Source organism: Musca autumnalis, unplaced genomic scaffold (assembly GCF_047663935.1).
Source record: "Musca autumnalis isolate F117 unplaced genomic scaffold, ASM4766393v1 scaffold_5, whole genome shotgun sequence".
Taxonomy (NCBI): domain Eukaryota; kingdom Metazoa; phylum Arthropoda; class Insecta; order Diptera; family Muscidae; genus Musca; species Musca autumnalis.
Window position 1 is genome coordinate 91,393,752 of NW_027412088.1, and position 144,179 is coordinate 91,537,930.

The 144,179-nt window shown below is 37.3% G+C and overlaps 1 protein-coding gene and 1 long non-coding RNA gene across 4 annotated transcripts; one reads left to right on the top strand and one right to left on the bottom strand.

Annotated features, from left to right (window-relative positions):
- Nucleotides 1–7,454: 7,454 nt before the first annotated feature.
- On the bottom strand, nt 7,455–119,431 carry Sox15 (Sox box 15 transcription factor). 3 transcript variants are annotated; one of them, XM_073989552.1, is made up of 5 exons: nt 119,373–119,431; nt 118,167–118,610; nt 107,404–108,212; nt 12,071–13,035; nt 7,455–9,654 (listed from the first exon to the last, which is right to left on the bottom strand). In XM_073989552.1, exons 3-5 carry the CDS (start codon nt 107,490–107,492, stop codon nt 7,832–7,834), a joined length of 2,877 nt encoding a protein of 958 aa, XP_073845653.1. In that variant the 5' UTR covers nt 107,493–108,212; nt 118,167–118,610; nt 119,373–119,431; the 3' UTR covers nt 7,455–7,831. The 3 variants fall into 3 exon arrangements, with proteins under 3 accessions (XP_073845653.1, XP_073845652.1, XP_073845654.1); XM_073989551.1 differs by having other exon boundaries at nt 119,178–119,404; XM_073989553.1 differs by lacking the exon at nt 107,404–108,212 and having other exon boundaries at nt 118,167–119,424.
- LOC141405336 (uncharacterized) lies at nt 93,750–94,302 on the top strand. The gene is made up of 3 exons (XR_012413180.1): nt 93,750–93,824; nt 93,883–93,972; nt 94,055–94,302. It is a non-coding gene; the product is annotated as an uncharacterized lncRNA (long non-coding RNA).
- Nucleotides 119,432–144,179: the final 24,748 nt, after the last annotated feature.

Below are 144,179 nucleotides of genomic sequence, written 5' to 3' on the forward strand. Positions count from 1 at the left end.
CCCATACCGTTGCATTGTATTGCTAGAAAGTGTAAAGATTATGTTAGGTTTAAGGTAACTGCGGCCACTTCACTTTTTCATTCTGAATACATTTTTATAGATGATGGTGAGAACTTTTGCTGGTCATTGTTTCGTGAATAAGTTTTAGGTTATTGCTAATTACACCGTCCGATAATTTTCAAAAAATTTCGTTAGTCATGAACCGCACTGTATACGTGTGAAACTATAGGCAAAATGGAGTAAAATGGCATTAAAGTTTTTTCTTTTTCTCATCCTGTTGACCTTTTAAATGACATTCAAATTTCAAAGGACAATATTTTAAATACTTATACTCATCGCCCGATACTGGTGTTGGTGTCATATTAAAGAGGAGAGTATTGGGTAACAAGGCATCAACATCCTTGAAAAATGAAATACTAAAAAATCCTTTGAAAACATCCTGAAATTTTTTCAAAAAAATATATGTTAATATCCTTTATGTAGTGCAACACTTCCCGAATTTTCAATATCCTAGCTTTATAAGTTATTTTTAATAAATACTTACATTCAATTCTTCTAAGCCACCATCAACTTGTCAAAACTTTAGTAGACAATAATTGATGATCAAAAAATAAAATCTTCTGATATAGAAGAGCAATTACTAATGATGTATGAATAAAACTTACCATAGTACTTGTGAACATTGAAAAATGGGATTACCAAAGCAGGACTATAGGAAAAGTTTGGAGTTTCAATTAACTGACATAATTTCGCATATACATTTATCTAATGAAGTTCGATATATATACCAGTTACCAAGCTTTGCCTTCGTCTGCCACAAAAACAACATCCTAATACACCTGAAGATCGGATTTACCACCCGTGAAACGTAGTGTAATGGTTGGATGCGTGGGACTTCGGTAGACTCCTAATTTTTCAATGTATCTCTAAAGGTCTAACAGCTCAACTCGAAAGAGAATTAATTAAACAAAACATTATAGTTGAACCCGGTGCGCTTCGCTACCCCGAATAAGGTAAAATATATTTTGACACATTTATTTCTAGACCCAATTGAAATTGGACTTACATAGCGTCTTTAATGCATAAAATACATGAAATAGGCCGAAAATATATATGGGAGCTACATCCAAATCTAAACCGATTTCAACATAATTTGGCAAATTTATTTCTAGACCAATTTTCTTCACACATCCAAAATTTGGAGACATTCTCTGTTACCATCCCAGCAAAATGTTTGTAGTCAAAGAAGTAGTTAAATCATGAGTGCAAGTGATTCCGGACTACATCTTTTTACGTGAAAGAAGTCATGATTTTTACAAGGGCATGGTGCAGTGAGGATACTGTCTAATTTACTTCTTAAGCACACATTTTGCATTAGTTCTTTGTAGTGAATAAATCACAACAACATATGATTCAACTACTTCTTTGGCTACAAACAAAGATGTAGTTCGAAATCACTTTTATTATTTTTTGTATACAAATTACTTTTTATGGATGCAAACATATTGCTGTTATTATAATTAACAAGAAACAAATTATGTTCTTTGCCTTTTTAAGTTTTTTTTTCAAAATTTTGAAATTTCTAAAATGTGAAAAATTTATGAAATGGATTCAAATCGGACATTGTCAAAATGTGAAGAACGGACTGCATTTTTCATGACTCTGCGTGGACTGCTTCAAAAAAAGCTATTTAATCACTACTTCACAAGGAACAACTTCAAATAAATTTTGCTGGGATTCTATAGATATTTGCATAAGAAATCTAATTTTTTTGGAGGTACCTCCGATTTTGATGCTATATCTCCGGATCCACGTGGAATTTCAGAAATTTTTATATCCTATGTTACTTTCAGGCCATGTAGTGATATACTCCGAAAATTTCAGGAAGATCGGAATATATACCCAGCAAAATGTTTGTAGCCAAAGAAGTAGTTGAATCATGAGTGCAAGTGATTTCGGACTACATCTTTTTACGTGAAAGAAGTCATGATTTTTACAAGGACATGGTGCAGTGAGGATACTGTCTAATTTGCTTCTTAAACACACATTTTTCATTATTTCTTTGTAGTGGATAAATATAGATTCCATGGAAAGTATTTTGAATTGATTTTTCGATTCATTTAAAAATTGATTCGCAAGCGAGGATATATGAGAAATTAATATCTATTAAGCGAGGATTTTTCACTGATTTGAGACCTCAGGGCCATTTAGAAAAAAAATGTAAAACAGTTGTAACTTTTAATTAATATTTATGGCCTGTTTCTCTAGGACGATTCGAATTAAAATTCGTTCAAATTACTACCAAACTCATGTTTTTGTAGAACATTTTTGTTTGAAAAAACAGTAGTTTGCTAATAGTTCGATCAAAATATAATATAATATAATGAATATAAAACAATGGAATATCTCAAATAAATCATTATAAAAAGCGACTGAGTGCAAAATCAAATACTTTTATTCTAAAAAGTCAAAAATACCCAAAAACATCTTAAAATACTTCTTGCATAGAGTCATCTAAAATTGATTGCATTCTAGCTGCACCATGTCCTTGTAAAAATCAAGACTTCTTTCACGTAAAAAGACATAGTCACTTGCACTCATGATTCAACTACTTTTTGGGTACAAACAAATATTCAGTCTGATATTTCTTGCAACCATGTTTATCTTTTTGGATACAAACATTTTGCTGAGTAGTTAAAATACAATAAAATAAATTGTTTCTTGTGTTCTTAAGAATTTTATTTGCAAAAAGTTATTATAAATGTAAACATTGCTAAAATGTGAAAATTTTATGAAATGGATTCAAATCGGACATTGTCAAAATGTGAAGAACGGAATGCATTTTTCATAACTCTGCGTGGACTGCTTCTAAAAAGCTATTCAATCACTACTTCACATAGAACAACTTCAAATAAATTTTGCTGGGTATATGTATGAGGAAAAGTCAAATTTTTTTAATATTCCATTTTCAAAAAATTAAAAATTTTTTTTGAAGCTACATGAAAGATTTTTGGTACATGGATTCAGAAAAAATTCCCATTCTAAAATCTGTTCGAGATACTAATTTTGGTTATTGCGCGCAAAAGTTATGGCGGTTTCAATTCTGATTATAAGAAAAAATCGTATAAAAACGCTAATCATTATATCGAGAAACGGTGTTAATTTATGGCTTCCTACATACTATATGATTACTGAGGTCCCATAACTTTAGTGAAAAAGTTGTAAATTTTCGCGGAAATTAAGAAAGAATTCAAAAAATTGCTTGCTGCAACTTTTTTTAATAAAATTTAAGCTGTTTATGCATCGGAAAAATAATTTAAAAATATGTACGTATTCTATACATCGCGGCGATTCAAATGAAACCAAAAATATACAAATCTGTTTAGCAGTTTGCATATTATAGCAAAAACAAAAAAATATATTGAGGGAAGTTATAAAATTTTTGTAAGAGAAAATATTTTTTCAAATTTATTTTGAAGAAAATTTAAGAAAATTATGTCGGAGTTATTCTTCTATTTCAGTTAAATTTCACGCAAAAAATCACATTTTTTATTCTATGGGTAACGTTCAAATAAATGTTGGGTTGCTTTGAATGGGGTATAATCTTCAAATAAAACTGGTCATTTTGAAATGCGTGTAAATCGCGAAATCCTCAAAATCACTTGATTCGCATGCGGTTTATCAATATTGCGAATTCTTCTCTTCTAATTTGTACAAATTTGCCAGGATTTACTTTGGCGGCTAAGATGTAGCATCGCCTGCAACGTAGTGTGCAAAAAACGGTATAACGCTTATAATTTGCACAAAGTGCATACACTTTTTATGCGCATCCGATTTCACTATCAACCGTGGAAAAATTAATCTATCTAATCCTATTTCAATTAAATCCATCAAGGACCGTGGATGTAGGAACACACACTATTTTTGGGATAAATCGGATACAGCTCCCATGCCACTAACATTTTAGAATTGCTGTTTTCTTAAAACCGCGATTTATGTGTCAGTTTCTTCATTGACAAGGAAACGAACCTTAGAAAACGCGATTAAATCCGCGATATTTTCAAAAACATTTTTCGCACATTTTTCAGTTTTTGCAGTTGCTGTTATCGCCGTTCTAGCGGATGGATTTTCACGATCTATGATTTATATGATCCGGACTATCAAAAAACTAAAATATCTTGGGGTCTCAGCGCAATCAAAAGGATATTGAAAATACTGTACAAAAAAATAGGGTTTTTCGAAAAAATATCGCACTAAATTTTGGCCTTTGGCGGTGGATTACTGTGATGCTGTGTGGGCTACATAGTCAATATACATATCAAATTATGCGTAATCGCGAGTTCTTTAATCCTATTAATTGTTTTTTTTTAAATACTCGAATGCGCGTTCCAGTTAAATTAAAAATACGAAAAACACCTAAAATCCGGCTTCAAAATGTCAGCATCCATAAAAGGTGGAAGCAATAGAAATTTCGAAAAGTGATACATTAGAAGTGTAATCTTCATTTTGTATTCCTCTACTTTTACTTTGTACATATGTTTGTCATTTGAACGGTTTAATCAGCAATCAAATAGTAACGTAAAAACCACGTTAGCTTCAACTTTTTTCCTATTTTTATTCATTTACGCGGTCATAACTTCCACGCAAATTAAATTATTTTGCAAAATTTTTGAGCTTTGTTCAAAAACATTTGAATTGATCTAGCCATGGTCATATTTACTGGTAAATTGCAACGGTTCGCGTATTATAATAGTGCAAACCTTGGCTTCATGGAAACGAAATTTTTTTGATATTCACTCATATACCCTCGTTAGAACAAATGCTGAGGGTATAAAAACCTTAAACTTTACATGTTCCAAATTTTGTGTGGGAGATACCCTAAGGAGTGGTACGATGTACGTTCCATATTTGGACGTAATCCAAGTATGTACACGAGTGTTATCTTAGACATAACCAAGTTTAGTTAGTGCCTGCAGATTTTTTGGAGCTCCAGGGCCATTATCTCAAAAAGTATGGACTTCTCCCCGGAAAACAATACACCGTCAAGAAAAAGAATACAAAGTCAAAATTTCGATTTTTAACAAAAAATGTGCCGCTTATTGGCCATTAATCGGTCAAAAAATATATGAAGACTGAACACCAAATTTCTGTAATTTTGGGTGGATAATGTGGCTTAAACCTTAAAAACCCGAAAATTGGGCGGTACCGTTCCTCAGGGGTTATATCAAAACGTGATTCAATAACAACAACTCTCTGTAAAAATATTTCGCAAGACCTGGCGAAGACTAAATACCAAATATCAGCTACATTGGTTGCTTAATGTGGCTAAAACCTTGAAAATACCGAAAATCGGGCGATACCGTTCTATTGGAGCCATATCAAAACGTGTACCTATGTACATAATTTTTATCAGAAAAGTTTTTTGGTCTCAAAATTCAACCAATTTGGTTGATAAGTTTAGCTAAAATATTCAAAATACCGAAAATGAGAAGTACCGTTGCATGGGGACTATCCCAATACGTGGACCGACCTTCCCAATTTGTTGCTCTCGACATTTTCAGTGAACTATAAGTATTTTTACCAAAATTCATCTGCCAACGCCAACTCCTTTTATATTTGGCCACCGTTTATTTGAACTCGTGACATAGTGCAGCGTGTTTTTGAGGTTATGCGTCATTATATCGGGAACTATGGACTTGCCCTCGAAAAAAATTACAACGTAACGGGGGCCGCACGAACATCCTGCTACAAAAAGTTCCTTAACGATTCGTGAGGTGTCACTAAACTGCACTTATTTCAAATTTTGTGTGGAATGTACCTTAAGGAGTGGACCGATATAATCCATATTCGAACCTGAGGTATGCCTAGAGGTAGTATAACCATATGCAAAGTTTGGTTCAATTCCCTTCGAGAGTTATCGTGCGCACATTTGTGGGGGAGGTACCTGAAGGAGTGGACCTATATGGCCCATCTTCGAACTTAAATCAAATCTGGACAAAATATTTCGATACCCAAAATTTGAACAGAATCGATTGATCCGTTCGAGAGTTATCGTGCGCACCAGCCAGCCAGACAGACAGACATTGCTAGATCTACTCAAAATTGTCTGAAACGGATATCGTACAAACATATTTGGGGTCTAAAACCATTATTTCGATGAGGCATATTTTTGGTCGTATCAAAGTGTAAATAACCTCTTTAGCCTAAAGGCTGAGGGTATAAAAATGGGAAAGTGGGATGTGACCAAAACTATTTTGCGTCATAATAAAGGTTATATTTTCCTCATCCATTGACAGGCTTTCCTTTAGAATACGCCGACTAGAAGCGAAGATATTCGCATATGAATTAAACGTTAAATGTTCTCCTCATCCTTTTTTTGGCCTGTGCGTTACAAACTTTTTGGCCAAAACCAACTTATAATACCCTCCCCACATAGTGGTGTAGGGTACAATGAAGTGTGTTTGCCAAGCCATGACAGGGGTTTAGCAATTTAAAAGGGTAGTGGGATCTATGTTTGATATGAATATGATAGTACCTATCTCATATTTTCAAACTAGTAGCTGTCTTGTTGGGTGCAGAAAGTGACACCTGCAAAGTAGATGTTCAACCGTCTCTATCTCTTCAGTATCTCTCCCATCTTGAAGTCAGAAATGTAACCCTGTAGTGAACCGCAATGAGTCCTGCAGTGATTTTTATCTATAACTTATCGAGTGAGAGAAGGTAAATGATTCTGTGTTGAGAGATCGCAGACCAGATTGCCTTGGATATTCTGCATCCAGGTTCCATATGTCATCTGCGGTACATTTGCTCGAAGTAGACCTTGCAATGTCTGCCGCTGTAATAGCACATCTGAGTTGTTATCCATAAGCTGATTCGTTTCCCATTATGTTATTAATCATGATTTGGTACCTCTCTCACTAAAATTCAAAATTTTCACTTAAATGCAGTTTAAGGTCTGTTGACGGTGCCGTCTATTTGGCCCTGTTCACAACGATAGATTAAGTCCATACTTCTTGACATATTGACCCAAAAGCTCCAAATAATCCTTTCATGACTAACTAAAATGGCTGGTGACCATCTAGTGACTTATATTGGTCCAATATTTGGATCTGTCAATGCAATAATTATACCCGCTGGATCTCTAATACACATTTAAAGGTAAGGTCACATTAGGCAAATATTTGCTTCAGCGACCGGCAGTTTGCGCTTACTGGGAGAAAGTGAGCGTAAATAATGCATTGAAATTTATGCTCACTTGCTCTCATTGTCTGAGGGCATTTAGCTTTCGGGAAAGACTCTACTGCATATCCAACTGTTTTTTTTTACTTTTTATTGTCTTTATGGGTGAATTGGATACTTTATGGGTGTTGAAAACTCACCTCTTCTGTTCAGAAATAAAAGAATCTTGAAATTTCCATCCTTCAGTTAGCCTTACCTTTAGCAGCAGAAAAACATTTATTTTTCTCATTTTTTCAAAATTTCCTTTTTATTTACAAAATTTACTTTATATCAAAATAAACAAAAATTTTGTTTACAAAATAGATAATTTGTTTAACAAGATGCAATACTGGGATGGATATCTCATGAACGAGTGGAATGATACAAACAAAACTTGCTACACACATACAAAAAAATTACAACTACAACTACTATTGATACTACTAAAGAATAATAAATGAATTGTTTTGTTTTTTTTTTTTCATAAATTAAAGAAGAAAAGCGAAAATGATATTAATATTTAAATTATATAACGCGGGATGTTGTGGTCCAACGAATATTGTAAAAAGGTGGAGTTGGGAATATAACCCTCCTCCCCTTAGATCTGTCATTATCAATTACTGTAACAGGTTTTACGTACACCAGCCAAAATATTGCTGATTTCTTCATCACGCCTGGATTCGATAAGCATTTCTCCCACCCCCAGTACCGTGCCGGAATTGGGTACCGACCCAAACACTTGAGGATGATGATGATGATGGGGGTGATGATGATGATTATGCGGATGACTGGCATAGGAAGGTGTTGCAGATGATTGGACAAGGCTGGTGGATGTCGTTGCAGTTACAGCACTGGAACTTGCTTGTGACATATTGAGACCGCTACTTAGTTGCGAGGGTGAATTATTACCACTACCATCCCCGATATGGGACATTTGTGTCGATATTTGAGGGCTATAATGATTATAGTGGAGATAACTTTGATTTTGGTTGTGAGATGCCGCCACCTGACCATAAACTCCTCCCGCCGCCAGAGAACTCTGCTGCAAAGGTAAAGCCAGTTGCAGCGGAAACGATTGACCGGCCAATGAGTATGGTAATTGACTGTAATAACTACCGCTAGAGGTGGAAACTACCATGGGATTAAAGGCTTCATAGCTATCATAGTTGTGATTGGTATCTGGATACTTAGCTTGCTTCAAAGCATTGATACTTTTTAAGGTTTCATCTTCAATGCTGGTCGGATTATTTTCACTTGAGGCCGACACATAATCGCTGTCCACAAATTGAGATCCATGGGCAGCGGCTGCATGGGCACTTGAGGTATAACGCAAATAATCCTCGTAGGTAACATTGGGACTAACATTGTAGGCATTGGAGGCCACCAGGTAATCTCCTGATGACGTTACCCCCGTTTGTGCCAAACGCGATGAATCTAAGGCAGAAAAATTGATATCGCTTTGATGTAAATGCTGTGAACCATAACCCAAATGCATGCCGCCGCCAGCGGAGGAATTTCCATGACCCATTACCGAGGCCGTGTGGCTACTCAAATGATGTTTGTCGTCATCTAAACTAGAGACAGGTGGATAAAATGTACCCTTAACCGAATGGCCATGATCTAAAAGACCACGATTTGTACAGGTTACATACATGCCACGTCCTGCCACCACTGACATTGAAGTGGCACTAAGCGGATATGTGTGCGATGAAATTGTGGCGTCATTGTCTTTGTTTTGTTTTTGCGTCTCTTTTGTGGTTTTTGCGGAATTTGTATTGCCGGCAACAGAACGATTTCTACCCTGATTCTTTGTTGTCCCCACTAAGGCAGTATTTCTGGAACCAAGTTTCTTATATGCCGTGGAGGAGGAGTTTGGCGAAGCTCCGCCATTGGCATTCGGTTCTTCAATGGTATAGTTATTGCTACCCGCTCTGCCCGAATTTAATTCCATATTTTGTGTCACCGCAGCTGTTGGTGGTTGACAATTTAAATATTCTCCATTATCGCCGCTTGTCAAATCCGGATTACTATAGCAATCTATAGAACTGGGAGAATAATTTGATCTCAAGGTCTGTTCGTAAAGACTGCTGGTGGCAGCTCCACTTGTGGGTGGCAATTGAATATGTGGTGTTGAATTCCTTTGATTGGAATTTGTTTCATATGTCCCAGACGACATTGAGTTTGAGGGTGGTGTGGCTGCTGATTTCTGTTGATTGTTGGAGTTTTTATTGGGAGATTGACCTCCTCCTCCAGAATTTGGACCATTTTGTTCCTTTGCCACTCCATTTGCTTGTAGGGAACGCATTTTTGATTGTTTCCTCCTTCTTGGCCGATATTTATAGTTGGGATGTTCCGTCATATGTATAACCCTGAGACGTTCAGCTTCTTCAACGTAGGGTCTACGATCTTGAGGTGTTAGAGATCTCCATTTTTTACCTGCAAAGAAAAAAATGAGAAAAGGTTTGTAAAGTGATTTTAATAAAGGATTAATTTTGAAAAATATCGACGTACGCAGGGTCCCTAGCGACAGGTTCTCTGAAAGCCAAGTTACAATGAAAACCAACAGGTTGGTCGTGACTTGGTCTTGGAGACAAAGGGTAGGGATGCACCAAATTGTAATTGTGCAGAACAATTTACTTAGTATCGCCAGTAACAAAGACAATTAAGGAGTTGCTGAACGTATACATCCCGCCCATAAATAACTGTACTCCAGGTTATCAACATTCGCCCGCTTTTGGAAGGTCATAATCGACTGCTCTTGGGGAATTTAATGCTAGTCATAAGTTGTGGCATTCGGTCGTCAGCAATGACCAAGGGGTGTAGTGCTGGCAGAGCAGATTCATAGCTCTGTTTTGCACAGTCAATGAGGACGACCCTACTAGAATTGACGGAGAGTGTCACAGTTCGTAGGATATCACCATCGTGTCATCTGTTCTGAAAAATGACGTTATCCGTTTCTCTTGGGTCAGACAAGCCTTCTGATGTTCTGGAAGCAAAGAGTACGTTCTGCTGGTCGAATAAGCGAAATGATACCAAATTTCTTTGCAGAGGGACGGAATTAGGGAGCTGGTACTGCAATTTCACAGTTTGGTGGGTGAGCATAAGTGGAACAAGTGGCTAAATCATCTGAAGAGATGGAACATTGGACCCGGAATATGTGAATTATGGGAAACGTCTAAGTCACTCTCGAACCCCGAAAAGAAGGAGAATAGGACCTCAGTCACATTTGGCGACGTTACGCTGACTAAAATGTTCGCATGTTAATTTAATCGACAGTTTGTCGAGCACCTCTGTAGTGACAGGGTGAATAGAAGAGTACTACGTCACATTAGACCTTTTTCTGAGGTGCCACACAACTCACAATGGATGGATGATGTTGCGAATGTCATCAGTGACGCTAAATAATCCAAAGCGTTGGGTCTTGATGGAACCTACATGTTAATGCTGAAACAGCTAGATGAGCCGGGAGTCCAGTATCCCAGTAAAGTTCTCAACCAGTCGTTAGCCACCAACATCGTTCCCGAAGTCTGGAAAATGGGCAGTTTTGTCCCGCTACTGAAGCCAAGCATGTATGCCAGCAAAGGTGAATCGTACAGACCGATATCGCTTTTATCGCCCGTAGCAAGGACTCTTCCAGTTCCGATCATCAGCATGAGTTTCGTAAGCAGCACAGCACGACAACTGCGAAAAATGCCATCTCCACAGATGTTATTCGATGACTCAACCAGAGTTGACCGTGCGAAAGAGCAGTGTTGGTGGCGCTGTCAAGTACTCCACGCTGTTTTGAGGGCATTGACCAGACAACCCTTTCGCCAAGTTTGAAACGTTGGATAGTCTATTATATCTACATATGTATATGTGTGGACGCCAGTCGCGGTTAGAATTCAGGAACAAGAAGTCCAAGCTTTGTAGAGTGAAACAGGAAGTAACGAAAGGTGGGGTTATATCTTGGAACAGTTTAACCTCTACCTCTCTTGTATTCCACTGCCTGAGATCGTAAGGTATGCGGATTGTTGTACGATCTTGGCGTCAGGTACTTTCCCTGATGACACTTTTTCCCGCAAGAAATATGCAAATATCCGCCACTACATCTACGGACACTCTGTTTACCCCATGGACGCCAGAGGTGAGTACCGAGCTTAATGTCATGGTCGATGGCAGAAGAATTCCCACCACATCTACCCTAAACATTCTAGGGGTCACAGCTATCTGTGCGGATAAAGAATCATTGTTGCGATAGGTAGGTCTGTGGTAAGCTATGCGACGTCAGTGTGGTCCGCGAATATAAGCGCAACGCGATGGAAAATATTCAAACCTGTCAGAATGCCGCCCTGGGAACTGCCTTCTCATGTCTTCCGTGGAAAATTTACAGTCACAGCTGCCATAAAATGTCGTGTGAATGTGGTCCTCGGAGAACATCCCCCATCTATCGCAGCTGAAGAACATTAGCTGCCACGGCAAACAGACTAGTATTGGATCAACTACGCTGGGGACTGTGTATTCGTCTAAATTTCTATAGGGCAAGTCTTGGTGACACCGTGCCCAGCATGCGGTCCGTACGACGCGCTGCGCTTTTTCAATTGCCCTGCCAAACCTACTCAACTTCCTCCATATTTGGGGTTTAAAACCCTATGTCCTAATATTGAATACATCGGACAACTGTTTCGGTATTTTCAACACAAAGTTTGGAAAGAGAGAAGTTTAAGAACTCGTCTGGGATCGTGTTTAAATTTTGGCAGCCCTAGTTATGACGGCACATTTTTTATGGTAAAAGTCTATACTTCCTCGGCAGAAGCATCTCTTATAAAAAAAACACCAAACCCTCTCTAATTATAACTTTTATCTCACTTACCCAACATTTTACTCAAATCCGCATTGTGTAAATCTGGATTCTCATCGGCCAATTTTTTGCGTTCAATTTTAGCCCAGACCATAAACGCGTTCATGGGCCTTCGTATTCTAGCTTCTTTGGCACATTTAGACTGATTGTTAGCAACAGCACGAAACTTAACTTCGTTGACTAATTTGTGACGTTGATCTAAGTAGCTGGCATTGGCGGCGGCACACAGTTCACCCTTGTAATCGTATGCCCACATGGGGCTATCCATAAGAGTGCCGGAAACAACACCCCCTCCGATTGTGGGTGTTCCAGCACCACCCATATGTCCAGCATAATCCTCGGTATCCGAAGACATTGCAATCGACATCATATTGGGATGTGTTAAATATTTATTCAGCATTGTAGCGGAGGATGCTGAATTGGTATTGGCCAACATTGCTGAGGGTATGCCAGACGAACCAATTAAATGTTGAGAAGAGGTTGTTTGTTGTTGTTGCGAATGCGGATGCTGTTGCAAGTGATGTTGTTGATGTGTATGGTGGGATACAGGCGAAGGTGTGGAGGCCACCATATATGAATTGGACATTATTACCGAATTGTGACACTGCGAGGTCATAGGTAATGATACGGCAACAACATTCGCATCTGTTGCACTATGAGGATCACCGTCATAACTGTTGTTGTGCGTAGGTGTGGACCTTGAGGTGGAGTGATGATGTACTACCGGTGAATGAAGGCTAGACGAGGAATGTTCACTGCCATGCCGATATTGATAGGAGGCAATGTCCGCAGTACTGTTGTTGCCGCCTGTGGCTGGAGTTGTTTCATGTAATGAACCTAAACGACCGTCGGCAAGTATTGTTGTTGTTGCTGTTGGCTCATGAAGTTCAGCGCCATTACCGCTGCCACCGGTTACCGTGCTATTGCTGTTGCTGTATTCTGGGGTACGATTTATGGGTGAATTGAATTTTTTCGAACTAAAAATAGAAGAAGAAAAGAGAAAAAAAATAATGCAAAGAGTTCAGTTTTAAATACCAACAACAACAAAAAGAAGCGGTAAGTACAGGAGTTTAAGTTAACTGCCTAGTCGGTAGATGGTTGACAGTGCATGAGGAAAGTGTGTGTTTTAAAGATTTTAATATAAATTTAGCAAATGTCCCTTCGGCAGACAGAAGAGCAATGTAGAGTGATTTTTTCTTTGCAAAGAGGCAGAGGCGTATGAAGAACTTGGGGGTATTCCAAGTTATCAATGAAGTGAAGTTTTACTATGAAAACCTCTATTCAGCCTCGGCTGAAGTGAAGTTTTCCTATAGGAAAACTCTATTCAGCCTCGGCTGAAGTGAAGTTTTCCTATAGGAAAACTCTACTCAGCCTCGGCTGAAGTGAAGTTTTCCTATAGGAAAACTCTATTCAGCCTCGGCTGAAGTGAAGTTTTCCTATAGGAAAACTCTATTCAGCCTCGGCTGAAGTGAAGTTTTCCTATAGGAAAACTCTATTCAGCCTCGGCTGAAGTGAAGTTTTCCTATAGGAAAACTCTATTCAGCCTCGGCTGAAGTGAAGTTTTCCTATAGGAAAACTCTATTCAGCCTCGGCTGAAGTGAAGTTTTCCTATAGGAAAACTCTATTCAGCCTCGGCTGAAGTGAAGTTTTCCTATAGGAAAACTCTATTCAGCCTCGGCTGAAGTGAAGTTTTCCTATAGGAAAACTCTATTCAGCCTCGGCTGAAGTGAAGTTTTCCTATAGGAAAACTCTATTCAGCCTCGGCTGAAGTGAAGTTTTCCTATAGGAAAACTCTATTCAGCCTCGGCTGAATATTGTATTCAGCCAGGCTGAATTGGAGTTTTCTTATGGAAACCTCTATTCAGCCAGGCTGAATTGGAGTTTTCCTATGGAAACCTGCATTCAGCCAGGCTGAATTGGAGTTTACCTATGGAAACCTCTATTCAGCCAGGCTGAATTGGAGTTTACCTATGGAAACCTCTATTCAGCCAGGCTGAGTTGGAGTTTACCTATGGAAACCTCTATTCAGCCAGGCTGAATTGGAGTTTACCTATGGAAACCTCTATTCAGCGAGGCTGAATTGGAGTTTACCTATGGAAACCTCTATTCAGCGAGGCTGAATTGGAGTTTACCTATGGAAACCTCTATTCAGCAAGGCTGAATTGGAGTTTACCTATGGAAACCTCTATTCAGCCAGGCTGAATTGGAGTTTACCTAGGGAAACCTCTATTCAGCGAGGCTGAATTGGAGTTTACCTATGAAAACCTCTATTCAGCCAGGCTGAATTGGAGTTTTCGTATGAAAACCTCTATTCAGCCAGGCTGAGTTGGAGTTTACCTATGGAAACCTCTATTCAGCCAGGCTGAATTGGAGTTTTCGTATGAAAACCTCTATTCAGCCAGGCTGAATTGGAGTTTTCGTATGAAAACCTCTATTCAGCCAGGCTGAATTGGAGTTTTCGTATGGAAACCTCTATTCAGCCAGGCTGAATTGGAGTTTTCGTATGGAAACCTCTATTTAGCCAGGCTGAATTGAATTTTTCCTATGAAAACCTCTACTCAGCCGAGGCTGAATTGAAGTTTTCCTATGGAAACCTCTATTCAGCCTCGGCTGAATTGTAGTTTTCCTATGGAAACCTCTATTCAGCCAGCCTGAATTGAAGTTTTCCTATGGAAACCTCTATTCAGCCAGGCTGAATTGAAGTTTTCCTATGGAAACAATTATTCAGCCAGACTGAATTAAAGTTTTCGATTGGAAATCTCTATTCAGCCTTGCTGATTTGAAGTTTTCCCTTGGAAATCCCTATTCAGTCTGGCTGTATTGAAGTTTCCCCTTGGAAATCTCTATTCAGCCAGGCTGAATTGCAGTCTTCCTGTGGAAAGCTCTATTCAGCCTGGGCGATGAAGTTTTCGAATATGCAAATTTAACCCCAATAAATTAAATTCCCCACAACGAAAAAATTCCTCAAACAAAACAAACCTACGCCAATGCCATTGGAAAAAAGTAGGTAGGTAGTAGGTAAAAAAGCACACACAGAAGAAAGAATCTAAAAACCGTGGCAACTGACGACAGTTAACGATTTATAGGTTCACTAAATATATGTATTTAAAGTAGACATATTGACAGTTTATCCTTAAATATTGAAATTGAACGAGAAAAATTCCCCCCAACACAGCCAGCCAGTCAGGCAGGCTGGTGGACGGACGAACTGACAAAGCAAAAGGTACCCCATGCCAGAAAACTCAAAAACCAAAACAAATTCAAGTGTCGTGCTTTAACTGGGTTCTTTTGGTCACCCAGACCACAACCGCCACCACCAACAGCAGCAGCAGCACCAACAGCCGAAGTACTAGCAAAACGTTTAAGTTTAAGCAGTACTGCATCACTTTTCCATGGTATTGAGGTGGCTACTGCTTGATATGTACTTGGTAAGCTATGGCTTGGTGTTCTTGTTGTTGGTGATATTGGTGTTCCTTAGTTGAACAACAGTAACAACAAAACTACTTTTGTTGACTGTTTTGATTGCCCAGTTTAAAAGAAAACCCTCAAATATTCATTGATTGTTGTTGCTGTTACCGTTCATGTTGTTCTTTTTATGCTGCTAACCAGCCAACCAACCAGTCATCCAGTTAGCCAGTCATCCAGCTAACAAAAATATATATTACCCAGCTCAGTGAAAAATTCGCTTAACATTGGTTTTCGGTAGACATACTCGTAAATGTAAATTGGGCGCGTGCAGCTATTGTCATCATCAAAGTGAATACCGCAACGGTATTTGCCGATCAACACATACTTCGCTAAACTAAACTCCTTTAAGTTGAAAAAATACAAACTGGACGGACATTACTGGACAGACAAGCGGATAAACGGATCTACGGTGGAAATGAAAGAAATGTTTAAGGCAAGCAATGGCTGAGGATGTGTTCTTATGCAGAATGGTAGACACTGAGAAAAATAACTAAACAGATTCATTCACAAAAGCTGAATTGAAGATTTCCTCTGGAAACTTTTATTCAGCAAAGAAACTTTTATTCAGGATTCAGCCAGGCTGAATTGAAGATTTCCTATGGAAATTTCTATTCAGCCAGGCTGAATTGAAGATTTCCTATGGAAATTTCTATTCAGCCAGGCTGAATTGAAGATTTCCTATGGAAATTTCTATTCAGCCAGGCTGAATTGAAGATTTCCTATGGAAATGTCTATTCAGCCAGGCTGAATTGAAGATTTCCTATGGAAATTTCTATTCAGCCAGGCTGAATTGAAGATTTCCTATGGAAATTTCTATTCAGCCAGGCTGAATTGAAGATTTCCTATGGCAATTTCTATTCAGCCAGGCTGAATTGAAGATTTCCTATGGAAATTTCTATTCAGCCAGGCTGAATTGAAGATTTCCTATGGAAATTTCTATTCAGCCAGGCTGAATTGAAGATTTCCTATGGAAATTTCTATTCAGCCAGGCTGAATTGAAGATTTCCTATGGAAATTTCTATTCAGCCAGGCTGAATTGAAGATTTCCTATGGAAATTTCTATTCAGCCAGGCTGAATTGAAGATTTCCTATGGAAATTTCTATTCAGCCAGGCTGAATTGAAGATTTCCTATGGAAATTTCTATTCAGCCAGGCTGAATTGAAGATTTCCTATGGAAATTTCTATTCAGCCAGGCTGAATTGAAGATTTCCTATGGAAATTTCTATTCAGCCAGGCTGAATTGAAGATTTCCTATGGAAATTTCTATTCAGCCAGGCTGAATTGAAGATTTCCTATGGAAATTTCTATTCAGCCAGGCTGAATTGAAGATTTCCTATGGAAATTTCTATTCAGCCAGGCTGAATTGAAGATTTCCTATGGAAATTTCTATTCAGCCAGGCTGAATTGAAGATTTCCTATGGAAATTTCTATTCAGCCAGGCTGAATTGAAGATTTCCTATGGAAATTTCTATTCAGCCAGGCTGAATTGAAGATTTCCTATGGAAATTTCTATTCAGCCAGGCTGAATTGAAGATTTCCTATGGAAATTTCTATTCAGCCAGGCTGAATTGAAGATTTCCTATGGAAATTTCTATTCAGCCAGGCTGAATTGAAGATTTCCTATGGAAATTTCTATTCAGCCAGGCTGAATTGAAGATTTCCTATGGAAATTTCTATTCAGCCAGGCTGAATTGAAGATTTCCTATGGAAATTTCTATTCAGCCAGGCTGAATTGGAGTTTTCGTATGAAAACCTCTATTCAGCCAGGCTGAATTGGAGTTTTCGTATGAAAACCTCTATTCAGCCAGGCTGAATTGGAGTTTTCGTATGGAAACCTCTATTCAGCCAGGCTGAATTGGAGTTTTCGTATGGAAACCTCTATTTAGCCAGGCTGAATTGAATTTTTCCTATGAAAACCTCTACTCAGCCGAGGCTGAATTGAAGTTTTCCTATGGAAACCTCTATTCAGCCTCGGCTGAATTGTAGTTTTCCTATGGAAACCTCTATTCAGCCAGCCTGAATTGAAGTTTTCCTATGGAAACCTCTATTCAGCCAGGCTGAATTGAAGTTTTCCTATGGAAACAATTATTCAGCCAGACTGAATTAAAGTTTTCGATTGGAAATCTCTATTCAGCCTTGCTGATTTGAAGTTTTCCCTTGGAAATCCCTATTCAGTCTGGCTGTATTGAAGTTTCCCCTTGGAAATCTCTATTCAGCCAGGCTGAATTGCAGTCTTCCTGTGGAAAGCTCTATTCAGCCTGGGCGATGAAGTTTTCGAATATGCAAATTTAACCCCAATAAATTAAATTCCCCACAACGAAAAAATTCCTCAAACAAAACAAACCTACGCCAATGCCATTGGAAAAAAGTAGGTAGGTAGTAGGTAAAAAAGCACACACAGAAGAAAGAATCTAAAAACCGTGGCAACTGACGACAGTTAACGATTTATAGGTTCACTAAATATATGTATTTAAAGTAGACATATTGACAGTTTATCCTTAAATATTGAAATTGAATATTGAAGATTTCCTATGGAAATTTCTATTCAGCCAGGCTGAATTGAAGATTTCCTATGGAAATTTCTATTCAGCCAGGCTGAATTGAAGATTTCCTATGGAAATTTCTATTCAGCCAGGCTGAATTGAAGATTTCCTATGGAAATTTCTATTCAGCCAGGCTGAATTGAAGATTTCCTATGGAAATTTCTATTCAGCCAGGCTGAATTGAAGATTTCCTATGGAAATTTCTATTCAGCCAGGCTGAATTGAAGATTTCCTATGGAAATTTCTATTCAGCCAGGCTGAATTGAAGATTTCCTATGGAAATTTCTATTCAGCCAGGCTGAATTGAAGATTTCCTATGGAAATTTCTATTCAGCCAGGCTGAATTGAAGATTTCCTATGGAAATTTCTATTCAGCCAGGCTGAATTGAAGATTTCCTATGGAAATTTCTATTCAGCCAGGCTGAATTGAAGATTTCCTATGGAAATTTCTATTCAGCCAGGCTGAATTGAAGATTTCCTATGGAAATTTCTATTCAGCCAGGCTGAATTGAAGATTTCCTATGGAAATTTCTATTCAGCCAGGCTGAATTGAAGATTTCCTATGGAAATTTCTATTCAGCCAGGCTGAATTGAAGATTTCCTATGGAAATTTCTATTCAGCCAGGCTGAATTGAAGATTTCCTATGGAAATTTCTATTCAGCCAGGCTGAATTGAAGATTTCCTATGGAAATTTCTATTCAGCCAGGCTGAATTGAAGATTTCCTATGGAAATTTCTATTCAGCCAGGCTGAATTGAAGATTTCCTATGGAAATTTCTATTCAGCCAGGCTGAATTGAAGATTTCCTATGGAAATTTCTATTCAGCCAGGCTGAATTGAAGATTTCCTATGGAAATTTCTATTCAGCCAGGCTGAATTGAAGATTTCCTATGGAAATTTCTATTCAGCCAGGCTGAATTGAAGATTTCCTATGGAAATTTCTATTCAGCCAGGCTAAATTGAAGATTTCCTATGGAAGTTTCTATTTAGCCAGGCTGAATTTAAGATTTCCTGTGGAAATTTCTATTCAGCCTGGCTGAATTTAAGATTTCCTGTGAAAATTTCTATTCAGCCTGGCTGAATTGAAGATTTCCTATGGAAACCGTAATTCAGCCTGGCTGAATTGAAGATACCTAAGTAAACCTAGTAAACAAGGCTGAATTGAAGATTTTCTATAGAACCCTTACTTTCTTATAGAAACCTTAATTCAGACAAGCTGAATGAAAGTTGTTCATATATGAATCTTTAATTTTCTAAGTGTATGACGTATTAATACTGGGAGGGTGCTGTATTTGTTGGCCAACCATGTTTTTTCTGAAACCAAAAGCATTTGAATAGCCGGCATTCATAGCAGCAGCGGTGGCGACATCAACATTTATGCGACACATCTTTGTCTACTTCGGCCTTAGTCTTCTTCGTCTGCTTCTTCTTTAGCTTAGCTTTTGCGACACATTTCGCAGTAAATACGGCCTTCTTGGAATTTGCCAAAATAAAATGTATTTCCAATTCCAAATCTGCAAATACTCGATCGGATACGCGAATGTGACTGTCGGAGCGAATTCATAGCACTGGAAATGTAAAATGCGAAATGTGACGATGTCACTCGCCCTCTAAGGCGGCTAGCCGCATGTCCCACATGGCTAATACGGTATTTATGGGATAGTTTTGGTTGTGACAGACACAACGATTGGCATTCCCGTTGGTATGTCCTTTCAACACATTTTTTCTCTTTGAAGAATTTAACAGATCTGGAAAATAAAACTATGCCATGTCATGGAGCTATTGTTGTTGTTTTTTGAAAATCTATTACGAAATATAAAACTAGGACTCGTCATAGAATGACACATTGCCTTTGGGGTTTCCTTCTTTTGTTTGAGTTTTTTTTAGGAAGCTGTCATTTGTTCACAGTTGTCTTTCAATAGATAAGCTATGGCGATTGTTTTTGCTCTCTTGTTGTATTTACTAACTGTAATGCCAAGCCATAAGCAAAAGATGAATGAGTCCAAAAGGATATGAACCAGAATTTCATAATTTATTGATGAGTTTGCGACATTTTATTGGAAGAGTTTTAGTTGATTTGTTGAAGGGATTCACTTCATCCTAAAACAGTGGTTAAATGAGTAATGAGAACTAAAATCCTCAATAAGCCTGGCTAAATTAGGTTTTCCAAAGGAAACCTTCAATTCAGACTGGCTGAATTAAAGTTTCCATAGGAAATCTTCAATTCAGTCCGGCTGAATTAAGGCTGCCATAGGAAATCTTTAATTCAGCCAGGCTGAATTAATGTTTTCATAGGAAATCTTCAGTTCAGCCCGGGTGAAGTAAGGTTTCCATAGGATATCTTCAATTCAGCCTGGCTAAATTAAGGTTTCCATAGGATATCTTCAATTCAGCCCTGCTGAATTAAGGTTTCAATAGGAAATCTTCAATTCAGCCTTGCTGAATTAAGGTTTAATTAATTAAGGTTTCCATAGGAAATCTTCAATTCAGCCTGGCTGAATTAAGGTTTCCATAGGAAATCTTCAATTCAGCCTGGCTGAATTAAGGTTTCCATAGGAAATCTTCAATTCAGCCTGGCTGAATTAAGGTTTCCATAGGAAATCTTCAATTCAGCCTGGCTGAATTAAGGTTTCCATAGGAAATCTTCAATTCAGCCTGGCTGAATTAAGGTTTCCATAGGAAATCTTCAATTCAGCCTGGCTGAATTAAGGTTTCCATAGGAAATCTTCAATTCAGCCTGGCTGAATTAAGGTTTCCATAGGAAATCTTCAATTCAGCCTGGCTGAATTAAGGTTTCCATAGGAAATCTTCAATTCAGCCTGGCTAAATTAAGGTTTCCATAGGAAATCTTCAATTCAGCCTGGCTTAATTAAGTTTTCCATAGGAAATCATCAATTCAGCCTGGCTGAATTAATGTTTCCATATCAAATCTTCAATTCAGCCTGGCTGAATTAATGTTTCCATAGGAAATCTTCAATTCAGCCTGGCTGAATTAAGGTCTCCGTAGGAAATCTTCAATTAAGCCAGGCTAAATAGAGGTTTCCATAGGAAATCTTCAATTCACCCGGGCTGAATAGAGGTTTCCATAGGAAATCTTCAATTCAGCCGGGCTGAATAGAAGTTTCCATAGGAAATCTTCAATTCAGCCAGGCTGAATAGAGGTTTCCATATGAAAATCTTCAATTCAGCCAGGCCGAATAGAGGTTTCCATAGGAAATCTTCAATTCAGCCAGGCTGAATAGAGGTTTCCATAGCAAATCTTCAATTCAGCCAGGCTGGATAGAGGTTTTGCATAGAAAACTTTAATTCAGCCTGGCTAAATAGAGGTTTTGCATATGAAAACTTTAATTCAGCCTGGCTGAATAGAGGTTTTGCATAAAAAACTTCAATTCAACATGGCTGAATAGAGGTTTTACATAGGAAATTTTCAAATCAGCATTGGAAAACTTCAATTCAGCCAGGCTGAATAGAGGTTTTGCATATGAAAACTTTAATTTAGCCTGGCTGAATAGAGGTTTTGTATAGAAAACTTCAATTCAGCCTGGCTGAATAGAGGTTTTGCATATGAAAATTTTATTCAGCCTTGTTAACTAGAGGTTCAGCCTGGCTGAACAGAGTTTTGCATAGGAAAACTTCAATTCAGCCTGGCTGAATAGAGGTTTTGCATATGAAAACTTTAATTCAGCCCGGCTGAATAGAGGTTTTGCATAGAAAACTTCAATTCAGCCTGGCTGAATAGAGGTTTTACGTAGGAAATTTTCAATTCAGCACAGGAAAACTTCAATTCAGCCAGGCTGAATAGAGGTTTTGAATAGGACATCTTCAATTCAGCCTGACTGAATAGAGGTTTCCATAGGAAATATTCATATGAAAATTTAATTCAGCCTGGTTAACTAGAGGTTCAGCCTGGCTGAACAGAGTTTTGCATAGGAAACCTTCAATTAAGCCTGGCTGAATAGAGGTTTTGCATATGAAAACTTTAATTCAGCCTGGCTGAATAGAGGTTTTGCATATGAAAACTTTAATTCAGCCTGGCTGAATAGAGGTTTTGCATATGAAAACTTTAATTCAGTCCGGCTGAATAGAGGTTTTGCATAGAAAACTTCACTTCAGCCTGGCTGAATAGAGGTTTTACGTAGCAAATTTTCAATTCAGCATAGGAAAACTTCAATTCAGCCAGGCTGAATAGAGGTTTCCGTAGGAAATCTTCAATTCAGCCTGGCTTAATAGATGTTTCAGCAGGAAATTCCTGATTCAGGCTGGTTGAATAGAGTTTTCCATAGGAAATATTCAATTCAGCCTGTCTGAATAGAGGTTTCCGTAGGAAATCTTCAATTCTGCGTGGCTGAATAGAGGTTTCCGTAGAAAATATTCAATTCAGCCTGGCTTTATAGAGGTTTCCGCAGGAAATCTTCGATTCAGGCTGGCTGAATAGATGTTTCCATAGGAAATCTTCAATTCAGTCTGGCTGAATAGAGGTTTTGCATATGAAAAATTTAATTTAGCCCGGCTGAATAGAGGTTTTGCATAGACAACTTCAATTCAGCCTGGCTGAATAGAGGTTTCCATAGGAAATCTTCAATTCAGCCTTCAACACCTGAATAACTGTGCCTAAGCTGTTCTCTCAGTTGGATTAGGTTTAATTTTATGCGATATACCCTTAGTTTTGCCATTTCCTGGCGTAATTTAGGGTACAAAAATTGCAGAAAATAACAAAAACAATTTAAGACCGACCGAAAAGTTATAGTGTCACTGTAAACAGTAACCGTAACAAACATTATCTCCTTGTGTTGGTGCAGTGTCATATTATACAGCAGCAAATATAGATACATATGTATGTATGTGAGTATGTGCTGTTCACCGTGACGCTATTGCAGGCTGTCATTCGAAGTGCTCTGCAATGCCAATGTATTCCATATTTGAAAACTCTTTTCTGGGGTACTTTTAGTCTGATTTAAAATAGGGCAATGAGAAAGCTACCGCGCATAATGTCATACATGCTATGCCATAGCAAACAACAACAAAATATACCCGTCATCGACAGTGTGGTACAATTGAATACGGAAATATATTGTTATATTCAGCTGAGCTGAATAGAGTTTTCTATAGGAAAACTTCAATTCAGTTGAGCTGAATAGAGTTTTCTATATAAAAACTTTAATTCAGCTGTATAGTTTTCTATAGGAAAACTTTATTTCAGCTGAGCTGAATAGAGTTTCCGACAAGAAAACTTTAACTCAGCTGAGCTGAATAGAGTTTTCTACAGGAAAACTTTAATTCAGCTGAACTGAATAGAGTTTTCTATAGGAAAACTTTAATTCAACTGAGCTGAATATAGTTTTCTATAGGAAAACTTTATTTCAGCTGAGCTGAATAGAGTTTCCGACAAGAAAACTTTAACTCAGCTGAGCTGAATAGAGTTTTCTATAGGAAAACTTTAATTCAACTGAGCTGAATAAAGTTTTCTATAGGAAAACTTTAATTCAAGGGAGCCGTATAGAGTTTTCTATAGGAACACTTTAATTCAGCTGAGCTGAATAGAGTTTTCTATAGGAAAACTTTAATTCAGCTGAGCTGAATAGAGTTTTCTGTTGGAAAATAGAATAGAGTTTCCTGTAGCTAAACTTCAATTCAACTGAGGTGAATACAGTTTTCTATAGGAAATCATCAATTCATTTCATATAAATTAAGTCCGTATTAAACTCATCCACAGTGTATATTGCTGCATATATAATCATTCTTATTTAAACTCAGCCATACATTAAAATGTTTATGGATAAATGTGGGTAGATACGCGGCAACCGAATATTTCAAACATCTACACATTCGAATGCATGGATTATGGATCGATGATCGTCACTAGCAAGGAGACCTTGCTTTTGCCTCTAGCCGAAACCATAAAACAACACAAACAGTAGTGTGTTTCTGTGGAAGCTTCAAATTCTCTAACAAAACTTTGGAGACATACCGACACAACCAATGTCGTACTCACTACTCATAACATTGGTTGAAGTTGCCTGCCTACCTACAACTGCTGCAGTGGCAGCCACAAACTGTTGACTAGTAGACTGAATGAGCGAACCATACATCAGAGTTTTCAAGTAAACAACAACAACAGCATCAAAACAAAGACAATCAAACTGCCGAACAAAGTCGGTATATTTTCTGAGCTGTAAAATGTCAACATCTTTAAGAAATGTTGCATATTCTAAAATCTGGTCCAACAGCAGCAACAACAGCATCGTAGTATTACCTTGCCTGTTTATGCTGTTGTTGTTTTTGGTGACTGTTTAATATACAACATCACCACACCAAAAACATTGCTTTAACTAGCATGTCTTGCTTGTCTGTCGTTCTGTTGATTGGCCGGCTTGTTTATATTTTTTATGCAGCTAGTTGTACTCTTATTTTGTGATTTTTTTTTCAAAATTTAAAGTTGTTTGTACAATTGAGGAACATGATCGGCTATTTCTGGAATTCAGGATATGAATATTCAAAATCTTAAAAAGAATATTAAAATTAAAAATTTGCATGTAGGTACATATGAGGCGCACATCGGCAAAACGGCCTAATCCTCATGCCCAAAAAAATTAAACAGACTATAAAGATCTAACCAGAAACTTTTGAAATAACTTGAATGCAATATGGAATTTTTTAGAATTTTTTTCAAAAGGTTTCAGTTAAATCTTTACAGTCAATTTGATTTTTTTGGGCATATGGATTAAGACATCGATTCAAATATCCGAAATTAAATCAATTTTAACTACATACCACTTTAAATAAAACTTGTTGTTTTAAAATTTAAAAACAACAAAACCCGAGATTAAGCTGAATTATTTTACAACAATAAAATAATACACATCTCAACAAAACTGCCAAAAGTGAATCTAAAAATAGACACACAGCACGGTGACGATAGTTTGTTGTTGTTTACAACAAACCATCAACATTTGTTACGCGTTTCTTTGCAATGCAAAGACCATAACAGTGGGAAGAAGTTACTTGGTTCACATATGCGGCTACGAGATTTTTTAAATGTTCCCAGCAAAATTTTACGGAAGTGGTTCCATGAGATGCCATGATTTCACTGGATCTTTTGCATTGGTTCAAATGAAATCGTGAAAGATCCGATCTTTTCATCAGCATTTGAACCCATTCAAAGGAAGTCGTGATAGATCCGATCTTTTCATCAGCTTTGAACTCATTCCATCGATCCAATAGAGATATTTTTTTATTTATACACATGTATATATTTTTTTCTTCTACTTATCTAAGATTTATTAAAGCTATGTAAGATTTATTACGCTAGGAAGTCCCAAAGTCCCAATAATTGAGCAAAAAATAGAGTCGGACTGCAATCATTGGTATTATAAAAGTTTCATTGTCTGCTCTAGAGAGCCCTGCTCTACAAGTCGATTTGTAGATCCATACATTTCCAAAATGCTCGTAAAATAAAATTCACGAAATAGTAATTTGCAGTTAGAGTCCATGTCGAAATCTGTACTGGTGATGGGAACTGAAAAACCTTTTGTAAGATGAATCAATCAATCAGTTGCGGAGGAATTAAACTATGTTGCGAGTAGCGGCGGTGCTTACACTGCAACAGCTGGACGGCCGAATGTCAAGTATCTCAATAAAGTTCTCAACCTGTCGCTAGCCACACACATCGTTCCCGAAGTCTGGAAAATATACCAGCTACTGAAGCCTCGCAAGGATGCCAGCAAAGGTGAATCGTGCAGGCCAATTTCGCTTTAGTCGCCCATAACAAAGACCCCAGCATCAGAAATAACTGTCTAGTTGCCGATCAATAACATGAGATCCGCAAGCAGCACAACAACTGCGCTACACGCCATCTCTACACATATTAGTCGAAGACTCAATCGAAATAAGCTGTGCGATAGAAGAGTGATAGTAACCCTTTGAGACTGTCAAGCACTCCACGCTGTTTGAGTTCATCGAGCAGACTACGCTCCGGCCAAGTTTGAAACGTTGGATAATAAATTATATGTTTGGACGCCTGTCGTGCGTAGAATTTACGATCAAGATGTCCGAGGAGATATTGCAGAAACTGTCTAACCAATAACGTATGCGGATGATTGTACGATCTTGGTGTCAGGTGCCTTCCCTGATGAAATTTGTGAATGGCTGAACTCATTTTTGTCTGATCTTACCATCCTTTTCCACGCGAGGAATATACAATTATCAGCCAATAAATCTACGGCCACTTTGTTCACCACCTAGGCGGCAGAATTGAGAGTTGAGTTGTCATGGTCGATGGGAGCAGAACCAGGATCAACAAGCCTATCAAGCAGGTTTAAGAAGTATTCACATGAATGCAGTCGCAGATTCAGTAAACAACTATCTATCGTCTGCATGCGGTCCTCGGAGAATATTGACCATTTATCTCAGCTGAGGAACGTCCGCTGCCAGGACAAAGCAGAGTATTTTAGGCTCAATACGCGACTAAAGCGAAATTGGCCTGCACGATTCACCTTTGCTGGCATCCTTGCGAGGCCTCAGTAGCTGGTATATTTTCCAGACTTCGGGAACGATGTGTGTGGCTAGCGACAGGTTGAGAACTTTATTGAGATACTTGACATTCGGCCGTCCAGCTGTTGCAGTGTAAGCACCGCCGCTACTCGCAACATAGTTTTATTCCTCCTCAACTGATTGATTGATTCATCTTACAAAAGGTTTTTCAGTTCCCATCACCAGTACAGATTTCGACATGGACTCTAACTGCAAATTACTATTTCGTGAATTTTATTTTACGAACATTTTGGAAATGTAGGGATCTACAAATCGACTTGTAGAGCAGGGCTCTCTAGAGCAGACAATGAAACTTTTATAATACCAAAGATTTGCAGTCCGACTCTATTTTTTGCTCAATGATTAGGACTTTGGGACTTTGTAGCGTAATAAATCTTACATAGCTTTAATAAATCTTAGATAAGTAAAAGAAAAAATATATACCAGGAATATTATCAATTATTTCATATTCCATTTCAGAAAAAAAGGATAATTTTTTTCGCGCTACATCAACGATTTTTGATATCTAGGTTAAGAAAAAAATTGCCAGTACGAATCTGGTCGCGAGCCAATTTTTGGTTGTTGCGGACAAAAGTTATGGCGCTTTTATTTCGCTTTTTAAGAACGAAGATATTGTAAAAACTCTAATTATTTTAATGAGCACCATTGTTACAAAAAAGTTCTCTCGAAGTGACTTCAGCGAGTAGATTGCATAATACCTGCAAAATGTTACACAGAATTCGCGGAATGTACATAAAATTGATAAATTATTGAATATAAGTAAACTGTTTTTCAAAATTAAGGCCAATTTAGTAGTCACAAAATTACATAAAAATTTGTTGTTGATCTAAACTTCACGGCGAATCAAATGAGACTACAATCGTACAGATTGGTGTTATAGTTTTGATGTTACAGCCAAAATAAGCACATATTTTGGTAAAAAAAAGATTTTTTTATTTGACAAAATATTTTTTCACATGCATTATGTAGTAGAAAATATTGGAAAAATCTATAGGAATATTTCCTTCGTTTTGCTTAAATCTCCCAATAAAATAGACGGATTTTGCTTTATTGACATTCATATTAAAGCTTTCCCATTAGGGAAGGTAATTGGGTTGAGGAGGATATATCTCAAAGCTTCTGAAATGGAAACAGAGGTCAAATAACCCATTTTAATTTATATGCATTTTAAAAAACGTGTAAATCGCGTAATTATTAAAATCATTTTGTCCGCATGTGATGTTCATGTACAGCAAGACCATATATTTTAATTTATATATATTTTTCGAAATTTACATTGTAGCATCGGCTGCATCCTAGCATAAAAAAACCTATAAAATATCTCTAATTTGCGCAAAGTGCATACAATTTTTGTCCGCATCCGATTTCAGTGTTCACCACGAAAATCTATATCGATATATATATCTATTTCAAGGCGATCAATCAAGAACCGTGGATGTAGCATCACACACTATTTTTTGAGATAAAATGAATGTAGCTCCCTTATAAGTGAAGTTTTCAAATCTCTGTTTCCTCTAAAACGAAGATGCTGTACTAGTTGTTTCATTGCAGTGGAAACGAACCGCAAAAAACGCGATAAAATACGCGATGTTTCCAAAAACAATTTTATACGATTTTTCTACTTTGGAATTTCTTCTAACTCGCGTTTTAGTAGATGGATTTTCACGGGGAATAATTTATTGGATCAGGAACGTAAAAAACTAAAATGTGCAATCAAGTACGAAGAAGTCGAATAACAATTGTTAAAATTAAGGCCGAAAAATATGATTTTTATAAAAATGTTCGCACAAAATTTTCGCATTTGGATGCAGATTTCTATGAAACTGTGCAGACTACATTCGCAATATTCATATCAAATAACTCAGAATCGCAAATACTACAATTCTATATATGGTTTTTATAAAAACCTGTTTGCGGAATCAAATTAGAATAAAATTTCAAAAAACACTGTAAATCTGGCTTCAAAATGTCAGCATCGTTTAATTAGTGAGATGATCCTTATTTAGTTTGCTTCTGTTTTTACTTTGACAGGAAACTCGAGAGAAGTGTGGTTTACTCACAAAAAAAGACATGGTGGCTTCAACACATTTTCACCAATTTTTTAACATAAATATAGCCACAGCTTCCTCGCAAATTATCTTTTAAGGCCAATATTTTTTGCCACGTCCAAAAACATTTTATCCAAAAGTATTTAATTTGTATAATATACAATCACGAGTCGCGTGTTCTAAAAGGGTAAACCTTGGCTTCAGCTATGTTAAATTTTCAAAAATATTGCTGATACATGTGTATAAATAAAAATACAAAATTCATCTCTATTGGATCGATGAAATGGGTTCAAATGCTGATGAAAAGATCGGATCTATCACGACTTCATTTGAACCAATGCAAAAGATCCAGTGAAATCATGGCATCTCATGGAACCACTTCCATAAAATTTTGCTGGGATTTTAACTACATACCACCTTAAATAAAACTTGTTGTTTTAAAATTTAAAAACAACAAAACCCGAGATTAAGCTGAATTATTTTACAACACTAAAATATTTATGAGATTTTAACGCTAAAGTGTTTTCATGCAAATAAATGATCTCGTTCAGAGTGTTGACTGTACTTAATGGCTTATATAATAATTAGAAATAGTCAGAACGGAATAACGGTACATTAAAAATAGATATTTTTTAAAATGTTAACTATAACCTTTTTATACCCTCCACCATAGGATGGGGGTATATTAAGTTTGTCACTACGTTTGTAACTACTCGAAATAATCATTGTAGACCCCACAGACTATATACATATATTCTTGATCAGCGTGCAATTCTACATCGATATAACCATGTCCGTCCGTCTGTCCGTCTATGGAAATCACTCTAGCGTCCGAACGGATTGACGTAGGTGGATGAAATTTTGGGAAAATTTATTATATGTACGTAGGACTTTTGGTATTGAAAGCGGGCTATGTAGGTCCACGCTTTCGTATAGCCCCCATACAAAATGACGCGTGACGCGTCGTCGTTTTAAGGAATTTTTAAGATATTTGTCCCATTTTACCACCGAATTGGTTGTAATTTGGTATTTTGTGCCTCCAGAGACCAAGAAACATTCCTACCAAAGTTGGTTTATATAGGTCCACGTTTTGGTATAGCCCCCATATAACGCCCCATATAAAGTACGCGTCATTAATATAGCCCCCATAGAACAGTACCTTCCGATTTTCGGTATTTTGAAGGTTGTGGCCACATTAATCCACCGAAATGACTGAAATTTGTGGTGGAGGGTATAAAAAGTTCGGCCCGACGGAACTTAACGCTTTTCCTACTTGTTTACCACTAGAAACCCTAAATGCCAAATTATAGGTTATTACGTAGATAGGAATCCGACAGTAGCAAGCAACGGCAATCTCACAGCTGCGGGTATAGCACCCATATAACGGCAATCCCACAGCAGCGAGCAACGGCAATCTCACAGCTGTGGGTTCTTCGGATTGACCCGGAATCACACAACATCCGTGTTCCGGCTAGATACTGAAGGTTATAGGCCCAACTACAGGTTATTGGTCATCATTGATAGCTCTACGTTTGGCACGGTCATTGAAGGCACCCTACCAACATTGTCGGAGAGACAATTTGTCGAGCACCCGGGGAGTGACGGGGCGAAAAGAAGGGTACTTCCTCGGATTAGATCTCTTCCTGCACAGGAGGGAGGAACCACTACAATTTACAATGGATGTTGTTGCATCCTGTGTCCCGTCCTCAAGAAAGGAGATAAGACTGTATGCTCCAACTATAGGGGCATAAGTCTTCTTCCTATTGCCTATAAGATTGTGTCAGGAATATTGTGCGAACGACTAAAGCCAATGGTCAACGAAATAATTGGACCCTACCAATGTGGCTTTAGACCTGGCAAGTCCATCATTGACCAGATATTTACACTGCGGCAAATCCTGGAGAAGACCCAAGAGATGCAGATCGACACATATCCCCTTTTTGTCGATTATAAAACAGCATTCGACAGTCCCCTGCGATCAAAGGTATTCCATGCAATGTATGAATTTGGTATCCCCGCAAAGCTCATCCAGCTTTGTAAGATGACTTTAACTGATACTAGGTCCTCGGTTAAGATTGGAAAGAACCTCTCCGAACAGTTCAGTACCAAAAGAGGTTTCGGACAAAGAGACAGCCTTTCGTGGGACCTATTCAACATTTTGCTGGAAAAGGTAATACGAGAAGCAAATGTCAAAAGAAATGGCACAATTTACACCAATAGACACATGTTACTTGCTTATGCTGATGACATAGACATCATGGGACGATCAGTAAAGGAAGAAACTGATACCTTTAGGAAGGTCGAAGCAGAATCTGCGAAAGTGGGTCTGGCGGTAAACGGCGAAAAGACCAAATTGATGGCGTCGACGCGCAAAGCGTTCATAGAGCTCGGACCAACTGTGGAAGTTGGTACCTATAATTTTGAGGTAGTTAAAGACTTTGTCTACCTCGGCACTGCCATAAACACAACAAACAACATTAGTTGTGAAATAAGAAGAAGAATTGTATTGGCCAACAGATGCTACTATGGTTTCAGTAAGCAATTTAAAAACAAAGCCACATCTTGTCAAACAAAAATAACACTTTACAAATCGCTGATACTACCCGTGCTAATGTATGGCTCCGAAGCATGAGTACTTGCGCAAGCAGATAAGGCAGACTTGGTGTGTTTGAGAGGAAAATTCTTCGAAAGATCTACGGGCCGATTTGCGTTGACGGTGAATATCGACGTCGTATGAACCACGAGCTATATAAGCTATACAAAGACATGAATATAGTTGAACGTATCGAGATGCAACGATTGCGTTGGCTAGGCCATATCATGAGAATGAGCGATGATGAACCCGCTAAAAAGGCATATGAATACATGCCACATGGCGGTGCACGCAGAATCGGCAGGCCTAAGCTTCGATGGAGCATACAAGTGGAAGGCGAGGTATTCCAGAAAGCGAAGCGAAAAACAGAGAGAATTGGAGATCTTTTCTTAGTTCGGTCTATTGAACAAATGTTCTGTAATTGGCCAGCTAAGTAAGTAAGTTGTTGCAAATGTTACCAGGAGCGCTGATTGAATCTTCATTGTAATGCTGAAACAGCTGAATGAGCCGGGAGTCGAGTACTTCACCAAAGTTCTCAACCTGTCGCTAGCCACCCACATAGTTCCCGATGTATGGAAAATATACAGAGTGGTCCCGCTACTGAAGCCAGTCAAGGATGCCAGGAAAGGTGAGTCGTACAGACCGATTTCGCTTTTGTCGCCCGTAGCAAAGACTCTTGGCGCTTTACTCCTCTCCAGTTTCAGAAACAGTTATCCACTTGCCGATAACCAGCATGGGTTCCGTAAGCAGCTCAGCACTACAATAGCCCTGCACACATATTAGCCGAGGACTCAACCAGAGCAAGCCGTGCGAGAGAACAGTGATGGTGGCGCTTAACTTGTCAAAAGCCTATGATAGTATTAAGCACTCCACGCTGTTTGAGAACATTGAGCACGCTACCCTCCGCCCAAGTTTGAAACGTTCGATAATCAATTATATGTGTGGACGTCAGTCGTACGTGGAATTCAGGAACAAGAAATCCAAGCCCGTAAAGTGAAACAGGAAGTTCCCCAAAGGGGGTGATATCTCCGGAACTGTTTAACCTCTACCTTTCCCATATTTTACCTTCTGTAGACGACATTGAAATCGTAACGTATGTGGATGAGGATACAATCTTTGCATCAGGTACCTTCCCTGATGTAATTTGTGAAAGGCTGAACTCCTATTTGACTGATCTCACCACTTTTCTACACGAGGAGTATGCAAATGTCCGCCACTAAATCTACGGCCATTCTGTTCGGCACGTGGACTGCACAGTTAAGCACTGTGAATGTCGTGAATTCCTATCACAAGGGTCAAATTCTACAGCATGTTCACGTCGTCGCATCTGAGGAATGTCAGTTGCAGCCGGCTTAATTCCTATAAGGCAAGGATGGATGACACCGTGCAAATCATCTGCTCAGTATGCGGTACATGCCTGCAAGGCCCAATGAACCTCTTCAACTTCCCTGCCAAACTTACTCCTGCAGCTTTGTGGTTAGAACTCGTCGAATCAGCCACATTCCTGGAGATAGAGCAGCCGTCTAAAGTCCTTTATGCAAAGTTATATCTAAGATCTTGGAGTATACAAATGCAATTAAAAACTAGAGCTGTTGATACCTCACAATATTTTTTTTGTCAAGAACTTTTTAGGCCTTCGGGCCATCATTTCAGAATACTACTACTAATCTATGAATCATGTAAAGATCCATATAGACGAAATAATATCTCTTATGTTTGCATACTGCAGCTTTAAGATGTTGTTCAAGCTGCTGGTTGATTGTAAGCAGAACTAGAGAATTTGGCGCAACCGACAACAACAAAACATTTAAAATTATTGGTAGGAGACATCAAGATGCCACACTTTATGGTAAAATAAAACAACAACAAGAACAACAATGTCATCGTATGCAACAATAACAACAACGAAGGCAAACACCGCCGCAGTATAAAATGGATTTTGTTTATGGCTAAGAAGTTGAAAACGTATGCAAGCATGCCTTCCTCTGCCGAGTTGTATGGAAAAACCGGTAGAAAAGTGTCAAGGCTTTAGCATATTTCATGAGAAGTGGCTTTAACACGTCCCTTTTTACTTTCCGATTCGTTAGTAAACTCATCCAGTCAAACAGCCAGCCAGCCAGCGAGGCATGTAGAAGACAGCCCGCCATATCCCAGTATGCATTTCAATGCAAAGCCATGCTCAAACACTAGGATTAATTTTTGTTGCTGGTTTTAGGGTTTTTTTGTTGATGTTGGTGTTATTGGTGTTGTGCCTACTATTGGGATGATGGTGGTGGCGGTGTAGCTGATATGCTGTTGTCGTTGTTGTTGTTATTTGTGGCGGCGGCTGCTTCTTAACCTGGATCATATATCCTCAAGTACAAGAAAGAAACAGAGCAGTAGAACTCTACATCGTCATTTATGTACGTTTTCGGATGCTGCTGTTGTGTTTTGTGTCGTCGTTTTGCTTGTTGATCTCCTCGTTTCCTCGTTGCCTCAGCTCAAACACACAGTGGCAAAAGATTTATATCACCGCCAATAATGGCATTTTTGTAACGATACGTTTTTTGTCATTATTTTCAAGAGAGTATAAATAAATTTCAATAATTGGAACGATTCGTTTCTTGGCAAAATATGATAAAAACGTCCAAATGGACTTATAAATATTAATGCCCACTCTATGTACATACCAACAGACGGGAATATATAGAGCATTGCAAAAGTGTTCAAAAATTATTGAAACAAATAGTAGTAAATATGGGTTGGTAATAATTAGGTTAGACTGCAAAAAGGCTAGAGTTTCTCGTTTTACTTAATTTTTATGCGATGATGATATTAAGACTATGCCTTGCCCCATCCCTTATTACACCAAAGTAATTAAAATGCAATCTAAATAAAAGTTAGAATGTAGGACTTAAAAAATCCTGTTTTTGGTGTGTGTGTGTTCCGCGATCGTTAGCGAAATTTTCCTTACATTTATGGATACCTTCACTGTGAACGAAAGTAATGCTACAAGTATACAGCCTGCAGTCCAATTCAAGGACAACCGCTATTCGAATCCCAAGCAAGGCAACTGTCCATAAGATTCAATATGAATTAAGCTAGTCCATTGAAAAGCTAACTTCAAACAAAAACAGCTACCAGAAGCACAACGTTGGACATTAAGATAGAAAAGAGGTGGAACAAGTCAAGGCTGCAGGAAATTATGAACTCTCCCTCCATGACTCGGAAGCAGCGAAGAAGATCCGATTTCCTGAGGAGCAGAACACTCTAAAGTAGAGCTCACAAACTTTCAATAGACGGAACATTCTATTATTTCTATATTTCTTTGAAACCTATCATGAGCGCAACAATACACAAAACATCTTTGGGAATAATGGATTTCTGGTCGCTTACCCATTTGTTGCACAGTATATGATTGAACAATATTGCACTTCACCAAGCATAAATGTAATATTTTCCACATATCTATAAATATCACTTTACGAATAAGAGAAAATTTCGTTGTAGCAAAAAGTAAAGAAGATTTTTATAGGTCAATGATGAACGATTAACTTGTCATCGTCAGGTTCGGGGGCTTTACATTTTAACTGTTGCTTTGTGCTTCAACGTGGACTGGTATTCAGAGGTTCCCTTAAGGCTTATACGAACTTTTTTCTGGTTTTCATATTCTTTCGAGTCCTGTCTCACAAATGTTGGCATATTAACGACGTATTTCTCTCGATTTTATATATGTACTGTTTCTGTTGAATCTTCGTGATGTTTAGATTACGTACATACATATTTTTAAAATATTTTTAAGCTGCATAAACAGCTTGAATTTTATAAAACTAGGTGCAAACTACCATATTTTTTTAATTCGTTTTTAATTTCCGCAAAAATTTCCAACTTTTTCACTAAAGTCGGCCATAATCGGGACGGGACCGACTATGTTACACTGTGCAACATTTTTAAGGTAATCTTGTGCAAACAATTCGAACTGAGGATTTTTTGAAAGTACAGACCCAAACGACAAGAAACCCTAGTTGGGGTTTGTTGTGTCAGATCCAGCTGGGATTTTATTGCCCTGTCTAAACATGGTTAAATATTGAGTTTTTAAAGAAATTCGGGGCTATATCTCTTAAACCAATGCGAATCATCTTCTGACCTCTGAAGCAAATTTGTAGATAAGAACAAAAATAAAATATTTGTAGAAATAATGAACTCAAAAAACTACATTTATTGTCTCAAATTTCAAAATATATGCAAAAATGCCTTAATTATTATACATTTTGCACCGTATGTCAAAAACCGTTAATTTTTTCTGAAAAATTTCTTTTGGAAAAATTTTCCCTGAAATGTAATACACAACTCTTCAGAACATGCCATTGTTGTCAAATGCCTCTATCATGTTGTTGCAGTATATTTTTAAACGACGATTTAATAAATATGTCAATAAGGTGGTGAAATCCAAAGTGCGAGAATAAACTGTTGTTGTTGTTGTAACAGTGTTTTATTATTATGTTTGTATGTTCGTTCTCCTGTTCAATCTGGCTCTGGGTCTATCTCCAGTTCCAGGAAGTTGGCTACTTCGATGGGATGTAACCACAGATCCACTGGAGTCAGAAGAGTAGGCTTGGCGGGGCAGTTGAATAGGTGCTTAGTATCGTGCGGGCCCATGTCGCATACTGGGCAGATGTCTTGCACGGTGCGATCGATTCCCGCCCAATAGGAATTTAGGCGACAGCAATATCCAGAGCGTAATTGAGCCAAAACTACTCTGGTTTGTCGTGGCAGCTGACACTCTTAAGCGATAAATAGATGGGGGATGTGCTCCGATGACTGCATTCACACAATAACTGCTTATGGTCTTAGCAACTGTGTCCGTGTCAATGATGTTCAAACCTGCCTGATATGCCTGTTGATCTAGAGGTTCTCTCCTATATCGTCTTTAGAGCATGAATATCCTTCTTGATATGCCTGGGTGTATCGGTGGCCAGCAGATGGTGATTGGGATGGCTCTCCCGGTAACACCCGAGCAAGTACTGCAACGATAGCATCTCATTATGTTGTCGTACTGGAAGAATCTTTGCCTCCTCATGTAGATGGTCCAGTGTAGATTTGAGGAGACACCCTGTTGCTGTTCTCAGGGCGGCGTGTCACATAAATTCGGGGACCAAACTGGCGCCGCATACTTTACCACAGACCGACCTATCGCTCTATACGTGGTCAACAAGGTTTCTTTATCTGCACCCCAAGTGCTGCCGGCTAGGGACTTGAGGACCTTCTTTCTACATTTCAGTTGATCGCAGATAGCTGCGGCATGCGCGGACGACGTGAAAGTGGTGTCGAATGTGACACCTAGAATTTTGGGACAGTTTGTGGTCGGAATTCTGCTACCATCGACCCTGATATTCAACTCTCTTCTATACTGCGCCGTCCATGTGGTGAACAGAGAATAGACTGTTGGTGTGAACTGTGTTTGAAATACGTGTTGTGAAAGATATAATGCAAAATACCGCTGAAACAACATGAAGTAAGCATTTTAGAGTTTCAGAATGTTCCGAAGAATTGTTGAGAACTTTATTTGGAAGCTTTTTGCAAAAGGTTACTAGGGTTCAACTCCTAATAATTTAGCCGATACTGACTAGAATTTCAGCAATTATGTACAATTTTCAATATTTTATAGATGTTGATGCCCTAGATGGAGTTTTTCTTATGAAGTCTGTTCAAAAGATAAGTTCTACTAGTTTAGGGCTATAATATTGCTAACGACAGCAAGGCCAAAATCCTATTCGTTTCTGAGATAAAGGTCTGATTAATGCAAAAAAGTGTAGTTTTAGCCCGGTTTAGATGAGGCCATAAAATCCGAACTGGATCTGACAGGACAAAACCCTACAAGTGTTTTTGTAGTCTAAATATGTACCTTCAAAATGAATACTAGAAGTTGTTTGCGTTTTCAGTGTTGCATAGTGTTATACTCTACACCACTACGCCTGTGCATAAACCTTTCACTGATAAACATTTTTAGGGAGCTTTTATACCAAATAACTTGGCTAACTGAACCAAAAAAATTAATGACCGTTTATTTTTGCATTTGAAAGAAGAAAAGTTCGATGACAGAGAATCCGCTCCACATCCGATATGTCTGAAGAGCCTCTATCAAATGCGAAACATACATGTCACATAATAGTGGTTGTGTGGGCTCGGATCTTCGGCTTTCCTTTTTCACATGCAAAAATAAAAGGTCATTAAGCTCGATTCCAACGAGAGATTAATTAAAATTAATATTAAAAATTATATTCGCCCTAATAGGTCAAATGTTCAAAATTAATAATTTTATATTTGATTACTGTCGACAATATACTTGGTACTGATTGAACGCTTTAAAGAAGTGAAAACGAAGAGAAGCAGAGGTATTTGCTATTAAACAAGTAAAAAGTGTCAGTCGGCTTTGCCGACAGAGATATACCCTCAGCCAATGTAAATTAAAACTTTCATCTACGGACAGATCGAATGTATTTAGGGTCTCTTCAGAGTTTTGTGGCCCTGTTTGAACATTTGAACTTGAGGTACCCTAAAGGAGGATCGATATGGGCCATTTTAGAAGTTAAACTAAACAAAATATTAGGAGATCCAAAGTTTGAACCGAATTGGTTGCCCCATTCAAGTGATACGTCCTAGCATTTAAGTGACATTTTTTAAATATTGGGGAGAAGTACCGGAAGTTGTGGACCGGTATTGCCCCATGAAACTAAGTTTGGATAAAATATGACGAATACCTAATGTTGGACCAAATCGTTAAAACAGTTCGAGAGTTATCGTGGCCGCCACATATGATGACATATGGTTTTCCCAAGAAATATGGACTTGTCTCTGAAAAAACTTTTACCGTCGTAATGGAGGTAGCAAATGCAAATCGATTCAATACAAATCAAAGTGATTCAGGAGCAGGTCTTAAAGTGAACTTATCCGATATTTTGTGTGGGAGGTAGCAGAAGGAGTAGACAAATATAGTCCATATTCGAACCTGATCTATATCTGGTAGATATATAAGGATGTGCAGAGTATGGATTACATCGGTCACTCCCTTCAAGAGTTATCGTGCGCAAAATTTTCCGAACATTTTTGAACTTTTGTGAGGGAGGTACCTGAAGGAGGGGACCGATATGGCTTATCTTCGAACTTAAACTATGTTTGGACAAAATATTACGGAGGTCAAATTTTGGACTAAATTGGCAGATCCGTTCGAGATTTATCTTGCACTCCAACCACTACACACGGTGTCATAGTTTTTTTTGCACCTTTCAGGCGCTTTTCTCACGAAGTATAGACTTGCCCCTGATGAAACTTGAACCGCCGTATGGAGGACAGTGACAGTACAAGTTGTTACAATAAGAAGTAAAAAAGTATCAGTCGGCTTTGCCGACAGAGATATACCCTCAGCCTGTGTATATTGAAAAAATTTTTCCCAAAATACGTATGTATTTAGTGAGTTTTAAAAATTTTGAATATTTGAACCGAGAACAATGTTGCTTAGGATTAAAGTTCAAAAGTTTTGCGGAGGAGATACTAAAAGGAATGGATCGACATTGACCGTTATGGAAGTGGATCTCCAGCCACAACATATGGTGCCTTAGGATGTTTTTACACTCTTCAGGCTGTTTGCTCAAGAAGTATGGACTTGCCCCTAAAAAAACTTTTACCATCGTAATTGAGGCAACGAATGCAAGTTGTCTCAACAAAAATCAAAGTGATTCCATAGCATAGTCGTTGTATATATCTCAAGTAGTTGACCACTATGGTAACACAATTAAACTTCAGAATGTCATGATTGCTCTTTTGTTGAAATGCACCTAACCAAAGCTGGGATATTCGTCATTACATTTCAAGCAAAAAAAATGATTCGCCAACCTACTTTGCATCTTTGTAAAGCTGAACTTTTCTTTTTCCATTGCAATGGACAGGCTTTGCCTTTGGAATACCCCTACTAGAAGAACGGACATATTTTTATATTTGCCCATACCAACGCTTGAATATTATCTGACCAACCCCTAAATCAATAAACTTCTTCCTCTCTGGGAACTGCACCAGCTCTCAAAATTTCGTGCAGATTCGATTAAAATTTCGGCCTGTAGGGTGACTACTTTCCATCATTGTAAAGGTGAACGTTTCTTCTTCTATAGACTGGCTTTGCTTTTGGTATACCTCTACTAGAAGTGGAGATTTTTTTTTTGGAAATAGTGGTGTAGGGTATAAAAATGGAAAAGTGGGATGTACACCAACCAATCTTGCATTACTGTAACAGTGATATTTTCTTCGTCCAGCGAAGTTATTCGCATAAAAATTAAAACGTTGAATTTTGCTCCAAATTAGTTTTTTGCCCATTCCGAGCCCTGAATATTATGCAACCATCACCAAATTCAATAGGCTTCTTCCACCAAAATTTCGTGACAATCCGACCAATATTGCGACGTGGAAAAATGGGATGCATTACAGACTACTGCGATATCTCCGTTATTTGATCACCTACGCCAACCTACTTTGCATCATTGTAAAGGTGAGATTTTCTACGTTCATAGGCATACCTTGCTTTTGGAAGGCTACCAGCCAGAGGTGTGATACTCGACATTACAATTGAAATCTAAAAAATGAAAACTTGGATTGGATTAGCAACTTTTGCGATATCTCGTTGTTGGTTCACCTACACCAACCTAATTTGCATTGTTGTAAAGGTGAAGTTTTACACTTTCATTACAATCCCTGTTTTGTAATACTCGTAATAGAAGCAGAGATATACGCATTAGAATAAAACCTTGTCTTTTTTTCTCCACATAAGGTTTTTGCCCATTCCGACCCCTGAATATGTTCCGACCATCACCAAAATCGATAGGCTTCTTCCCCTTAACCCCAAAAATTTCGTGACGAACCAAAATTGCGACCTGGACACACATAACCAGATCGACTCAGCTCGTCGAGGCATTCATTTTGGCTAAAATCGTGCGCACGATAACTCTCGAAGGAGTAATCGATTAGGTCCAATCTTTGCGCAACGTAATATTTCCACAGACGTATAATAGCTTCGAATATGGACTATATCGGTCCACTCTTTAGGGTACCTCCCACACAAGTTTTAAAAATTCTTTTCGCACCGGCTTGAAATTTGTTTCAGCAGATTGTGATCGCGGCTTCTTTCACGATGGTACAATTTTTCAGTGGGCAAATCCATACATCTTGAGATAATGTCCCAGAAGCTCTATATAACCGATGAACACTAAAACTTATGAATTGAGTTTTGAATTTTTTACAGCAGGTCGTCCTTCCTTTTTTGGGTCAAAAATCTATGTTTTCTAAACGGATAAAGATAAAGCTATGCAATTTGGTATATACAAACTTAAAAATCTTTATATATAAATTTAATTCAGAATATATAATTCATAGGGCCATTATTATATGTTTTCTTTTATTAATGGAGGGATTTGAAAATACCAAATAAACCAATTTGGAAGCATAATTTTCACATTAAAAAATAACTTTACCTTAACCGGAACGCTATAAATATGTTCGGAAAATACAAACGATAACAAAAGAAGACTTATAATAATGGGGGTTAGAGTTATTTCAAATAAAGATTTAAAAACATTAAAACATAAAACGTAATTTTTTCCAATATAAACTTTTATTTTAACAACTTAAACTAATTTTAATTGCCATTATTAATACATTTTCATTTGCGTTATGTACAAGTTCATTATCAATTCGGTACTTTCTTCTAACAACACAGTCATCAAAATTGATCCTGGGACTTTCGCAAAGAATCTGTTTTGAAGTGTTCACAACAACAGTATTTTCGATGTTAAAAACAAGTAAGCAAAGGCTATAGTCGGACGGGGCCGACCATGTGATTCCCTATACCACAACCTGTAGGAATTAGCTATGTGCAACCGCCTTGCACGCTGAATGTCCGGGTTCGATTCCCATCAAATTTTCAATGGTGGCAAAATAACCCGAAGTAAAAAATTTGGTTTTAATCGGTAGGTCAGTAGTTATTATTCCATATGTAGGCTACTTTGCCGGTATATGCCCTCCAGGAATTAAAATATGGACCAAAAATAAAATTTGTATACTTTTCATACAAAAGTAATGGTCCATTTCACCCGCTAAATAATATCAGATTATCATTCCAAATTGTAGGCATCTTCTTTGACCTAAACTCTTATCCGGTTAAAAATTTCGTGACTATTGGGGTAAAACTGCGACCTCTAACAAGTTTATGATTACACTATATACGAATAACTAAAAATATTGGGATGTAACTCTGTTACCTGATCATGCACACCAACACAACTGGCATCAATTGAAAGGTCAAGCGTTCCATTTCCAAGGGTAGCTTACTTGTCCGGAATGTATCTTCCAGGAATAAACATACATATAAGTTGTACATTAAAAATTTTCACAATTTTCACACAAAAGTTATGGACCACAACCCTCTAAATATTATCTGATCGCCATCTCAAATTGCAAGCTTTTTCTCTGTCATATACTCTTACCTTATATAAAATTTCGCGTTGATCGGACTCTTATTGCAACCTACAGAGCCGCTATTATGTTTTTGGTCCATTTCACCCGCTATATATTGCTCGATCATCACCAATAAGAATATGGATTTATTCTGGCCTGAACCCGACCTCCATACAAAATTTCGTGACGATCGGTCCATAATTGCGGCCGGACGAACACACACCTCAAAATCGCTTTATCTCGTCGAGATATGAAGATTGGTATACCACATTGGGGGTCTCCGACGAATATTTCGCGGTGTTACATGAATTTTTACCAAAACAAAATTATAATACCCTTTCCACATTGTGGTGTAGGGTATAAAAAGTTGCAACCATAGTTTATGCTTATCGGAAAATCGATTTTTATTTCCACCAGCTTCACTCCACGTTTTTGTTAACTTGGAACAAAATAGTTTCACCCGCTATATATTGCTCGATCATCACCAATAAGAATATGGATCTATTCTGGCCTGAACCCGACCTCCATACAAAATTTCGTGACGATCGGTCCATAATTGCGGCCGGACGAACACACGCCTCAAAATCGCTTTATCTCGTCGAGATATGAAGATTGGTATACCACATTGGGTGTCTCCGACGAATATTTCGCGGTGTTACATGAATTTTTACCAAAACAAAATTATAATACCCTTTCCACATTGTGGTGTAGAGTATAAAAAGTTGCAACCATAGTTTATGCTTATCGGAAAATCGATTTTTATTTCCACCTGCTTCACTCCACGTTTTTGTTAACTTGGAACAAAATAGTTTTGTCTTTTTTATTGATGCTAGCGGTTTCCAAGCAAAATCGTAAAAACCTAAAAAACCGTGATTGCTTAAGTCTGGAGTATTCCCCCCTAAAAATGTGATCTTTGACCGCGATTCACATAAAATGGGCTTCGGCAATTTTTTTAGTTTGATTTTTCTCATCTATGAACATTGTAGTTTCAGAATCCGCGAAAAATTCCCATGTGTAAACACCTTTCATTTAAAGTTGGTCCAAGAGCACCGTGTACTCCTTTGTTTTACAAATTCGCTTATAACTATTTTTTATAACCTCAGCATTTTTGCTAACAAGGGTATAAAAACGTTCATACGGGCAAAATGTGCCTCATCGAAATAATGGTTTTTGTAGTCGATTTAGCAATGTCCTTCCGCCTGTCCGTCTGGTGCGCACTCTTGAACCGATGAACCGATTTGGTCCAAAATTAGGCTATCGTAATATTTTGTCCAAACTTAGTTTAAGTTCGAAGATGGGTTATATCGGTAAACTCTTTCCGGTACCTGCCCCACAAAAGTTTGAAAATGTTCGGAAAATTTGTGCGCAGGATAACTCTTGAAAGGAGTAACCGATTTGGTGAAATTTCTACCAGACTTAGATGAGGTTCCAGTATGGACTCAATCGGTCCACTGTTTCGGGTAACTCCCACCCAAAATTTCGGAAAAGTTCAGTATAGGAGCTGCTCTCGAATCGCTTTGATTTTTGTTGTAACAACTTGTATGCACTGCCCCCATACGATTGTAAAAGTTTCATCAGGTCAAGTCCATACTTCTTGAGAAAACAGCCTGAAAGGTGTAAAAACCCCCTATTGCACAATATGTACTGGCCATAGAGCACAATAACTCACGAATTGACCAAACTTTGGATCTCCTAATATTTTGTCCAAATTTAGTTTAACTTCTACCAAGGTCTGTTCGATGATCCTTTGGAAATGTATTCCGATACTGTTCGTTGTGGTCCTGTTTACAGCGATATTATGTTTTCCGTGGACGAGTCCATGCTTCCTGACATGCTGGTCCAGTGGGCGCGATATCTATCGAAAAAATATGACTCCCAAAATAAGATCCACTTCCATAATGGACTATGTTGGTCCATTCCTTTAAGAACCTCCTCTGCAACACTTTTGAACTGTAATCCTAATCCACATTTTCGTCGGCAAGTTCAAATGTCCAAAAAAGGTCACAAAATACTAAAAATACCCTAAATACATTCGATCTGACCGAAGAGGAAAGTTGCAATTCACATAGGCTGAGCGTATATCTCTGTCGGCAAAGCCGACTGATACTTTTTTACTTGTTCTCATTTCAAAATACATTATTTTCTCCAAATTAGTCATGTTTGTTAATCTTTTGTTCCGTAAGAACTGCGAATAATGTCAAAACGAAGTTAAGGTTCGAAAAATTTGCAATGTTTAAAAGCGATTTGCATCCACTGTGCTTAGTGGTGTAGGGTATAAAAACTTCAGAATACCCAAAATTGGGCCCAATTGGTGCTACACCAAAACGAAGACTGATATAGCCGCTCTTGACCTGCCTGCAAACAAAAGAAGCATTTGTGCAAAATATACCCTCCATACTATGCACAGTGGTGGCACTTACATGGGAAAATACATCTAAATATTATATCGAACTGAAATTGTTCTCAATGTGTCATAGTGGCCTAAAAACACTCTAAGTAAAATATTGGGGTCCTAGGTTGTCATGTAATGAATCATTCCGAATTGAAGTATTTTACTGTTACCAACATATTTTTCAACCGAATTTGCTGTAATCCGGTACCAAGAAATGTGATTGCATAGCAAACCTCCCTTCGAAAAGTTGTCAGTATTGGTCCATTATTCGGTATACGCCCTATATGATTTTTATAACGATTTATTTAGGCAGATGTCAACCAAATATTCTAAGCGAATATGTATGTACTTATAATGAACTCAGACTTCAGAACACCATCTTATAAAGACATGTCATATCGGTCCACTTTTAACCACAGCCTCCATATAGAGTTACCATCCTTTTCTTGGTACTCTGTAAGATTTAACCACATTTGCTGCAGAATTACTTGTAATAATGTATTTTTGGTTCTTAGTACGGGAAAAATCTCCACTTTTTAGCGTGGTCCAATATTAGGGTGTCCCAAAAATAAAATAGGTTAGTTGTTAAAGTGAATACCCCCATTTTTTTTTCTTTCGCAAGTTTTCTTTGAGGTACCATGACCATAGAAATCGCTAATAGCACAAAAAAACAATATATTGAAACTAAATGTAAGAAAGGATAGTAAAATTAAAAAATATTCCAAAAAATATAAATTCAGCAATTAAAAAAGGGAGTTAAACTTTTGGTCATAACTGCCAAAACCGCAAATTTCCGTAAAAAGTCTATACAGTTTTGAAATCAACAGGCGCTAGGCTTCAATTTGGTACTAGTGGCCATTCTTGCGAATTTTTGGAAAGTAACTTAAACTTTAAGGAAATCCATACACACGGTGCTCTTGAAACAATTTTAAGTGGAAGGTGCTTACACCTTGGAAGTTTTTGCGGATTTTGAAACTACAATGTTCATAGATGAGAAAAATCAAAAAACAAAAAAAAAAAAAATCGCCGGAGCGCTTTTTCAATAAATCGCGATTTAAGTTGACATTTTTAAGGGTTGTTTAGGTTTTCACGATTTTGCTTAGAAACTGCAGGTCGTATCAAAGTGGGACTAAGGAAAATGTTGTAGCTATGAAAATTCCCTATAAGATCGGCCTTTATGGTATTTTCGTAGTTTTTACCACTTTTGAGATATAGAAGTTCGAATTGGGACAATGCACTGACTGTATCGCCCCCTTATAAAACAATGTCATGAAGGGTGCGCCTTAACTAACTTTTGATGAAAACCGCTTACACAGGGAAAGTTTTTGTGAATTTTGAAACAGCAATGTTCATAGATGAGAAAAATCCAAAAACAAGAAAAAATCGCTGTAGGGATTTTTAAATAAATCGCGGTCAAAATTCAAATTTTTAGGCGTTTTTTAGGTTTTCAGATTTTGCTTGGAAACCGCAAGTCCAATCGAAATGGAGCTAAAGAAAATGTTGTAGCTGTGAAAATTCTCTAGAGGAGTGACGTTTATTATTTGTTCCGTGTACCATTTTTGAGATAAAGAAGCTCAGTTTATATTTTTAGGTTTCTTTGTTAGGGTTTCGCGATTTTGCTTGAATACGGTAAGTCTTATCGATATGGGACCTGAGAAAATCTTAAAGCTGTGAAAATTCTCTGCAAGACTGGCTTAAGTAACTTATCCTAAGTTGTAACATTTTTTTAGATATATAAGTTTAAGTTGGGAATTTGCAGTCGTGTCATTGTTTTATAAGGGGGCGATACAGAATTGAATTGAATTTGAATTGTCCCAATTTGAACTTCTACAGTCTGTCGCAAAAATTAGTATACACCGTTGAAACCAAAATGTATTAGCGATAAATATCACTATAACTTATTGAAATCAACGAACAATTAATTTTATTTGATAGACAAGAAGGTTGTCTTCCGTAATAACAATTAAAAGTGCTCAATATTTGCATACATTAGCAAGTGTACGGTTCGAATCCCAAAAAGACCAAAATTTATGTCGCAAAAGTTAGTATACAACGGAGGATCCTCGTGGAACTGTGTAAAAAATTATTGATATTTTTGAACAAAATGAAACTAAATCTGTACTTAAGCTCATAAAGAGTATATTAATTGGTTTTAATGGCAGTTATAGTACTTACAGTGACAAGTCCAACGTACAGTGGATCATAAAATCCACAAAAATTGGTCATCTACAAATACAACAACTGTAGCGACAAAATTCCGGGTGTTATATCCTGTTTATGAAATCTAAAGCCATGAAATGCTCAGAAAAGCTCTAAAGTTTCAATATAGGGTGATTTTGATCGAGTTTCGACTTGCCCTGTTTGAAAAAATGGGAATTTCTTGAAGGAAGCCCATACTTTTGAGGCCATTGTCATTTTGAAACATGTGATAATCCTTAATCCTTACACATAAGGACTTTCCTTTTGAGTTAATTTTCTCACAAATGTTGCCCCTTTTCGTATTCCCACCAAAAGTAAATAGTAGGAGAACCTCAAGTTCTGGTGTAAGCCATACAGTGATACTCCACCAACACAGAAGGATATGATAGCTAATTTAAAATTTTAATACAGAGTTTTCTCTGGTGTTATAACGCATGGATTGTGCAAAAACGTTCTGAAAAACTGTGTTCGCTTCACTTAGGACCAAAATACAACTAAATGGATCAGTTAGAAGTAGTTCATTAGACATTAGACACTATGGACACGAGAAGCATGTTCGATAATGCTAAAAGGCCGTTAGGACAGTATAACTATAAGGCTTACAACGGATCTTGAGGTTCTCCTACTATTTACTTTTGGTGGGAATACGAAAAGGGGCAACATTTGTGAGAAAATTAACTCAAAAGGAAAGTCCTTATGTGTAAGGATTAAGGATTATCACATGTTTCAAAATGACAATGGCCTCAAAAGTATGGGTTTCCTTCAAGAAATTCCCATTTTTTCAAACAGGGCAAGTCGAAACTCGATCAAAATCACCCTATATTGAAACTTTAGAGCTTTTCTGAGCATTTCATGGCTTTAGAATTCATAAACAGGATATAACACCCGGAATTTTGTCGCTACAGTTGTTGTATTTGTAGATGACCAATTTTTGTGGATTTTATGATCCACTGTACGTTGGACTTGTCACTGTAAGTACTATAACTGCCATTAAAACCAATTAATATACTCTTTATGAGCTTAAGTACAAATTTAGTTTCATTTTGTTCAAAAATATCAATAATTTTTTACACAGTTCCACGAGGATCCTCCGTTGTATACTAACTTTTGCGACATAAATTTTGGTCTTTTTGGGATTCGAACCGTACATTTGTTAATGTATGCAAATATTGAGCACTTTTAATTGTTATTACGGAAGACAACCTTCTTGTCTATCAAATAAAACTAATCGTTCGTTGATTTCAATAAGTTATAGTGATATTTATCGCTAATACATTTTGGTTTCAATGGTGTATACTAATTTTTGCGACAGACTGTATATCTCAAAAACGGTAAAACCTACGTGAATACCATAAAGGTCAATCTTGTATTTTCATAGCTACAACATTTTCTTTAGTACGATTTTGATAGGACTTGCGGTTTCTAAGCAAAATCGTGATAACCTAACAACCCCTAAAAACGTCAACTTAAATCGCGATTTATTTAAAAAGCGCTCCGGCGATTTTTTTGTTTTTTTTTTATTTTTCTTATCTATAAACATTGTGGTTTCAGAATCCGCAAAAACTTCCGAGGTGTGAGCACCTTCCATTTAAAATTGTTTCAAGAGCACCGTGTACATCTATATTAGATATTTTCATTTTGACCGATATTATAACCAAAATATATGACAACCCTTGCAATTTAGAAGAATTTTCATAACTAGAAAAATTAAGCCAAGGCAATTTACTAAATGATTCAACTTACGTTAAGGCGTTAATAATAGTCCTTTGTTTCGTAAATTCGCTTAGATTTTTCTTTTCAAAATTGAGAGGCTTTTTTTCTTAAGGCTTTTTTTTCTTAAGAGCCGCAAAAAATGGAAAAAATAAGTTGACATTCGAAAAATTTCGAATGTTTTGAAGCGATTTGCATTTTTAAATTTTTAACACGATATGAATTTTTCGATTTTTGTCGTTGGGCGCATATGGTGGAGGGTATAACAACAAAAGACTTAAGAAACGAACCTATACTCTGCACCATAGCATGGAGGGTATGTTACGTTTTTTTCCTTTTGTAACGCATTGAACTAATCATTTGGGACCCTATAAAGTAGACATATTTCTGATCAGTGTAAAATTCTGAGTCGATCTATGCGTGTCCGTCCATACTTACGTCCGTGTGTGGTAATAATTACTCTAACATCCACAAACAAGGAGATAACTCTCTGAAATTTTAGAAAATACCCCAATTTTTGGTAGACAGGTCAAATTCGAAGATGGGCTATATCGGTCCACGTTTTACTATAGCCTCCATATAAAAGTATTGCCCTATTTGAGGTATCTTAAAGCTTTTAGCTACATTTTCAGGCCAAATTATATCTAATTTGGAATTTGGGGTCTCCAGTAGCCAAAAAAACATCTCGACCAAAAATGTTCTACTAGGCCTAATTTAATGCCATAGGATGGGGGGTATATTAAGTTTGTCACTACGTTTGTAACTACTCGAAATAATCATTGAAGACCCCACAAAGTATATATATTCTTGATCAGCGTGCAATTCTACATCGATATAGCTATGTCCATCCGTCTGTCCGTCTGTCTGTCTGTCCGTCTGTGGAAATCACTCTAGCGTCCGAACGGATTGACGTAAGTTGATGAAATTTTGGGAAAATATGTTATATTTATGTAGGACTTTTGGTATTGAAAGCGGGCTATGTAGGTCCACGCTTTCGTATAGCCCCCATACAAAATGACGCGTCGTCGTTTTAAGGAATTTTTAAGATATTTGCCCCATTTTACCACCGAATTGGTTGTAATTTGGTACTTTGTGTCCAGAGGCCAAAAAATATCCCTACCAAAGTTGGGTTATATAGGTCCACGTTTTAGTATAGTCCCCATATAAGGCCCCATATAAAGTACACGTCATTTTAATATATTTTTTAACGTATTAGACCGATTTGGCCACAGAATTCGTTGTAATTTGGTATTTTGTGTCTTCAGAGGCCAGAAAACATTCCTACCAAAGTTGGGTTATATAGGTCCACGTTTTGGTATAGTCCCCACATAAGACCCCTTATAAAGTACGCGTCATTTTAATATATTTTGAATGTATTAGACTCATTTGACCAAAGAATCGGTTGTAAATTTGTATTTTGTGTTTCCAGAGGCTAAGAAACATTTCTACCATAAAATGTTTATATAGGTCCACGTGTTGATATAGCCCCCATAATACAATATCTCCCGATTATCCCCCAGAAATTTGTAGGTATAGGTCCACGCCATCATATAGCCCCCATAGAACGGTACCTTCCGAATTTCGGTATTTTGAAGGTTGTGGCCACATTAATCCACCGAAATGGCTGAAATTTGTGGTGGAGGGTATAAAAAGTTCGGCCCGAACGAACTTAACGCTTTTCTTACTTGTTAAATTATAATGATGTTAAAGCCATGATATATGTATGTATTTCCCAAAATAACCTTGACAATACAAACAAAATGCACGACTTTTAAAACATAGTCTAATTTATGTTAATGACCGTTCGTCTAACTACCGCATTTTTCAACTTCCTCAATTGAGGGCAGCAGACAGACACTTCACACATTTTGCGCATTTAAATGCATTTCCATTGATCTCCACCATCCAGCTCATATTCAATTCAACGCAATAACAAATTTACTTCACCTATTCTCCATTCTAATGTGAATTACTACTACAATTCCTATTGAAATTCAATTCAAATTTCTCTACCAACAAAAATAACAACAACAAAAGAAGACAAACAAACAATCAAGAAAGCACACAACAATCACTGTTAGTAAGTAGCCTAGCTGGCCGGGTGGTTGACAAATATGAAATTTACAACAATTTGTCTTGCAATTTGTTTTGTTTTACTCTCCTCAGGCCAGGCAGCGCCAGTAGCTAAAGCAGCAAAAAAAAAAACTACTCCAAACTCAAAAACAATTGGAAAACCTTAAAACAAGGTGATGATGCCGGTGTTGGTGGCGTTGATGCTGGTGGTGGCAGTGAATCACGTTCATTGGGATGTATTGTTGTTGCTGTTGTTATTGTAACACCACCAATGAATAACAATTTTTTCCAATACTTACAGTATGATGCAGGTAAGTATTTTCATATATGTATGTATGTCCATACATACATACATATATTGATAGATATGGTTATGGGGGAATTTGTAACGAATATCGACTATTGGCATCACACATCGGCATCGTCATGATCATCATCGTCGCCTTGTTACCTCTCCACATAACGGAAACCATTTTGGTTTTATTTGCCATTCTGATAGGGGGTGTGTCCAAACAATAATCGAAGAGCAAACTGTGATTCTAGAGTTGCACTTCATTGGTTACCCCAGTGGATGGAGGCCTCTTAAATGCTCGCACAGAGTGTTATTTTTAAATTGACTTGGAGAGTAGCTCTTGAATATTTGTTTACATATCGAATACAAAACCCGACACACACATATACTCACTCGTACACAAATCTGTAAAACCAAACAAACAAAACCAAAAACCTCAAAAACCAGTCAATCTGGTATGTGGTGGCTGGCTGACTGGCGCACATACACACACTCACTAACTCCCAAGCCACAAAACTAGCCACCCAACCGACACCATACGTTACGTGATTCAATATTGGAGCTAATATGGAGTTGATGATGCTTGCTGTTGTTGTTGTTTTTTACCATGTGGGGCAGTAAATATGGAGAATTGAACAAGAGTGTCCATTCATTGTCCATTAACACCCATACATGTACAAATGTATGGAGCATATATGGCAATATTTTTATACAGAAATTTATTTCTTATGTGTTCGATTGTCATTCTGTATATGCTACACACCCAGCTGCTTATTTATATACAAGCTATATGACATTTATGTTTGTGTGGATTAAAATATCCACGTGTCCATACTAGGCAACAATGTTGTAATTTTTCAGAAAATTTTACCAATATTAACATAGCCCACAAAAATAACCATGAAATGAGCAAAGTGTCACCTGGACAAAAAGTGTTGTGTACAACCTATATCTACAGTGACCAACTTTAATCTATTGCAGAAAATATACCGTTGAGTGCGTTTGGAACGTTTATCCCGATACGTGGAAATAGCATATGTGCGTCGCACATAGTATTTCTCGACCCCAAGCCCGTACAAAGTAGGACGGATGCCAAGCCCACAACTAACACTCTGAACCTTCTGGACTGAACCAAACACTTAAATGGACAAATAGACCTCAATGAGCTTTTGATGTTCTGCCATCGGAGAAAGAGGTCAGTCAGAAATTTTAGCATTATTACATAATTCGTAAGATGCTAAAAAACCGGTATAGGCCCACGCATTCATAAAGCCTCCATAAAACGGTACCTCCCGATTTGCGATATTTTCAGGGTTGTGCCATATGAAATCCATATGAAATTTTTCGGTATAGGTCCACGCCTCCATATAGCCCTCATAGAACGGTAACTCGGTATTTTGAAGGTTGTGGCCTCAATATTCCACCGAAATAGCCGAAATTTGGTATTTAGTCTTCGTTGGTAGTATAAATTGGCTGAAATTTGGTATTTAGTCTTCGTTGGTGGTATAAAACTTTGCCCCAGAAATGTGTCGGTACAGGTCCACGCCTTAATATAGCCTCCTTAGAACGATTTTCGGTATATTGAAGGTATTGGCTTAAACATTCCACCGAAATGGCTGAAATTTGGTAGTTAGTCTTCATATGGGGTACAAATCTTTTCACCTTCACATAGCCCCCATAAAACGATACCTCCCGATTTTCGGTATTTTCAAAGTTGTGGCCTCAATATGCCACCGAAATGGCTGCAATTTGGTATTTAGTCTTCATTTGGGGTACAAAACTTTTCACCTGAAATTTGTAGGTACAGGTCCACGCCTTCACATAGCCCCCATAAAACGAAACCTCCCGATTTTCGGTATTTTCAAGGTTGTGGCCTCAATATTACTCCGAAGTGGCTGAAATTTTCATTTTTATTTAGTCTTCGTTGGTGGTATAAAACTTTGCCCCAGAAATATGTCGGTACAGGTCCATGCGTTAATATAGCCCCTTTAGAACGGTACACCCATAGAGCGGTACCTCACGATCTTCGTTATTTTTATGGCTATGGCCACAATAATCCATCGAAATGGAGGTAATTTGGTATTTAGTCTTCGTTTGGGGGTATTAAAATTTTCCCTCTAAATAGGTCCACGCCTTCATAGAAAGGCAAATCCCAGTTTTCGGTATTTTGAAATTTGTGGCCCCAATATTCCACCGATATGGCTAAAATTTGGTATTTAGTCTTCGTTGGTCCACGCCTTCATGTTGCCCCCATAGAAGTGTACCTCCCGATTGTCCGTATTTTGAAGGTTGTGGCTTCAATATTCCACCAAATTGGCTGAAATTTGATTCTTAGTCTTCATTGGGTGACGTAGGGGATGAAAGATACCAAGGAACTGTGCTGACCGGCTTTAACATGGTAAAGTCCAGGATTTATCTTGGTCCCTCTCTCATCAAAAGTGGACACTGTCCTCCCCGTGTCGTGCTGCTACCGAAGAGAAAAATGCGGCATATAGGGCTACTTTACAATCAGTAGCAACGCGTAGCGCACGAGAGAGGTATCGGGAGAAAAGGAGAGAGGAGAAACGTCTTTTCCGCAGGAAAAAGAGAGAGATGGAAAAGCGGGAGTGTGAAAAACTCGAGATGTACAGGAGCCAGGAGTCCGAAAATTCAAGCATCAAACTGATGGCTTTGGTACAGGCAAATCCTCCTGTAGAGACCAGCAAGGTAATTTGGTAACTGATACAGATAGTGTACTCAGGATATGGAAAGAACATTTATCCAAACTGTTGGTATCCGATAGCAGTGAAGACGGCGAAGATACCACAGATCCAGTCCCAGAAGATGGTATTGAATGTATACCGCCCAGCCAAGATGAGGTAATGACAGCAATAAACCGGCTGAAGAATAATAAGGCGGCAGGAGCAGATGGCCTACCAGCCGAGCTGTTCAAAACCGGAGGAGACACGCTGATAAGGTGTATGCATCAGCTAGTTAGCACCATCTGGCAGGAAGAACGCGTACCCGACGATTGGAACGTGAGCATCCTATGTCCAGTCCACAAGAAGGGTGATAAGACTGTGTGCTCCAATTACAGGGGCATAAGTCTGCTCCCTATTGCATATAATAATTGGCATATTGTGTGAGAGACTAAAGCCTATGGTCAATGAAATTATTGGACCCTATCAGTGCGGCTTTAGACCTGGCAAATCCAGCATTGACCAGATATTTACCTGGAAAAGACCCAAGAAATGCAGATCGACACCTTCCAGCTTTTCGTCGATGATAAAGCAGCATTCGACAGCCCTATACGTTCAAAGGTGTTCCAAGCCATGTCTGATTTTGGTATTCCTGCAAAGCTCATTCGGCTTTGTAGAATGACATTAACTGAGACGAGATCCTCAGTTAAAATAGGAAAGAACCTCTCCGAAGAGTTTATTACCAAAAGAGGTTTCAGACAAGGAGACGGCCTGTCGTGTGATCTATTCAACATCCTGCTGGAAAAGGTCATACGAGACGCGAAGGTCAAAAGAAATGGAACGATATACACGAACAGCCATATGTTACTGCTGTCTTATGCCGACGACATTGACATCATGGGTCGATCGGTAAAGGAAGTAACTGACACCTTTGCAAAAGTCGAAAGAGAATCTGCTAAAGTTGGTCTGGCAGTAAAGCGCGAAAAAAAACCAAGTGGATGGTATCGACGCGTAATATGTCCACCTGTGAAAGTTGGTACCTAAAATTTTGAGGTAGTAAAGGACTCGGCACCGCCATAAACACAACAAACAACATCAGTTGTGAAATACGAAGAAGAATATTGTTGGTTAACAGATGCTACTTTGGGCTGAAAAAGCAGTTTAGGAATAAAGCCACCTCTCGTGAAACAAAAATAACACTTTACAAAACACTGAAACTACCCGTGCTAATGTATGGTTCCGAAGCATGGTTACTTGCTCAAGCAGATAAGGCATTGTCTGGTGTGTTCGAGAGAAAAATTCTTCGAAAGATCTACGGGCCAATCTGTATTGACGGCGAATATCGGCGTCGTATGAACAACGAGCTGTATCAACTATACAATGACATCAATGTAGTTGAACGAATCGAGATACAACGATTGCGATGGCTAGGCCATGTTATAAGAATGAGTGATGATGAACCCGCTAAAAAGGCGTATAAATACGGACCGCATGGAGGTTCTCGCAGATCTGGAAGGCCAAAGCTTCGTTGGAGCGAACAAGTGAAACGAGATATCAGAAAGCTACATATCCCAGATTGGGAAAATACAGCAGCAAACAGAGAGGATTGGAGATTTTTTCATAGTTCGGCTTATGGAACAGCTAAGTAAGTAGTAAGTAAGTCTTCATTGGGGGTATTCAACTTTCCCCTCTAAATTTGTCGGTATAGTCGGTATAGAACGATATATCCAGTTTTCGGTATTTTGAAGTTTGTGGCCTCAATATTCCTCCGAAATGGCTGAAATTTGGTATTTAGTCTTCATTGCGGTATTCGACTTTCTGTAGGTTCCGTACACATAATAAAAAGTTACTGGCCAAAAAACATACCTTGCAAAGTTTTAAAATCAACAGAAAAATCAGTGATTTCAATTAAATGAAGACAATATTATTTCTAATTTTTGCCTAGAGATCTCTTGTTTCATTGAATTACATACGTATTCACATATATTTGTAAACCAAATCAAAAATATAGGACATAGAGTACGCCCAATGGAAATAGAGAATAGAGTACGGACACCTAAAATATTCTCTATAATAGAGTACGGTTGATCACCGTACCCATAACTGAAAGTTTGTAAATAAACAATATGCCCCAAACCTTAGTATTTACAAAATATCCTTTTGTTGCGGAATTCGAAAGGCTAAAATCATATATTTGAAACATAAAACTGATGGCTTTGGTACAGTTACATCCACTTGTGGAGTTGGGTAATCTAGTTCCTAGTTTCTTGTACTAGTTCCAAAACGTATGAGTAACATCATAGAATGTAACGTGTGCTGTTAAGTACACGCAGTTTGTTCAAAAAAAAATGTGGGCCATTGAAACTGCGAAGTGAGCGAAATAGCTCCATATAGTTCCTTTGGCACAACTCTAGTAATTTGGTAACCGATACAGATAGTGTGCTCAGGATATGAAAAAAGCATTTTTCCAAACTTTTCGTATCCAATAGGAGCGAAGAAGACGAAGATACCGAGATGAGGTATCCCAAGGTGACACGCTGATAAGGTGTATGCAAAAGCAATTTACCACCATCTGGCAGGAAGAACGCGTGCCCGATGATTGGAACATGAGCATCCTGTGTCCCGTTCACAAGAAGGGAGATAACACTGCGTGCTCGAACTACACTATTGCTTATAAGATAGTGCCAGGGATATTGTGCGAACTACTAAAGCCTATGGTCAACGATATAATTAGTGTGGCTTTAGACCAATACTAAAAAATCCTTTGAAAACACCTGCAACTTTTTGTTTCAAAAAAAAAAGTGTTATTATCCTTTATGTAGTGCAACACTTCCCGAAATTTGTAGTTTTGTAAGTTATTTTTTAATAAATATTTACATGAAATTCTTCAAAGAAAACAAAACATTTTATTTTATATCACTGTGCGACACGATCAAAATTAAAAAAAATGCGAACAAACCATATTCTGACACCGCAGCATGATAGAAGACCAACGATAAGAAGACACGTGCTCCGGCTTTTTCCCCATCACTTTCACTTTCTCGGTTATGGGCCCCAAAGGTTTGAGGCCTTGTTGTTGTCCTTTAGCCAGGCTAATATTTTCTAAACTGCTAAGAATTTTAATTTGCTCTCCGAGGTAAAGTTTTAGCTCTTGTCTTAAAGACCTAATTCTGAACACATATTATCCACCAAACCTCATGTTCAAGGTCAAATTTCCTTTATAATTTTTATAACTGATCAAAATTGAAGCAAACAACCAACTAAAAAATGTTGCTTAGATATCAATAAACATGTTTCTGTAACATACGAACTCTGTAGAAAGGGCTCTTACGGGTCAAAATAGCAAAACAAATTCGATTTTTATCCCTTTTCCTCTGATTATGGTCCATAGTTACTAACTATGCTCAATATTTAAGAAAACAATCAACAACAAGAACTTAGCAAGGATATCAGTCACTAAAGCTAGGGTCACATTAGGCAAATATTTGCTCTAGCGACAGGCAGAGTGCGCTTACTGAGAACCAATGAGCGTAAATAATGCATTGAAATTTATGCTCAATTGCTCTCAGTAAACACACACTCCCTGTCGCTGGAGCAAATATTTGCCTAGTGTGACCCTAGCTTAACTTTCTGAAGTATACGAACTGTCTACGAACGCTCCTTATCTGTAAACTAAAACCCTAAAAAATTATAAAGGAAATTTGACATTGACGATTTTGACCTTGAATATGTGGTTTGGTGGATTTTATGTGTTCAGAATTTGTTCTTTACGGCAAGAGCTACAACTTTGCCTCCGAGAGCAAATTAAAATTCTTAGCGGGTTTGAAAATGAGCCTCATAATGGTCCCTTTTGACAAGAAGGCCTCAAACATTTGGGGGACCATAACCGCGAGAGTGGAAGTGATGGGGAAAAACGCCGGGACACTTGTCATCTTATTTTTGGTCTTCTATCATGCTGCGGTGTCAGAATATGGTTTGTTCGTTATTTTCTTTTTTATTTTATGCGTGTCGCACTATGATACAGAATAAAATGTTTTGTTTTTTTAAGAATTTCATGTAAATATTTATTAAAAAATAACTGTCAAAGTTAGGATATTGAAAATTCGGGAAGTGTTACACTACATAAAGGATATTAACATATATTTTTTGAAAAAAATTGCAGGATGTTTTCAAAGGATTTTTTAGTATTTAATTTTTCAAGGTCATTTTTGCTGTCCTTGTTATCCTTGAATGCAATAAATGAGAATTATTATATAAAGCCAATATTCTCCTCTTTAATATGACACCAACAACAGCATCGTGCGATCAGTACAAGTATTTAAAATATTTTTTTAAACATTTTGGAAGGAGCGTTCAACAGTATGAACCTCGAATCCATCCATTCGCTCTTACTACACCATTTTCAACTGTAATTCAGAAAATACCAGTTGTAACTCAGACATTTTATTTGAAATTCAGATGTTTTATTTGTAATTCAGACATTGTATTTGGAATTCAGATATTCCGTTTGAAATTCAGAAATTGTATTTATAATTGTATTTGTAATTCAGAAAATACCAGTTGTAACTCAGACATTTTATTTGAAATTCAGATGTTTTATTTGTAATTCAGACATTGTATTTGGAATTCAGATATTCCGTTTGAAATTCAGAAATTGTATTTATAATTCGGAACTCGTCAATTTAAATTCAGAAATTCCATTTTAAATTCAGATAATTCATTTAAATTTCAGAAAACTTCAATTGGAATTCATGTATTCCATTTGAAATTCAGATATTCCATTTGAAATTCAGAATATTTCAATTGAAATTCGGAGTTTCCACTTTAAATTCAGAAAATATCAGTTGAAATTCAGAATATCCATTTTAAATTCAGAACACGTCAATTGAAATTCAGAATTTTCATTTGAAATTCAGATATTCCATTTGAAATTCAGAATATTTCAATTGAAATTCAGAAAATTTCATTTATAATTCAGAATACTAATAACAAATTAAAATTAACCTCAAAAAGTAACCTGGTACTGGGGCAGTGCAAATTCTCCCAACGTCCAGAGGTCCAAATGTTCATCTCATTGGAGCGATAGGCGCGTGCAGTATAATAAAAACGTATCGACGCCGTGGAGCCTTCAGAGGAAACGATGCAAAAGAGTGGGTCCAGTCGGTTTTGTCCAAATGGGTGGAAATGAGGAACCAATTGTCGGAACTCGTTCTTGTTGTGAATAACGCTCCATGTCACAATAGATTGGAGGAAATATTTTTGCAATCCCCCGAGTCTCTTTTATGATTAGCGCCTTATCCTCCTCAATTAAACCCAATCAAAATTATATGGGGTAAAATAAAAACTTATGTTGAAGGGAATTTGACCATTCCAACCGTGACACCACCAAACATCGGTCAGAAGAGGTTGCAATATTTGGAATCTGTAATAGACGAAGCTTTGTTAACTATTAGTGTCGGCGACTGTAGTCGAGCCATTCAACACTCCACGAAGAATCCCTATCTCTGGAAGATTACCGGTGAGACGATAGATTATTTTACATTTGTTTTTAACAGTTAACACTATGATGTATTTACATAGCATATTGATTAATGCGTTGTATTGTCATTGCTATGCGTCCTTAATTTTCCTCCATTTTATTTACAATCCTATCATCACTTTAGTCGTTCGCTGTTTTTCTTGTTAATGTAAATATAACTCAATACATTATTAAAAATATGTTTAATAGATTATTTTCTGAATTTCAATTGAATATTTCTGAATTTCAATTCAAAATTTCTGAATTTCAATTGATGTATTCTGAATTTCAAATGGAATTTCTGAATTTCAAATGAAAAATCTTAATTTCAATTGACGTTTTCTGAATTTAAAATGGAATATCTGAATTTTAAATGGAATTCCTGAATTTCAAATGGAAATTCGGAATTTCAATAGAAAAATTCTAATTATGAAATGGAAATTCCGAATTTCAAATGGAATATCTGAATTTCAATTGCAATATTCTGAATTTCAAATGGAATTTCTGAATTTCAAATGGAAAATCTGAAATTCAAATGAAGTATACTGAATTTGAAACGGAATATCTGAATTACAAATATAATGTCTGAATTACAAATAAAACATCTGAATTTCAAATAAAATGTCTGAATTACAACTGGTATTTTCTGAATAACAGTTGAAAATGGTGTAGTTTGATTCATCGAATGCTGAAAACCAGACTAATCAATTCAAACATTGGATAAAGTTCTGTAAGGGATTTCATAGACTAGGAATTACAGCATTTTCAACTGTAATTCAGAAAATAGCAGTTGTAATTCAGATTCCAGATTCCTTTTGATATTCGGAAATTCCATTAGAAATTCAGATAATTCATTTTAATTTCAGAAAATTTCTATTGAAATTCCGAAATTCCATTTGAAATTCATTAACTTCATTCGAAATTCAGATATTCCATTTCAAATTCAGAATATACCGCTTGAATTTCAGAGTTTCCATTTGAAATTCAGAATATTTCAATTGAAATTCAGATTCAATTCAGATATGAATCAAAATTGTTTTATATCGCTAGCATGTCTCTTTGCTTATGTAAATAAACATCATCATATTTAATATATTTTTCCTAAATTGTTATTTTCTGAACTTTAATTGAAAGATTCTTAATTTCAAATGAAATATTCTGAATATCAAATGGTAAATCTGAATTTCAAATAGTATTTTCTGGATTTGAAATGGAAAATCTGAATTTTAAATGGAAATTCTGAATTTCAAATGGAAATTCTGAATTTCAAATAGAATTTCGGAACTTCAATTGAAATTTTCTGAAATTAAAATGAATTATCTGAATTTTAAATGGAATTTCTGAATATCAAATGGAATATCTGAATTACAAATAAAATTTTGAATTTCATAATGATTTTCTGAATTACAAATAAAATATCTGAATTTCAAATGGAATTTCTAAATTCTACTGATATTTTCCGATTTACAGTTGAAAATGATGTAGTGTAGTTGCCTATGCAAATGACATACATACACGCAGAAAAATATATGTTAGAAATATGTTTGGATCCAAACATATTATGTTTGGGGCTAGTAACATATCTCAATTTTATTTGTTTGGGTACCAACATATTTTTTATGTTAGAACATATTTTTTATGGGTGGAGAAAAGATTTGTGTCAAAGAGCGTAACAACAGGGTAAGCGAGAGCCCTGTTTAGTAAAGAACTGTGTGTATGGTGCAATAGAAGAAGTATAAGCGACGACGAGAGGGTGTTTTTTTCTTTGGTGGTGTGTAGGCATGTCGAAAATCGCGGCCAAACACGTGTGTTCCGTTCTTTGTTGTTGCGATTTATTCATCCACAATCGAAGAGGAGAAGAAAATAATTGTATAAATTTTGTTATTTTTGTTATTTTTTCTTCAGTTTACTTAAGACAGTCGTTTAATAAAGACGGTAAAGAGAGTGGATAAATCAGTGTTTGTGTTTTTTTAGTAAATTAAATGCCCAATACATTTTATAATTGGAAATTTTATAATTGAATCAAAAAGATGAATGGAAATATTTTATTGCACAAAGAAGAAATCGCATTTAAAATTGGTAATAACATTAATACATTTTTCATATATGTACATGCATATATTTGAAACATGGATGTACCTATTTATTACATTATACAATCATTTGATTATGGATTTTAAGTTTGAATTTATATTTCATCTAAACAAATATTTGTTTGCACCCAAACATATATGTGTTTGCAATCAAATATATGTTTGCTGCAAACTATGTTTGGGAAATATGTTAGAGGGGCCTTTTTTTCCTCTGTGTAGTAATTCTAATCAGCGGAAAATTTTTGACTACGCTGTTTTAATTGATACAAGTTGAACTAGTACAACTCTCTCCCTGTGCTAATCCTTAAGGCCTTGTTGTGAATCCAGCAAAGACAGATTTAGTACTATTCCCCAGGAAAATAAAAATGACTGACTTTGTGCCGCCAATACTGATGGTGTAGAGAAATATTTGTACATCATTTAGAAGTAATGGTTTCGCTGTTGGGGAACTTCATCTAATATTGGAAAATATGTTAATAAGACAGTTTTCCAGCAGCAATATTTTCTATTAATATATTAGATACTATCTCTCCTACCCCCTTTATTATAAGTCTTCATTTGTTACAGTTTGGATTTTACGAACAGATTTTTACCGTTTCGGTTAAAGTTAAAAGTAATCATTAAATTTCAGGGAGGACCTTATTAGCATTAATTTTTAATGTGAAAACTATATTTTTAAAGTCCCCAAATTGGATTACGTTGCTTTTCCAATCCATTCAATAGTAACTTACTTACTTATTTATTTAGCTGGCCCATTACAGAACATTTGTTCTATAGGCCGAACTAAGAAGAGATCTCCATTCCTCTCTATTTCTTGCTTCGCACTCTGGAATACCGCGCCTTTTCATCTTATCAACCACTTGTTTGCGCCATCTATTCCTTGGCCTGCCAATTCTGCGTGCACCGCCAAGCAGTCCGTATTTATACGCCTTTTTAGCGGGTTCATCATCGCTCATTCTTATGATGTGGCCTAGCCAACGCAGTCGCTGCATCTCGATACGTTTAACAATATTGATGTCGTTGTATATAAGATACAGCTCGTGGTTCATGCGACGTCGATATTCACCGTCAACGCAGATTGGTCCGTAGATCTTTCGAAGAATTTTTCTCTCAAACACACCAAGCACTGCCATGTCTGCTTGCGCAAGTACCCAGGCTTCGGAGCCATACATCAGCACGGGTAGTATCAGTGTTTTGTAGAGCGTTATTTTTGTTTGACGAGATGTGGCTTTGTTTTTAAACTGCTTACTTAAACCAAAGTAGCATCTGTTGGCCAATACAATTCTTCTTTTTATTTCACAACTGATGTCGTTTGTTGTGGTTACGGAGGTGCCGAGGTAGACGAAGTCTTTTACTACCTCAATATTATAGGAACCAACTTCCACAGTCGGTCCGAGCTCAATGGACGCATTGCTCGTCGACACCATCAACTTGGTCTTCTCACCGTTTACCGCCAGACCAACTTTAGCAGATTCTCCTTCGACCTTTATAATGGTATCAGTTACTTCTTTTACTTATCGGCCCATTATGTCTATATCATCAGCATAAGCAAGTAACATCTGACTATTGGTGTAAATTGTGCCACTTCTTTTGACGTTTGCCTCTCGCATAACCTTTTCTAGCAGGATGTTGAAGAGGTCACACGAAAGGCTGTCTCCTTGTCTGAAACCTCTTCTGGTACCAAACTCTTCGGGGAAGTTCTTTCCTATTTTAACTGAGGACCTCGTTTCAGTTAAAGTCATTTTACAAAGCCGGTAGAACTTTGCGGGGATACCAAATTCAGACATGGCTTGGAATACCTTTGAACGCAGCGGGCTGTCGAAGGCTGCTTTATAATCGACAAAAAGGTGGTAGGTGTCGATCTGCATCTCTTGGGTCTTCTCCAGGATTTGCCGCAGGGTAAATATCTGGTCAATGGTGGACTTGCCAGGTCTAAAGCCGCATTGGTATGGTCCAATTATTTCGTTGACCATAGGCTTTAGTCGTTCGCACAATATCCCTGATACGATCTTGTAGGCAATAGGGAGTAGACTTATGCCCCTATAGTTAGAGCATACAGTCTTATCTCCCTTCTTGTGGACGGGGCGCAGGATACTCAGGTTCCAATCGTCGGGTACCTGTTCTTCCTGCCAGATGGTGCTAACTAGCTGATGAATACACCTTATCAGCGTGTCGCCTCCGGTTTTGAACAGCTCGGCTGGTAAGCCATCGGCCCCTGCTGCCTAATTATTCTTCAGCCGATTTATTGCTGCCTTTACCTCATCTTGGCTGGGCGGTATACATTCAATACCATTTTCTGGGATTGGGACTGTGGTATCTTCGTCGTCTTCGCTGCTATTGGATACCAACAGATTTGAAAAATGTTCTTTCCATATCTTGAGTACACTATCTGTATCAGTTACCAAATTACCTTGCTGGTCTCTACAGGAGGATGTGCCTGTACCAAAGCCATCAGTTTGATGCTTGACTCTTTGGTAGAATTTTCGGACTTCATTCTGGCTCCTGTACATCTCGACTTTTTTCACACTCCCGCTTTTCCATCTCTCTCTTTTTCCTGCGGAAAAGACGTTTCTCCTCTCTCCTTTTCTCCCTGTATCTCTCTCGTGCGCTAAGCGTTGCTACGGATTGTAAAGTAGCCCTATATGCCGCATTTTTCTCTTCGGTGGCAGCACGACACTCCTGATCATACCATGGAGTCCTTGGTGGAGGTCTCTGGAATCCATGTATGGATTTTGCGGCTGTTTGCATGGAGTGGGCAATATGTTGCCATTGTGTTGTTATGTTATCAGAACAAGGAGTGCTCGCGTTAAGCAATTGGGCTAGTTGAGTGGAATGTGCTGTGGCTATGTGTTGTGTATGCAGCCTATCGATGTCCAACTTCCGCGTTGAGTCTGTTCGTGCTTTATTTGCAACGTTTAGACGGGTACGTACCTTTGCTGCAACAAGGTAGTGGTCAGAATCAATGTTTGCGCCTCTGAACGATCGTACATCCAACACGCTGGATGAATGCCTTCCATCTATTACAACATAATCAATTTGATTACTTGTTCTTTGATCTGGAGACAGCCAAGTGCCCTTATGAATATCGAGATGATTAAATCTGGTACTGCTAACTACCATGTTTTTTTGCAGCTGCAAAGTCTATCAGCCTCATACCATTGTCAGATGTTTCACTGTGGAGACTGAATATCCCAACTGTTGGGCCAAAGATATTCTCCTTTCCAATTTTGGGATTAAAATCGCCTAGAATGATTTTAATATCATGGGCAGGGCAACGGTCATATGTTTCTTCTAAGCGCTCGTAAAATATATCTTTGGTCTGTTCGTCCTTTTCTTCAGTGGGAGCATGAGCACAAATAAAGCTGATGTTGAAGAATTTAGCTTTTATTCGAATTGCAGCAAGTCTTTCATTCACTGGGGTGAAGCTGGATACCAGATGTATTAGTCTCCGACTAACTACGAATCCGCAACCAAACTCATGCTTTACGTCATGGCAGCTATAATACAGTGCGTCACCTTTAGGTGTTGTTGTGCCTTTCCCAGTCCATCGTATTTCCTGTATGTCAGTAATATTGGCCTTGTATTTTTCAAGTACGTCTGCCAATGCGAAGACTGCACCTTACATTCCAGGTGCAGATTCGCAGATCATGGTCCTTAAAACGTTTGCGGGGTTCGTCAACTTTAGAGGGGTTTGCTTTTCTTTCGTTTTTTCATAGTAGGATGTTTTTTCCAGGGGAGGGTTACTAACCCGACGCCCAAACCCAAGTTTTTAAAGTTCTTATGGGTGAACGCGTCACCCAATATGGTACAAGTGCACTTTTTTTGGACGATAGATCTTCAATAAACTCACAATGTTCCCTTTGAAAATTTGTATATAGCATTTGCATTTGTTCAATAACATTGGAGCAATGTCCGTCTGTCGAAAATTTCACGGCCAGATATGGCAAATTGCATTGTAATTGGGCATATTTGCAGCGGCTTATATATTGATTTATATTAGGTGTGTTCCAAAAAGGAACCTGATATTCAAAGAAAATTTATAGATGTTTCAGAAGAGGCTACCAATGTCAATTTTCCAATTTTGAAACTTTTATTAGAAATGTATAATGATATACATAATTGTTCCACAAACATCCCAGTAGGGACAAGGGAGGCTTCTCTAATAAGAATGAGTTCACCCCGATTCATACTAGCTCAATGATTAGGGACCTACTGTTTATCGCCGAGTCCAAACGACGTGTCCTAAGACACCGCATGTAGAGAAGTTTTTCATGGCTGAAAGACTCAGAAAATGTCACCATCATTACTGAGAAGTATTTTGTCACCGTTGAAAATTTCATGTGGTCTGGCCTAGGAACTGAAACCGGGCATTCAGCGTGAAAGCGGGTGTGTATATCTTTGCACAACGGTTGCACCCTATTAAATATGTCAAAACATTTTTTTGATTTTTCAAGAATAGACTTCGGAGACATTTAATATAAGCAAAAAAATCATTACGTATCTTCGTTTCTAATATTATTCCATAGAGTGGACCTATATTTCAACTTCACATCAGCCTTGTACAGAGATTGTCGTCTGTTCGATTCCTCGGCAAGGTAACATCAAACTTTCAACGGTGACAAAATACACCTCAGCAATGTTGGCGACATTTTCTGAGTATTTCAGCCATATAAAACTTCTCTAAAAGTGGTGTCTTAGGACACGCCCTTCGGACTCGGCGATAAACTGTAGGTCCCAAGCTTAATGTGATAAGGTGGCAGAATCCAAAAAAAAGTATTTCTTACAATAAACTTATTTGTTCCATAAAGGAATTTTGATTTGCTGAAAGCTAATTCCCAGGGACAGTGGTGTAGGGTATCAAATGGTCGGCCCCGTCCGATTATAACCATTGCTTAATTGTTTTTTTACGATACATCCCTAAAGATTTTACTATTTCAAAACACTGTGCTTACACATTAAAAAACTATAGCTTCAAAATCCATTTTCCTCTAGCCTTAGTTCATCTATATGATGTTGTTGTTATTTTCATTAAATTAAACCAACCAATAAGCAGCCACCTCCAGCATCCCCAAGACCAAAAACAACAACAGTTGAAGTTGTTCTTGTTGTGTGGAAAGGCAACAGAATCTCAGTTAACACATCTTCAGTGAGAGTGCGACTATTGGCTTGGCTCAGAGTGTGAATTAAAAAACCAAGAACTATTAACCAACCAAAAGCATCTCCACACATTGTTGTAATTAAGGTTTAATTAAAAGAGAATGAGAGGGAACACAAGATTTATATACAATGGAGCGCACAACCCGAAGCCTAACGCAATGCGTTCGTTCATTTTGTTTGGATGCTGTGTGATGTCGAAATGTGTGTGCGTAATTGAGGCAATGCATTCAACTCTTCCATACGCGAACGAAGGCAATTTATGGGATTTCTCATTCGTTCCTTGACTGCATGAAGCAGTTTTGTTGGTTCATTTAGTTGGTTGTTGCTGTTGGGTGTTTTGTTAGGGAGCCTTCGTATACGGCGTTGTTGCTGCTGTTGCTTTTATTTTATTTATCGAGGCTACATGACATGATGTTGTTATTGCTGTTTTTTTCAGTATATTCTCATGAATATATTTTCTCTTTTGTGGGTGATGTGCAGACGGTTCATTTACTAGCCTTAGTAGCCATGTATGTATGTATGTTTGTTGGTGTGTATGTTGGTTGTTCTGTGTCCGTTGATTGCTGTGCTGTGTGCTTTTCTGTAATATTTCTTCAGTTAATGGCAACGCAGTAGACCTAATTCTCACAGCACTGTGCGCGCAGTCGCATATTTAAGATCTTGGAAAATAACCACCAAGACCTCCATCAACAGCTGCAACAACAACAACAAGAAAAATAATCATAAAAAAATAGAAGCAAAATAACAGCTTGCCTAGAAAAATAAACCCCACACTCCAGCTCAAGTCTCAGGCCAGTGGTATAGAAAAGTAAAACGCGCGCGCTTGGCTTTAGCCAACTTTGGCAAAACAGACCCAGCAGCAAGCTGGCAAGTGAATGAGCCAAAACACAACAGCAACAACAACAACACTACCGTAGTTCAGATCATGAAATACTAAATTAATGTATTTATCATTTACTACACGAACCATGACATACATACGCTTATAAATATGTATGCACAACATTACAAACACACACTAACATGGCATATAGCCGCTGTGTCATACGACTGCCTGCTGTTTTCCACATCTACAAGCGTTTATACATAAATTTGTATGTATTTAAGTACATACTTAAATTTTATGTAAGTATGTAGTGCATACTAAACACTAGTGTGGACTAACAGCAGGCAGCATAGACATCAGACCTACATAGTGGCCACAGAAACAACAAAACATCCATCCAAATACAGATGAATTGACGTTCCAAATTTGTACTCTGAATGATGTTGTTATGAATGATGATGATGACGACGACGATGACGAAAACCTCCACCCTAACCCCAAGAAAATGAAATCAAAACGTAAATAAATCATCACGCTTTAGACATTTCTGTTCGCCTTTTTTCGTATTTGTTGGCTTAGTAAGCCCTAAGTCCGTCTTTGGAGTCACAGATACTTTCACCACACCAGAAATGCTCTTCAACATTAAATCCTCTTAAAAGAAAAATTAAAGTTCTTTTGGATTCGAGACATCATTAAAGCCATGCCAAATGAATTAATTACACATTTTTTTAAGAAATGCAAGGAAATTTTAATAGCAACAAAAACAAGAACAATAATAATAAAAAAATAATGGCACTAACATTGGCACCAAAACAAAATTTATAAATGTCCAAAAATATAAATCTTCTTTATTAGGTCAGCCAGCCAACAGTCAGTCTGTCTGCTGAAAAATAATATGCTGTTTCAAGAAATGAAACGTAGTTTAGTAGAACCTGTACATATTTTATGTTTTACAAAATGTTTAAAATAATGAGATAAAATTAAATTTACTGGTAGTATGCTTAAATGATAAAATATCGCAACAAGGTACTTGCGTCTAGTACACAGGAAAATGTGTCACGCCAGGTAAAGAAAATTGCGATCAGTCACTACAACATTGTAGGGTTAACGTTTTGAGTGAAAGAACATAGTTTGCACCATATCGGTAACGATTTTGAATAGAGTTTTAATTTTTATATAGCCAACATAAATGATTAATATGTTCGTAGGGCTCAAGATACAGTTTGGGGAAAGAGATTTTATTGTTTAGAACAGCAATCGGCATACAACAACAAAAAAATTAGCAAACACAGTTGTCATTGTGTGAGTGCATGGGTTTTCAATGAATTAAAATGTGTGAGTGGAGAGAGAATCTCTCTTTGCTTGCTCGCGAGTAAAGGCGCTGCCGATGGCAGATGTAGACATAATCTTGGGTCTTTCCAGATCAAAGTTAGAAAATTGCGAGAAAAGGAGTGCAACCTACGAAGTACTGATTTCAGAATTTAACATGCACTCCAAATTTGAAACTTCATATATGTACATTAAAGTTTTCACCCACCGATTGCTTAAGTCTGGCTTTTAGGCGTACAGAAATAAGGCCCCATGAAATAACACCCCAAACAGAATTGAAAATGGACCCCAATTTTTGCGATGTTTTTTTCAATTTGAAAAATGGCCCCAATACAAAAAGGCCCTTAAATAGGAAATTTGGCCCCCATAAAAATATTACATTTATTCCCCAAAATTTCATTGGGGCCCAAATGCATTTTTGAAATTGATGTGCTTTTGGTAGATGCAATATCACCCCAAATACCTAAAATATAATAAGGCCCCAAAGTATCAACTTACGCCCTGGAACAGACATTTTTACGTATTGAAACAACTTCTACTCTCCATTTTTTCTAATTCTGTTTGAATTGATTTGGAGAGCACCAGAGGAAAAATATATATTAAACAATTTTAGAAACTACAAAGTTCTTGTAAACAAATGCAATATTTTTAAAACCGAAAGCGCCAAAGGCGAAAATGTTTTTGAAAAATCGCGCTATATTGTAAAAAAAATATTTTTACAATTTTAGAAAATACCAAGTTTTTCTAAAAAAATTGCAATTAATTTTATAAAACAGAAAAGCGCTGCAGTCGAAAATATTTTTGAAAAAATCGTGCGATTTTTTACAAAAATATTTTTACTATTTAAGAAAATACAGAGTTTTTGTAAAAAAAATGCAAACACATAAAAAATTCCCGATTTAATTTGTTTTCAATTTAAATAATCAATACACTCGTATATACCGTAGTCTGGTAAATTTCTCCGAACTGCTACTGACAAATTCATATATAAATTAATTTTTAAATACTTTTATGAAATCTGGAAGATTTTGTGGAGACTTCGGTATTGTTTGGCACTTAAGCCTTCCCAAATGTAATGTGTTATAACAGTTCTTTGACCATTGACATAACTCCCAACAAATTTTAGGAGTTATATCCGTGGGTGTTATGTCCGGGCACCGTTTTTTTATTTTTTGTTGTTTGTATGGTCAAGGACCATACCGGTCATAATTACTTTGGTCGAGCCTGTTGTTTGTCAAATTTGTCATTTACATACTCCTGCAACTGCTAGCCAATTCCCTTTGCTGCCTTCCAATGACATTGGAAAACATACTTATGCTTTAAAAGCGATCAAGGCAGCAAAGGAAGTTCAGTTTCTCACCGGTATTACTCTCACAGTGAACACAAGTTACACAATTTGTTACAACTTAAAATCTGCACAAGTCACATACATATTGTTAAAAGAACATAAAAGAATCACAAGTACAAACTAGAAATTAAACACAAGAAACATTCACATTTTGTTAAACACAAAACAAAAAATTTGCACACAAAAACAAAGATTACAAAAGTTAAAAATATTTACTTTAAATCACAACACATTTTGTACAGAACAATCAAAAGTGAAAACTATCCTAAATTACACATTACTTAAACATATTTCAAACCTAAAACTATGTAAAACTTAAATCTATTTTAACCTAAATCTATCTAAAATCTAAACCTACCTAGAAAATCTATATCTACTTAAAATCTAATATTGCACAAAATATATTGCATTCCCCACCAATTTGTATATAAAAAAACCTATCCTGAATTAAAAATATTGCACTATAAAATTTCCCTAATTAAAACCTAATCTAAAAGCAACACAAAATTGAATTGTACATACACATACAAACCACATTGAATTACAAATAAAACCAAATCAATATACTTTGTACGAATATCAAAACGAAAAACAAAAATCTTATCAATTGTGAAAAAAATGGCAAAATTAAACATTAAAAGGTTTGTAAAGAAACAGTGATTCTTAATAAAATTTATGAAACTACACTCTTAATTTTTGTTCGTTTTCTTCATATTAACATTCGAAAATTCACCCCAATTTGTTTTTATAGTGTTTTATTTAAATTGCTCTGGTCCGTTTAGTTCAAATTTGGTTACTAGGCGTTTACACTAGACAGTTTGTCTTCAAATACAACTCTGATTTACTAACACATACATATATTTGTCGTTTGTCTCCCAGCTGTCCATCATTTTTCCAAAGACAGTCGGGTTAACAAATTTTTTAAATTTTTGTGAAAAAGAAGTGAGATGATAATTCAAATGAGCTGAAAACAAAAGAATATGTACAAAAACAAATTATGTGAACGGAAAACGAAAAGGAATCGATGATTTTCATTCATAATTTTACAACTGTTTTCACAGTTGTCTGGACGCCTACGTCACGCAGGCATGTTTTGAGTTTTTGACAATCAATACATGAACCCAACTGTCCTGTCATTTGTAAACGCAGGGTTAATCATTTTTAACACAGTTGCAGTTGACCAATCGAAATGAAACTTTGCACACTTTACACAATACCTGAATATGGAATCAAAACCAATATTGGCCCATTTTATAGTGTTTTAACGGTGTTTTATTTAAATTGCATTTAAAATCTGGTAACTCAATTTTGAAACAGTTGCAGTTGACCAATCGGACTTAAACTTTGCACACTTTTCAGATTTGGATGAAAATAAATGAATATGAAATCAAACCAATATTGGCCAATTTTTACCATTTTTACAGTGTTTTAACGGTGTTTTATTTAAATTGCATTTCAAGTCTGGTAACTCAATTTTGACATAGTTACAGTTGACCAATCGGAATAAAACTTTGCACACTTTTCAGATTTCGATGACAATACATGAATATGAAATTAAAAAAGATTGGTCCATTTTACAGTGTTTTAACGGTGTTTTATTTAACTTGCATTTCAACTCTGGTAACTCATTTTCCACACAGTTGCAGTTGACCAATCGAACTGAAACTTTGCACACTTTTCAGATTTGGATGACAATACATGAATATGGGCCCAATTTTTCCTACAGCCCCCATATAGCGGTACCACCCGATTTCAGGTATTTTGAGGATTTTATCATTTTTGCCCGAATTAGCTGTCATTTGGCATTTCCAATGATACAGACATTTCCCCGCCAAAAATTGTGAACATAGATCCAGGTTTTGGTATAGCCCCCTTATAGCGGTACCACCTGATTTCAAGTATTATGAGGATTTTATCTTCATCTTGGCTGTAACTTGGCATTTGGAGTCCCCAATGGTACAGAAACCTCTCCACCAAAAATTGTTGCCATAGGTGTAGGTTTTGATATAGCCCCCATATATTGGTACCACCCGATTTCAAGGGTTTTAAGGATTTTATCTTCATTTTTAGCCAGATTTGGCTGTAACTTGGCATTTGGAGTCCCAAATGGTAGAGAAACTTCCCCACCAAAAATTATGGACATAAGTCGAGGTTTTGGTATAGTCTTTATATAACGGTACTACACGATTTCAGGCATTTTAAATTTTTTATATAAATTTTCGGCCTAAATTGACTATAATTTTGTTCTCAGTGGTCAAAAAATGTATTTACTAAAAAGTTAAAAATAAAATATAATTTAAAAAAATTAAGTTTCAGGGGTTTATTTAGAAATGCACTTAAAACTAGGAAATAATATGTCGCTTAGCCTCAATAAATATATTCTTTCTCATGATGGAATCTCTCAAATAAAACGCTTGCATTAAAATTATAAATGGTGGCAAAATTAAACGGCAAGTTTTAGAGATTCCATGATGAGAAAGAATATATTTATTGAGGCTGAGCGACAAATTATTTCCTAGTTTTAAGTGCATTTCTAAATAAAACACGGAAACTTAATTTTTTTAAATTATATTTTATTTCTGTTAAACACTGGATTGTATTTGGGCCCTAAATATGTGATGACAATGACAAATTCAATTAGATCCCAATCTTATTTAGACCCCAATTTGATTTTCAAATTTTCGATTTACTTGTTGTGAAAATTTGCCCCAACAGCTGAACGAAAATAATTCATAATTTTATATTTGACTACAGTCGACAATCTACTTGGTACTGATTGAAAGTTTTGCAGAAGAGAAGAAGAAGAGAAGCAGAGGCATTTGTCATTAAAATAAAAATGTTTTCGTCTCTAAAATGTGACCTTTGACCGTGATTTATTTAAAAATCCTTTCGGCAACTTTTTTCTTTTGTGATTTTTGTCATCTATGAACATTGTAGATTCAGAATCAGCAAAAACTTTTCAGGTGTCAAGATAGTTAAGGCGCCTCGGGCATGACTTTGTTTTATAAGGAGGCGATACTGTCAGTGCACAGTGGCCAATTTCCCAAAAAACCTGGCCAAAAATCGAAAAAACCATTGCATATAGTGCCATGCTAAATAGTGTCAAATATTGTTTACAGGAGTCCACTGCGTATAGTTGTGCAAAAATATATACGTTTATTGTTTAGTAAGTGGGTATAAAAGGGGGCAAAAGTGACCCCATTTAGAAAAAAAATTTTTCTCAATATTTAAGTTGTTTATTAAAATCTTATAATATCCAAAATAAACAGCGGTTTGTTTTATTTTTATACCCTCCACCATAGTATGGAGGGTATATTAAGTTTGTTTTTCCGTTTGTAACGCATTGAAATACTCATTTGCGACCCTATAAAGTATATATATTCTTGATCAGGGTAAAATTCTAAGTCGATCTGAGCACGTCCGTCCGTCCGTCCGTCCGTCCGTCCGTCTGTGGTAATCACTCTAGCATCCACAAAAATGGAGATAGGACGCTGAAATTTTGGGAAAATGCGTCTTTTGTTTGCAGGCAGGTCAAGTTCGATGATGGGCTATATCGGTCCACGTTTTGGTATAGCCCCCATATAACGGTACCCCCCGATTTACGGTATTTTGACGTTTTTAGCTACATTTTCAGACCGATTTGGCTATAATTTGACATTTAGGGTTCTTAAGTATCAATAAACATATATAACAAAACTTGTGGACATAGGTCCACGTTTTGGTATAGCCCCCATATAACGGTACCCCCGATTTGCGGTATTTTGACGTTTTTAGCTACATTTTTAGACCGATTTAGCTATAATTTAACATTTAGGGTTCTTAAGTGTCAATAAACTTATATAACAAAAGTTGTGGACATAGGTCCACGTTTTGGTATAGCCCCCATATAACGGTACCCCCAGATATACGGTATTTTGGCGTTTTTAGCTACATTATCAGACCGATGTAGCTATAATTTGACATTTAGGGTTCTTAAGTGTTAATAAACTTATATATTAGAAGTTGTGGACATAGGTCCACGTTTTGGTATAGCCCCCAAATAACGGTACCCCCCGATTTGCGGTATTTTGACGTTTTTAGCTACATTTTCAGACCGATGTAGCTATAATTTGACATTTAGGGTTCTTAAGTGTCAATAAACTTATATAACAAAAGTTGTGGACATAGGTCCACGTTTTGGTATAACCCCATATAACGGTACCCCCCGATTTACGGTATTTTGACGGTTTTAGCTACATTTTCAGACCGATTTGGCTATTATTTGACATTTAGGGTTCTTAAGTGTCAATAAACATATATAACAAAACTTGTGGACATAGGTCCACGTTTTGGTATAGCCCCCATATAACGGTACACCCCGATTTGCGGTATTTTGCCGTTTTTAGCAACATTTTTAGATCGATTTAGCTATAATTTGACATTGAGGGTTCTTAAGTATCAATGAACATATATGACAAAAGTTGTGGACATAAGTCCACGGTTTGGAATAGCCTCCATATAACGGTACCTCCCGATATACGGTATTTTGACGTTTTTAGCTACATTATCAGACCGATGTAGCTATAATTTGACATTTAGGGTTCTTAAGTGTTAATAAACTTATATAATAAAAGTTGTGGACATAGGTCCACGTTTTGGTATAGCCCCCATATAACGGTACCCCCCGATTTGCGGTATTTTGACGTTTTTAGCTACATTTTCAGACCGATGTAGCTATAATTTGACATTTAGGGTTCTTAAATGTCAATAAACTTATATAACAAAAGTTGTGGACATAGGTCCAAGTTTTGGTATAGCCCCCATATAACGGTACCCCCCGATTTGCGGTATTTTGACGTTTGTAGCTACATTGTCAGACCGATTTAGCTATAATTTGACATTTATTGTTCTTAAGTGTCAATAAACTTATGCGACAAAACTTGTGGCCATTGGTCCACGTTTTGGTATAGACCCCATATAACGGTACCCCCCGATTTACGGTATTTTGACGTTTTTAGCTACATTTTCAGACCGATATAGCTATAATTTGACATTTAGGGTTCTTAAGTGTAACTAAATTTATATAACAAAAGTTGTGGACCTAGGTCCACGTGTTGGTATAGCCCCCATATAACGGTACCCCCGATTTACGACATTTTGACGTTTTTATCTACATTTTCAGACCGATTTAGCTATCAATTGACATTTAGGGTTCTTAAATGTCAATAAACTTATATAACTAGTGGACATAGGTCCATGTTTTGGAATAGCCCCCATATAACGTTACCGCTCGATTTCAGGTATTTTGAGAATTTTACCAACAAGTTTTAACCGAATTATCTGTAATTTGAACATTTGACATTTGAAATTCTTAGTGGTCACCACACCTCTCCACCAAAAATTGTCAAGAAAGCCCCCATATAACGGTACCTCCCGATTTTCAGTAGTTTGATGATTTTAGCTACAATATTAAACCGAACTAGCAGTAATTTGACATTTGAAGTTCTTAGTGGACACAACACCTCTCCATCAAAAATTGTCAACATAGGTCCATGTTCGGATATAGCTCCCATGTAACGGTACCTCCCAATTTTCAGTAATTTGGCCATTTTAGCTACATTTGAAGGTTGTAGTGGTCACCACGCATCTGCATCAACAATTTTCAACATAGCCCCAATATAACGATACTTCCCGATTTTCGGTACTTTGAGGATTTTACTTAAAATGTTTAACCGAACGTAGGTCCATGTTTTTGTATAGCCCCAAAACAAACCTCCCGATTTTCCGTACCTTAGCTTTATTTTTGGACGAACTTTCTGTAATTTGAAATTTAAAAGTCAACAAAAATTCTGCAACAAAAATTGTTCATTTAAAATCATATTTTCGTATAGCAAAGATACGTCCGAACTAGCTGTTAATGACATTTGAAGTTCCCACGTTATGTACCGATTTTCGATATTTTGAGGATTCTAGCTAAATTTTTTAACTGAATTAGGAGTTATTTGACATTAAAGGGTCCCATCAAAAACTCTCAACATAGACCCATGTTTTATTATAACCCCTATATAATAGTACCTCCCAATTTCTAGCCCACCAATTTCTAGGCACCATAAAATAGCGCCTCCCGAATGAAGCATTTTATGTACATTATCTCACATTTTAACGTACTCACTTAAAGTTGGGGACAGGAATGAATATTTTATGGTGGAGGGTATGAAAAGTTCGGCCCGGCCGAACTTAATTCTTTTTTACTTGTTTTTTTTTGTAATTGTAATTAAAGGTATGCGAAACGTATTCAAAACGTTTAGTGTCGCGAATGAAATGCGCGTTTTCAATAATTGATATTTGTACTTGTTCATTTTTTTAAGATAAATTTTCACAAAAAGCGATGAAAATAGTTATGAGTAAGATCGAGTTGGGCTATGTAACTTATCATTTCATAAAAAGGGAAGAGTTTTTTACCAAATTACATCGAAACATCCTGCCCATATTTGCCCTTCTCGTTTTTATGCCACTGTTGAAGTGACTTCAACAAACAAGTTTTAAATTAGTTAGTTAAGATATAAAACAATGAATTCTTTTTTTTTCTGAAAACATGAAGTACAATTTTAAATATAATTCAACTGAATTTTACCCTACACGATCTGGTAGCCTTGTTTTCAATAAAACTTAACCTAAACTATTAAGGCTACCATCTCTTAGATTTAATTCCATTTCGTTTCGCTTGTTGTAAAAAGAAGAAACGGCCTGAAAATGGCTGTAACATTACATTGCAACTTCACTTGTATCAGAACAATTAACACGACAAGAAGTCACAACAATAAAGTTTCCCGCATTTTGTATTTTAAAAACCGCAAACAGAACCTTTGTTCATTATTATACTGATCCGCTTTGCATTTGAAGGAGTTGCCACCGCTTGCTTGCAATCGCATCCATAATTACAGTCCACTATTGGCCAACTCGTTCAAAGTTGTACAGCCACATTTTGTCTTGCAGGTATATACATGTATCAGTCTGTTCAGGAGTATATGACAAAAGTTCTTGATATTCCTATATAGCATTACTATTAATTATAACACGTATTGCAAAGTATACATTCTAGAAAGTGCAATACCAGAGCATACTATGGTCAGCATTGTTAAATATGTCAATTTTTGAGATATATAAATTAGTTTTGAAAATATTTCTCGAAAGTAACAGATGTGTTTCAAGTATTACTGACTATATACATCTTTTCGTGATTCAAAATGGCAGAAAATAGTATAGAGTGCACTCGTCATGAAGTTTTCAATGCATTGTGTCAGCAATTTCATTTACCACTAAATGAGAAAATCAGACTTTTGGAAAAGCACCTATCCAACAAAGGAAAACGACCAGTTACAATACATTCAGATCAAACAAATGAAATCAAAGTCCTACTGCACACCATAGGAAAAAAATGGAATGAATGCCATCGAACGACTGAACGTTTTCTTATCTTCAATGAAAAATGGTTGCAAAAAGTAATACATTTCAGGTATGCCTCAACTAATCGTTTAAGTGTTTAGCATTTGACTGTGTTTATTAAAACGACTATAGGTTCAGGCACTGTTTGAGTTAGATATGATGAGTTCAAAGCCAGAAGATGTGTCCGAATCTTCACGAAAAAGGGGTCGACCTTCTAAAGAATTTGAAGAAGTGAGTGAAAGAACGAAACGTAGAAACACAAAAGATTTACGGGAATCACATAGTGTATCTGAACTAGTGTTTGCAACGCAAATGACCTTACGCGCAACTGGAGCCTCCAAAGCTGCAAATGTTCTAAAGGAAATCACTAATGCATCACCTAATCGAGCTTCCAAATATCAAACTGCTTTCAAATCAGCATCTCTACCGCAGCCAACAGAAATTTCTGGTGATCTTGCACTTTCCGATATTATTCAAGGTAAAATGACGAAACATACATATCGTATTATACGAAAACGGGAATTGCAAAATAGGGCACATGTTTATCCGCCGTACCCAAAAGTATTGTTATCCACCGGGAATCATAGTAAGTGAAACCAAAGCAGAAGTGCCTTTACAGTCTCCATTGCAGGCCTGCTCAGACACATACAAACACATTTTGTAATTGTGTTGGTTTTGAAATACACAAATTTCAATTTTCCTTTGTCTCTCTGTATACTGTTAGAAATATCGTAACAGTTTTTTTTATTTTATATTTCAAAATATAGAGTAGAATAATTATTTTATTTTGACCAAATGTGACTGTTGATGTTATAATTTGTTGCAAATCAAGTTCGTGACAAACCAAAGTGCGTTGACAAACCAAACACTCTAATTTGCCGTAAAAATTTTAGGCAAATAAAAATTCGTATTCAGTATCTTCATTCATTTTTTCAGTGTACGCATATAAATTCATAGACAAATTCGAAAACAGAACCTTCCTCATTGAATGTTCAATAGAGACTGATTTTTAATTTTGAAAATATTCAAAACAAAAACAAAAGCTCTCTTTTTAAATTGTGTGTGTGAGAAAATTGACACACACCGACAGCTCAGGTGCGCACCTTGAGCAGGCCTGCTCTATTGAATCATATTTCAAGTAGACTTTTAATTGTGCAAAATGATGTTATTAATACATTCTCAAATGGAAAAGTACATAAGTTATTATTAAGTGTCAAATACGGCTTTGACGTTTCTTCCGGCCAAAGTCAATACAAGCAAATATTCGAAGACGAAAATCCTTCGGATGCCAGTATGCTTTTGTCATCCCTTGTGCCCTTGCGATTGTCTAAAAATGATAACCAAAATTCAATAATTTGGCAAAATCCAAAACCATCGTCTCCTCGATTTTGCAGTCCAATAAAGGTGGAATATGTTCGTGAAGACCAAAATTCGATTATTCAGGAGCAAGAGTATATTGATCAACAAATAGAAGCTCTTGTTCCATATTCTACCCACATAAACGGAAAAGATATAATAATAGTATACAAATTACTTTTTACGATGATTGATGGCAAAATTCGTAATAATGTTACCCTAACAAAGTCAAATATGCGTTGCTATCTATGTAACGCTACGTCGAAGCAGTTTAATAATTTAGACGAAGTTTTAGCTTTACCAGTTGAGGAAGCAAATTTGCGGTATGGTTTAGCGACATTACATGCCTGGATCCACTTTATGGAATATTTCTTGCATGTGGGATATAAATTAGAAAACAAAAAGTGGCAAGCGCGATCAAAAGAAGATAAAAGTAGATTGGAAGAAAGAAAACGGGAAATACAGAAGAGTTTCAAGCAGCAATTGGGGCTTATTATTGACGCGCCAAAAGTTGGAGGGTTCGGAAACAGCAATGATGGTAACACGGCGCGAAGGTTTTTTACCGATTCGACGAAATCCGCCGAAATTTTAGGTTTAGATGCCGAATGCCATAACCGGGCTCACGTTATAATGCAAGTTTTATCTTGTGGTTTCGCAGTAGATATTAATCTTTTTAAGCAATACTGCTTAGATACTGCAAAATTATTAATAACAAATTATCCGTGGTATTACATGCCCACATCAATTCATGAAGTACTCATCCATGGTTTCCTCATTGTTGAGTGGGCATCACTACCCATCGGTCACCTTTCCGAAGAAGCTCAGGAGTCCAGGAATAAAGATATTAAGAAATATCGAGAAAACTTTTCTCGGAAATCATCTAGAATAAACACAATGACGGATATAATGAACTGGTTACTTGTATCCTCGGATCCTCTCATTTCAAGTCTACGTTCAGACCGTTCAAAAAAATTAATAATCTATCCTCAGCTGCTATTAAATTACTATATGCTACCGTGATTGGGAATGCTGAGCTAGTAACCATAAATCCCAATATAGATTCTGAATCATCAGACGAGAGCGAGTCTGACAGCGAATAGTAATAACTTTTTGTGTGTATTTTCAGAAATTATATAATATACATATGTTTATTATTTGGCCGTTTTCATCATATTTATAATTATTATAATAACTTATAATTTTTTAAATGATCAAAAATAATATGGAATAAAATTTGAAACTTCAATATCATACTTGCACGTCTTTTCTTACACAAATTGTAATTCATTGGTGACATATAGTGGAATTTAACGAAGAACATTATTGTCTTTGACGCCATTATTCCAAAATGATGTTTTGTATCACAATTTTATCTAAATTCACAAGAAGTACGACCTTAACCCTAATTTTTTTTCAATTTTGCATATTTCTGGAATTTAGGTAAGATATAGAGTTTTAGTGTATTCCGGGGCCTATAGTAAAATTTGATAGCGAACAAATTTGTAGAATATTTTGATCCGATACGAACTCATTTAATAGGAGAAAGGACCAGAAAGACCCCCTCAATGACCGTCTAAAGGTTAAAAAAAACGAAAAGTGAAATCAGCGACCCGAAAAACATAAGAAACCAAGGTTAGGCTTGAATCCATTCATTTTTAGAGTTTTGGCCAGGTTTTTTGTAAAATTGCCCACTGTGCAGTGCATTGTCCCAATTTGGACTTCTATATCTCAAAAATGGTAAAACCTAGGAAAAGTTCATAGGAGTCCATCTTATATAGAATTTTCACGACTACAACATTTTCTCTAATGCCATTTCAATAGGACATGCCACAGAAATGAACTCGTAAAATTTTCTCTTCGATTGGACAATAAATGTGGCCTTTAGAGCACTTTTGTGAAAATTCACCTTTGGCCCCCCATACAAATTACTATGGAAACTTTGAATCCCCAGTGGCACATGTTAACATATTCCGATTGTGCTCAAACTTTGACAATCTTAAAATCTAACAAAACTAAACACATTATGGGGGTGCAGCATAAAAAAATCCTACATGGAATTTTCCCTTTGAGCTTAAACCATTTTATTGTACACATACAATTACAAATATTGACAAGCAAATTTATGGGTCTATTCCGTATTGCGACAAGCGTCGAGTGGCGGGCCATTTGCAATTTTTACATTACGGATGACAACAGTCATAATGTTCACTTTCAGGTGACAACAACTTAGCTGTCGCCGTGCATATTTACAAGTGAATAAAATCGAGAACTTGAAACATAAGTAACATTTTAGTTTATTTTAAGTGAATTTGATTAATATTATATACGGTTTTGGGTGTTAGAGTACTCATAATGGTAAAAATTACTACAAAACAGCAATTTGAAATACTGTTTGAAAAAAATGGAAGCCCACCCCAACGAAGTTCCTGAAATCAGATTTTTTGGCGAAACTAAAGCGAACTACACAATATCATTCAAAACTGACAGTCAACGTACTTTTAGGACAATTTTCTGGAAAATAACAACTTTTTTAAGCTAAAAATGTTATAAATAAAATATTTTTATTTTATTTTTACGACAACCAAAAAAATTACGAGGAAAACTGAGTAGATGATGAAAGTAGAGCTAAAAATTTGAGACACGTGTATCGGCGTTTTTAAAGTTTACATCGGAAAGTAACCAAAGTATGCGGGGCAAATTTCGCCCATTTCTAGTTTTTTTCGATATATTCGAGTTAAGATATCTTGAAATCGCATTTTAGGTATATAGTGTCTTTGGCAACTTTACTGAGGAGGATATGGGGAATATTTTTATTAAAAGTTGTAACCCTCATGCGGTTCATTAAAAGGAACTTTTTGGTCCTTTTTTCGAAAATCTTTCAAAAACTCCATTAAAATGTGGTCATATCAAATTCAAATATTCTACAAAATTATTCGTCATAAAATTTTGTTTTAGGGTTAAAGTTGGACTTTATGTGAGATTTTTCAAAATTGTCCTACAAAACATAAATTTAGAGAGATGGCATCAAAGACCAAAATATTCTTCGTCAGATTTCACTATGGGTTACCAAAGAAATGAAATGCCTATTTACATTATATATCCTGAAAATATCTGTATCAATGTTGCTGAAAAATCATGAAAATATTTCCCAATTTTTTGATGAAAAATTTTTTCCGTCTTTTTTCGATTTGATACATGAAAGTAATATGAAACTTGGTTCCAGGTGAAAAGTGTCAAAAGAAGAAAAAATTCTACACAAAATTCCACTATGAGTTTCAGAATAAACCATATATCTAGGTATACTATTTCCATAAGAAAATTAAATTACAAATTTGTATATTTTAGGATGAAATTATTTGTTTTAATTTTGTACTGTTAATTTTACATAATTCCATGCTGGATCAAAATCTCACAAAATCCTTTACTTTTTGGAGATTTTGTTTAAAAAAGAAATGTTCCAAATCAAATTTCACTATGAGTCTCTGAGTAAAAAAAATACAGATTGCCGTTGTGATTGCTGCTTTGGTGACATTTACGGAATTCAAGAAATTGGCATAAATGGCTATATGCAAACTTGATTTGCTATACTCATTAATGATACAGCTACTTATGTCACTTACACGGGTTAATTCCGTAAATGTCACCAAAGCAGCTGTTACTCCCATCATTTTATTATTTTGGACCACGCCAAATCGTGTATGTGATAGCCCACATGACACCTATATTTTCACTGGACCATAGCCGTAAACCTCTCACGTATTTTCACATACAATAACGTACTTTTAAATTAAAAGTACTAAAAATACGCAATTTTACAAAGTCCGATCATAATTTTCTACATTTTTCAAATTTATATTCACCACAAATATTTCAGAAAAACTTTATATGGAGTCCACAACATCTTCTGTATAATTTCATAACGAAAAACCATCAATAAGATTTTTATAGTGTCCAATTACAACGGCAATCTGGATAAAAATTGTAAAGTATGACCCTAAACCCTATGTCAAAAATAAGGGCTGAGAAGAATGTTATATGTTATGGTTACAAAATTCTTTTACTCAGAGACTTATAGTGAAATTTGATTTGAAACATTTCTTTTTTTAACAATATCCCCAAAAAGTGAAGGATTTTGTGAGATTTTGATCCGGCATGGATTTCATTTCTTTGGTAACCCATAGTGAAATCTGACGAAGAATATTTTTGTCTTTGATGCCATCTCTCTAAATGTATGTTTTGTGGGCTTAAATGTCGTTTAGGGGCACCTCTCGGATCGGGCTGAAATTTTTACAGTAGATAGCCCTTGGCATCCTGAATACAACGATACATAATTTTCCGGGGGGAAGTCCATACTACCCGAGATATGGGTCTTGACATTTCGGAAATTTCGTACTTTCACACCTTTAGGTTGTTTAGGGGCACCTCTCGGATCGGTCCGAAATTTTTACCATAGGTAGCCCTTGGGACCCTGATTCCAACGATATATAATTTTCCGGGGGGAAGTCCATACTTCCCGAGGTATGGGTCTTGACATTTCGGAAATTTCGTACTTTCGCACCTTTAGGTTGTTTAGGGGCACCTCTCGGATCGGGCTGAAATTTTTACAGTAGATAGCCCTTGGCATCCTGAATACAACGATACATAATTTTCCGGGGGGTAGTCCATACTTCCCGAGATATGGGTCTTGACATTTCGGAAATTTCGTACTTTCACACCTTTAGGTTGTTTAGGGGCACCTCTCGGATCGGGCTGAAATTTTTACAGTAGATAGCCCTAGGCATCCTGAATACAACGATATATAATTTTCCGGGGGGAAGTCCATACTTCCCGAGATATGGGTCTTGACATTTTACAATTCTAAGGTGGGCAATATGGGCATCGTTTTAAAGCTTATGGAGAGTACTTTTATGCACGCGTTTTGATCGCGTAGCCCACTTTTGACCCTGTCCATAGGAGAAAGTCTTAAATCCCCGGCCGAAGGCCGGCTACTTAAGAACACTTTCAATTTAAAAGAGAGTTTTGATCGCGTAGCCCACTTTTGACCCTGTCCATAGGAGAAAGTCTTAAATCCCCGGCCGAAGGCCGGCTACTTAAGAACACTTTCAATTTAAAAGAGAGTTTTGATCGCGTAGCACACTTTTGACCCTGTCCATAGGAGAAAGTCTTAAATCCCCGGCCGAAGGCCGGCTACTTAAGAACACTTTCAATTTAAAAGAGAGTTTTGATCGCGTAGCCCACTTTTGACCCTGTCCATAGGAGAAAGAAAAGGCGGCATTGGAAAGTACTCTTCGTGAGCTTTAAAACGAGTCCCATATTGCATAGGTTTTAAAAATAATGGTGATAAAAGTAAAAAAGTCAAGACCCATATCTCGGGAAGTATGGACTTCCCCCCGGAAAATTATATATCGTTGTATTCAGAATGCCTAGGGCTATCTACTGTAAAAATTTCAGCCCGATCCGATAGGTGCCCCTAAACAACCTAAAGGTGTGAAAGTACGAAATTTCCGAAATGTCAAGACCCATATCTCGGGAAGTATGGACTTCCCCCCGGAAAATTATATATCGTTGGAATCAGGGTTCCAAGGGCTACCTATGGTAAAAATTTCGGACCGATCCCAGAGGTGCCCCTAAACGACACTTGTTCCGTTTTGTGGGACAATTTTGAACAATCTCAGATAAAGTCCGACTTCAATTTTCAATTCAATTTACTTTATTTTTTGTATAAATTACCATTTTACATTAGTGCTTAAAAGTATAATGTATACGAATAAAGTTATACGACATGGTTTTTATTAACCGTCTGTCGGGATTTGAGTTTATTTTTAATGGATTTAATAATTGAATTCATTAATTAAAAATTTTCTAAATGTTAGTGCTTCTAATAAATAATTATATAGCTGTGACCGACAGTAATAGCCATTTAACACATTGATTACTTCATTATCTGATAATATTGATTTGTTAAAGTGTCGTTTCCTAATATATTTGAATATTGGACATCTCCCAATAAAGTGTTGGGTACTTTCTGCTTCTTCCATGTTGCAGATTGAACACAAATTGTTTCCATCCGATCTATAGAAGTTGTTGTTCCCCAGCATGCCTCCTCTCGCTCTCATTATGTAAGATATTTGAAATTGTGTGTACTGATTCATACAATATGTTGCGCCTGCATCAGGATCTAGGACGAATTTATGTTGTAGTTTTCGCTTAATATTTCCGAAATTAACATTTGGCTTGCATTGTACCAGTTTTCCTTGTTAATATCAATGTTGTGGCTATCAATATTGTACGAAGTTAAACGGTCCTTAAAGTTTTTGTACCAGGATATGTTTTTTAGTTTTGTTTTTGTTGCGAGGGTGTGCGGAAGTCTATGACTGTCGAGTTCAAACAGTAATTTTGCCATGTATTTTAGATGAAGTGAGTAAATATATATAAACCCTGGTTCATATCCTGTTTCGAGAGCTAAGACGTAGTTAGGGGTATTTTCTGAGAGCCTTAGAATGCGTTTAATGAAAAATCTGTAAAGTTTGTCTATGTCTTCAAAGTACATATTTCCCCATATCTGTGCTCCATAGCTCTGTATAGAACGACACACTGCAAGGAACATATTCCACTTGGCTGACATCGAAATGTTTGGTTTCCTTATAAAATTTTTCCAGGTTGCATTAAGACAAGATTTAGCGGCTTCGTTTTTCATTGCTATTTGCTTGGTGAATGACAGTTTTGGAGTTAGTAATATTCCGAGGTATCTATATTCATTTACAACTTTTAGTTCCTCTCCATTGTATTTAGTACCATTTATCTTTTGACGTCAATCTTCCTCCTTTACCGAAAACCATTACTTCTGATTTTGTTTGATTTGCTTGCATTCCCCATTTTTCGCAATATTGGGCAAGTTTATTTATCATTTGTTGTAATATTACTGGATCATCTGACATAATTACAATGTCGTCCGCATACATCAATAGTCTTATATTTACCTCGTCTATGTGGAGACCACCTTCAAGAGCATCATGAAGATCATTCAAATATAAGGCAAATAGTATTGGCGATAACAAACATCCTTGTTTTACCCCAGATTTTGTTTCGAAGTAGGTAGAAAGATTTTCTCCTGACCACACTGTAGACTTAGTATTCGTATATACTTTTTCAATGAAATGTAACATTTTGTTAGAAAGTCCCGTTTCATATAACTTATATATTAGAAGACATCTTGGAACTCTATCAAAGGCTGCTTTGAAGTCGACGAAAAATGCATAAACTCTTTTATTTTCATTCATCTTTAAGTTAATTATAGTCATCAAACTAAAAACATTACCTACAGTCGAGTATCCTTTTCGAAAGCCTGATTGGTACTCATTGAGGATTTGGTTTGCGTTTACCTATTCGGTTATACGATTATTGATCATTCCCATCATAATTTTAGCTATACAATTCATAAAAGATATGCCTCTGTAGTTGCTAGGATCATTAGGATCGCCTTTCTTATGAATTGGGAATATAATGCTTGTGCGAAACATATCAAAATCTTCGCAGCCATTATAAATGTTTGAGAATGTTTTAAAGAATTCGTAAGGAATTCTATCTTCTCCAGGAGCTTTATTTCCTTTTGCTGATTTAAGTATTTGTCTCATCTCTGTCAGTGTGAAATTAGGATCTAGGATATCATTTTGTATCAAGTTTTGTACATAAAATATTTCTGAGGCTTGTACAGAAGGATTCAAAAAGGTATTAAAGTAGTCTTTTAGTTCATCTGCTGATATGTTACAGCCAATCTCATTCTGCTGATTCATTATTTCTTTAGCCATAGACCACCACGATTTGCTATCAACCATTTCATCGAACCTGGCTTCGATTCTACTGTAATAGTCCCTCTGTTTCTGATCACAGAGCTGCTTATAATGTTTATTTTGTATTGTGTAGATTTCTCTGTCTGTAGGCTTCAACGTTGATCTATACTTATTTAGTGTCTTCATCACTTTCTCTCTTACCTTAAAACATTCCTTGTCGTACCATCTTTTATTGAAATGTTGTCGATGTACTCTGTACGTACTTGATGGATATGATTTCGCGATCACGAAAGTGAAATCATGCAACTTTGCGCCTTTTTTTAGGATAGCCATGTTTTTGTTTAGTTGTTGTTGAAAGTATTCTTTGTTTTTATTTTCCCACTTCAATTTAGGCAGTAGTTTTAATTTTTCTGAATCAACTTGTCTAATATTGGATGCTTTAAGGCTCAGAGCAATTGGTAGATGATCAGACCCAATAAAATTGCGTACTTCGAAGTTTTGAATATTTTCAACTAATTCCATCGATACTGCATCGATACTGATCAATTACTGAGCTGCCATTTCTGTTTATAAAAGTAAAGGAGCCATCTCTATCTCCAGCAGATCTTCCGTTAAGAATGACAAGCCCGTTGTCGTTACAGAATTCGACATATTTCTGCCCATTTGAAGAAATTGTTTTGTCGTTTGATTTCCTTGAATGTGTAAGACAATCTGATTGTTGTAGAATTTCCTCTGGGATAATCTGCTCTTCTTCGATGCGTATGTTGTGATCACCTATAATTATCTTCCCAATATCATTTTTTTCAGCCGCTCTTTTAACTTTTTGAAAATCGTTATCCCAATTTTCTCCTCGAAGGTAGACCGGCAGAATTTCAAATTTCAGGTGATTTATTTGGTATGATAATATATCACAATCTCCTCTGTTAATAAAGTGATGTTGGAAACCCTTGTCTGATAAGCTCTTTTTTATTCCGTACACTAGACCACCAATTCCTCTACCTCTTCTACTATTTCTGGTTGCTGCTTTCCAGTATGTTTTGAAATTCTTAAATCGGTTACAATAGTTGGCTTGATTTCTTTCCTCTACGTGTGTCTCCGATAAAACAAAGATGTCATAATTTTCGACAAATTCATAAAACTGGTGGTGAAAATATTTACTAGCCAGTCCATGAATATTATATGCTAATACAGATATTACTAAATCATCTCTAATTTGTTTATGGGGTTTTTGGGTATCTTTTTTCTGTTTTTGATTTTGGCTAATCTTTAAAAGTTTTTTGATAAAATAATGGATAATAGTGTATCATAATCAAGACGTAATTTCATCACTTCTTCTCCATATAACGATTTCAGTACACCTTCGGCATTTTCCTGATCACACATCAGTTCTTTTTTTGAGTTCCAGTAAAGGGTTTTACCGTCTATAATTATCTGGTCACCTCGAACGCCGATTTTCTTTTTATCGTTTAGTTTATGTAATAGTTTTTTAATTGAAGCATAATTTTTTCTTTTCCAATCTTGGACCACTTAAATCTCTTTCAATAAAAATATTAGTTCCAGCTAGGTTCTTGGTATTTTTCATGATTTCATTCATCATATTGGAAGATTGCAGCTCGACTATCACGGTCATTTTTTCATCTTTGTGGTGCAACTTCTTCACATACTCAATATTTATATCCTCTTTGATTTTTAAGTTGCTTTTAAATAGTTTCCTCACAGCACCATACAGTGAGTTTTGACTCGGCAGCCCTCTGACAATAATTTGTTTTCTCCCAAGTTCTTCTTCTAAACGTTCTATTCGGCGATTATCATTTTCTTTCTCTTCTCTCAACTTTTTTAACTCAGTTCGAATTTCAACATTTTCGTTCCTCAAACGCTGAACTTCATCTTTGACTCCTTCTATAGTATTTTTTAACTCCTCAATATCAGATTTGGTCGGTAAGTTATCTAACTTCTCATCAAGTAACTTTGACATAGAGTCGTACATCATCTTCATAAGTTCGCTTGTTGTCATGCTTCCTACAACTGCCGCATTTTCTGGCGAAGTTTCCGCAAGTTTGCGTTTTGATTTTTGAAAATCCGGAGCCACTGTGCCTGTTGGAGTATTGTCCGTTTTATTTGACATATTTTTAAAATTTGCCGTACGTTGATGTGAAAGGTGGAAGTGGCAACTATTGTTTTGACTTTTGCCGAATGTGGTAACACCAAACGAAAAACACTATTTTGCCCGAATGAAATAAACACAGCTGTTGTTTACAAACACGGCAATACTCTTTTCACTTTTGAGCGGAATGATATTTTAATCACTTTCCAGTGAAATTGCTAATTTTTTGTTTATTTTGTATTTAATTTAAAGTGAAAAATTGAAGAAATGTCTTTAAATTAAGAAGTGTTTTAGTGTTATTCATTCACGCGCTTCGAGCGAAAGCACAAATATGAGATGTTATGGTCCGAGAGCACTTCGTGATGTAAAATCTTTTGGAGCCCGGATATTTACGTCTACTACCCCTGAAATTCACTCAAACTATTAAAGTCCGACTTTAACCCTAAAACGTGTTTTTCATGTTTAGAGATTCCTGGCGATTAGATAAGATTTACAGACTGTGTGTGTTCTGAGACCTATAACAAAATTTTATGACGAATTATTTTTTAGAATGTTAGAATTTGATATGATCACATTTTCAAGCAGTTTTTGAAAGATTTTCGGAAAAAGGACCAAAAAGACCCTTTTGATGAACCGCATGAGGGTCAACACTTTTAACAAAAATATTCCCCATATCCTTCTCAGTAAAGTTGCCAAAGACACTATATATCTAAAATGCGAGGATTCCAAGTTATCTTAACTCGAATATTTCGAAAAAAAAATAGAAATGGCGGAACTTGAACCGCCTACTTTGGTTACTTTCCGACGTAAACTTTAAATATTTGTAGCCCTACTTTCATCATCTAATCGGTTTTTCCCATCATTTTGAAAAAAATTGCATTTTGTGGCACAGTGTTAGTATTCAGAGATTAGGAAAGTAGTGTGTACTATGCCTAAGGCCACTTTTAAAGAGGTATGGAAGGATGTTGCGGAGCAATTAAATAGTTGTGGCCCACAAACCCGTACACCAGATGAATGGCACAGAGTGTGGATTAATTTTAAAGCCAAAAAAAAGTGAAAATTAGCTAATAATAAGAACACCACAACCACACCAACATTTACACACTTTAAGGAGTGGCTGTGTTGATGTTGACTTACGGGGTTTTAAAGTCATTTTTAGTGTCCCCACTGTATAAAGAACAGCATCTTTTGGAAGCCGAAAATGGGATTTAAACCCAAAAAGTAAACAATTAGTTTGATGAATGTTGGAAACAAATCATCTACTCACAATACTGAAGCAGTTCCAAAGGATTCGATTTTCTTCTTAAAGGTCTCCTCTATCATCATAAAATAGTTCCACCGAGCTTATCATTTTAGAAAAATATTTCTTTTGTTTACAATTTGTTCTGATATTTTTTTCTCATTTATTCAAATCAAAACAAAAAACGCTCCGCTATACATCGCCAATAACTCGTTATCGGCGAATATTTTCGATCGTCTTACGTAATACAAATTTTAAATTTTGTCGCAGAGACGACTGACAACATGAGTGGACTCTTGTCGCAATACGAAATAGACCCGCTTTAACCAACAAAAAATTTAATAAAAATGCGTATGAGTAATAGAAGAAGCCCAATGTTTGATATAAAGCATACGCCCGCCCGTACAGCATGTCGCAGATTCTCAATATTATCGACTCAATAAACAAAAGGTATGAATGTATTTACAATGATGGCCCCGCCCCGGCTGAAAATAGGCCACATATTTTGTTGAATATCGAAGGGGCGGGGTATTTCCCTTTGCCATATTAAAAAAAAACGCCACATCTTTATGAATAAAAATCAAATGCCGTAATACCCCAATTTAGGTTTTTATGGAAAGAAAATTTTACCACGCACACTTTTTTCAATTTTCAGTTTAAATTTTTTCTAAAACCACTGAATACTGCGCACGTGACTTTGATATCAACTGAGTAAACAAATATTAATAATGACAGCATATGTATATTTATAACGGTAAATAAATATTTTTAAAAACAAACTTTAGCTTCGTTCCCGTACTTTTTAATTGTAAAACTCGTAAAAGAGAGAACCGTAAAAATGTTTTCTCACACAAAAATTTTTTGAAATAGTTCGGGAACGGAAAAATTACGAATTTTCGTCAATAAAGCTGAAACAAATGTCAAAGTCGGCGTATCAGCCAATCAGATGCCGGCAACCATGTTACTATTTTTTATTTTTTACACGCTTAAATTTGTCGAGTAAAAAGTTTTTAAAGAGAGCGCCGTTCTGCACCATTTTTGTTTAAAGAGAAGTGAACATTTTACAACTTTTTGTGTACGGGAACGGTTTTTCGGGTAAAATGTGTAAAAGTTGTAAAAACTTTTTAGTTCTGGAACAAAGCTTTTATTATCATAGTTTTAGAGTGTTTACTTCCGTATGACAACGAAAAAAACAATAAAAGGAAATGTCAAAAAATCGACAAAGAATTCGCATTTGAAACCTTAGTGCACTGATAAACTTTCTGTCTTCTTGAATGGGCCTTCAACTCCCAAATTCAGTGCTAAGCCATTGGGCTACATTGGCAGCAATTTGTATTATTTACTAACAAAACTGTTGTCCAATATCCGCCTCAGAGATTAAAAATTTTGGCGTCCTCACCCACCCATTGATTACATTCTGGTATAAAGTCTTTAAACTTAGTTTTGAATACAGTGACTCAGTGAATAAAACATTAAATGTTACAGGAAACTATTTTATTCATGGAAATGCATCTTAACTCCTCTACTGCCCCCTCAGCAGAATGTTTCTAATTTAATTTACAAACCATAACAACATTAAAACGAACTAAAATCGATAAATATGTTGAGTCATTCGTTGATACGGTCTTTTGAAAGGTTACTTGACACAAAACACTTGCACTCGTTCCCATTTAGAACAAAAAAACAACAACTCAACATGCTATGAAAAATACAACAACAACAACTAATTCTAATGTAGAAATCTGCATAACGTCAAGTGTCTCTGTAAATCAGTAATTACTGAAAATGTAAAAAATGTACATACAAAGGTACTACATACATACATATGTAAGTATGTATATAAGAATGTAAGACGGTAACGGCATAACGAATAAATCGGAAACGCTCAGAGTTGTTGTGTTGCGGTTACTGCTATAGTTGCAGCTGTTGCCATTGCAGTTGCATAGGAAAACTCTACAAGTTGTCGCACATCGTCACAAACACAAACACATACATATAAACACAACATAGCCGTATACACAGAGCAACGCCTGTACACCTCTATTTATTATGGTTATTATCTAAAAGATATGTATCTACGCTTCACTTGGATATAATTAAAAAGACAAACAACAACAACAATAGCGATAGCGATAACAACAACTGCAACAACTAACAAAGTCACCAAACGGCCGCAAGCGGCTATAATAAAATACTTTTCGTAACCAACTACAGTAACAAAAATTCAAGATACATTTACAAAAATCGTAAATAAAAGTAAGAAAATATAAGATAAACCACATTAGAAGAAATCGAAGCACTGTGCACAGTGGTTGACGTGCGGGATGAAAGATACCAAGCAACGGTTATGGCTGGCATTAACATGGCAACGTCCTGGAATTATCTTGGTCCCTTTTTCATCTCAAGTGGATACTGAGTTTCCCGCGGAGTCACCTGGGAGCTACCTTTAACACCAGTTCAAGGTAATCAGCTAACATGTGTCGCGCGCTTAAAACTTGGATTGAGCATTGGACTAATAACGCACCCCTCCAAAAAGCAAAGTATACGAATACGAAAGTGCAGTTTATGCATTGACGGATGTACTTGAAAAAATACAAAGTCTATATTATTGCCATACTGTAAACACGATGGATTGGACAACAACGCCTAAAGGTGACGCACTGTATTCTGGCTGCCATGACATAAATCATGAGTGTGGTTGAGGATTTGTAGTTGGATTTGTATCTGGTCCTTAGCTCCATTCCATTGAATAAAAGACTTTCTAGAATTCGGATAACAGTTACATGTTTCAACATCAGGTTTATTTGCACTATTGCTTCCGTGTTAAAAGAGAGCTAAATAAGAAAATGGTTTCGTAGACGGCCATTTGCACAAAACTTCTTAATATTTTTCAACAACAATTTCAGAAAGCAGATTAAATTATGCTCTTTCAGATAAAGAGGAAAATCTATCACAAAAGTTTCGTAGTTTTCTAGAAAAAAAAAATCATGAAAAGGGTTTTTATTGGAATTTTTAACTGTGGGTCACCTCTTAAGGCTCTCGAAGAACTTTAAACTGTTGGCTTATATCCATTTTAAAACCTGGTCATGAATTGCTTATAATTTTAACTGCATGTAGTCCTTATGATTTGTATTGCCCATTCATTTTCACATAGTCTAGTGACAGACTATGAAAATTTTCATGAAAATATTTTGAGCTTATGGGTAAGGAGGGAAAAAGGGATCTACTTCACCTCCTCTCTCTCCTAAAAGTTACAAAATTTTCATGTTATATTTTCAATGTGTGGTAAAAGAGATATTTTCTCACGACGAAAAGTTCCTCCCAGAATATTCTCGTGCAAAAAACCGACAAAACCAACAAATAGTTTCTGTATTTTGTTGCTATTTTCCAATGTAAGATTCAATAGAAACATTATAGATATGAATTTTACTTCATATTTATGTTCTGTAGTTAAATATTATACTCGAACGAACAATATTTTAGCCTATATGGACCCAAATAAACGAAAAGTTAAAAATTTGCGCACACTTTTTTAATTTTTAGCCGTATAGGAATTTACTCTCGTGAAAAAAATTGGTCTGGAGTCGGAGTCGACCCAAAAATACCTCGACTCCGAAAACCTGGTCTCCACAGTGAAATATCTGACAATTGAATGAGGCTGATATTTAAGCATCTCGATATTCGTAAGGGCACCTGGCTGTCTCCAAATCAAAGAACACAACATTCATGGAGTGTTGGAAACATAGACTCGGACCTCTAAGTTGTTGCAGTAAAAGTACGTACCCGTTTAAACGTTGAAAATAAAGTACGAACAGACAAAACACGGAAGTGGAACATCGGTAAACTACAATCACAACAGATAGCCAGAGCATACTCCACTCCTTTAAAATACGATCATATCAAAACCAAATATTCTACAAAATTGTTCATCATAAAATTTTACTATAGATCTCAAAATTTCTGAAAAGTGAAGTTTAACATCTGCTCTTAAATCGCTGTGCAACAAAATTCAATTTTTTCACAATGATGGGAAAATCCTAGTAGATTGTGAAAGTAGAGCTAAAAATATGAGACACATGTATCGGCGTTTTTAATGTTTACATCTGAAAGTAACCAAAGTAGCCGGGGCAAGTTCCGCCCATTTCTACACGCAGAAAAATTTATGTTAGAAATATGTTCGGATCCAAACAAATATATGTTTGGGACCGGGTCCAAACAAATATATGTTTGCAACATATTGTAACATATCTCAATTTGATATGTTTGGGTAAAACATATTTTTTATGTTAGAACATTTTTTTCATGGGTGGTTTGTCAACGAGAGTAATAACAGTGCTCTCGCGGCTGTGGAATGCTGTTTTATAATGAAGAGTTGTGTGTATTATATAAAAGGAGACGTACAAGCGAAGAAGGGGGCTTTGGTGGCATGTATGCGACAAACTCGTGTATTTTTTGTTTTGTTGTTGTTAAACAACTTAGCAGGCGAAGAAGAAATGATATGAATTATATTTTTTCTTTCTTCAGTGTTTTAGATGCCTTTGTAGAGTCAAGACGGTAAAGTGAGTGAATAAATCAGTGTTTTGTGTTTTCTTAAAGAAATTGTGTTTTTTAGTAAATTAAATGCCCAATACATTTTATAATTGAATCGGAAAGTTGAATGGAATTATTTTATTGGACAAGGAAGAAATCGCATTTAATATTGGTAATTACATACATACTTATGTATATTTGAAATATGGCATATCCATATTTATTTATTACATTACCTAATCATTTGATTCTAGATGCCGATTCCCCGCTGATGATTTCAACTATGAGGACAATTTGTTTTATTTCACAACTAAGGAGAAGCGTTCAACTACGTTTCTATATATATTTCCTTTTTAAAAGTGTGACTATTTACAAATTATTTCAATCAGTTTTTCTTTTATTAAAGTGTGTTATGTATTTCTTTGGAATTTTGTATGTACCTATGTGTTTGTTGTTCTTTTGCCTTTCAATAAACAACCTCAACATTTGTGTGTATACTATAGAGATAGCCAGTGAGTTCTTACTGAGAGCAAGTGAGCACACATTTCAAAGTGTTTTACATTGAATTTTACGCTCCCTTGCTCTCAGTAAGCGCCCACTAGTGCATGTAAAATGTTTGCACCCATATAAAATGTTTGCACCCAAACTTAAAATTGTATCCACCCAAACATATCTTTGTTTGCACCCAAACATATATATCTTTGCACTGAAACATAAATATCTTTGCACCCAAACATATATTTGTTTACAGACCCAAACATATATTATGTTTGGGACTGTTGCAAACATATATATGTTTGCTGCAAAATATGTTTGGGACATATGTTGGAGAGGCCGTTTATTTTTTGCGTGTAGTTCTTTCGAAATATTCGAGTTAAGATATCATGATATCATTAAGATATCTTTATAAACTTTACTGAAGAGGATGTGGGGAATATTCTTGTTGAAAATTTTAACACTCATGCGGTTCATCAAAGGGGTTGAAAATCGTTAAAAAACACTCCTTTAAAATATGATCTTATCAAAACTAAATATTCTACAAAATTGTTCGTCATAAAATTTTACTAGAGGTCTTAGAATACACCAAATCTTTATTGTTATCCAATCGCCACGAAACTCTAATTATAAATTTTCCCCTTTAAATTTTACTATGGGTCACCAAAAAAAAAAAAGAAATGTTTAATTACATTAATTTTGCTGAAAGAACATGAAAATATTCCCAATTTTTATGAAATTTTGTTCCATCTTTTTTCGAGATGATACATGAAAGTAATATGAAAATTGGTGCTGGATGAAAAGTGTCAAAAGAAGAAGAAAATTCTACACAACATTTCACAATGAGTTTCAGAATAAACCATATATCTAGGTATACTATTTCCATAAGAAAATTAAATTACAAAATGTATGTATTTTAGAATGAAATTATTGGTTTTATTTTTGGACTGTTAATGTTACATAATTCCATACTGGATCAAATCTAACAAAATCCTTCTCCTTTTGGGGATATTGTTAAATAAAGAAATGTTTCAAATCAAATTTCACCATGAGTATCTGAACAAAAGAAGTGTGTAACCATAACATAAAACATTCTCAGCATCCCTTGTTTTTGATATAGGGTTAAGGGCCATATTTTACGATTTTTATCCAGATTGTCGTTGTGATTGGACACTATATTTCGTTATGAATTCATACATAAGATGTTGTGCACTCCATTTAAACAGTTTATAAATACTTTTGGTGAATATATTCTTGAACAAGTAAAAAAGTATCAGTCGGCTTTGCCGACAGAGATATACCCTCAGCCCATGTGAATTGAAACATTTTTTGGACATTTGAACTTGCCGACAAAAACCGACATAGTCCATTATCGAAGTGGATCTTATATTGGGAGTCATATCTTTTCGACCAGTATGCCAGGAAACATGTAAACAGGACCATATCGAACAGCATCGGTATGCATTTCCAAAGGATTTTCGAACAGACCCTAAACTGCGCCATTTTAAAACTTTAACTAAATTTGGACAAAATGTTAGGAGATCCAAAGTTTTGACCAAACTGGTTGACCCGTTCAAGAGACATAGTGCATATCATATTAGTGGCATTTTTGGCATATTGGGAGAAGTACCGGAAGCAGGTCTTAAAGTGAATTTATCCGAAATGTTGTGTGGTAAGTACCCGAAGTCCTTATTCGAACCTGATCTATATTTGGTAGATATATTGGATGTGTAAAGTATGGACCAAAGCGGTCCCTTCTACACCATTTTCAACTGTAATTCAGAAAATACCAGTTGTAATTCAGACATTTTATTTGAAATTCAGATGTTTTATTTGTAATTCAGACATTCTATTTGTAATTCAGATATTCCGTTTCAAATTCAGAATACTTCATTTGAATTTCAGATTTTCCATTTGAATATCGGAAATTCCATTTGAAATTCAGAATAGTGCAATTGATATCCAGATATTCCATTTGAAATTCGGAATTTTCATTTGATATTCAGAATTTTTCTATTGATATTCCGAATTTCCATTTGAAATTCAGGAATTCCATTTAAAATTCAGATATTCCATTTTAAATTCAGAACACGTCAATTGAAATTCAGATTTTTCATTTGAAATTCAGAAATTCCATTTGAAATTCAGAATACATCAATTGAAATTCAGAAATTTTCAATTGAAATTCAGAAATATTCAATTGAAATTCAGAAAATAATCTATTAAACATATTTTTAATAATATATTGAGTTTTATTTACATTAACAAGAAAAACAGCGAACGACTAAAGTGATGATAAGATTATAAATAAAATGGCGGAAAATTAAGAATGCATAACAATGACAATACAACGCATATAATCAATATACTATGTAAATACATAGTGTTAACTGTTAAAAACAAATGTAAAATAATCTATCGTCCCACCGGTATATCTTCCAGAGATTGGGCTTCTTCGTGGAGTGTTGAATGGCGCGACTGCAGTCGCCGACACTAATAGTTAACAAAGCTTCGTCTATTACAGATTCCAAATATTGCAACCTCTTCTGACCGATGTTTGGTGGTGTCACGGTTGGAATGGTCAAATTCTCTTTAACATAAGTTTTTATTTTACCCCATATAATTTTGATTGGGTTTAATTGAGGAGGATAAGGCGCTAATCATAAAAGAGACGCGGGGGATTGCAAAAATATTTCCTCCAATCTATTGTGACATGGAGCGTTATTCACAACAAGAACGATTTGGACATTTGGACAAAATCGAATGGACCCACTCTTTTGCATCGTTTCCTCTAAAGGCTCCACGGCGTCGATACGTTTTTATTATACTGCACGCGCCTATCGCTCCAATGAGATGAACATTTGGACCTCTGGACGTTGGGAGAATTTGCACTGCCCTAGTACCAGTGCGAGACCATCCGTGGCTCCTTTTGCAAAAAAGGTTAAAATTGGTTTCGTCCATAAAAATTACCTGCTTTCCCTCTCGTATATATTCATTTAGTTTTCATCGACTTCTGCTCCTGATAGTATATTTGATTTTTTACCACCACGTGGTTTTGGCTCTTCATACATTCGAAGACTAAAAATCCTATGGACACTATGTTCTTAGAAATTATGTGAAGTTAATTTTAATTTGTTATTAGTATTCTGAATTGTAAATGAAATGTTCTGAATTTCAATTGAAATATTCTGAATTTCAAATGGAATATCTGAATTCCAAATATAATGTCTGAATTACAAATAAAACATCTGAATTTCAAATAAAATGTCTGAATTACAACTGGTATTTTCTGAATTACAGTTGAAAATGGTGTAGAGTTATTGTACGCACAGTTTTTCCGAACATTTTTGAACATTTGTGGTGGAGGACCTGAAGGAGTGGACCGATATGGCTTATCTTCGAACTTAAACTCTGTTTGGATTAAATATTACGAAAGCCAAATTTTGGACCAAATCGGCAGATCCGTTCGACATTTATCTTGCGCTCCAACCACTACACACGGTATCGTAGGGGTTTTTTACACCTTTCAGGCTATTTTCTCAGGAAGTATGGACTTGCCCCTGATGAAACTCGTAACGTCGCGACGTATGGGGGCAGTGAATACAAGTTGCTGCAACAAAAATCAAAAAAAATTCAAAACTGTACGGAAAAATTGTGCGCACGATAACTCTGGATGGGAGTGAGCGATTTGGTTCATACTTTACACATCCTAATATATTTACCAGATATAGATCAGGTTCGAATATGGACTACATTTGTTATGTTCAGTCCTTGGGGCACCTCCCACTTTGAGACCTGCTCTCGAATTACTTTGATTTTTGTTGAAGCAACTTGCATACGCTGCCTCAATTGCGACAGTAAAAGTTTTTTCAGGTGCAAGTCCATACTTCTTGAGAAAACAGCCCGAAAGCTGTAAAAGACCCCTATGGCACCATATGCTGTGGCTGTAGAGCTCGAACCGAATACTGCGTTCGTCCACATTTTGGATATCGTAATATTTCTTCGAATATTAGATGAAATTCGATGGTAGTGCTTATAGGTCCACTGCTTCCGGTACCACTCCCACAAATGTTTGAAAATATTTGCTAAAATGATAAACGCAATATCTCACAAACGTAGCAACTGATTTGGTACAAATTTTCGATCTCGAAATTTTTTGTCCAAGCTTAGTTAATGTTCAAATTTGGGCCCTATCGGTCCAATACTTGGGGTACCACTCATACAAATGTTCAACACATTTTTGTAGTTGAGGGTCTGTTCGAGGATCCTTTGGACATTTTTACTGAAGGTTTCCCTAGTGGCCCGATATTATGCTTTTCGTAGGCTAGTATGGTACAAAAGCCCTATCTATCGATACCCCCCGGTAATTTTTGAGCTTTAATCCAATCCATGTTTCTGGAAAAAAGTATTTCAATCCACACAGGCTGAGTGTATATCTCTGTCGGCAAAGCCGACCAAACTTTTTTACTTGTTACAATTGTCATTCGATTTACTCGTACTTAATTGCAAATTTTAGATTTTTACGTTGCGGATCTAATAAATGTTTACTCGTGAAATTCCATCTACTGAAACGCGAGATACGAGAAATTCTAAGGTAGGAAAAGTACCTAAAATTGTTTTCGAAAATATCGCGCATTTTATCGCGTATTCTGGGAGCCGTTACAACTACAATGAAAAAACTAGTGCAGCATCTTCGTTTTTGCGGAAACAGCGATTTAAAAACTTCACTAATAAGGGAGCTACATTAATTTTATCCCTAAAACCAGTAGGAAAAGACCAAAATCGGGAGGGGCCGACTATGTAATACCCTACACAAGTCGAAATATGTAAAAATGGAATAATTAGTATACATCCCAATACGCAAATGCTTAGCTTATATAGGGTATAAAAAGTATATAAAAACTGCAGAGTGCCTAAAATCTAGCGGTACTTTAATATGGAAGCTATACCAAAATTCGGGGCTATATCAAAACGTGGACATATGTATGTCCATAATTCTTGGTGGAGAAGTTTTTTAATAACCCAAAACAAACATTAAAGTAATTTTTTTGAACTCATTAAACTCCAAATGGCAAATTGGAGCCATACTTTGGGAAAATCGTTAAAATACCTAAAATCGGGAGGTACCGTTATATGGGGGCTACAAAAAAACATGGACCTATCTTAACAATTTTTAGTGGAGCAATTTCGCGGCCATTGAGAATCTCAAATGTAAAATTTCAGCTAGTTTGGGCAAAAAATGTGGCTAAGATCCATAAAATACCTTAAATCGGGAGGTATCGTTATATGGGGACTATACCGAACCGTGGACCTATCTTGACAATTTTTAGTGGAGCAATTACGCGGCCATTGGGAACCTCAAATGTAAAATTTCAGCTGGTTTGGGCAAAAAATGCGGCTAAGATCCTTAAAATACCTTAATTCGGGAGGTACCGTTATATGGGGGCTATACCAAAACATGGACCGATATAGCCCATCTTCGAACTGATCTTCGACTTGATCTTCCGACGGCTAAAAAAATGGTATTCCCCAATTTTCAGCGAAATCGGTCAACAAATGCGACCTGTATGTTGCGAACGGATGGACGGACGGACGGACGGACATGCATAAATCGACTCAGAAAGTGATTCTATGTATATCCCTAGAAGGAACTATGGGTCTATCTCGCTTCCTTTTGTATGTTACATATAATTGCACTAACACATAATACCCCTTACCACATAGTGGTGTAGGGTATAAATAGTGTGTGATGCTACATCCACGGTTCCTGATTAATCGCCTTGAAATAGATATATATCGATGTAGACTTTAGTGGTGACACTGAAACCGGATGCGGAACAAAATTTATTGTATTTTTTGAAATTTTGCCTTTTTTTTTTATGGCGAAGATCATTTTTTAATGATTTTTGTTAATTTTCTCGTTTAGAGTTAAGCTTGATGATCTGAAATTATTTGCAAGTGAAAAAGGAAAGCCAAGGACTCGAACCCACATAGTCACCAAATTACGTTACCTGGTTTCATTGGTGGTAAAGCAAATCTTCGGACGTATCGACTATGCAATGGCTTCTCTGTCCTAGAACTTATCGTTTTTCAAATGCAAATGTGTTTTTGTACATTAAATGCGGATACTTGGCCACAGAAATGTATTCTTCATGACAAACGCTTTTTGCGCTGACTTTGAAGTTATGAGTTGGCTTTGAACGCTAACACGCCATGACAACATTTTTTGATATGTTTTTCAAGGACGTGGGTTCAAATCCCAGCCGGGCTCAGCCTGTTTTTTATTTTTTGAAATTTTGCCTTTTTTTTTATGGCGAAGATCATTTTTTAATGATTTTTGTTAATTTTCTCGTTTAGAGTTAAGCTTGATGATCTGAAATTATTTGCAAGTGAAAAAGGAAAGCCAAGGACTCGAACCCACATAGTCACCAAATTACGTTACCTGGTTTCATTGGTGGTAAAGCAAATCTTCGGACGTATCGACTATGCAATGGCTTCTCTGTCCTAGAACTTATCGTTTTTCAAATGCAAATGTGTTTTTGTACATTAAATGCGGATACTTGGCCACAGAAATGTATTCTTCATGACAAACGCTTTTTGCGCTGACTTTGAAGTTATGAGTTGGCTTTGAACGCTAACACGCCATGACAACATTTTTTGATATGTTTTTCAAGGACGTGGGTTCAAATCCCAGCCGGGCTCAGCCTGTTTTTTATTTTTTGAAATTTTGCCTTTTTTTTTATGGCGAAGATCATTTTTTAATGATTTTTGTTAATTTTCTCGTTTAGAGTTAAGCTTGATGATCTGAAATTATTTGCAAGTGAAAAAGGAAAGCCAAGGACTCGAACCCACATAGTCACCAAATTACGTTACCTGGTTTCATTGGTGGTAAAGCAAATCTTCGGACGTATCGACTATGCAATGGCTTCTCTGTCCTAGAACTTATCGTTTTTCAAATGCAAATGTGTTTTTGTACATTAAATGCGGATACTTGGCCACAGAAATGTATTCTTCATGACAAACGCTTTTTGCGCTGACTTTGAAGTTATGAGTTGGCTTTGAACGCTAACACGCCATGACAACATTTTTTGATATGTTTTTCAAGGACGTGGGTTCAAATCCCAGCCGGGCTCAGCCTGTTTTTTATTTTTTTTTTTTTTTTTTTTTTTTTTTTTGAAATTTTGCCTTTTTTTTTATGGCGAAGATCATTTTTTAATGATTTTTGTTAATTTTCTCGTTTAGAGTTAAGCTTGATGATCTGAAATTATTTGCAAGTGAAAAAGGAAAGCCAAGGACTCGAACCCACATAGTCACCAAATTACGTTACCTGGTTTCATTGGTGGTAAAGCAAATCTTCGGACGTATCGACTATGCAATGGCTTCTTTTAAAAAATGATCTTCGCCATAAAAAAAAAAGGCAAAATTTCAAAAAATAAAAAACAGGCTGAGCCCGGCTGGGATTTGAACCCACGTCCTTGAAAAACATATCAAAAAATGTTGTCATGGCGTGTTAGCGTTCAAAGCCAACTCATAACTTCAAAGTCAGCGCAAAAAGCGTTTGTCATGAAGAATACATTTCTGTGGCCAAGTATCCGCATTTAATGTACAAAAACACATTTGCATTTGAAAAACGATAAGTTCTAGGACAGAGAAGCCATTGCATAGTCGATACGTCCGAAGATTTGCTTTACCACCAATGAAACCAGGTAACGTAATTTGGTGACTATGTGGGTTCGAGTCCTTGGCTTTCCTTTTTCACTTGCAAATAATTTCAGATCATCAAGCTTAACTCTAAACGAGAAAATTAACAAAAATCATTAAAAAATGATCTTCGCCATAAAAAAAAAAAGGCAAAATTTCAAAAAATAAAAAACAGGCTGAGCCCGGCTGGGATTTGAACCCACGTCCTTGAAAAACATATCAAAAAATGTTGTCATGGCGTGTTAGCGTTCAAAGCCAACTCATAACTTCAAAGTCAGCGCAAAAAGCGTTTGTCATGAAGAATACATTTCTGTGGCCAAGTATCCGCATTTAATGTACAAAAACACATTTGCATTTGAAAAACGATAAGTTCTAGGACAGAGAAGCCATTGCATAGTCGATACGTCCGAAGATTTGCTTTACCACCAATGAAACCAGGTAACGTAATTTGGTGACTATGTGGGTTCGAGTCCTTGGCTTTCCTTTTTCACTTGCAAATAATTTCAGATCATCAAGCTTAACTCTAAACGAGAAAATTAACAAAAATCATTAAAAAATGATCTTCGCCATAAAAAAAAAAGGCAAAATTTCAAAAAATAAAAAACAGGCTGAGCCCGGCTGGGATTTGAACCCACGTCCTTGAAAAACATATCAAAAAATGTTGTCATGGCGTGTTAGCGTTCAAAGCCAACTCATAACTTCAAAGTCAGCGCAAAAAGCGTTTGTCATGAAGAATACATTTCTGTGGCCAAGTATCCGCATTTAATGTACAAAAACACATTTGCATTTGAAAAACGATAAGTTCTAGGACAGAGAAGCCATTGCATAGTCGATACGTCCGAAGATTTGCTTTACCACCAATGAAACCAGGTAACGTAATTTGGTGACTATGTGGGTTCGAGTCCTTGGCTTTCCTTTTTCACTTGCAAATAATTTCAGATCATCAAGCTTAACTCTAAACGAGAAAATTAACAAAAATCATTAAAAAATGATCTTCGCCATAAAAAAAAAAAGGCAAAATTTCAAAAAATAAAAAACAGGCTGAGCCCGGCTGGGATTTGAACCCACGTCCTTGAAAAACATATCAAAAAATGTTGTCATGGCGTGTTAGCGTTCAAAGCCAACTCATAACTTCAAAGTCAGCGCAAAAAGCGTTTGTCATGAAGAATACATTTCTGTGGCCAAGTATCCGCATTTAATGTACAAAAACACATTTGCATTTGAAAAACGATAAGTTCTAGGACAGAGAAGCCATTGCATAGTCGATACGTCCGAAGATTTGCTTTACCACCAATGAAACCAGGTAACGTAATTTGGTGACTATGTGGGTTCGAGTCCTTGGCTTTCCTTTTTCACTTGCAAATAATTTCAGATCATCAAGCTTAACTCTAAACGAGAAAATTAACAAAAATCATTAAAAAATGATCTTCGCCATAAAAAAAAAAAAAAGGCAAAATTTCAAAAAATAAAAAACAGGCTGAGCCCGGCTGGGATTTGAACCCACGTCCTTGAAAAACATATCAAAAAATGTTGTCATGGCGTGTTAGCGTTCAAAGCCAACTCATAACTTCAAAGTCAGCGCAAAAAGCGTTTGTCATGAAGAATACATTTCTGTGGCCAAGTATCCGCATTTAATGTACAAAAACACATTTGCATTTGAAAAACGATAAGTTCTAGGACAGAGAAGCCATTGCATAGTCGATACGTCCGAAGATTTGCTTTACCACCAATGAAACCAGGTAACGTAATTTGGTGACTATGTGGGTTCGAGTCCTTGGCTTTCCTTTTTCACTTGCAAATAATTTCAGATCATCAAGCTTAACTCTAAACGAGAAAATTAACAAAAATCATTAAAAAATGATCTTCGCCATAAAAAAAAAAAAGGCAAAATTTCAAAAAATAAAAAACAGGCTGAGCCCGGCTGGGATTTGAACCCACGTCCTTGAAAAACATATCAAAAAATGTTGTCATGGCGTGTTAGCGTTCAAAGCCAACTCATAACTTCAAAGTCAGCGCAAAAAGCGTTTGTCATGAAGAATACATTTCTGTGGCCAAGTATCCGCATTTAATGTACAAAAACACATTTGCATTTGAAAAACGATAAGTTCTAGGACAGAGAAGCCATTGCATAGTCGATACGTCCGAAGATTTGCTTTACCACCAATGAAACCAGGTAACGTAATTTGGTGACTATGTGGGTTCGAGTCCTTGGCTTTCCTTTTTCACTTGCAAATAATTTCAGATCATCAAGCTTAACTCTAAACGAGAAAATTAACAAAAATTTATTGTACTTTGCGCAAATTAGAGATGTTTTGTAGGTTTTTTAATGCTTATATGCAGCCGATGCTACATCTAAGCGTCCAAGTCATATTTCGAAAAATATATACAAATTAAAAGATATGGTCTTGCTGTACATGAAAATCAGATGCGGACAAAACGATTTTGATAATTACGCGATTTACACATATTTTAATAATGCATTTTCTTGGGAGTTTCAACAAAAATAAAAATAGTACCCCTATAGATTTTTTCCAATATTGCATGTGAAAACTATTATTCAAAACCAAAATTTGTTTTTTGTAACACAAATATGTGCTTATTTTGGCTATAATATCCTGACTACAATCCCGATGATTATAAGTTTGGTCTCATTTTATTCCCCATAGAGTCTTTATTTAAAACTGTTTTTTTTTTTGTTATTTTTGACGGGTAAATGGACTTATATTTTGAAAAAAATCGGATTACATTTAATATTTTGTAAATTTTTTGTAAATTCCGCGAATGCTGAGTAACATTTTACAAATATTATAGAATCTACTTAATGACATCACTTCGTGATAACTTTTTAGTGACTATTGTGCTCAATAAAATAATTAGCGTTTTTATAATATTTTTTTCTTAAAAGCAGTAGTAAAACCGCGATAACATTTGTCAGGGAATTTTTTCTTAACCTATGTACCAAAAATCGTTGATGTAGCGCGAAAAAAATTAAATTTTTTGGAAATGGAATATGAAATAATTGGCAACATTTCCCATATACCCTCTTTAGCCTAAAGGCTGAGGGTATAAATATCACTAGGTGGAAAGTGTGAACCAAATCGGTTGATTCATTCAATTGTTATCCTAAACTTAAGCGTTAAGTGGGTAAATTTTAAAATGCCGTTATTTGTGTTACTTATTAAATAAATAGGTACATAAACCCATTTTTCTTCCGATAGTTTCAACATTAAATGACGAAAATAATGATGTAAAATAACGCTATGCAACACTGAAAATGCAAACAACTTCTAGTATTCATTTTTGAAAGTACATATTTAGACTACAAAAACCCTAGTTAGATTTTGTCCTGTCAGATCCAATTCGGATTTTATGGCCTCATCTAAACCGGGATAAATCTACACTTTTTTGCATTTATCAGGCCTTTATCTCAGAAACGAATAGGAACTTGGCCTTGCTGTCTTTAGCAATATTGTAGCCATAAACCAGTAGAACTTCTCTTTAAAAAAAAAAAAAAAACACATAAGAAAAACTCCATCTAGGGCATCAAAATCTATAAAATATAGAAAATTTTACATAATTGCTGAAATTCTGGTCAGTATCGGCTAAACTATTGGGAGTTGAACCAAATAACCTTTTGCAAAAATCTTCCAAATAAGGTTCTCAACAATTCTTTAGAACATTCTGAAACTCTCAAATGCTTACTTCAGCGGTATTTTGCATCATATCTTCTACAACACGTATTTCAAACACATTTCACACCAACAGTTTTTATCGCATTTCGTATTTCACTACATCAGAGTGAGGCAGAGAACATTTTTGGGTCTCTCTTGTGCTCTCAATGAGCGTAAATTTGTTGTTGTTCACAACGTGTTAGCATCTACACAGGCTGTGAGCGATAACAAATTTACGCTCACTTAGAGCACATGGGCTCTCTTGTGAGTCACAATGCCTCCTCCTGCACTACATCATAGCCGACCAAGAAGAGCGAGCGCTTAAATTATTTATGTGTGGGTAAAATTACACTGACAGAACAGGGTGATGATTTTCATATTGAGTGTGAAATGAAAAATATATTGTTGGCGCGTTCGCTTTGTATGACTTAAATTAAAAATAATATAAATAACTTCATAATTTGAAAAGTATTTTTCTTCATATGTTAATTTTTTTTAAAAGAAAAAACAAATTGTATATAAAAATGATTTTTTAAGACTTTCTAAGCATACATACATTTTTTATTGTTGCATTGCAGACGAGGCATTCTGCGTCATTAAAAATATTAATACAAAACAAAAATCATTTTCAAATTCTTCCCTCCACATATTTGCTGTACAACTGCAAAATCTTTTCTGTGTACCCAAAAATAAACAAATAAAGCGGCATCAACCTGCTTGCATGAAATTCAGTACAAGACTGAAGTAAAAAAAATCAAAACATTTGCTCTCTTACTTTGCGTTCGGGTCGCGTGTGTGTGATTTGCCGAAAAACTTCGTAACCAAATCAATACCCACGAACGGGTTTGCACTACATTATTGACATTCCAAAAGAAAATATTTAGAAACAATTAACGGTTTTGGAGATACGGTGCGAAATGTATAAAAATTGTGGAATTTTTGCATATATTTTGAAATTTGAGGCAATACATGTAGTTTTTTGAGTTCATTATTTCTCCAAATATTTTATTCTTGTCCTTATCTACAAAATTGCTTCAGAAGTCAGAAGAAGATTCACATTGGTTTCAGAGATATAGCCCCGAATTTCTTTAAAAACTCAATATTTAACCATGTTTAGATGGGGCCATAAAATCCAAGCTGGATCTGACACAAAAAAACCCAACTAGGGTTTCCTGTCGTTTGGGTTTTCACTTTCAAAAAATCCTCAGTTCGAATTGTTTGCACAAGATCGCCTTAAAAATGTTGCACAGTGTAATAGTATTTTTGAACAGGGACTTCTCTGACCAAGTGTGGTAATCAATTTGCGATCACAAATCCTTAACATAATCCTTATCTACGATTTGTTTTACTGTCTTTGGAAAACCTTAAGCTAATGAATGAATAGACAACTATAAAAGCTGCAACAGTTGCAGTCAGAACTAATCTTCATCGACTTAAATTTTGTTCTTATTAGATATGATCTTTATACAAAAATTAGGTATTTCACATCCACAGATATCTGAATCAACCTAGAAAAGGGTACTCCCCGTTAAGACATACATACTCGTACCAAATCTTAAACTAACTGAAGTGATGTAAAGTACTTTTACAACCTCGTGTGTGCGTGCATGTATGCAAGTCGAAACCTTAAGTAGGGGAGAGTGAAGTAAGTAATAATAATGAAAGAGAATAAAATAAAACTTAAAGTAGACAACAAAAAAAACTTTGTCATGGGAAAAATGTAAATATTGTATTACTTGTAATTTGTTAGTAGATGTTGTTGTTGCTGCGACTGCGACTGTTGATGAGAATGATGTTGATGTTCGTGATCATATGAGGGTTCCATTTTACGTTGGTCGTTGTTGTCGTAAATTTCGTTGTGGTCTTCGTCACTTTATTTGGCGGCTTTGACTTTGCAACGGTGACTTGAGGAGTAGTACAACAAACAAACAGGTGGTGGTGGCGATGGAAGCAACAAAGTTCGTAGTTGGGGGTAATGGTGCTGGTGGTGGTAGCGGTGCCCTGGCGACGACGATAATAAAATACAACAACAGCAATTTTAAGATCACTTTGAAAACTTTGTGTTTTTAAAAATAAATTTTCTTTGCTAAAATGTGCTTGCTGTTGTTGTTGTGGTGGTGGTAGTTGCCTTTCTTGGTGCTGCTGTTTGTTGTTGTTGTAACTTGCCTGCCTTACTAATGCTAATAATAATGATGTTAATACTGATGATGATGATAGTAATAATAATAATAAAAGCGATGGTGGTATTGCTGCTTCTGGCCAAAGTAGTAGTTGATATTGTAGCTGTTGTTGCTTTAGGGCCAAAAGCATTTTGTTCAATGTTGCATTTTTCCGTTAGATTTTCCCTTCTTCTTCAGCAACAAGTGTTTTGGGTTTCTTTAGTTTTTTTTCTGATTTTTTTTTTCTCACACACTAATACACACCCACTTATTTAGGTATACACGCAAACACTTTTAATGAGATTTCTTAAAATTTGCTTGTCGTTTTCTTTGATATGTTTTTCTTTTTTGTGCTGCTGTTGCACTGTGTTTTCATTTTTTTTTAACTGGAACAACAACAAAATTATAACTTATTTATTTTTCAAGGAACTTTAGATTTTTCTTTCTTTTAAGGGGGGTTTTCTCAGTTATTAAGTATTTTAGGTTTTTTTGTGCAACAATTACGGCCTCAGGCGATGACGAAAATTTGTTTACTAACTGAACCTAGAGCGGTTTGAGTGTTGTACTGTTGGTAATATGGCTGGCTGAGAGCCAGAATATGTGTGTCATGTATTATTTTAAACGGTTTCCTGTGCATGACTAATTCGCTAAATTAAACATTATTTTTGTTTAAATTATATTAACAGAGTTTGCCTTTTGTTTTCCATGGAAATTTGCAATGAAATCTTTGAAATTAAATTTGGTTATTAGTTTTTTTTTTTAATTTCCCACGTCTAAGTACCGAGTTTGTTTCTTAAGTCTTTTGTATTGAAATATGTTATAAAAGTTTAATGGCGCAATAGTTAGGATACCAGCCTTGCGTTGAAGGCCTGACTTCGTGTCCCATTCTCAGCAAAGTGCTAGCCACATTTTCCGAAAATAAAGAATATTGAAAACTTCCCAAAAGTGGTTTGACTTGGCCTACAGGCTTGGCGATATAAAGGGTCCAATATCAATGTTTTTGTTTGTATACCTAATTTTAGCTAAAAATTTGAAAATCCCTGAAATCGGGCGACACTGTTACAGAGGGTATACCACAACATGGGTATGTGTTTGTTTTGGTAAAAATTCATGTAACACCGCGAAATATTCGTCGGAGACCCCCAATGTGGTATACCAATCTTCATATCTCGACGAGATAAAGCGATTTTGAGATGTGTGTCCGTCCGTCAGTCCGTCCGTCCGTCCGTCTGTCCATTATAAATTGTAAACACGCTCCAGGCCGCAATTATGGACCGATCGTCACGAAATTTTGTATGGAGGTCGGGTTCAGATCAGAATATATCCCTATTCTTATTGGTGATGATCGTGAAATATTTAGCGGGTGAAATGGACCAAAAACATAATATTTATCCAATTTTCTAGCGGCTCTGTAGGTCTCAATAATAGTCCGATCAACGCGTAATTTTTAATAAGGTAAGGGTATATCACAAAGGAGAAGCTTGCAATTTGAGATGGCGATCGGATAATATTTAGAGGGTTAAATGGACCAAAACTTTTGTGTGAAAATTGTGCAAATTTTTAATATACAGCTTATATCTTAATTCCTGGAAGTGACATTCCGGACAAGTGAGATATACTAGTAAGTGGAACGCTTGACCTTTCAATTGATGCCAATTATGTTGTTGTGCATGATCAGATAACAGAGTTACAGCCTAATATATTTCGTTATTTGTTTGTAGTGTAATAATAAACTCAATAGAAGTCGCAATTATACATCAATAGTCACGAAATTTTGCACCGGGTAAGAGTATAGGTTGAAAATGATGCCTTCAATTTTAAATGATGATCTGATATTCTTTTGCGGGTGAAATGGACCATTACTTTTGTAGAAAAATACAAAAATTTTATTTTTGGTCGATACATATTTTAATTCCTTGAGGACATATATATTTCGCAAAGTAGCCTACATATGGAAAAAACTACTGACCTTTCCTCTGATGTAAAGTTCAATAAAATGTTTGCTAGATAACGGGCCTACTGCCTAATATATAATGGGTTCTGTGTAGAGAACCACATTTTTATCCCATGCTACTTATTGTCTCTCCAAAAGTTTATGTAACACCACGAAATATTCGTCCTAGACCCCTTATTTGGTAAGCCGAAATTCATATCTCGACGAGATAAAGCGATTTAGCGGTGTGTGTCCGTCCATTAAAAATTGTAAACAAGCTTAAGGCCGCAATTGTGGACCGATTGTAACGAATTTTTTAAGGAGGTTGGGTTCGGGTGAGAATAGAAGTGATTAGTTTTTGGTGATGATCGTGAAATGTTCAGGGATGAAATGGACCAAAAACAAAATTTTAACCAATTTTGTAGGGGCTCTGTAGGTCAAAATAATAACCCGCAAAATTTTAAACAAAGTTAGAGTTTATGATGAAGAAGAAGCGTACAAATCAACTTGAAGATCAGATAATACTTAGCTTGTTAAATGGACAGTAACTTTTGTGTGCAAATGGTAAAAATTTCAATAACGTAGCGGTTAAACAAAGGAAGTAGTAGTACTACATATGTAAGTGGGTTTCATTACATTTTAGTTTGTGTGCACTAAATTTTCCTTTCTTGCTACAAAACTGTCTTTGTCATGCTTGATAACTTTTTGGTTTTGGTCATAAGTATTATACATTACATCTCTGATATTTGATAATTAAATTTTCACAATCATTCTTCAATCAAAAGAAGTTTCGTGGAGAGCGATAGTCCAGGGATAGTGGTATAGGGTATCCCATGGTCGGCTTCGTCCGACTATAGACTTTTCTTACTTGTTGATGTAGAATTTTTTTTATCACGGGGAACCGTATATTCCATATTTTGCTCAAAAATGTGGTATGGGACCATACCAAAACGTGTAGACGTTTTTTTCCACTTTGGCCCCTTAATGCCAAATGACATCTACATACATTAAATCGGGCGTGGACGTATGCCCACAACTTTTGGCGAAGAAATTTCACTACGAACCCTTACTGTAGATAAGTACTTCCAAATACCTGAAATCGATAAAAATCTTCGAAATTACTGAAATCGGGTGGGGTTATACCAAAACAAGCAAAAAAGAATCAGAATGGAATCATCACGAAATTTTGGGGGTTAATAGGGGTCCCATATAGGAAGAAGCCTATTGATTTTGGTAATAGTCGCATATTATTCAGGGGTCGGAATGGGCAAAAAACTTATGTGGAGAACATTCAAAGTTTTATTCATATGCGAATATCTCCGCTTCAGTATCCAAAAAAGAAAGCCCATCAATGGAAAAATATAAGATGAATTGTACTGACGAATATCTAAGCTTTGTTTGGATGCGTTTGAACAACGAAGGCATTCCGAATTGCGTTACCAAAATTGGTGAAATGCTTGTGATGTTGAAAAAGACGACGATTCCAAGGAAAGAGCTCGATATTGAAACTAAACCATTTGAGCTTTAAATTAGTACAAATTCTGACATTGATGGTATAATTTGAGAGTAATCACTAAGGTCTCACTATTTTTATATATTGAATTTTTTAATTTAATGACTATTTGGTGTATTAAAGACATGTTAAATGCTAATCAAGAAGACCAGCAAAGCTCTCAATCAGTACCAAGTAGCTGTCGACAGTAGTCAAATATACAATTAAATATTAATTATTTTGAATTAATTCTCTTTCGAGTTGAGCTTATTAGACCTATTATATACATTGAAAAATTAGGAGTCTACCGAAGTCCCACGCATTCAACCATTACGCTACGACAACTGAGTGTCAAGGTTGCCGGCGTCTTAGCGTTCTGAGCCACCATCAACTTGTCAAAACTTTAGTAGACAATAATTAATGATCAAAAATCTTCTGATATAGGAGAACAATTACTAATGATGTAGGAATAAAACTTACCATAGTATTTGTGAACATTGAAAAATGGGTTTACCAAGCAGGACTATAGGAAAAGTTTGGAGTTTCAATTAACTGAAATAATTTCGCATATGCATTTATCTAATGAAGTGCGATATATATACTAGTTCCCAAGCTTTGCCTTCGTCTGCCACAAAAACAACATTCAATACGCCTGAAGATCGGCTTAACCACCCGTGAAACGTAGCGCAATGGTTGAATGCGTGGGACTTCGGTAGACTCCTAATTTTTCAATTTATATAATAGGCCTAATAAGCTCAACTCGAAAGAGAATTAATTAAAAATCACTATTAATGACCTTCGCTTAATAAGGCAAAAATAAAAAATTAATTATTTTGGTTCAGTTCGCCTTAAGAGTCATTTGGTCTAAAAACCAGGTAGGTGAAAGCTTTAGTATCTCCCTAAAAGAAATGTTCACGAGTGAAATGCTTATGCACAGGGGTAGTGGTGTAGGGTATCACATAGTCGTCCCCGTCCCGACTATAGCCTTTGCTTACTTGTTATGTATGTGTTAATCCCACAAACATAAAAATGCCATTTCGAGAAAACCGCATTTAATACTTTGATCTTACGTAGAAATCACAATTAATTTTTCCTTTCTAAGGCTCATATCTCAGCCAGTTTTTTTATAACATATTCTATTCTACCTGTAGTATAAAAAAGTCAATAAAACAAATTTCGATTTTTTAAATTTGCAAGTGGTTATATCTCCCACGGTGCTGTTGAACCAACTTTAAATGAAAGGAGCTCACATCCGGGAAGTTTTTGCGGATTCTGAAACTACAATATTTATAAATGAAAAAAAAAAAATCAAAAAATCGCCGGATCGCTTTTTAAAAAATCGGGGTCAAAGTTCACATTTTTAGGATTTGTTTACATTTTCACGATATTGCTCGGAAACTGTAAGTCCTATGGATATAAAAGTTTACCGATTTACCGTTTTCAAGCAAATCGTGAATACCTAACAAAAAGCCTAAAAATGTGACCTGAACTTCTATATCTCAAAAATGGTAAAACCTAGGAACAAATCATGACGGTCAATCCTCTAGAGAATTTTCATAGCTACAACAAAATCGCAAAAATCTAAAATAAATCTAAAAATTTGAACATTTTTGAAGGAGGTACGAAAGTGTTGATGTCTGATGGATGAAATATTACGAGAAACAAATTTTGTATCAAATTAGTTGAACTGTTTGAGTGTTGTCCTGCTGGTTGCCGTAGGGGTTTTTACAATTTTCGTGCTATTTTGTAAGGAAGTATAGACTTGTTCCAGGAAAAAAACGTGTACCGTTACAATAGGGGCCGCGAATAAAATCTCTAGCATAAAACTGCTATTTTCAATTTTTTTTTAAATTTTGTGTGGGACCGGAAGGAGTGGACCGATATGACCCATCTTCGAAGTTGATCAAATTCTTGTTTTTTCGTAATATTTATATTTTTTTACATACAAATGAACTTTTTTGTAGAATCTAGTGGTGGCAGCTAGCCTGGCTACGCCCATGGAGCTAAATTCAATTCTGCACCGATTTCGATATAATTTGACACGTTTAATCCTAGACCAAATTCCGTTACATATTCCAAATTTCATCAAAATTAGACATACATATAAAGCGTGTTTGGTGCATCAAATACCTCAAATTTACCAAGCATATGCATATATGGAAGCTATATCCAAATCTGAACTGATTTCGATATAATTTGGCACATTTATTTCTTGACCGAATTCAGTCACACATTCCAAATTTCATCGAAATCGGACACATATAGCGTGTTTGCTGCAGCAAATACCTCAAATCCGCCGAAAATATATATGTGGCTATATCTAAATATGGATCGATTTCTATATAATTTGGCACATTTATTTCAAGACATTTGGCACACTTATTTATAGGCCAAATCCCGTCATACATTCCAAATTTCATTGAAATCGGGCATATATAGCGTGTTTCGTGCACCAAATACCTAGAATCGGCGGAAAATATGTATAGGAGCTATATGCAAATCTGAACCGATTTTCACCAAAAGGAATAGCGTTCTTCCGATGGCTAAAAAATGATATTCCCCAATTTTCAGCTTAATCGGATAATAAATGCGACCTGTACTTTGTGAACGGACGGACGGACATGCATAAATCGACTCAGAAAGTGAATCTATGTATATCCCCAGAAAGAACTATGAGTCTATCTCGTTTCCTTTTGTATGTTACCATACAAATACACAATGACATAATACCCCTTACCACAAGGTACTGTAGGGTATAAAAACCGCGATAACTTTAGTCCGCAACAACCAAAAATAGGCTAGCGTGCGGATTAGTATTGCGGAACTTATTCTTAATCTATCTACCATAAGTCGTTGATGTACCGCGAAAAGAATATGAAATGGAATATGAAAAACTTGGCAACATGATCAAATATACCCTCATTAGCCAAAAAGTTGAGTTATAAAAGGGTGATTACTAAAAAAACCCGGAAATTGGATATATGAATAGCTTGAATAGCCTTTTGCTATATGTTTTGTATTTGACCACTGTCGAAAACCTACCTAGTACATACTGATTTAAAGATCTGACAGTGTTCTCTGAGTAGCAGGTTATATTTTATAAATATACCCAATAGAAGCAGAAATATTTGTCATTAAAATAAAAATGTCAAACTATTAAAATTGGGATAGTTTACCGCCTATCGCAATAACTCTTATATTTGGCCAGCATCGCCAACACATTTGGTATTGATTTAAAGTTCAGACGGTCTAACTTTATTATCATCCCTTAGAATATGGTCAAAAGAAACGAAGATATCCGCCATGGAAATAAAATTCCACAAATTGGAAATTGGTATACTTGAGCGTCTTTTATATCCAGTATTTAACCACTTTGGTAACACAATTGGGATCAATTTAAAGCTTAGACAAGTAAAAAAGTATCAGTCGGCTTTGCCGACAGATTTACACCCACACCATGCGTGGAGTGAAACACTTTTGGGCGTATGAACCGACAAAAAAATGGAGCGGATTAAATATCAAAAATTTGCGGAAATATCGATAGATAGGACTTTTGTACCATACTTGCCTAAAAAAACGTAATATCGCTGTAAACAGGGCCGCTATTAAACCTTCGGTAAAAATTTCCACAGAATCCTCGAACAGACTCTTAACCCATCTCAGACTCTTTGCCCCTGAAAAAGGTTATACTATCGTTTTTGGGGCAGCGAATGCAAGTTGCTTCAACAAAAAACTAATTTATCCGGGAGCAGGTCTCAAAGAGAATTTATCCGAAATGTTGTGTGGGAGTTACCCGAAGGAGTGGACAAATATAGTCCATATTCGAACTTGATCTATATCTTGCAAATATATTATGATGTACAAAGTATGGACCAAATCAATCACTCCCTTCAAGAGTTATCGTGCGCACAATTTTTCCGAAAAATTTTGAACTTTTGCGGGGGAGGTACAGAAGAAGTGAATCAAAATAGCTTTTCTTCGAACTTAAACTAAGTTTAAACAAAAGGCCGAATTTTGGAGCAAATCGGCAGATCCGTTCGAAAATTATCTTGTCCTCCAACCACTACACACGCTGTCATAGGGGTTTTTTGCACCTTTCAGGCTATTTTCTCCGGAAGTATGGACCCTGATGAAACTTATACCGTCGTATAGAAGGGAGTGAATACAAGTTGTTACAACAAAAACCAAAGCGATCCGAGAGCAGCTCCTAAACTGAAATTTTGTGTGGGAGGTCCACTCCGATTGAGTCCATATTGGAACCTTATCTAAGTCTGGTAGAAATTTCACGATTTGCAAAATATGGATATGGACGGTTAATCCGTCCAAGAGTTATCGTGCGCACAAAATGTCCGAACATTTTCAAACTTTTGTGGGAGAGGTACCCGAAGGGGTGGACCGATATCGCCCATCTTCGAACATAAACTATGTTTGGAAATATTACGAAGGCCAAATTTTGGTCCGAATCGGTTAATCCGTTCGAGAGTTATCATGCGCTCCAGCCAGCAGGACAGACAGACAGACGGACGGACATGGCTAGATCGACTCCGAATTGTCTGAAACACATTTCGTCCAAACATACTTGGGGCCTAAAACCATTAGCCTAAAGGCTGAGGGTATAACAATCTTCTTTAACTATGGACACTTTTCTTGAAATGTCCCCAACCAAATCAGGGATATTCGTTATTACAATTCAAAACTAAAAATTTAAAAATGGGATGTATTACCGACGTTTGCAATACCTTCATTACAAAGGTGAAAGTTTCTACTTTTGGAATATCACCAACCTAAAAATGAACAAGTGAGCAAAGGCTATAGTCGGGACGGGGCCAACCATGTGATACCCTACACCACTACCCCTGTGCGTAAGCTTTTCACTGGTAAACATTTATTTTAGGGAATATAATCCGACTACCACCAAACATAATATGCCCCTTTCTCTCTGGGACCCCCATAAGCAACCAAAATTTCGTGACCATCCGATCAAAATTACGACTTGTAGCGTGATTGCAAAAAAATGGAAGAATTGGATGCACTACCGACTCTTGTGGTATCTCCCTTGTTTGACCACCTTCGCCAACCTACTTTACACCAATGTAAAGGTAATATTTTCTTCTTCCATTGACAGGCTTTGCCGTTGGAATACCCGTACTTGAAGCCGATATATTCACAAAGAATAAAACTTTGAAATTGTCTCCATATGAGTTTTTCAAATGCAAAAAATGGTCGTCGTTGGGAGCACGCCACGTCCACATCTTCCAATTTTATGACTTAATTGCATTCCTTAGTTCCAATATGTTTACTATCGCATCCCATACAGAAATTAACAGTCGGTGACGAGAAAAAATTGAGGTGTTGGCAGGGAAAATCGATTCCTGAATCACTGTGCCACGGTGCACTTTTTTCAGTCCATACTTCTAGATAAATTTCCCAAAAGCTCTAATAACCCTGCCGATAATAACTCAAATGACTAATGAGCACGAAAACTCACGAATTCCAAACATATATCAAGTTCCAAGCTGAATTGCCCTCTCTCACAAATGTTCAACAGTTTTGTTTAATTGCAGTTTGCAAATTTTTACCGAAAGTACTTCCTCCTGACATAATGATCCAAAAGCTCTAAAAAATCCACGATGACCAACTAAAGTGTTTGATGGGCACGATAACTATCGAAAAGGGAGGTTGACATTAGTTCAACTTGTGCGCATAGTAATATTTCTTTCGATGGAATCCCTCTAGTACCTCCTACCCAAAGTTTCAAAATTGTTCGCAAATTAGAGTTGTTAAATCAAGTGAACTAGTTCAGTGCAATAGTTTGTTTGTGGATGAGTTATTTCATAAAAAAACAAATGGATGAAATAACTCATACGCAGTTCGTTCAAACAAACGACCGATGTCCACTGAACAGTATAGTGAACCAGGTCGTTCAAACGAACTAGATTTTAACGACTCTATCGCAAATGTGCAGTTTACGGTTTAACAAGTGGTTTACGCGGCTCATATCACGACTGCATAATTTTATCAGGGGTAAGTTCATACTGATTAAAATAAAACCATACGGCCACAGACTATAGCTCTTAAAGTTAGTCCTCGATTTTGACCAATCTTTGCATATCGTAATCGTTCTTCCCAACATAATTCGAGAATGAGCTACATTGGTCCACTTCTCCCTTTCCCAACAAATTTTCAAACACTTAGGCTTTAGAACAGGTTCGCGGATAAATTTTAAAATTTATTTTGGATATTTTTTAATTAATTTCTCGTTGGAATCGAGCTTAATGACCGTTTAATTTTTGCATTTATTTTTTATCCTACCGCAAATCCGGCTGATTCGTTTTTGCTTGTCTTTACTTTTATTTATCTACAGTCATTGAAAAATCTACTTTAAAGCCTATAAATTTCATGAAAATCCCTGGTGTGGGATGATATGCCACCTCTTTTTATCTTTTTTTTCAAAACGGCATAAAATGACACCACTTTCAAAAAAAGTTCTATATGCCTGAATTACTGAGGATATCTAACCAATATTAAACTGAAGAGTTTAAGCAGTTTTCAATATCGGATACTGTCGATATTGTCTGGTCGGATATTCCAATCCTCGACCTTTTACGTACAAATTTAATTATTTATATGTTTGGCCGACAAATAATGGCGCCGTCAAATATTTCATTGGAATGTCATATCGATTCAAATATAGTTGAATATTATCCCTGAATATTTGATTTTCTTTTGGGTTGTTTTGTTAGAAACAAAAGACTTAAGACACAAACATAATCTATAAACTATCCATCTTGTAATGTTTGTTTCTTAAGTCTATCATTGTTCGGATATACTGTAACCGACAAGCAAGGTTCATTCACAGGATTTGTCATTGCCTAAAGCCGTAATTATTTGTTATTTGCAATTTCATATTCTTACATTTTGATTTTTCATTAGTTATCGATTTTTAATTTTTCAAAGTATCACTACTTTAATCGATTATCACTACCAATCACTGTGTACTTTAGAGTATTATTTTTCAAGTTGACTTTTATGTTGTTGTTTATTTTTTTAATTATTTACACATATTTCTTTCACACATTTACACTTTTTCTGAACTTTCCATTTAACGATAAACTTTTATCACTTTTTTTTGCAAAGAATCTTCTTCAAATTTCCTTTGTTGAGTTGTTGTTATTTCTCTTCTTTACTTTTTTATTCGTGTCAGGCAATTTAATTTGCAAAGCAATTTGCGTTAAGAAAACAATCTCATCTGATCTTTAATTTTCCTTTAATTTGAATACTTTATTGCCATTTGGATGAAATTTTCGAAATCACTTTTTGGGTGGCACAACAACGACTACGAAGACGACGACAACGACACTGGAAGACAAACAAACCGACAATGCACCACAATGTTAGCGAATGAGTGAACGAAACGAACGATCGATTGAAGTATACAATGATGGAGATACAAAAACAACAACTTAAAACAAACTTCAAAAAAGTCAAGCAATCGGGGCAGACGCGACTTTAAGAAACGCGTTTTCAGATTGCGGAACGTCTTGCACAGACTTAATGAACGTATCTGGTGCTTAAAATCAAGGGCTCTGCAATTTACATGCCTTCTTGTTGGTGATGTTTGGCGATGGTGGTGGTTGGTGTTGCTGGTCGCTTGTCTTGCTGCTGACAATGTTGTTGTTGTGATGGTGGTTGTTGTTTTTCGGTGCAGCTAAAGCAATCAAATCCAACAAGCCAGCCCAGGCCAAGTCGCGCCAGCCAGCACGAGTATCTCTGTACTCTTGGGAAAAAAAGTACACAACACTAACTTGGCATGAAAATAAAAACAACAACAGCAACACAGATCCGCAACACTTTGAATTTTTATTTTAATTTTATCTCCTTTGGTCTTAAAGGGGCACCAAATGTCTTAAAGAAAAAAAAACACACACACTAGAAGTTGTTGTTGTTATTGTAATTTTTCCAGGCTCCTCCACTTTGTTCTAATGGTGTTGGTGGTTGTTTTTGTTTTCGTTGCACAAATATACGAAATCCCAATCACTTGAGTTTTGAGAAAATGTAAATATTTTCGAAATTTTAGCACTCATCCGTCTCAATGTTCTAAACACGACCGTTCGACCGTACCGTCATTGTATAACAGAGAGTCGGTCATCTCAATTTGGTTAGCTTGACTTAACTGAACCACAGAGGTCGAACGATCAAACAAACGATCGACCAACCCCATGCTCAAACATTCATTGCATGGCGCACACATGCACACACACACAAGTGTGGCCCAAGAGTAGCTCACAAGTGTTTGGAGGCCAAAAACACTAAACTGAATTCTCTCTCAGTCTTAGTCGCTCTTTAGTCACTATTTATTCGAATCTCAAATTGAAAACTTTGTTGCAGGTTAGGGTTGCCATAAGATGATTTCAAATTTGATCATACCAAATTTACAAACTCGTGGAAGTTTTAATCGTTGGGTCGTTATCAGTACGAGCCCCATATGAATTGAGGTGGCTGCATTGTCCGGATCTTAACTGGACTAAAACCACCCGTGTTTGCCTTGGCAGCTGGTGTTTTTCTGCTGTAGTGGATGGGGGTGGTCTCCAAGTACGGCATTCACACTGTATCTCCGTTCTCCCGGAGCGATTGCTTTGGTGTGAATGTTATCCTAGCCGGCCTGATAGACCCGTTGGTCTCGAGGTTCTCGTTTGAACCTTGGACCTCTTTCTCTCTAGATCATGAAGATCTCTCCTGACGTGACTGGGTGGGGAAAGCCTGTCCACTAAATCGTGACAGGGTGCTCACATGTACCATTTTTATTTCTGTGCAACTGAAACATTTTGACGAACTTTAAAAACTACAAAGCATCTGACGATTCGGAAGTCGGCCATGTTTGTATTTGTATTGGATTTTCTGTGTTGGGAGCAGCATATCCCGGAATGGCTCCTCCGGGACGGAGGAAACCCCAGGACCAATTTGTATGTGCTCAGTTTGTCACAACCGCACCCACCACACTCAAATTTCGGTGAGATACAATAGAAGGCGGGAGTGGGTGCATACGCGACTCCCCCAACAGCAGCTGTACACGCAGCTCTTAACAGCAGCCGTTGTTGTTATAATTCCTGAAAATGCATCCTTTTTGCAATTTTATTTCAATGGACTCCGAAGTAAGATCGGGGAAATCGTGGATTTCATGAGTCGAAAGAATATCATGGTCGCGGCGGTCCAAGAAATCAAGCTAAATAACAACTGCAGGTTGCAGCATTGTAATGGTTACAACGTACTGAGGAAAGGTCGCACCAGAACTGGAGGTGGGGGATTAACTTTCCTATTGCACTGGTCTGTTCAATACAGACCTATCTCACTTGAGCATGGCTCTAATCCAGTTGTGGAACTGCCGATGTAGGGTTGCTTAACGTATACATCCCGCAGATAAATAGCTGTACTCCAGGTTATATGCCCAACATTAGCCCGTTTTTGGAAAGTCATAACCGTCTGGTCTTGGGGGACTTTAATGTTCATCGTAGTTTATGGCATTTGGTTCTCGGAAGCGAGTGTTAGCTGCACAGATTGATAGCTCTACGTTTTGAATGGAAAATGCGGACGCACCTACCAGAATTAGCGGCGAGTTTCAAAGTTAGCCAGATATAACCAACGTGTCACCTGGTCTGAGAAATGAAGTCACCTGACAACTCGTCGCTACTCTTGGTTCAGACCATCTCTCTATAATTACCTCCATTAGTAGATTGCGCGATTTCATATTTGGTCCGAGAGTTAACTAATCAGTGGGACATCCACCATCTATCGCAGCTGAGCAGCGTCAGCGTGATGCATTTTCGGATCTGGACAACAACAAGCTGTGTTAGATGCTGCGTTTGTTGTTGTTGGGGAGACTGCAGGGGTCTCTCGTATTCTGACTACGAAGTTGGAGACAAACTGGGAGATGATCTGGCGCAGCAAGCAGTTCTTATCGCAGTAGACTTGGAGGTGACTAAGTGCACCACTCCATACATCCTTCAACATCCCACCGATGTTGACATATGATAAATGCGGACCTGGCAAACGGTGTAGACCCATGGGCCGGTTTTCTTCTCCATGCCAACACGGACCAAAAGAGCTCGGAGCAGACATTCCGGTATATATTCATGCTCCATGGTGAAAAAATATACGACCACAAACGCATTATTGTTGAGGTGATGGCCCCTGGTCGAATATTTCTCTTAGTCAATCTGGTGCATAGACCCGCTGTCGATCAGATTAATCTGCACGATACATAGTTCTTGCGGGTTCGTTTCCTCTTATTGAAAACTGTGAGGCAGAATAAGACGAAAATGAAGCTACTTTTCTGAATTTTATCTCAGAGATGGAGACAACAGTAAACTTAGCCTCTTCCCAAAGTTCCCCAAGGCCATTGACAGCTTGAACATGGAAATGACGTTTCGAGTAGCAACCACTAGCCCGGAATGTCATAAGGTTTTAAGCATCCTTGCCCATAATGTTTAGAGGTCACTTTTCCTGAGGAGATGCTAGCCTCCTTAGTACTGAACTTTTTCAACTGGGCTTTCTGATCAAGGACGTCTGAGTAGGAAGTCGATGGGACTATCTGAGAAACCGTCGTCTTCACGGGCGAGGCTGTGGGCATGACTTCACAGGATGTGATGTCTGTGGACGTGTCGCGTCGGGTTTAGAATCTGACCCATTTGTTAACATTTTTCGGATCTTCTCGGTTTTGGAGCAAATTCCTTGGTCTTCTTCCTACTTTTCGGATTTGTGTTCGACTTTGGGACAGAAACAAACTACACCACTTTGTTTGAGGCCGATTTCACTCCTGTCGCCAGTAGAAAAGATTCTAGAGAGTTCTAAAGGTATAAACGAGAACCTGCCTTTCTGGCAGGCTTGGAGATACAGTGTAAATGGCGAACTTGGGGACCACCCCCATCCATCGCAACGAAAGAACACCGGCTGTCAAGGCAAAAACGAGAGATTTTAGTCCATTTCGTATTGGGCCCGTATCGATGTCAAGATACCCAACACATGCCCGGCATGTGGATTGGAACCACAAGACTCGTTTCATTTGTTTAGCTACCCAGCTAAGCCCGCTCACCTGTCTCTTGATTCTTAATGGACGCAACCAGTCCAGGTTGCAGACTTTTTGAGTCTGGATACAGAGGAATCAGATCCTGATAACTGAAATAATACACCAACAAATAATACATCTTTGCTACAACAACAACAAAGGATCTTCGAATAGACCTTAAACTGCACTCAAAGAAAAATGTTGAGCTTATGTGAGGAAGGTAACCTAAGGAGTTTACCGATATGGCCCACATTCGAACATAAATTAAGTTTGAACAACATATTACGAGATCCAAAGTTTGGACCAAATCGATTGCTCCATTCATTCGTAGGGGTTATTACAGCTTTAGGTCAATTTTTTCAGGACATGAGGACAATCGGCTGCAAAACAACCGAAACGATCCGAGAGGTGCCCTTAAACTATACTTGTGCGAAAAAAAATGTTGGCATTTTGTGTGGGAGGTACCCGAAATAGTGGATCTATATTATCCATATTCTGACCTGAACTATGTATGGGAGGAATATTTCGGGAAACAAATTTTGGGACCAAATCGGTAATCCGCTCAAGAATTATCGTGAACATCATTTTAGCTAAAAATGTTGAACTTTTGTGGGAGAGGAACGGAAATAAGTGGAACAATATAACCCATCTTCGAACTTGAACTATATTTGAACAAAATATTACGATTAATCTGTTCGAGAGTTTTCATGTGCTCCAGCCATTCAGACTGACGGATCGACTCTAAATTGTCTGAAACGCATTTCGTCCAAACTTACTTGAGGTCTAAAACTATTATTTCGGTAAGGCTTAGTTTGGTCGTACTAATGTGTATATACACTCGTTAGTCTGAAGGCTGAGGGTATAACAAGACCACAGGCATTACAGCAATGCCATCAATTATATTTTCTCATGGCAACCCTCAACATTGCTATTTTCCCACAGATTGCATTCATATTCACGTTGTTCACAAAATTTAAAAGTCTGCTCTTTTTCTCTCCAACTTTGCAGCTTGCAATATTACTTTTGAGGGCACTCTTTCTCACTGACCTCTCTCTCCCATTCGTTTTATAATTCTCTCACATTTTACATTTAACTCTTCAACTTTTACAAAAATCTCCATAAAACATTAAGAATCCCCCACAACTGAAGATCATTAAAGCGTGACTGACAGTAACTTTTTTCCTGTTCATGTGTTGTACGAGTATGTAGTTAGTTTGCAGTTTTCCAAAAGGGAAATCCGTTGTTACAATATTTTCAACAGCAACAACAACTTGCCTACAAAAATAGCAAATGAATTGAAACAATAAACTATTCTGTGCGTATGCAACCCCCCGCTTCCGAATGGGGAGCATACCAGAATCACATGGAGGCAAGTAGAAGCCAGGCATCGTTCAATATTGAAATTAAATTTTAAAAAAATCTCAGTAATGTCTATCGGTGAGAATGTCTGAGCGTTTGGGGAATTTGTGGATGTGTTAATAGTTTTACATGGCAAACAATTTTGCATTACAATTAAAGCCATTAATTAATGACAACAAAAATTAATTATTTGTTGTTAGGAAATAACAACAAAAAGATTCAAATGCAATAAGTGTTTTTTATAATATGTGTGTGTTGAGTATGTTTTTGTAAATTATGCTAATTGAATGGGAAATAATAATAAATTTAAATTTACATCTAGCTAATAGTTGAACGTGGTTAGTGGCACCTTGTTGACAGACATTTTTTAAAAGTATTATAAACAAGTGAAATTTTACTATCAAATTTCGAATGACTACTAGCGAAGATTTGTCCATATTGAAATAAACAAATTACTTACAACAATTTTATTTTTCGCTTTATTTCGAAACTGTTGAACTTTTGTGCCGAGGTAAATAAAGTTATTCACTACTTAAAATTTATATTTTTCGACACCAACAGTTGGCCCGAGTCCACAGGACGATTTACATAAACTTGGTCTTATTGCCGTTTACTGTTAGACCCACATTAGCAGACTCTTTTTATTTTTTCCAAAGGTGGCTGTTACTCCGGGTTTTGATCGGCATATGATGTCGATGTCATCTGCATACATCAGTAACATTATATCTTTATTGTATATAGTGTTGTTTTGATCATTTGTATACCCTCAGCCTTAAGGTTAAACAGGGTATATACACTTGGGCTACCCAAAAAATGACAACATTGACAACGCCTTCCCATAATTTTATTTACATTTGATCCAAAAACTTAATATATGAAATTTTATGGCGATCGGTTGACGTTATCCCTTGCTACCAGAAGGGTCTTTGTTTCCATAGCAATTTGTATGGGACCACAGGTCAATTTTCACGAAAATGCTCTAAAGGCTGCATTTATGGTCCAATCGATGAAAAGCTCTACGAGTTCATTGTTGTGGCTAAAAAACGATTTCTAAAAAAAATATATGATGGTCGGTTAACAGTAACCCGTGCCCCCAGACCGATCTTTATTTCCGTAGTACTTTGTACGGGCGCCAAAGGCGAATTTTCAGGAAATCAGTTCAATGTTGTGGGACTAATAAAAATGGATTTCGTCCAACATACTGGGGTCTAGTTTTCACGATTTTCGTTTCAGACAATGTGTAGGCGATTTAGCCATGTTCGTCCATATGTCTGTCTGACTCGCTGGAGCGTACGATAACTTTCGAACGGATCAACTGATTCGGTCCAAAATTTGACTCTCGTAACATTTTCTTCAAACTTATATAAAGTTCGAAGATGGGTTATATCGGGCCGCACATCGTAATATTTCTACCAGACATAGATCAGGTTCGATAATTGACTATGTTCGCTCCTCGAATCGATCCGACATCTAACACACTGGACGATTGTCTTCCCTCTATCACAACATGATCAATCTGGTTTGTATGCGTCGTGGTGTTTAATGTGGGTACCTGCCATGCGGCCTTTCCCACAGTGCTCTTAACACCGGGTGAATACAATGCGTCTACCAACGCCCCCCCACAGAAATTACGAGTATGTACCAATTTGCTCACATGTATTTGGACGTGATCGCCTCCTTGGTTACGAGCGGAGCCTATCTAAACTCCTGCCTTTCTTTGGGTCAGGCACCCGGTTGAAGAGCAACTCCTCATTCGACCCGAAACTTTCCCCGCGATTTAGGTCTTAACCACACATGGGGGCCAACACCAACTGCCAGGCCATACGAGATACCCATATTGACTAAATCTCTAATGTCATCATAGTACCGGCATTCCGTCAGTATATGCCGCCAGTCTTCAGTCATAACACACCCACATTAATTAGTTCCGGACAGGCCTCTTGCATATAAAAATGTATTTAGAGAGCCATGCCCCATCAGTAAGAATCCCAGACTCATGCTAAAGCCGAAGTCTGGGCGGTCCAGTACGAACGTAGCGCCACGAATAAATTCGTACGTCACCCTCCCTTTGTCACTGTTCTTCCTCCTAGTCCGCCACCTAACAGCAGCACCCCATCCACCAGATCAGAAGGCCCGAGCCAATCATCCTCAGACAGTTGCAAGCCACGCTTCAGCTTGTACAGAATAGTCCTACATCTCGCTTCCAGGTCAAAGAGCAGGGCGCCAAGTAGCACCTGCATTGCGTCCGTAGACACAGTGCGACACACTGGCAGACATGATAACATGACCACTCTTTGACACGACAAGAGCTTCCTACGCCCAACAGCAACACAGACAACAAAGAGTCCACCATATATGGTGCGCACAGAACGTCTGCTCAAACCCCAGTCGTTCCGCAAGACCCTTCTAACCATACCAGCTACAGCAGTTAACTTGTCATTCTTTCGGTCATTGCTATCCCAAGGTACTTAACTTGCTGGACATATCGTATGAACACGGGGAGGTCGACTGTGCGCTAATCTGCCTTTCAGCAGCATTAGCTCAGTCCTCTCCTTAGACACCTCAACACCCACTCAGTGACTCCAGACCCCCACGATGACCATAGCCTCCTCAGCACGACGTTCCAGTTCGACACGTGTCTCACCTTCGATCATGATTAGGAGATCATCTGCATACGCACAGATATTGAAAGTGGTCGCTAACTCCCGCAGCAAAGAATCCATCATGACGTTCCAAATAAATGGACCACAGATAGACCCCTGAGGGCAGCCTCGCTCCACATCTGTCCAGACCGTCTCATTGGCTCCCACGACACAAGCCCTACGTCCACTGAAATAGCTCGACCAGAGAACAAACTCCCGACACCCGACCTCAGACAGCTTAGCGAGCACGCTATCCCACGAAAGGAAGTCAAATGCGCCCTTAAAGTCAACAAATATGCCCAAGACATATTTGGCTCAGACTGCTCTGCACATGCATCCACGCGTCCACTGTACATCTACCCTCGACAAAGCCGAACTGATGCGGTGAAGGACTCACGCCGCGGCACCATAATCCTCTCCAGCACATTTCCAAGCACTGGGAGAAGGCTTATGCCCCGATACGATCGAGGATTACTCCTTATCCGATCAGGCGACTTGAGGAGTACCACGACGAGCTTCCTTCCACGCACGCGGGAAGTACCCCTGGTTAATGCAACCACCAAGAACGTACTCAATATACTCAAACATGACCTTCCAGATGGCTTTATACATCCTTCCGGTCATACCGTCGATACCTGGCGATTTTCTACTTCTAATCCGGCAGATACTGTCCGCAACTTCATTACGCTCCAAGTCCGGAGGTTCACCCAACTCACACACAAGCGGGGGAGGTGAATGAGTCTCCGACCTTGGGAAGATAGACCCCAGCAAAATCCCTACGTTTCCCGCCCAGGTCAACATGACGCTTAGACCCACCGTGTCGGCCCACACGGTAAACCTTTCCCCAGGGATCATCCCTGTTGTCCTGTATAAATCTCCTCCAATCGTCTTCTTTACTCCTAGATAGCTCGACCTTGTACGTCCTAAGAGCAGCAAGGAACTCAGCTTTACGCTGAGCCAGATCTTCCGCATTGGTTCGTCCTGACCTTTGGAAAAGCTTTCTCAGGCGCACATCTCCCCTCCGCAGCAGACCCAGCGCACGGGTCCACCATTTGACCTTACTTAGTTCACCTTTCAGAGTCTGCCAAGGAGTACGTCATTGACGCTTCTCATCCACTCATTCAACTTGCTGACCTGGTCATCTAACGTCAGTGCCATGAAGTCCGCAAATGGCATAGCTAACTCCCTGACACAGTTCGCATAATGTTACCAGTTCACGTCTCTTTCCATCCAACCCCGGACACGCTCAGTCGCCCGCGTCCGTCCCCTTGGTGTGACCATAATCTCAATGAGCCTATGATCACTAATATCCCAGTCTTCACTAATCTGCCAACAAAACTGGCAAGCCGTCATTGCTGCCCCATTTGCAACTGTCACGTCAATGTCGCTTACACCGGATGGACCATCAAAGGTATACAGATCCGAGGGCTCATTTAAGACCACCAGGCCCCTCGCTAACACCCATTCACTTAGCAACTCTCCTCTTGTGCGGTTCTGATGGCCAGATGTATGACAGGTCATCTGCGAGAACCACGAAGAGGAGGTTGCATTAACGTCTAAACTGAGGATTAGCGGACAACTACTCTCAAGGAGTAGTACCGCATCCATATACCCAAGATAAGGCTCCAGGGGCAAGCTAAATCTACAATCTGATTTCTTGTTTTCTCATCTGGGGATATCTTTGGTCTTGTGTATGTCGAGTTTTTGGAATCTGGTGCTGTTCACTACCATGTTTTTGCCCGCTGTAAAATCAATCAGCCTCATTCCGTTGTCAGATGTTACTTCATGAAGGCTGTACTTGCCGACCGTAGAATTAAAGATATTTTTCTCCCAACTTTAGCATTAAAATCTTCTCTAGGCGTTCGTAGAATATAGCATTGTTCTGTTCGTCTTTCTTTACGGTCGGGGCATGGGCTCAGGTGCGACTGATCTTAAAGAACTTTTATACGGATTGTGACAATTCTCTCATCAACCGGAGTGAAGCTGTTGACCAGGTTTTTAAGCCAAAACATAGCTTATGTTTTGTTTATGATCATTACGTCTGTCCGATTTCACCGAAATTCCTCTAAGGCGATAACATCAGCTTTGTACTTTTCAAGTACATCCGCCGGTGCGCAAACTATACCTACTCTGTAAAGAGTCCGAACATTCCAGGAGCAGATTCGCAGATCATGTCCCTTAAAACTTTTGCAGGGGTCGTCAAATCTAGAGGGGATTGTTTTCCTTCTTATTCTTTGTTTTTTGTAGTGTGTATTACTAGCCAACGTCCATCCCAATTTTTTATAGTTTTTATGGGCGAACGGGGAGTTCAGTATGCACTTGAGATAAAAGAAGGACCGAAATAAATCCTGTCCTTTTTAAGATAATGCTGGTCAAGACCGTTGCTTGGTTTAATTCATCCCCTACTCGGCATTATACTGATCCGCCAGCTAAAGAAAAAAAAAACAACGAGGGACTTGTCAAGTGAAGTATGATAACACTGAGCACATACAAGTATTCCATTGAGAAGAGATGAATTGAGTCATCCACAGGATGTTCATATCGCTGTATGCCCAATCTTCCCCTATGGAGTTCTGATGTGGTGGAATTCTTTGAAAACTACATCGTTTTTAGCAAAATTAACCGACGTTGAAGCAGCGTTGTCAATTATAATTACTGTTGCTGCAAGAGTACTCCACAGGCTCCACTAAATGTATTACTGGATATAAATTTATTAGATACCATAGTGCAGGAACTGTCATCCAAGAATGCAATTTGCTTCAAAGAGATGTAGCACCGCTACACAATTTAGCTGGGGGAGAACAACAAATGTCCATTTACCTAGCAGAGGAAACTAGAACAGTTATAGGACTGTAATTAATCCTACACGCATTAACAAAAAATATTTTGAAAAAATAACCCTCAATAATATTCGTTTTCAGAACATTCATTACAACGGCTTTCTTATAGAAGCAATTTTTTTCGTTTAGTTTATCTAAGGACTGGTATTAATTCTACGAAGCCTTCAACAATGTATCATTAGACACCATGTGTTCTTAAACTAGATTTTTAAGCAGATATAAAATTCATCGCAAGTAAACCGATCCTAAATAATTTCTCCATTACAACGTTTAATATTCCTTCCTTCATATTCCCCCAAAAAACGTGAATTTTTAATAGGGATTACCAGCTTAATTTTATATGTAGATGTTATCTCCCTCATTAACACTCTCACTTGGCGTATTCCCAATTAAATGCAAGCCTCGTACCACTATCTCTCACACCATCTCAGAGAAAATCAAAACCCAAAGTCATTTCTCATTTCAATTTTAATACTCATAAAATCGGGAACCAATAGAGTCCCAACTTTTATCACATTGACACATTGTGTGTTGAAAAGAGTCACAAAACTAGGTGTGCCTACCTCCATCTATGCCCCCCAACTACCTCATCAATAAAAGAACAACAACAAAAACAGCAATATACTGCATTGAGCGAGAAACAAGTTACACCTCTTCAAGTTCCCCCTCTTCTATTATAAAGAAGAACGGGTTACTGTGCATATACCTACACTCACACTTGTAGTATAGACCAACATCTCCAATTGGTTGGAGCCATGACCACATACTTATATACACACTCACATTTTAAGTGGCGGCCAAACATTTTAAATGTAGTGGTTTATCATGAATATTCATAACGTTATTTTATTGTTGCTTTGCATTTTTTGGAGTGCTGGAGCACCACACCTATACAAGGCTGTTACACAATGCAGTAAATCGGTTTGTATGGAAAACATTTTATATTGAATGCTGCAATTTTTGTTTGTTTGAAAATCAGGATCAAATGCATTTCAGTATGAAACAGAATTTGAATGTAAATTTAAGACAAAAATTTCGAGCTAGAGTCAATGTCAAATCCCTTTTTTCAAAATTCGGATTTTTGAACATGAACTTTATGATCAAACCCAAAAAAAAATCTTGCCAAATAAAGCTACCCAAGTATCAGCCGGTAGCATCCTTACTTACTTACTTAGCTGGCCCATTACAGAACATCTGTTCCATAGACCGAACTAAGAAAAGATCTAAAATTCTCTCTATTTGTTGCTTCGCACTCTGGAATACCGCGCCCTTTCATCTAATCATCCACTTGTTTGCGCCATCTATTCCTTGGCCTGCCAATTCTGCGTACACCGCCAAGCGGTCCGTATTTATACGCCTTTTTAGCGGGTTCATCATCGCTCATTCTTATGATATGGCCTAGCCAACGCAATCGCTGCATCTCGATACGTTTAACAATATTGATGTCGTTGTATAGCAGATACAGCTCGTGGTTCATGCGACGTCGATATTCACCGTCAAAGCAGATTGGTCCGTAGATCTTTCGAAGAATTTTTCTCTCAAACACACCAAGCACTGCCATGTCTGCTTGCGCAAGTACCCAGGCTTCGGAGCCATACATCAGCACGGGTAGTATCAGTGTTTTGTATAGCGTTATTTTTGTTTGACGAGATGTGGCTTTGTTTTTAAACTGCTTTTTTAAACCAAAGTAGAATCTGTTGGCCAATACAATTCTTCTTTTTATTTCACAACTGATGTCGTTTGTTGTGTTTACGGAGGTGCCGAGGTAGACGAAGTCTTTTACTACCTTAATATTATAGGAACCAACTTCCACAGTCGGTCCGAGCTCAATGGACGCATTGCGCGTCGACACCATCAACTTGGTCTTCTCACCGTTTACCGCCAGACCCACTTTAGCAGATTCTCCTTCGACCTTCATAAAGGTATCAGTTACTTCTTTTACTGATCGGCCCATGATGTCTATATCATCAGCATAAGCAAGTAACATGTGACTATTGGTGTAGATTGTACCACTTCTTTTGACATTTGCCTCTCGTATAACCTTTTCCAGCAGGATGTTGAAGAGATCACACAAAAGGCTGTCTCCTTCTCTGAAACCTCTTTTGGTATCAAACAATTGAGCTAGTTGAGTGGAATTCGCTGTGGCTATCTGTTGTGATTGCACCTTACCAATGTCTAACTTTCGTGTTGTGTCTGTTCGTACTTTGTTTGCTACGTTTAAACGGGTGCGTACCTTTGCTGCAACAAGGTAGTGGTCCGAATCAATGTTTGCGCCTCGGAACGATCGTACATCCAACACGCTCGATGAATGTCTTCCATCTATCACAACATGATCAATTTGATTTCTTGTTTTCTGATCTGGAGACAGCCAGGTGCACTTATGAATATCGAGATGATTAAATCTGGTACTGCTAACTACCAGCTGCAAAGTCTAGTCTAGCCTCATACCATTGTCAGATGTTTCACTGTGGAGACTGAATTTCCCGACTGTTGGGCCAAAGATATTCTCCTTTCCAAGTTTGGCATTAAAATCGCCTAGAATGATTTTAATGTGATGGGCAGGACAACGGTCATATATTTCTTCTAAGCGCTCGTAAAATATATCTTTGGTCTGCTCGTCCTTTTCTTCAGTGGGAGCATGAGCGCAAATAAAGCTGATGTTGAAGAATTTAGCTTTTATTCGAATTGCAGCAAGTCTTTCATTCACTGGGGTGAAGCTGGAGACCAGATGTTTTAGTCTCCGACTAACTACGCATCCGCAACCAAACTCATGCTTTACGTCATGGCAGCTATAATACAGTGCGTCACCTTTAGGTGTTGTTTTGACGCCTTTCCCAATCCATCGTATTTCCTGTATGGCAGTAATATCGGCCTTGTACTTTTCAAGTACGTCTGCCAATGCGAAGACTGCACCTTCTCTATAAAAAGTGCGAACATTCTATGTGCAGATTCGCTGATCATGGTCCTTAAATCGTTTGCGGGGTTAGTCAACTTTAGAGGGGTTTGTTTTTCTTTTCTTTCGTTTTTTCATAGTAGGATGTTTTTTCTAGGGGAGGGTTACTAACCCGACGCCCAAACCCAAGTTTTTAACGTTCTTATGGGTGAACGCGCGGCACATGTTAGCTCACTACCTTTAACGGGTGTTAAAGGCAGTTCCCCAGGTGACACCACGGGAAGGTCAGTGTCCACTTGGGATGAAAGAGGGACCAAGATAAATCCCGGGCTTTGCCATGTTAAAACCGGTCAGGACCGTTCCTTGGTATCTTCCATCCCCTACGTCACCCAGTAGCATCCGCCCTTATATAAATCAGAGGGAAGCAGACCAATTCTTCTCATGTCTTACTTCAGTCTCATTCTGTTCAGGTTGTTCTTATTCTGAAGTGATAAGAAAATATGTGGCTCCTTCTGTTCCTCCTGCTCTTTTAAAGTTTTTGGCACAGCATTTTGAGATATAGGTAAGAGTTGGAATTTATATTTTTCTTGCAGGAAGGGCTGAGTGGGTGCAGAGTGGACATAGTGCTCTTGAACCAACTTTAAATGGCTCAAGTTCACATTTTAGGGGTTTTTTAGGTTTTCACGATTTTGCTGGGAGACCGCAAGTCCTATCGAAATGGGATTAAAGAAAATGTTGTAGCAGTGAAAATGCTCTATAAAATTATCCTTTATAATATTTTCGTAGGTTTAATCATTTTTGAGATATAGAAGTTCAGATTGGGACAATTCACTGACTGTTTACATACATATCGTATCCTTATAAAACAATGTCATGATTGCAATTTACCAACTTAAACTTATATATCTCAAAAAATAGGAAAAAATTACCAAAGCCAATCAGGTAGAGAATTTTCACAGCTACCATAGCTCCCATTTCGATAAGACTTGCCGTTTTCAAAAAAAAAAAAAATCGTGAAAACCTAACAAAAAAAAATCTAAAAATGTGAGCTGAACTTCAATGTTTCAAAAATGGTAAAACCTAGGAACAAATCATAACGGTCAATCCTCTAGAGTATTTTTACAGCTACAACATTTTCCTTAGCCCCATTTCGGTAGGACTTGCGGTTTCCAAGCAAAATCGCGAAACCCTAAAAAAACCTAAAAATGTGAACTTTGACCGCGATTTATTAAAAAATCCCTGCAGCCATTTTTTCTTGTTTTTGGATTTTTCTCATCTATGAACATTGTTGATTCCAAATCCGCAAAAACTTGCGAGGTGTAAGCGGTTTTTATGCAAGGTTAGTTAAGGCGCACCGTACATGACATTGTTTTATAAGGAGGCGATACATTCATTTCATTGTCCCAATTTGAACTTCAATATCTCAAAACCAGTAAAACCTACGATAATATCATAGTGGTCAATCATGAAGAAAATTTTCACTGCTACAAAATTTTTTTAATCCCATGTCTATAAGACATGCGGTTTCCCATCAAAATCGTGAAAACCTAGAAACCCTAAAAATGCCAATTTAAATCGAGATTTATTTAAAAAGCGCTCCGGCGATTTTTTGGGTTTTCTCATCCAGGAACATTCTAATTTCAGAATCCGCAAAAACTTCCCAGGTTTAAGCTCCTTTCATTTAACGTTGTTTCAAGAGCACCATGTAGACCACTCCCGGCCAACTTAACTATCTTCACCTTCATCGTTCTAAGATGGAAGAAGTAACAAAAGCAAGAATATTAGTGGGGATCTGAATGTCAGACGCTCATATAAGTTTATATAAATTTATATTTGCAGTATTTACAGCCTATTTAGATGTAAGTCGTCATTCCGATGAATACTGGATACCGATACGACAACAATATTGAGTACAGTGGGATTTGTAATAAAAAACATAGACCATCGAGCATCTTCTCTGCCTTTTCTGGCTCATTGAACCTTACGAGATCACATTTCTCTTTCTACTTCTCATCCATACATACATATGTACCCACAACATTCCCGAAGTGACAACGAAGACATCTCTCGTATTAATGAGTGCACGCCGATTCATATTGGCTTAACGATATGGGACCTATTTTCTTATCGCCGAATCTGAGCGGCGTGTCTTACGACACCACTTGTAGAGAAGATTACATTACGTTACACTGAAGAGCTTTGCACCGCCGAAAATGTTGATGTACTGATCGGAGGTTGAACCGCAGATCATGCAGGGCGGGCGAGCTTACCACTGCACGGTGGTTCCTATGGAACCTATAGTCTTAATTAAATATTGTAAAAATCCTGGAAAGCTATGGATAGATCTCATAGTTCACATCTCAATCGCCAATCTCTTCTAAATAAGTCGATTTATGTTATATTTATGTTTTTCTACTCATCTATACATTCCTCTTCCTTTCTTCCTTTATCCAAATAGACAATTAATGGCAGCGACGCATCCTATAACTTAACTTTAGCCAAAATTTTAAATAATGCTTGAATCTGGTGAAAAAAGGATGATGTTACCTTTTACGGCATGACAGTGACAGATCCGAATAGGTTCGCGTGTTAATTTGCAGTTTATATATAAAAACCCTCTCAGCCGAAGAAATACCACCACAATTTAAGATAAGCGATGTTTCGGAAATCATATGAAACGTGAACTCTTCCAAAGTGTTAAGCCTACACAAAATCTCTATGATAATGCTCAAATATCTTGATGAACCCGGAGTTGAGAATTTGACAAGTATCCTCATTTTATTTTTAGCCAGCCATATTGCTCCGGAAGCGTGGAAAGTTGGCTACTGGAGCCTGCTGTATCGAATCGTATATTTTCCTCCTGTCACCAGTAAGCACTACTTACTGCTACCCACGAAGAGAAGCTGTTTTCCAGATGCCCAACATCAACAAGGATTGCGGAAAATGCATAGTGCCACAACACTGAGGACTGAACCAGAACTTGCCGTGCGACCTTACATGCACGTTGGTTCTTGCCCTATCGAAGACCTTTGGCTTTTCGAGGATACAGAGAAGACTTGTCTTTCAACCGAATTTTGAAACGTGGATAATATACTATGTACGTGTATATGTGTAGGCCGCAGTCGTTGGTGGAATCCAGAAGACGTTGCAGATCCATAGAGTGCAACAAGGAGTTTCCAAAGGTGAGGTTCTATCTCTGGGAACTCTACCTTTTTGAAACTCCGCATCCTTTAGACGGCATATATGTAGTTCATAATGCGCACGAAGAAGTAGGAATAAGGTTCTCAAGTTGCTGGCCGGCAGCAAATGGTTTGCTGGCAAAGAAACCTTTCTGACCTCTTATACAGTCATAGACTGGTCTGTAGTAGGATATGCTGCGACAGTTTGGTATGGAAAATATTCAATTCAGCCAGATTGTCAGCAACAGAGGGCTGAGCACATAAAGATGTTGTCGATGCAGTATCTGCCTTAGTATATCCGCCCTGAGCATCCCAGCCACAATCTTGTGGACAGCCTTTCCCACCGAGGCAAGTCAGAAGAGATCGTCATGATCTAGAGAGAGAGAGGAGTCTAACAGTACAAACGGGAACCTCTGGATCAGCGAGCCTATCAGACAGACAACATTCACACTTATACTGTTGCCTAGGCAGTTCAATGATGTAGTGTTAATGTCCTACTCAAAGACCAACTTCATCCATATGCAAAAGCAACCATGAGTGGTTTTCAAACAATTAAGATCCGGACGGTTTAGCCACCTCAATTTGTATTGGGACGATACTAAACACATATTTAACACTTTTAAACCAGCGTCGCCCAACAGAATGCCATCAAACTGAAGCAAGTGTTTATGTATAGGTGAAAAAGCAACAACCACATGATGTTTATCAGTCGTGTTTTGCTCACGTACACTGTGAATGAGAGAGAATGGCAAAAGCAAGTGGGCGCAGTATACAAATGGGCGACCCTGTTTTAAACCCAGTCACCTGTATCCACCTGTTTTCCTGTCTGAATTTTTGAATCTGGACATAGAAAAATCAGTTCACTGGAATCGAATGAACACATTTATGTTACTACATCATCAATCTTTTTTGTAAGCGCTCGAGCTTTTTAGAATTTTCTTCTACAAAGAAGGATAAATATATTGAAGTTCGTCTTGGCAACTTTTCAAGTTCATACCTTGTCTTCATTAATTCATCGAACTTCGTGAAAGAAGAAGAAGAAGAAGAAGCTCACCGCCGCCGCATCCTTTATGCGGACGGACTTAATCCATTCCAGTCCAAAAAGTAAATTGTCACTTTATATCCTTCGGTATTCCTGCCTCTGACTATCTTTTGACACACTAACGGCAAGATCGGATAGTGGGACTGTGGCCAACCAGTTTCCAGGTTCTGTTCATGAGATTTGAGGGGATATTCTTTATCGCAATAGCTGTCTACTGATATACATATATATGTATTTTCCAAAGATTGTGAGAACAGCCCACTGTGGTAACAAGGAAGTCCAAATATTTTCTGTCTGCACAGCGATTACCTCCACTTGGAGGATTTCAAAGCATATCATAAGTTGTGGCATTCCGTTGGTAATGGTAGGTCTATGTTTTCCAAGCTGAATGAGGAAACCCCTACCAGAATTAATGTAGAGTGTCACATTTCACCAAACATAACCATCGTGTTACCTACTTAGGCCAATGAGGTCGCCTGGAAATCCCTCATTTCTCTTCGACCATATGATTGTCCTATTATCGTCTCCATCAGAAGACTGCTTCATCTCTGAATGCCGCATTTTCGTCAACCACATGCATGTGGAAGATAATTGACCAAATTTTAGAGTGTTTGCTAGAGATAGGCTGTTAAAACAGTCGTGAACGTTACCAAAAACGTTTTAGGAAGCGAAAAGTTTACCCATCTGTCCAAGGCAGGAAAGTACTTAGAAAGATCTTTTTGGTGATGCAAACATAACTGAAGAAGACATTAACTCTAAAGCAGTCATCAGCACCGCCAGCCTTCAAGAACGCTGAAGAGAAAATAAAAATACTCTAGAAAAGTAGAACAGACGGAAATATTTTGGGAGATAAAGACCCGTCATAGATTACAGAAACGGAACTGCTAACATATCAGGATGAAGCTCAACCACCCAAGGAAAGTTAAGGAAATGTATCCTAATATGCTTAACGGAGTCAATTCGATTGACTCCTTTGTGAAAAGTCTCGTTTGCAGAAGCCTCACTCAGAAAAACACACATCAATTGGAGGTTGATTTGGAAACGATAAACCGCTATTGTTGCGATTAAACATTGCTCCCCAAAAATTTGGGCCCATCTAGAAACTCAATAACAACAAGAATGCCGTTCGAAACACGAAATCAATCCTGAAACAGTTGATTTAGACCGCAGTCGAGTATCTCACGAAATCCTTTTTTGCAGGATGCTCCTACTACAGAAGCCAGACAAGTATGCCAACAAAGGTGAATCGTACAGACCAATTTTGTTGACAGTAACCAAGAGTCTTTTAATCCTCCCCATCGTCACAGATGACTTTGCAGTCGCCGATCATCAGCATAGATTTAGCAAGCAGCACAGCATTACAACATCCGAGGACTTAACCAGATGAAGCAGTGCCATAGAACAGTGTTCGTGACGTTTAACTTGTCAAAAGCCCTTGATACAATCAAGCACGATACACTGTTTGAGTGCATCGAGCAAATCCTCCTCCGGCCTAGTTTGGAAAGTTGATGATCAAGTCCATCTCAAAGTTTTGGAATTTTGTCCATGCAAGTGCAACACATTAGAAGAATATTCAGAACAGCCGTGCGGATTTCTTCCGTGGTATCTTCGGCGTCTTCTCTAGTATTTGATAACAAACGATTTGGACAAATACCCACGGCAGCGGATTCTTTCGTACCGGATTGACCCGGAACAACACAAAACCAATGTTCCGTCCAGCGGCTGCCACCTCAGTGTGTATTTGTTTCGTTTTTCTGTATTGGGAGCAGCATATCCCGGAATGCCTGCTCCGAATTCTATTGGTCAGAGCCGGGACGGAGGAAAACCCAGGACCAATATATCTGTGCTCAGTTTGTCACATCCGCATCTTCACCCACATCCAACCTTCGGTGAGATGCAATAGATGTCAGGAGTGGGTGCATCTAAGGGGTTGCTCTGGACTCGTCCACGTGTGGGACTACGACAGGGACTATGTTGCTGCATGTTGCGTGAACACAGTCCCCAGTGAGTCGTCGTCGGATTACGAGACTCCCTCGTCGTCTGATTACGAAACTACCCCGCAGTCCCCTCGACAACAACCGCACACGCAGCCTTTAACACCAGCCGTTGTTGTCCCAATCCCTGAAAATGCAGCCTTTTTACAATTGAATTGAAATGGACTCCGAGGTAAGATCGACTAGATAGTAGATTTTATGAGTCGGAAGAACATCAAGGTCGCGGCGGTGCAGGAAACCAATCTGAACAACAATTACAGCTTAGAGCATTGTGATGGCTAAAATGTTCTGAGGAAAGATCGCACCAGAAGTGGAGGTGTGGGATTGGCTTTCTTATTGCACCAGTCTGTTCAATACAGACCTATCTCGCTTGAGCCTGTCTCTAATGACCCGTACATGGAATGTATGGGGGTAGCAGTCAGGTGTGGAGCTGCCGAGATAGAATTGCTGAATGTATACATCCCGCCGAGAAATAGCTGTATCCCTGATTACAGGCCTGACATTAGCCCGCTCTTGCAAGGTCATAATCGTCTGGTTCTGGGGGACTTTAATGCGCATCATAAGATGTGGCATTCGGCCCTCGGAAACGAACAGAGAGGTACAGCGCTGGCTGAGCAGATTGATAGCTCTACGTTTTGCACGGTCAATGAGGATGCCCCTACCAGAATTAGAGGAGAGTGTCACAGTTCACCTGACATCGTGTCACCTGGTCTGACAAATGACGTTACCTGGCAACCCGTCTTTTCCCTTGGATCAGACCATCTCCCCATAATTGTCTCCATTAGCAGACCACCCTACTTCATCACCTCTGAACGCCGCACGTTCGTCAATCATAAAAAAGCTGATTGGCCGAGTTTCAGAGAGTTCACCAATCACCGCTTCAGAGAATTGCCCAATCCTTCTGATGTTCGGGTAGCGGAAAGGACGTTCATCACTGCTGCAGGACATCATCACTGCTGCAGCCGCTCGCCATATCCCTGCTGGTTGAATACCCGAAGTAAGACCAAATTTCCCAGCAGAGGCGACGGGATTTAGCAAATGAGCATGATGAGCTTCGTCGAACCAACCCCGACGACCCCAGAGTCAGGGAGCTGACACTGGTTGGTTGGTCGGCGAGCATAAGCGGAACAAATCGTTAAATTATCTGAAGAGCTGCAACATTGGAGCCGGTATAGGTGAATTGTGGGCAACGGTTATGTCACTCTCGAACCCTGGAAGAAGGGAAGATAGGACCTCAGTCTCGTTTGGCGACGTTACGTTGACTGACCCGAAGAGGTGCGCAAGTAATTTCAATCGACAGTTTGTCGAGCATCCCGAGAGTGACAGGGCAAAGAGAAGAGTATTACGTCGCATCAGATCTCTTCCTGCCGAGGATGAACCACCACAATTTACAATGGATGATGTTGCCAATGCCATCAGGAACGCTAAATCATCCAAAGCGTTGGGCCCTGATGGAATCTCCTTGGTAATGTTGAAGCAGCAGGATAAGCCGGGAGTCGAGTATCTCACCAAAGTCTTCAACTTGTCGCTAGCCACCCTCGTTGTTCCCGAAGTCTGGCGTCGGGTACCTATCCTGATGACATCTGTGAGAGACTGAACAACTATTTAACCGATCTTACCACCTTTTTCCATTCGAGGAATATGCAGATTTCCGCCACAAAATCAACAGCCACTCTGTTCACCACATGGACAGCGCAGTTTGGACGTGAGTTGAATGTCGTGGTCGACGGTAGCAGAATTCCGACTACAAACTGCCTCAAACTTTTTGCGGTCCCATTCGACACTACATTCACGCAACAGCTATTTGCGACAAACTGAAAACTAGGAACAAGGTCCTCAAGTCCCTAGCCGACAGCACTTGGGGTGCAGATAAAGAAACCTTGTTGACCACATATAACGCGATAGCTCGGTCTGTGGTAATCTATGCGGCTCCAGTCTGGTCCCCGAGATTATGTGATACGAATTGGAAAAAGATTCAAACCTGCCAGAATGCCGTCATGGGAACAACAACAGGGTGCCTCCTAAAATCTTCAGTGGACCATCTACATGAGGAGGCAAAGATTCTTCCAGTTAAGCAACACAATGAGATGCTTTCGTTGCAGTAATTGCTTGGATGTTACCGTGAGAGCCATCCCAATCACCATCTTGTGGGTAGGCCCGACACATTCAGGCACATCAGGAAGGATATCCACGCTCTAGAGGGAAGGGTCCAACGATACAGGAGTTGCCAAGGCCTTAAGCAATTATAGTGTGAATAAAGTACTAGGAGTACATCCTCCATCTATCGCAGCTGAGGAGCATCAGCTGCCACGACAAACCAGAGTAGTTTTGGCTCAACTACGCTCGGGATATTGCAGTCGCCTAAATTCGTATTGGGCGGAAATCGATCGCGCCGTGCAAGACATATGCCTAGTATGTGGCATGGGCCCGAACGACACACAACACCTTTTTAACTGCCCCGCCAAACCTACCCATCTAACTCCAGTGGATCTGTGGCTACAGCTACTTTTCTGGAACTGTAGATAGACCCAGAGCCAGATTGAACAGAGGAACGAACATATAAACATAACAAAAACACTGTTACAACAACAACAACAAATACTCTTACCATATCCTGAGCACACTATATGTTACCAAATTACCTTGCTCGTCTCTACCTTTCTGCCTGTACCAAAGCCATCAGTTTGATTTTTCACTCCTTGGTAGAATTTTCGAACATCATTCTGGCTCCTGTACATCTCGATATGGAGGGTATAATTAACTTTGTCATTCCGTTTATAACACATCGAAATTGTCAGCGTAAAATTCTAAGTCGATTTAACCACGTCCCTATGATTGTCCATCCGTCTGTTGAAATCAAGATACATCTCGCAATATTTAAGATATAGCATTCTAATTTGGTACAGAAGTTTTTATTACTCTTAGGATGGTTGGTATTGAAAATATCGGTCCACATTTTGAAATAGCCCACATAGAACTGTAGCTCCCATTTTTCGGTATTTTTTAGGTTTTAGTCATCTTACCAAAATGGAGAAATTTAAAATTTAACCTTCTTTGGGGCTATAAAACTTTCCCTCAGAAATTTGTCGGTATTTTAAAAGGTTTTAGTCACACTATCCTACCGAAATTACTCAAATTTGATCTTTAGTCTTTTTGAGGCTACAAAACTTTCCTCCAGAAATTTGTCAGCATAGTTCCACGTTTTAAAATAGCTCCCATAGAACGCTACCTCTGGATTTTCGGTATTTTCAAAGTTTTAGCCATATTATCACACAGAAATGTGTAACATTTGGTATATAGTCTCATAGAAAGGTACCTCCCGATTTTCAGTATTTTGAAGGTTTCAGTCACATTATCCTACCGAAGTTACTGAAATTTGGTATTTAGTATGCCTACAGAGACAGAGAATTGTGGGTATAGATGCACGTTTTAATATAGCCCCACATAGAAGAGGTATTACGGGTTCTCAGATTGGAAGGTAATACTATACCGCTCAATGTGAAGTCTTTTAAAGAATTAGATTATTGTAGTGATTGTACTTTGGTATTTCCGATTCTTAATGGGTAGAATAAAATTTCAAATTGAAGCTTTTTATTTCCAAAGACGACTCATTTGTCCCCCTTCTATTCCAGAAATCGATTTTTCAATATTACAGGTCAATTAATTAAATTAATTAAAAAATTAATTAAATAATGGCATTCCTCCTAAAAAGGCAAAAACTTAAAAATAAAAATTCAGCTGAGTCCGGCTGGGATTCGAACCTGGGTCGTCACCAACTAACAGACAATGTTGCTGAAGTCTTAGCGTTCTAAACCACAATCCACTTAAAAATTCTTTCGATGTGAAAGACATATACAGCCTACGATGGAAAGAACCATTGGCTGTAATAAGAATGTAACATTGAAAAATAGATTTCTGGAATAGAAGGGTACAAATGTGTCGTCTTTGGAAATAAAAAGCTTCAATTTGAAATTCACAAATGCAAATTTGCAATCTTGGATGTAAAAATAGAGGCTCCAAATGGCGAAAATTGTCTAGCAACAACAACATCTAATATACCTGAGGATGTTAGCATGTGTGTGTAGGACTTCGCTAGATATCAATTTTCCAACATAATCTCCTTAGGTCATAGAGCTCGATCAATTAAATTAATTAAAATCTCACAAATAATGGCCTTCGCCACTAAAAAGGCAAAAAGTTGAAAAAAATTGATTTATTGTTTTTTGATCTAGTAACAGCCAGGTAGGGGCACGTTAAATCTGGTACTGCTATCTTTTTAGGTTTTTTCCAAGGAAGGGTTACCATAGCCTAAACCTTCCTCCTTTCTCATCCGCGCTTTGGACCGGTAATTAAAGTTTTTTAACTTCTGATCTTGTATCAGTTCAAACATGGAATACTTTGATATGGCTTGGAACCGGGTTTGGTGATTCGGAATCAAACAATTTTACTGCAGTTGGAGTCTGAGTCGTAAAATCACTCGAATCCGACTTCGGACGAAATTGATCTTAATTGGCTGTCGAGGGCGGATTTTATCTGTGATAATAATAAAAGAACCCGGACTCGAGTAATAAGTCGATGTCCGAAGTAATCTTAAGTCACCAAAACACTTCCAGGATCCTCAAAGATACCTAGAGGAACTACTACTGATCCTCGTAATATTGTATTAGTACGCTTGCAATTTAATCGCTTTTCGGTTATTCACACATCTTCTAAACATGTCTAACACTGCCCTCCGTCATTAATAAAGACAAAATTGATGATGAAAAAATAATTCACCCGAAAATAGCGGAGCAATGTCCACGACATAAATCAGTGTGCAAGTTATTGCAGTTAGCAGCGATATGCCTAACACAGTGTGAATTCCATCTATGTATGTGCTCAAAGATCAAACAAACCAATTCAAACATTTCTTAATTTGAATTTATGTTACTGATGAGTTCTAAAGGTCCGTATGGCCAAAGAAAAGCCATTTCTAATGAAAACTTAGCAAATATTTTGATTTGATGTTCTTTTGCATTCGGCAGCAGCAATCATTAGCATTCCGTCCGAAACCAAAAAGGGTAAAAATAGCAAACATTCACCTTCACATACCAAAACTCAAAAACAAGAACCAAAAAAAAAATCAGTTAACAGTACTGACTCTGCTAATCTCCAAAAAGAGGGTATTCCCTAAAATGAAATGAAACCCAAAGAAAACAGCCGTACAATCATAATTAAGCTTGATCAGATAAAATCATGGTATCTACCCTGGCCTGGAACGCCGCCACAATATCGAAACTTAACTTCAACAAACTGACACACACACACCATGTTGTTGCCAAATCACAATCTATGGCTTAGGCCAAAACCAACAAAAAACATAAACCCTGCAGAGAGAATCAACGTAAAAAGAAGCATTAAGACAATTTGTTTATACGAATGTTAAACAACGTCTTTAAGAAACGGAGAGAGCGTTGCAAATGGTCAATGGATCGAACTTTGAATTTGTTTATCATCTAAATAAAAAAGTTTAGGGATTTTGTACCGGCCATCAGGATGAATAAGCCTTTTGGCTTTGCCAGTCGGTCGCCCTGCTAAATTATGCTTTGCAAGTAATTTAGTTAAGCGATTGAACTTTCAAAGCAAAGCTAAAAAACAAATTGTAGTTGGCAGAGCCGATCTCGTGATAACCTACTCCTTTACTCTGGAGAGGGTCTGTAGAAACACCCTTTCCTCTGCAAAGGGTCTATAGCAGTACCCTTTCCTTTGGACAGGGTCTATATAAGCACCCTTTCCCCTGGAAAGAGTCTATAAAAATATCCTTTCCCTTGGAATGTGTCTATAAAAATAACTTTTCCCCTGGAAAGGGTTTATAAAAATACTATTTTCCCTGGAAAGGGTCTATAAAAGCACCCTTTCCTCTGGAGAGGGTCTATAA

What these genes read in the sequence shown, in the direction of transcription:
- Sox15 (XM_073989552.1), bottom strand. Translation starts at nt 107,492, where the DNA reads ATGGAACCCTCATATGATCACGAACATCAACATCATTCTCATCAACAG. An exon ending in CATCTACTAACAAATTACAA is followed by an intron (nt 13,036 to 107,403) that starts GTAATACAATAT and finishes TTCTATTTTTAG; the next exon opens with TTCGAAAAAATTCAATTCAC. An exon ending in GGATTTGAGTAAAATGTTGG is followed by an intron (nt 9,655 to 12,070) that starts GTAAGTGAGATA and finishes TTTTCTTTGCAG; the next exon opens with GTAAAAAATGGAGATCTCTA.